Source organism: Eleutherodactylus coqui, chromosome 2, assembly GCF_035609145.1.
Source record: "Eleutherodactylus coqui strain aEleCoq1 chromosome 2, aEleCoq1.hap1, whole genome shotgun sequence".
Lineage (NCBI taxonomy): Eukaryota > Metazoa > Chordata > Amphibia > Anura > Eleutherodactylidae > Eleutherodactylus > Eleutherodactylus coqui.
In genome coordinates this window covers 330335969-330480147 of record NC_089838.1, presented here as the reverse complement: position 1 = coordinate 330480147, position 144179 = coordinate 330335969, and the positions used below count along the sequence as shown (strand labels likewise).

Genomic DNA, 144179 nt, shown 5'->3' with positions numbered 1-144179 from the left:
TTTTTTGGGATGTTAGATGATGCATTTTTCTCCTGTTGCAGGAAAAAGATTCTTTAGGAGCCGCTGCTTTCCACCGGTGAAGAGAAGTCTGGGGAAATCCAGCCTTTGTTCATCTTTATGAGTGTAAGCCTGTGTAAGCCTGTCGGCGCTGTCAGCTGACAAGTGGGTACACTTATCCATGATGATTCCCCCAGCTGCACTAAATACCCTCTCTGACAAGATGCTAGCGGCAGGGCAGGCCAGCACCTCCAGGGCGTACAGCGCAAGTTCGTGCCACATGTCCAGCTTTGACACCCAACATTTGTTTGGAGCAGAGGTATCATGAAGGGCGGTGGTACGATTGGCTACGTACTCCATCACCATCTTTTTACAGTGCTCCCTCCGGCATAGCCTTGACTGGGGAGTGGTGACACAGTCTTGCTGGGGAGCCATAAAGCTGGCGAAGGCCTTGAAGAGTGTTTCCCTGCCTGCGCTGGACATGCTGCCTGATCCCCACGCCTCCCCTGCTACTTGGCCCTCGAAACTGCTTCTTCTGCCACTGTCAGATGGGAACTTTAGCATCCCTTTTTCCACCGGGCCCCTGTGGTATTGCATCACTCCCATACCTCTTTCCTCTTTGGAAATTAGAGTGGAAAGTTTCTCCTTATACCGTGGGTTGAGAAGAGAGTACACCCAGTAATCCGTGTTGGCCAGAATGCGTCTAACGCGAGGGTCACGAGAAAGGCAGCCTAACATGAAGTCAGCCATGTGTGCCAGGTTACCAGTACGCAACATATCGCTGTCCTCACTAGGAAGATGACTTTCAGTACCCTCCTCCTCCTCTACAGCCCATACACTCTGAACAGCTGACAGGAAAGAAGCATGGGTACCCTCTGCAGTGTGCCCAGCTGTCTCTTCCCCCTTCTCCTCCTGCTCCGCCCCCTCCTCCGCCAAAACGCGCTGGGATATAGACATGAGGGTGGTCTGACTATCAAGCAACATACTGTCATCCCCCGTACCTGTTCTAACCGCAAAGCGTCGGCCTTTATGTTTTGCAGCGAACTTCTCAGCAGGCAAAGCAGCGGGATGGTAACGCTAATGATTGCCGCATCGCCGCTCACCATCTGGGTAGACTTCTCAAAGTTTCCGAGGACCTGGCAGATATCTGCCATCCATGCCCACTCCTCAATAAAGAATTGCGGAGGCTGACTACCACTCCGCCGCCCATGTTGCAGCTGGTATTCCGAGTACAGTTCCTGGGAGTCTGCCTGCTCAGAATATGTCATTTTCATGGAGTGAGGAGGCTGGGAGGAAGGAGGAGCAGCAGCCAGAGGATTCAGAGTTGCAGTCCCTAGGCCGGGAGTAGTGGACTGCATAGAAGACTGGGTGGTCGATACATTGCTGGACGCATTTTCTGCCATCCATGACAGGATCTGCTCACACTGCTCTGTTTGTAATAAAGGTCTACCACGCGGACCCGTAAATTGTGATATGAAGCTGGGGAGCCCAGAAACTTGTCTCTCTCCCAATCCCGCAGCAGCTGGCTGTAATTCAGCACGCCCAGGAACTCGGTCTATGCCCACACTCTCACTTGGACATCCGCGTCCACGTCCTCGACCCTTACCCCTACCCCTACTACATCATGGTGGATTAAGAATAGAGCAGGGGCCAAATAAATTACCCAACTGTACAGCACTGACAACTGTGGCTAATTCACAGCACACAGAGACTTCTAGATAGCGCAGGCTCTATGCTGTGACTTGAAAAAGTCTTGCGCTGATACCTAGGGGTAATTTACCGCTCGCAGAGACTTGTAGATAATAGAGGCTGTGTGGAGTGGGAGAAGACTCTAAAGCCAGTGGATAGTGCTGGTAACTGCGGCTATCTCAACCCCACCAAGGAAAGGGTATTGTGAGACGCTCTGCACAGCAGCAGAGCTGAAATACTTTGCAGTGACCCAGGAAATATTACAGTACTGTTTAGCGGTGAGACCTCTGTCTAATGCACTGCAGACACAGAACGGTATAAATGAAGTAGTTTGCAGTAGGCTAGGAAATATTACAGAGCAATTTTACGGTAAGAGCTGGTTGTATGGCACTTCAGGCTGAGAACGCTATTACTTAAAAAAGGCTGGGAAGTGGCCTAGGCCCTAGATGCGTAATACAAAAATTGATGCCCTACAACTCCCAGCAGGCCACAACTATAATGAACACGGTCAGAGGTAGCCCTAAGAAAGAGCGTTGGGGTTCTTGCACAAAGGATCAGGAGGACTGTATAGTGTATATAACTTTCCCTATAGAAGTGGCTGTGCCCCAACACTCTGTGTCTAATGCACTGCAGACACAGAACGGTATAACTGAAGTCATTTGCAGTAGGCTAGGAAATGTTAGAGTGCAGTTTCACGGTGAGAGCTGGTTGTACGGCACTGCAGCCTGAGAACGCTATTACTGAAAGGCTGGGAACAGAGCTTGATGCGTAATACAAAAATTGATGCACTACTACTCCCAGCAAGCCACAACTATAATGCACACGGTCAGATGTAGCCCTAAGAAGGATCGTTGAGGTTCTTGAAGACAGGATCCTACTCTAACACTTTCCCTATATAAGCAGCTCTTTCCCTAAACTCTGCGTAGTACACTGCAGACTGAGAATGCTATAGTTGAAATGGCCAGCACAGCCCGAGATGCTTAAAAAAAATTGGTGCACTGTTGCTCCCAGCCAGCCACAACAGTAATGCACACTATGAAGAGTGAGTAGCCCTAAGAAGGACCGTTGGGGTTCTTGAAGACTGGATCCTACTCTAACACTATCATTGTATAAGCAGCAGCACTTTCCCTAACCTCTGCCAGCATGCGTCTGAGGCGAGCTGCGGGCTGGACCAGTTTAAGTACTCGGTGGTCACCTGATCAGCCCAGCCACTCACTACTGTGGGGTGGGATACGGCTGGCACATCACAGCAGGAAGTGGTAATGCTTTCCTTGCATGTCTATTGGCTAGAAAATGGCGCTAAACATACGGGGATGTAAATGCAATTGACTCGAGTACCGCGTGGTGTTCGTCTTGAATAACGAGCATCTCGAGTACCCTCAAGCATCAAGCAACAAGCATCAAGCTCGGACGAGTGTGCTCGCTCAACTCTAATTCTTGTACATATGGGGGCAGTATTATACTAGTTATATTCTTGTACAGAGGAGGCACTATTATAGTAGTTATATTCTTGTACATAGGGGGCAGTATTATAGTAGTTATATTCCTGTACATAGGGTGCAATATTATAGTAGTTATATTCTTGTATATAGGGGGCAGTATTATAGTAGTTATATTCTTGTACATAGCGGGCAGTATTATAGTAGTTATATTCTTGTATATAGGAGCAGTATTATAGTAGTTATATTCTTGTACATAGGGGCAGTATTATAGTAGTTATATTCTTGTACATAGGGGCAGTATTATAGTAGTTATATTCTTGTACATAGGGGGCACTATTATAGTAGTTATATTCTTGCACATAGGGGGCAGTATTATAGTAGTTATATTCTTGTATATAGGGGGCAGTATTATAGTAGTTATATTCTTGTACATAGCGGGCAGTATTATAGTAGTTATATTCTTGTATATAGGAGCAGTATTATAGTAGTTATATTCTTGTACATAGGGGCAGTATTATAGTAGTTATATTCTTGTACATAGGGGCAGTATTATAGTAGTTATATTCTTGTACATAGGGGGCACTATTATAGTAGTTATATTCTTGCACATAGGGGGCAGTATTATAGTAGTTATATTCTTGTACATAGGGGCAGTATTATAGTAGTTATATTCTTGTACATAGGAGGCAGTATTATATTAGTTATATTCTTGTACATAGGGGGCAGTATTATAGTAGTTATATTCTTGTACATAGGGGGCAGTATTATAGTAGTTATATTCTTGTATATAGGAGCAGTATTATTCTAGTTATATTCTTGTACATAGGGGACAGTATTATAGTGGTTATATTCTTGTACATAGGGGGCAGTATTATCGTAGTTATATTCTTGTACATAGGGGGGCAGTATTATAGTAGTTATATTCTTGTACATAGGGGGCATTATTATAGTAGTTATATCCTTGTACATAGGGGCAGTATTATAGTAGTTATATTCTTGTACATAGGGGGCATTATTATTGTAGTTATATTCTTGTACATAGGAGCAGTATTATAGTAGTTATATTCTTGTACATAGGGGGCAGTATTATAGTAGCTATATTCTTGTACTAAGGAGGCAGTATTCTAGTAGTTACATCTTTGTACATCGGGGCAGTATTATAGTAGTTATATTCTTGTACATAGGAGCAGTATTTAGGTAGTTATTTTCTTGTGTATATAGGAGGCAGTATTATAGTAGTTATATTCTTGTACATAGGAGGCAGTATTATAGGAGTTATATTCTTGTACACAGGAGGCAGTATTATAGTAGTTATATACTTGTACATAGGAGGCAGTATTATAGTAGTTACATTCTTTTACATAGAGGGCAGTAATATAGGAGTTATATTCTTGTACATAGGGGCAGTATTATAGTAGTTATATACTTGTACATAGGGGGCAGTATTATAGTACTTATATTCTTGTACACAGGAGCAGTATTATAGTAGTTATATTTTTGTACAAAGGGGAGCAATATTATAGTACTTATATTCTGTAACATCTGGGGCAGTATTACAGTAGTTATATTCTTGTACATAGGAGGCAGTATTATAGTGGTTACATTCTTATTCATAAGGGGCGGTATTATAGTAGTTATATTCTTGTACATGGGGGCAGTATTATAGTAGTAATATTCTTGTACATATGTGGCAGTATTATAGTAGTAATATTCTTGTACATAGGAGGCAGTATTATAGTAGTTATATTCTGGTACTAAGTGGCAGTATTATAGTAGTTATATTCTGTTACATAGGGGGCAGTATTATAGTAGTTATATTCTTGTACATAGGAGCAGTATTATATTAGTTATTGTTTTGTACATAGGGGAGCAGTATCATAGTAGTTATATTCTGGTACATAGGGGGCAGTATTATAGTAGTAATATTCTTGTACACAAGGGCAGTATTATAGTAGGTGTATTCTTGTACATAGGGGCAGTATTATAGTAGTAATATTCTTGTACATAGGGGACAGTATTATAGTAGTTATATTCTTGTACATAGGGAGCAGTATTATAGTAGTCATATTCTTGTACACAGGAGTAGTATTATAGTAGTTATATTCTGTTACATAGGGGGCAGTAGTATAGTAGTTATATGCTTGTATAAAGGAGGCTGTATTATAGTAGTTATATTCTTGTACATAGGGGGCAGTATTATAGTACTTATTTTGTTGTACACAAGGGCAGTATTATAGTTGTTACTTTTTTGTACATAGGGGACAGTATCATAGTGCTTATATTCTTGTACATAGGGAGCAGTATTATAGTAGTTACATTCTTGCATATAGGAGGCAGTATTATAGTAGTTATATTCTGGTCCATAGGAGCAGTATTATAGTAGTTATATTCTTGTACATAGGGAGCAGTATTATAGTAGTTATATTCTTGTACATAGCGGGCAGTATTATAGTAGTTATATTCTTGTAGATAGCAGGCAGTATTATAGTAGTTATATTCTTGGACATAGGAGGCAGTATTATAGTAGTAATATTCTGGTACATAGGGGGCAGTATTATAGTAGTTATATTCTTGTGCATAGGAGGAGTATTCTAGTAGTTATATTCTTGTACATAGGGGGTAGTATTATAGTAGTTATATTCTTGTACATAGAGGGGCAGTATTATATTAGTTATATTCTTGTACATAGGGGGCAGTATCATAGTAGTTATATGCTAGTACATAGTGGGCAGTATTATAGTAGTTAGATTTTTGTACATAGGGGACATTTTTATAGTAGGATGTAGTAATAGTCAAGAAATAGAACTAGGACTCTTGATGGCATTTTGCCAATTTTTGTACACTTGGGCATCCTTTGTATCATGTGAAGAATTGCATTATGGGTGAACTTAATCACCCTTCTTTGGGGCCCATAAGAGCTAAATAGGCTGCAAACATGTCTGAGTTTTGCTTAGATTACATGCATGGAGAAATGTACTCTTTTTTTTTACTGGAAACTGCGGCTATTTAATAGAGCGCGGGAAGCATTGCCAGAAGCTGGACCACCAGTCGGGCTAATTCTCGTCTCAATAGCACTTTTAGTCCAGTAATCGGCACCCCTCTATCATTCCCATGAGTTATAGCTGCTGCTTTAATTCAGAATTACAATAATTCGTGTTCATATACACACACACACACACACACACACACACACACATACGTACAGGATGTATATATAAAATGTGTTACCCAATATATTGACCATCATATCACTGACAGATCTTCAGGTTATTGTGACCCGGAGCCGGAGTGACCCAATGATAATAATGTTTAATATACTAAATCACACGGCACAGTCCGGGCTAATTATTACCCATCACCACGGAGATTACCTTCCACTAACTACAATTCTTCACTCTCCCAGCTCTATATATATGGGGGTGTACACATTGAACAGTCTTTGTCCTTCCATCTTCTAGAAGACAAGATGCTGTCGAAGGTTCTGGCCCTGTTGCTCATCGTGCAGACGGCACAAGTCTACTCTGAAGTCATTTCAGTCAGTAATGGGGCACAGTGGGGACAATGGGGTCCATGGGAGAAATGTCCCGAAGGTTCGGTGGCCACAGGCTTCAGTTTGAAGGTGAGGTGATTGTATAAATAATAGAGATGAGAGAATCCATTTTATATTGTTTCGGGACTTAAAAGAAAGTTGAAAGGTCTTAGAATTAATAAAATTGAATACTCACCACCACATGGAACCCAGAAAGGGCATTTGTTGTGTAACTGACCTATTGGGCACTCACAGACTTCCGCGGTGCACAATGTACAGCATGTGACTACCCACCGCTTCATCCAGGTTCCATGCGGCAGAAACTGGAGCTACAGCGCCAGACAGGGAGCTGCTGGGATATGCGAGGATTAAACTTTTATTAATTTTAAGCCCCTGTAACTTTCTTTTCAAGTCCCATAAAACCGCTTCTGCTAATTTTTTGCCAAATTGCTGATAATATAAAATATCTGAGTAAAGAAATCCTATATGGGAAAGGGATCTGTGATGAGAGGGGAGAGGACAGTATATGGGGGGGCTGTGCTGATGGTGAAGACTACAGTACATCGGGGGCTGTGATGAGGGGAAGAGAAAAGTACATGGAGGGAGAAGATAGTACATGGGGGGCTGTGATGAGAGGGAGAGGACAGATCATGGGGGGCTGTGATGATAGGGAAGAGGACAGCACTAAGGGGGTTGTGATGAGGATGAAGAGGGCAGTGCATGAAGGGTTCTGGTGAGAGGGGAAAGGACAGTAAGTGAAGGTTTGTGATGAGAGAGGAGAACACAGAACATGGGGGCTGGGATTAGGGGGAAGAGGACAGTACATGGGGCACTGTGATAAGGGGAAGAGGACAGTTAATGGGGGGCTGTGATGGGAGGGAGTGGACAGTACATGGAGGGTTGTGATGAGGGTAGAGAGGACAGTACATGGGGGGCTGTGATAGTGGAGAGGACAGTCCATGGAGGGCTGTGATGAGGGGTAGAGGGCAGTATATGGGGGGCTGTGATGACGGGGAGGACAGTACATGGGGGCTATCATGAAGGAGAAGAGTACAGTACATGTCGGGCTGTGAAGAGGGGAGAGAGGACAGTACATAGGGGGGCTGTAAAGAGGGGGGAGAGGATAGTGCCTGGGGGGCTGTAAAGAGGGGGGAGAGGATAGTGCCTGGGGGGCTGTGATGGGGGAGAGGACAGTACATGGGGGGGGGCTGTGATGAGGGGGGAGAGGACAGTACATGGGGGGGCTATGATGAGGGGGAAGACTACAGTACATCGGGGGCTGTGATGAGGGGAAGAGAAAAGTACATGGAGGGAGAAGATAGTACATGGGGGGCTGTGATGAGAGGGAGAGGACAGATCATGGGGGGCTGTGATGATAGGGAAGAGGACAGCACTAAGGGGGTTGTGATGAGGATGAAGAGGGCAGTGCATGAAGGGTTCTGATGAGGGGAAAGGACAGTAAATGAATGTTTGTGATGAGAGAGGAGAACACAGAACATGGGGGCTGGGATTAGGGGGAAGAGGACAGTACATGGGGCACTGTGATAAGGGGAAGAGGACAGTTAATGGGGGGCTGTGATGGGAGGGAGTGGACAGTACATGGAGGGCTGTGATGAGGGTAGAGAGGACAGTACATGGGGGGGCTGTGATAGTGGAGAGGACAGTCCATGGAGGGCTGTGATGAGGGGTAGAGGGCAGTATATGGGGGGCTGTGATGACGGGGAGGACAGTACATGGGGGCTATCATGAAGGAGAAGAGTACAGTACATGTGGGGCTGTGAAGAGGGGAGAGAGGACAGTACATAGGGGGGCTGTAAAGAGGGGGGAGAGGATAGTGCCAGGGGGGTTGTAAAGAGGGGGGAGAGGATAGTGTCTGGGGGGCTGTAAAGAGGGGGGAGAGGATAGTGCCTGGGGGGCTGTGATGGGGGAGAGGACAGTACATGGGGTGGGGCTGTGATGAGGGGGGAGAGGACAGTACATGGGGGGGGGGGCTATGATGAGGGGGAAGAGGACAGTATATGGGGGGGCTGTGATGAGGGGGAGAGGACAGTACATGGAGGATGTGAAGGAGGAAGGGACTGTACAGGGGAACTGTGAAGAGGGGGAGGAGGACAGTACTTGGGGGCTGTAATGAGGGGGGAGAAGACAGTACATGGTGGGTTGTGATGAGGGACAGAGGACAGTACATGGGGGGGCTGTGAAGTAGGGGGAGAGGACAGTACATGGGGGGGTTGTGATGAAGGAGGAAAGGACAGCACATAGGGGGCTCTGAAGAGGGGGGGGAGGACAGTACATGGGGGACTGTGATGGTGGAGAGGACAGTACATGGGGGGGCTGTGATGAGGGTGGAGAGGACAGTACATGGGGGGGGGGCTGTTATGGTGGAGAGGACAGTACATGGGGTGCTCCAATGAGGGTGGGGAGGACAGTACATAAGGGCTGTGATGAGGGGGGGGGGGGGGGGGAGGACAGTTCATGGGGGGCTGTGATAGTGGAAAGGACAGTCCATGGGGGCTGTGATGAGGAGCTCAGCACAGTACAAGGGAGGCTGTTATGGTGGAGAGGGCAGTGCAAGGGAGGATATGATGGTGGAGAGGACAGTACATGAGTGGCTGTAATGAGGGAGGGGGGGGGCAGTACATGGGGCCTGTGATGGTGAAGAGGACAGTACATGTGAGGCTGTGATGCAGGTGGAGAGGACAGTACATGGGGGGGGGGGCTGTGATGAAGGGAAGAGATTGGTACATGGCAGCTTTGATTAGATGGGACAGGACAATACATGGAGGGCTTGATGAGAGTGTAGTGGACAGTACTTTGGGGGCTATGAGGAGGGGAAAGAGAACAGTATATGGGGGGGCTGTGATGAGGCGGAAGAGGACAGCACATGGGGGGCTGTGATGGTGGAGAGGACAGTACAAGGGGGGGCTGTGATTAGAGGGAGAGGACAGTACATGGGGGCTGTGATGAGGGGGAAGAGGATGTTTCCATTTCCTATAAGCAAATCCCAGCTAAGAATTATCTAGAAGAAGAATATCAACAGTATGTATAGGGAAATGCAAGGAAGGCACAGATTGTATCCCCTGTATGAACATCCCTGCTGTTTATTACATTTGGAGATCACTCAATGCCATGAAGACTTCAGGACAGTATACTGAATCCACAGGGGTTACTAGATGAGATTACTACTACAGGAATACCAAGTGTTCAGGTGCCAACTTTCCATGGCTGCTCAGGAAAATCATAGATAAAATAACTTAACGGCAAAATTCTCAAATTCTTTTCAATGATTTTTTTTTAGGTAATGGACTACAAGTACCTACACACGATCAAAGATGACACAGCTGTGAATGGAATCCGACTACACTGTGTTTCATGTAAACCTCCACACAATGAGACGACAATCACCTCTGCAGTTGCACCGTGAGTCTAAATAGCTCTATTACCCCATATTTCATATTGATCTACTGTATGTATTCATGCTGTTCTGGATGATCAGGAAGTATTGGTAGTAGAGGCTGGACCTTATAAACCAGCTTCAAGATTCACTCCTGCTGTAAATGGATCAGCCCCTACTGAACAATAGGATCTACACCTGCTGAAAAAAGGGAGATCCACCTCTACTAAAAATTGATCACTTATGTTTGCAGTGCATTGATTGTATCTAGCCATCTTGTTCTTTGTTGTCCTGCTCTTCTCTTTCCACTGACCTTGCCCAGCATCAGTACTGTTTCTAGTGATTTAGCGCAAATCAAAAAGAGAGCCGCTGTTGGATGATTTTGCCTTCTAGTGATATTTTCTGTTTGACGTGATCTAACACTACCTTGTTCGCTGCCATGAAGGTCCAAGGTATCTGCAGCGTTCTCCTCCAGTTCAAATGCATCAATTCTCCTTCTGTCTCTCTTCCTGAGCGTCCAGCTTTCACAACCATACGTCATTATGGGACGATTGCATTGACCAGTCTGGTTTTTGTGGCAATGCTAATATCCTTGCTTTTCCAGATCTCTTCCATTCCTTGCACTGCATTCCTACCAAGTGTAATCCGCCTCTTGATCTCGGGTCTAGGTTGCCCATTGCAATCTATTTTGGAACCAAGGAAGATGAAATCTTGGACCGTCTCGACTTCTTCATTGTTAATCTTTATGTTCACTGTACCATTGCCTACCGCGGTCATGACTTTCGTTTTCTTGCTGTTGAGGTCCAGTCCCAGGCGTTCGCTTTCTTTTGCACTCATTGAATAAGGTATTCCAGGTCACTTTTTACTTTCTGCAAGCAGAGTGATGTAATCTACATATCGGAGGTTGTTGACATTTCTGATACAGATTGTGACTCTGATTTCTGATTGGTCCAGTTTGCATCGCCTCATGATGGTTTCTGCATACAGATTGAAGAGGACTGGTGATAGAATGCAGACTTGCTGTACGCCTTTCTCGATTCTGAACCAATCCGTGTTTCCATAAATCCTGACTGTTGCTTCTCTGTGGTTGTGAAGCGACCTTATAAGCTGTTCAGTATGTTCTGGGACACTTCCAAAGCTTGTCATGTTCGACACAATCGCATGCCTTGCTGTAGTGGATGAAACACATGTAAACGTCATTTAGATACTCCCGGGTCTTCTCCACGTCTTTTGCAGAAGCCAGCCTGAACGTCCGGCAGTTACTGTTCAACAATTGTCACAATTCTGACTCAATAACATGGCTGTGAGCATATAGTCTGAGGAAACTGCTCTTGTAGTTATGAACCAGTACTCACAGCAGGTGTATGTTGTCAGACAGCATCCAACTAGACCGCAGAGGATGGGAGAAGATTCCAGGGTTTATTCAGGAAGAAATCTTGTAGATTGCACATTCAGCAGTAGGTAAAAAGAATGATGATGAGCCAAGGCACAGAGTAGAGACCTAACACGTGGCTATAGACCGGAAACTCCCAAGCAGGAGGAAGGGGAGGAGTTATACAACACAGGATACAGAGAACCAGAAGGGACAAACTAAAAAGGCAAACACTTGCAGGTAGAGTACAGTTTATACATGTCAATGAATAGTCAGGTAGTGAGACGTGTTGTTGTATGATCTTTAAAAGAATTTTGCTCGTGTAAGGTATGAGGCCGATGGAGCAGAATTAAACGTATTAAACGATACATTAAATAGTATCATTGAAAAAAATAGAATTTGTCCCACAAAAAAACAACCCTTAGACACCTATGACGATGGATAAATAAAAAACATGATTTTTTTAAAAAGGGGGTAGAGAAAAATCGAAAATGGAAAAAAGGGCAGTGTCCTTAAAGGTTTAAAATATTTCTTATTGATTTATAACCAGAATTATAAGTGGTGATAAAATTACTGAGGCACAGGAAAATGTTTTTATTAGATGATCCAGACATAGAGGAAGAAAAGAACATGTGCTGTCTTACATGTTTCAGGCAAGCATATAATTAAGGCCAACATGCTTGCCTGAAACATGTAAGATGGTACATGCTTTTTTTTCCCTCCATGTCCATCTGGATTCTTTAATAAAGTTTTTTTACCCAACCCTGGACTTACTCTGTTTTCCTGTGCATGGGTTGTGTTTTCCAGCCAGTCCTTGCATGGGGGCGACTGCAGAGGAGCAGGTTTCTGGCTTGCATTTCTGGTGATAAAATTAGGTGTATAATTGTGGTTGTTTTCTGGAATATTTTTTGAAGTCATTTTCTGTGGGTCATTGAACTGGCCTTAGGGTGCGTTCAGACGAGCGTGTTTTGGTGTGTACTTAGGTGCGGACGTATGTACGAACCTAGGTACGAGCAAAAGCACGCGTGAACACAGCTGCGTGCTTGTTGTCAATGGAGCCGCGGCTGCTGCCGGCGGCTCCATTGAAAACAATGCTCTGCCGGTCCTCTGCATTCTTTTCCAGGGAAGGGCTTTACATATAAGCCCTTCCCTGAAAAAGAAACATTTTAGTGCAAAACAAAAAAAGAATAAAAAAAAACTTACCTCTCCGCCGCTGCTGTGACCCCCCCCCCGCGGGCATGAAGAACACATCTGCCGCATGCGGCAGATGTCTCCTTCACCCCCACTAGTTAAAAGAATTCCCTGCTGCTACATCTGCCATATCTGTGGCAGATGCAGCAAAAGGAATTCTTCAATTCTCACACATGACAGCTGCGGTAGAGAATCCTGCTGCCGGCATCCTGTCAATGGCTTTTCAGGGAAGGGCTTTATAAGCCCTTCCCTGAAAAGCCATTTAAAATAGTGCAAAAAAATAAAAAAAAACAATTCTCACCTCCCTTCAGCTGCCGGGGCTCGGCTGCGACTTCTAGCGCTGTCCCAGGCTCTGTAGTTCTGAGCTATCAGCAGCCGGGGATTTAAAATCCCCGCCTGCTGGTAGCTCTGACTGTGGTTGGCTGAATTGCTTCAGCCAATCACAATCAGAGCTACCAGCAGGAGGGGATTTTAAATCCCCAGCTGCTGATAGCTCAGCAGCACTACAGAGCCGGGGACAGCGGCAGAAGTCCCCGCTGAGCCCCGGCAGCTGTTAGTGGCTTTGCAGGGAAGGGCTTCATTTTAAATCCCCGGCTGCTGATAGATTAGCAGTTCAGCACCACAGTGCAGGGGACAGCAGGAGAAGACGCAGCTGTGCCCCGGCAGCTGAAGGGAGGTGAGTATCTATTTTTTTTGTTTTTTAAATCCCTTTTAATTGATTTCCAGGGAAGGGCTTATATGTAAAGCCCTTCCCTGAAAAACAATTCAGGTGTGCCACAGACCATTGTCTTCAATAGAGCTGCCGCCAGCAGAAGCGGCTCCATTGAAGTGAATGGCTGCATTTTTTTTTTTTCACCAAAATTTTTCCTTTTCAGTTAAGAGCCTATATGTAAAGCTCTTCCCTGGAAAAACAATTTGGTGGTGCCAGCAGACTGTTGTCTTCAATGGAGCCACCGGCAGCAGAAGCGGCTCCATTGAAGAGACTGCCTGCATTTTTATTTTTTTTTTACACTAAAATATTTGTTTTTCAGGGAAGGGCTTATATGTAAAGTCCTTCCCTGAAAAGGAATGCAGGGGGCCAGCAGGTCATTGTTTTCAATGGAGCCGCCGGCAGCAGCCGCGGCTCCATTGAAAACAAGGCATGCATTCCCTATGGTGCACGCATGTCCTATCTTTGCAGGCACGCACCTGCAAAGTACGGACATGTGCACACACCATAGGGAATGCAGTGTTGTAATCACAAGCGTGTTTTAGTGCGTGCGTATGCACGCACCAAAACACACTCGTCTGAACGCACCCTTAGGCCTAGTGCACATGGCCGTAACCGGCTCCGCAAGCAGAATTCCACAGCGGAGCCCATCACGGCGCCCCCAGAGAGACCCCATACTTACCTCCGGATCCGCCGCCCCGCATGATGCTCTGGCGCGCATGCGCAGTAGAGCGCATGATGCGCCGGTCGCGTTATATGACACGCCCAAAGCATCACATGGCACGCCGGCTGCGTTACATGACATGGTGGGCGGGGAAGCGGTTTCACGCTATCTTCCGCTGTGCTACAGCGGAAGATAGCATGACTGAAGGCTTCCATTGACTGCAATGGAAGCCGTCCGTGCGTACGCCCGCGGCAAAATAGAACATGCCGCAGGTGATTGCGGGCGTTTTCATGGGGCGGAATTTTGTGGTGGAATTCCGCACCGTGAGCATTGCGCTATTAGGTTCAATAGAACCTAAAAGCTGCAGGCCAACGCCGCAAAATCTGCCCATGGCAATTAGGCCTTAGAGAGCGCATACTTTACTAGGCTCTTAGGACAATTCTTTTGTTTGAAGCATTTCTGAATGATAGTAGATCGTTCCCTAAGTGATGCACTAGTTGGGCAGTTTCTGTGAATATGTCTGAAAGGGGCTATTCTTCAGCCAGAAGATAATGTGCAGTAGTATAGTCAGGAGAACTATTGACATCTACCTCCTTGAAGTTCGTCTTCATGCAAAGTTGTTTTTTTGTCATCAAAATAAATACAAAGATTGAAAAATATAATTGGTTGGTCAGAGTGGTGATGAGTGAAGGAGAGGCAAAAGGGGTTTAGGTTCAACCACTCCGTAAGGCAATCTATTTCATAAAAAGAAGAGATCATCAATGAAGCGGATACTAAAATTCTATATTTTCCAAAAATTGGTGTGAGGGATGTAGAATATTTTGCTCGAAAAGGTTAACATGTGAAGGTGTAAACCGCATTCCCATAGCACACCCCTTTGTGGGTTTGAATAAAGTTCCCTTAAACTCGAACACGTTGCTGTTCAGAATAAGCATTATACACTTAAGTAAGAATTCCTTCTGAGGTATTGGCATCTCTGTGCCAAAAAAGAGAAAGTGGTCTACCGTTAACAACCCTTGGTCATAGGGAATATTTGAATAAAGGGCCATCACATTGGCAAAGACGAAAGTAACATTAGAAACATCCAGATCTAGATTATTAGGTTCACAAATCAGTTGTGTTGAATCTCATAAATATGAGGGTAATTGGACCACCCACTTACCGAAATGTAAATCAATATTGTGTGACAAGTTGCTAGTGAGGGAATTAATTCCCAAGATAATGGGTTGACCTGGTGGTTTTGTTAGGCTCTTTATTGGGAGATGATAAAAAAAAAGGAAGTGAAGGTCGGTCCATCATCAGATATTGTCTCTTCTCTTTATTTAGGAGGCCTTGTTTACATGCCATGTCTATGAGCTCATCCTAGTTAACTTTGAGTTGAGAACATGGGTTTAACAAGAGAAAAGAATAGAAGTTAGGTTCCGAAAGGATCATAACTAGAGATGAGTGAACCTAGTCGGCCACGCCCCTTTTTCACCCGAGCGCCGCGATTTTAGAGTACGTCCGTACTCGGGCGAAAAGATTTGGGGGGCGCCGTGAGTGGGGGGTTGCAGCAGGGAGTAGGAGGGAGAGAGAAGGCGCCCCCCGGCGCCCCCCGAATCTTTTCACCTGAGTACGGAAGTACTCGAAAATCGTGGTGCTCGATCGAGTAATTACTCGAAACTAGTGTATTCGCTCATCTCTAATCATAACCCTTTGCAATCCAATTTCGGATTCAGGGTTTTCCTAGGGGGCTTTCTCTTTCTGCCATTATACAATGGCACCATCTGCTGGCTAGAGCCAGTAATGAGGTGTGGGACATGCTTCAGAGGCCCCCAACAACAGAGTGGCCAGTAATATACAGTAAGAATACCCTGCCGGATGTCTTCCAACATCGGAGCTGTACAGCCTTCAGTCAGAATGTCTTCAGACGTCAGACAGTGGATTGGAAAGGGTTAAAAGCTGCTTCAAGATAATTGCATTTGTCCTACATGACAACCCCCCCTCTGTTTTTGCTGCCCATATGACAATCCTACAATTGTGACTTAATGTATTAATGGCATGTCTTTTCTCAGTTCTTAGATTTTTCTTGATAGTGGTTACAGTTTTCAAGTTATGAAAAGTAGAGTCAAAATAGCAACTTTTCGAGTCCTGAATTTTAGCGTATGAGGATTAATAACTTCAATTATTGTTCCTTTTTTGTTTACAGATGGGGAATCTGGACAGATACTCAGTGGTGTGACTATGGAAGACTAGCAAGATTCTCAGAGCGGGTGGAGGAAGATCAAGGCATAAAAGATGACACGGCTGTCAACAACTTCAAGTTCGAGTGTACTGACGGTGGAAAACTGGAAGGCCAAGGGCTTTACTGGGGAACATATGGAGAATATAGTGAAACCTGCAAAAATGGCATTTGTGGTCTCCAAACTAAAGTTCAAGGGAACGAAAAACAAGAGAGTGCAATACAAATCTCCTTCGATAATACAGGTCTCAATGATGTCCGCTTCATTTGCTGTCGCTAAGTAGCGAAACCTACTGAGATCTCTGCAAACACTCAATAAAAATTGCTTGCAACTCTGAAGTAGAGAGTGGCTACCTTTCTGACATAAAAATACTGGCCAGGGTAAAAGGGGGCATAGCTTAGTGTGTAGATAGGGATGTGACTTATCATGACATATGTTTTTAATTCAGTTATTCTAGAGGCCTCAACTAGTAATTGTGTCCCCCTTAATGATCCCAATAGTAATAGTTCCCCCAGTAGTTTCCCAATAGTAAGTGTCCTCCTTAACAGCCCCAGTGTTAATAGTGTCTCCCTTAATGGCCCCATTATTACAAGTGGCCACAGTAAGAATAGCATGCCATTGTTAGTGGCCCCAGTATTAATAGGATCTCCCTTAATGCTCCCAGTAGTAATAGCGCCCCCAGTAGTTCCCCACTAGTAAGTGTCCTCCTTAACAGCCCCAGTGTTAATAGTGTCTTTCTTAATGGCCCCATTAGTACAAGTGGCCACAGTAAGAATAGCATGCCATTGTTAGTGGCCCCAGTATTAATAGGATCTCCCTTAATGCTCCCAGTAGTAATAGTATTAATGGTTTCCTCCTTAATTGCCCCAGTAATAATAATGCTCCGCTTAATGACCCCAGTAGTAATAGTGTATCCTGTTAGTGGCTCCAATAGTAAGAGGGACTCAGTTAATGGCCCTAGTGTTCATAATGTCACCCTTAATGGCCCCAGTTGTATTAGTGGCCCCAGAAGTAATAGTGTCCCCTGTTAGTGGCGCCAGTATTAAGTATTCCTTTTAATGGCCTCAGTAGTAATAGTGTCCCGCTTAATGGTCCCAGTTGTTATAGGACCCCGCTTTGTGCACCCTAAACCTCTGGCCAGGCAGCAACTCCACACCATCATGTATTTAACTCACTCCGTAGCTTTAGTCCTGCCGTCGCTACTGTAATCAGAGTCTCTAAACAAGTCTCTAAACTGGGAATGTTTAGCTTGCAGAAGAGAAGGCTGAGAGGAGACTTGATAGCTGTCTACAAATATCTGAAGGGCTGTCACAGTGCAGAGGGATCAGCCCTATTCTCATCTGCACAAGGAAAGATCAGAAGCAATGGGATGAAACTGAAAGGGTGGAGACACAGATTAGATATTAGACAGTGAGGGGGATCAATGAGTGGAACATGTTACCACAGGAGGTTGTGAGTTCTAGGTGAATATAGTCAGTTTTTTTTACTTTTACTGCATAAAAGGAGCCATTGATACTGATGGAGCTCATGCAGGGCCATTACTGTGAACAGAACACTAGAGATTTGTGCGCCCATTCGCCTGATGTTCGGTTGCACTGTGGCCGTGACACGGCCGACCAAAAATCGCCTACGCTCATGTGAAAGAGCCCTGATGGACATTGGGTGTAGGAGCCGCCATTGCTGAACAAATAACGCTTTATTAATTGTAAAACAGGAAAATGGGGACTTGTGACCTGGTGGTGCGAAGTATTAGTCTGAAAAGAGGGCAAGACTCCATATAGCAGTTACTAATCAGAGTCCTCGCCCAGATGACCGGGACCAACAATAATATCCCACGCCAGGGGCAGCATATAGGGTGCAGTAAAATCCAAACGTTGTATTCTTCCATAACAAAGATTAAATGCAACGTTCCAACAAATACAACTTAAATAGTAAAAGGTATATAACACCCCCCCATCCCTTTCTGGAGCCCCCCCTACAGGTGTGACAGGTAAACTATTAGTAGATCAGGTGTATACTACCTCAATAACATATGAGAATGTCCAGGGGTATCTGGGAAGCTGCTGTCAACCACATATTTAGCTAAAACCATCCATGCTCTCCTATACATAGCGGCATCTTCCTGGTTCAATAGTGTATGCTCCGTGTGTGACTGGAGTAGAAGACACGATGTGACCGCAGCTCTGGTTGCAACTGGAGCAAAAGACATGATGTGACTGCAGCTCTGGATGTAACTGGAAGAGAAGACGCAATGCAACTGCAGCTCTGGATGTGACTGCAGCAGACGTCATGCGACTGGAGTAGAAGACACAATGCGGACGCAGCTCTAGATGTAACTGGAGCAAGAGGCGTGATTTGACTGCAGCTCCCCATGTGACCAGAGTAGAAGACGTAATCCTTCTGATCAGAATCTTCTTACTTTGCAAAGAGTAGCTAAATGGGGCTATAGTCCATATCCCATATAGGATGTTGATCAGTCCCCGAAGCGCATCACCCAGCAGGGAAGGAGGGGAACTTGACCCTTAACTCATTCAACCACAAATATACCTCACTCCCCTAGGGTATTATATATGTCAAACCTTAGGGTATATTCCATCTATGGCTCTAGGTAAAAATCATAATTGGCGAGAACAATTAGATATATCCAGCCAATGTCCACTAGGTTGCTGGATCAAAATCAAATGTATTAAATAGATTTTAGATATTTATGTCACTATGAAGAGAACAGGATGTATAGCAAATATATGTACTAGAACACCACCAGGGGGCCAAGTGAGACACCTATAGATCCCAGATTCCCCATGGACCTGCCTATAAAACACATTACAGTTAAATTCATAAGAATGAGTCAAATGGCACAAAATCTCATGAAATATTAAAAACAACGCATGTAATTCAGCAAGATAGAGATGAGGATATACCATTAGATGCGCGAAATGATAGTCGAGATTCAGTCCCTTTGGGGTTAAGGGGTCCAATGTGTAAATCCATTTAAGTTCTTTTATTTTGAGTAACTGTGCCCGATCGCCTCCCCTCGGTAATACAGGGGCGGGATCAATAACTCTGAATCTAAGCTGATTGATGGAGTGTCTTTTTTCTAGAAAGTGTGTTGACATCAGTAAGTCTCTGTTGTTGGTGCGGATAGGACTTTTGTGTTTGACTATCCTGGACCTGATCTCCATAGTGGTTTCACCCACATACCCTAAGTCACAAGGGCAGGGTATTAGGTATGCCACATATGATGAAGAACTTATACATCTATCCCTAAGGGCTCCCACACACTTGTGTATTTGGTGCATTGCGTTGCGTTTTTAACATTAGAAAGTCCCATTGACAATCGTGTTAACAAAAAACGCAAATGTGTGGGAGCCCTAAGGGTGACTACTCACTAGCGGTTTTTTTCCCGCTGCTAATTTGCTGCGTTTTTTTTTTTTCTAATTGTCAATGGGTAGTCACCATTATGGTATAACTCTTGCCTGTCATAGTGTGTCTAAATTTGTCTAACCTTGTAGGTTTCGACAGCAGGAGCAATTTAGACAAGGGAAGTTCCCGATCTTCACCGGAACCAACAATAAAGGATAATTTTCTCACTAAAACGTCTTTAAGCCCATCAGAACAGGAAACCAGCAGTAGCCCTGTCCCCAGTTGACCGGTGATCAATTTCTCGCCAGCCAGTACAGTTTCAACATCATTGGAGAAAAAGGGAATGGAGAAGCCACTTGGCACTGACTTCACTATTTAGCAGTGGATGTGTGAAAACTGCGTTAGCAACCCTCTCCCCTCACACCACCTCCGGTCCCTCTTCCCAGCTGTCATTACCCACCTTCCCACCATCTTCAACCTCTCCATAACATCAGGCATCTTCCCCTCCTCATTCAAAAACTCCATCATATCCCCTCTGCTAAAGAAATTGACCCTTGACCCGAATTACGCTGCCAACTACCGAACCATCTCTAAACTCCCCTTCATCTCCAAATTACTAGAACGCCTGGTCAACTCCCACCTCACATGCTTTTCAGTATCTGAAGAGCGACGCCACAGCCAAGAAGACAGTGGGACAGAGAAAGGCCTTGTCACGGGACTATACCATCTCCTCCCCTGGGGGTAGCTCTGCAACCGACCCAGTTACAGCTGGGGGAGATCAACTGAGGGTTACCTTAAGTCCAGTTGTCACTTGTGAGGCCACCGTTCCCTCTTCTGCGGTGGATCTTTCAGACGAAATAAAGTAGTCCACACACAGAGTAACTTTCTGAAAAAGAACGGGGAACGGTCGGTTTTGGTCGTTTACTGGAAACTCTTGAACTTCAATCCAACAAACAGTCTTGATACAGATATAGCAAGCCAAAGTGGTGTAACAGGGAGGGTGTTCGTGGGGCATCAGGATATTCCCAAGTCCAAGTTATCTGTGAAGTTCCTCTCCTGGCAAACTCTCTCTCTCTACCGGTCAACACTCACTCTTACTTTCTCCTCTTCGCGCTAGGCAGTGGGTTGTTTCACTCTCAGCGCTCACCCGAATCTCCAAGGATTCCTGGGTTGGTTAGGCCCAGGTTGAGCATCAGACCATCGCTCAGCCTCCTCCATGCTCTACGCGTACAGACCAACTCGCCCGATGTTTGGGTGTCAGACTCTCCAAGCTTCCAACTCTTTCTCCTTCTAACCACATTGCGTCCTTGCAAACACATATATCTGGTACAATAACATGACTACAGACGATACACACAAAAAAGTTACATTTTCCAGACAAGACAGAACATACCAGACATTAACCCATTCAGTCCCGTAACCGTGCAATACACATAAACCTAATGCATTCCACAAACAAGATACTGACAAAACAATGGCATGAGACAGAAAGAGAGCACTATGGAGGGGCCCCATTAACTCTGGGCCACTACGTTTTCTCTCTGAAAACTCTCTCCTTGAACCCCTACAGTACGGCTTCTGCCCCCTACATTCAACCAAAACTGCCTTCACAAAAGTATCCAATGACCTCATGATGGTCAACTCGAGGGGTGACTACTCCTTACTAATCTTCCTTGACCTTTCCACTGCGTTTAACACTGTTGACCATGACCTCCTCCTTGCTATGCTTCACTCTATTGGCTTAAAGGACACTGCTCTCTCCTGGTTCTCCTCCTACCTCTCTGACCGCTCATTCAGCATCTCCTTCACTGGCTCTATTTCCTCTCCACTCCCCCTCACTGTTGGGGTCCCCCAGGGCTCGGTCCTTGACCGCCTCCTCTTCTCTAGCTACACAGCCCCTATTAGACTAACCATCCACAGATTCAGTCTCCATTATCATCTCTACGCTGATGACATCCAGTTATTCACCTCTTCTATGACATCTCTGTACCTTTCCTCCAAAATATCACTGGCTGTCTGTCCGCTGTCTCTAATACTATGTCCTCCCTTTTCTCAGACATTACCTCTCAAAAACTGACTTTCTCTTCTTTCCGTCCTCAACCAGCTGACCTCCCCCCAATGACTTCATATCAGTATCTGGCACCACCATAACCCCCAGAGAGCATGCTTGCTGTCTTTGGGACACACTGGACTCTGACCTCTCCTTTACCACCCACATCCAATCTCTGGCCCAAACATGCCACTACAGTTCAGGAACATTGCAAAAATCCATCCGTTTCTCACCACAGACACGCTAAAGACACTCGTTGTCACCCTCATTTATTTCCGGCTTGACTACGGCAACTCGCTCATCAGCCTTCCCCGCACCAGACTCTCCCCTCTCCATTCAATATTAAATGTGGCAGCCAGACTCCTCTTCCTATCCAATCACTTCTTGGACGCCTCTGCGCTATGCCAATTGCTGCACTATCCACTACAGAACTCAATTCAAACTCATGACCCTCACCCACAAAGCTCTCCGTGGCGCTGCTCCACCATACATTGCCTCCCTACGGTCCATACATCTCCCAGCCCGCACACTCCGATTTGCTAACACATTCAGACTTAACACCCTTTTAATACGAGCCTCAAATTCTCACCTCTGGGACTTCTCTAGAGCAGCACCGATCCTTTGGAATGCTCTACCCCAAACCATCCAGACAATCCCCAACGCACAGCACTCCAGATGCAACTTAAAAGCATACCTCTTCAGAGAAGCATACCAAATATCCTAAACTAATCCCCCACCCCACAACAGGCCTCTTGCCCTTCCCTATAACTTTTCACATTTTCCATTCTGCCTACTGTGTACATCTCCTGCCCCTGTACCCTCTTACCATCCCTTCCCTATTTGTTTAAAAAAAGATTAATACCACATGTAATTGTCGTATCGTTCGTGTTCTCCATGTGCTTTGAAAGCACTGCAAAATAAGTTGGCGCTATACAAATAAAGATTATTATTAATTTTATGCACTGGCTGGAATACAAATGTAAGTAGCAGTAGCACAAACCGGATGCGAGGAACTGAGCTAAGCAGTATCACATATGAAAAAGACTTGACTATGCTAATAGATCACAGATTGCCTTTTTTGCTGTTGCATCACACTGTTGAATCATGTTCAAACACAATTCTGGGATGTATTAAGAGAAGCATAGAGTCTAGATCACATGAGGTCATTATCCCCCTCTACTCTTCCTTAGTCAGATCTCATCTGGAATACTGTGTCCAGTTCTGGACACCCCACTTTAAAAAAAGACATCAACAAACTGGAGCAAGTTCAGAGAAGAGTTACCAAGATGGTGAGCGGTCTGCAAATCATGTTCTATGAGGAACGGTTAAAGGATCTGGGAATGTTTAGCTTGCAGAAGAGAAGGCTGAGAGGAGACTTAATAGCTGTCTACAAATATCTGAAGGGCTGTCACAGTGCAGAGGGATCAGCCCTATTCTCATCTGTACAAGGAAAGACTAGAAGCAATGGGATGAAACTGAAAGGGAGGAGGAAGGGTTCAGTAATGTAATCTGCTGTCACCTTCCTATTTTGGCAGTTCTTCCTTGCCTCCTCTCTGATTAACCCCTATAGCATCAGTCTTTTTTCGATTTTTTTTTTCTTTTTTCTTTTTCTTTTTTTCTTCCAGTTTCGGAGAGGGGATGAGATGAAAACTGATTGTCTGATGATGATCTGTCTGAAAGTAACTTTCCAGTACACTTGTCTTCTGAGTGACAGGCCCAGAAACTAGAGGGGATCTGTCTACCGTTTCCATGCCAGTTCAGTTTTATCTCTGGTTGCAATATGGTTATCAAGAGCACATTGACAGTCCGTGAAGTTTCCTCCTGCTCCTGAATTTAACATGACAGTGCCTTAAATTTTGCCACTCCCCATAATTATCTTGATAAGGATAACAAAAGGGAGGGATGGGTGATGCCTCTCCTTGTCTTCTTGGGGGATGGATGAAATAGCTTGCAGATCAGTATCCAGTTCTTTCGGGATGGCAGAGTTATTTATAGTCCTAGCTAGAGATGAGCGAGCACCAAAATGCTCGGGTACTTGGTACTCGAATCGAACTATTCGTAATGCTCGAGAGCTCATTTTGAGTAACAAAACCCATTGAAGTCAATGGACAACTCGAGCATTTTTGTATGGGACCGATGCTCTGCATAGGGGGTGATTTGTGAAACACTTGAAAACATCAAAAAGTCATGGAAACACCACAGAAACGGATAGGGAATGGCACGGGCAGCATGCATGGCTGCATCTGAGGCTCCCAGGTCCCACTATTAAGCCAAAATGGGGGCAAGAGCCTAGCGGTCACCTCCCTAACTATTTACTTGGGACAGACCCTCATTAGCAAAGCACACACGCTGGCACGTCTTAACTAAGCACCAAACTACCTGCAACCAAGGACAATCACTGCATGCGGGTGACACCGCTGTCTCTTCTCCTGGATTACATGCTGGCATTGCTGTCCAACCCCCCGCACGACTATATGTCCACAGCGCACACAAAATTTTCCCTGCGCAGCGTTCAGCTGCCCTCATGCCACACGGTCACTTCCTAGCCACATCACCCTCATGTCTATTTATAGGTGCATAATGGATGAGGAGGAACAGAAGGGACACACTGCAGAGGGTTGGCAGGGCCATGCGGCGATCCTCTTTGAAAGTGGGGGCGATAGCCCACAATGCTGTTGTGCTGTTGAGAATTGATGATAGATTGACGTACGATCATCATTCCAATCCTGTGCCACCTCCGTCACAAAATTGTCAGGAGCCTCAAACGTGGGCATAAAGGGGAATCAGGTGCCAGCACTTCTACGCATCTCCACAATGCAGCAGCGCATACTAACACCAAAGATTGGTTTGAAGCAGGAGGTGTCGCAAAAGTAACCACCACAGGTATACAGTGACCCTGTGAAAGTCTCATGAAATCACTAACGCTTCCTGAGAATGCTCCAATCCAGTATCTCGGATAACTGTGGTTATGCTGATCCCCAGACCCTAAGCAGGAGGAGAAGGTGGCATAATAAGCCCGAGTAATATGAGAGCAAATACATGTTGACCAACGCTGATCCCCAGACCCCAAGCAGAAGGAAGACGTGGCACTCTGCACTCTACCCAAGTCATTCAGTATATTTGTGCCATATAGCTAAAACACCGCAATGGAAAGACTTTGAGCGCCCACAGCATAGGCGAGCTCATGAAACTCAAAGACGGTATTACACATAAGGAAATCACAGTGCCTAAACATGGCAGATTTTCACCCCGCCAATGACCTTCACCTCGGCCCACATTTTTGCCCAATTCATTCTTTGTATGTGTCAGATAGCTGAACAACACAATGGGGAAGCCTTTGTGCACCCACAGTATAGGCGGGCCCCTGGTTCCCAGGGACAGTATTAAACAGGAAGAAAAAAGAGTGCCCAAACATGGCAGAGTCCCTCCCAGGACCTCGGCACACACTTTTGCCCGAGTCATTCAGTGTATTTGTGCCAGATAGGTAAAATACCACAATGGGAAAGCCATCTGCACTCTAGCCAAGTCAGTCAGTGTATTTGTGCCAGACAGGTAAAACAACGCAATGGCAAGTCTTTGTGCACCCACAGCATAGGCGAGCCCATGAAACTCAAAGACGGTATTACACATAAAGAAACCAGAGCACATAAACATGGCAGTTTCACCCCTCCTAGGACCTCGGCCCACACTCCTGCCCTAGTCAGTCAGTGTATTTGTGCCAGAAAGGTAAAATCCTGCAACGGGAAGTCTTTGTGCATCCACAGCATAGGCAAGCCCATGAAACTCAAAGACAGTATTACACATAAAGAAATCAGAGTGCCAAAACATGGCAGAGTTTCACTCCGACAAGGACCTCGGCCTCGGCTCACACCGCCACACCAATCATGGGCATAAAGCAGACTCGGATGCTAGTACAGCTGTGAACGTCTCATTAAATCAGTTACGATTCTTTTCATCGCTCCAAAGACTGGATGAACAACCAAGAAGTTCCACAGGCCAAACCTGGCACAGTTGATTCTTTCCCCCCAGGACCTCGGCCTCTGCCCACACCCTCAGTAATCGTGGGCCTAAAGTGGACTCGGATGCTAGTACAGCTGTGAACGTCTCATTAATTTAGTAATGCTCCTTTTGTTTGGCCCACACCACTGTCTCAGATAACTGTGGTAACACGAGAGCAAATACATGTTGCCCAGCGCTGATCCCCTGACCCCAAGCAGGAGGAGGAGGTGGCATAATAAGCCCGAGAAACCATGACCGAGGTAGGATCCGCAATACTCTGTGTGGGAAGTACGTGAGCGTGCCCTGGGTCAGGCTCGGTCCCAGCCTCCACCTTGTGCATGTATCCTGACACACTTCATTCTGTGTATGTGTCAGGTAGCTGAACACCGCTATGGGAAACCTTTGAGCACCCACAGTATAGGCGGACCACTGAAACTTTTCTGTTGCAAGAGTACAGGCGAACCCCTCAAACCTTTCAATAGCAAGTGTATAGGCAGACCCCTGATACTTTTCTGTTGCAAGAGTATAGGCTAACTCCTCAAACCTTTTAGTAGCAAGTGCATAGGTGGACCCCAGTAACATTTCTGTAGCAAAGGTATAGGCAAACCCCTCAAACCTTTCAGTAGCAAGTGTATAGGTGGACCCCAGTAACATTTCTGTAGCAAGAGTATAGGAGAACCCCTGTAACATTTCTGTAGCAAGTGTATAGGCAGACCCTTGTAACATTTCTGTAGCAAGAGTATAGGTGGACCCCTCAAACCTTACAGTAGCAAGTGTATAGGCGGACCCCAGTAACACTTATGTAGCAAGAGTATAGGCGGACCCCTGTAACATTTCTGTAGCAAAAGTATGGGCGGACCCCAATAACATTTATGTAGCAAGAGTATAGGCGGACCCCTGTGACATTTCTGTAGCAAGAGTATAGGCAGACCCCTGTAACATTTCTGTAGCAAAAGTATAGGCGGACCCCAGTAACATTTCTGTAGCGAGAGTATAGGAGGACCCCTCAAACCTTTCAGTAGCAAGTGTATATGCGGACCACAGTACCACTTATGTAGCAAGAGTATAGGCGGACCCCTGTAACATTTCTGTAGCAAGAGTATAAGCGGACCCCAATAACATTTATGTAGCAAGAGTATAGGCGGCCCCTAGTAACATTTCTGTAGCAAGAGTATAGGCGGGCCCCTGTAACATTTCTGTAGCAAGAGTATAGGTGAACCCCTGTAACATTTCTGTTGCAATAGTGTATTCGACCTCCTGAAAAAATTTGGTTACCAAGAGTATAGGCGAAGGCCTAAAAAATAGTTAGATAACAGTATAGGCAAGGGCCTGAAAAATTGGTGTACCAAGAGTACAAGTGTACCCCTGAAAAAGTGCTCAACCGCGAGGGCAGGTGAAACCCATAAACATTTCTTAAGATACATTATAACAGATATAATTTGTAACAGAGCCTGGAGGCAGAACTCCGAAAAAATCAGTTGCAGTTATAGTATAAAAACATATGAAACTTTTAAAAATTGTAAAAAACTTTTAAACAGAGCCTTTTGGGACGCAGAAAAATTGGCAGTTCAGCGTAATGACATGCTGTTTTAGGAGGAGGAGAAGGAGTAATATTCGAGAGGGATTGACAAAGCTAATTCCCCTTTTTTCCTCCACAGGTGGAGAAGAGAAGTCTGGGAAAATCCAGCCTTTGTTCATCTTTATGAGTGTAAGCATGTCGGCGCTGGCAGTTGACAGGCGAGTACGTTTATCTGTGATGATTCCCCCAGCTGCACTAAACACCCTCTCTGACAAGACACTAGCGGTAGGGCAGGCCAGGACCTCCAGCCCATACAGCGCAAGTTCCTCCCACGTGTCCAGCTTTGACACCCAATAGTTTTATGGAGCAGAGGGATCATGGAGGACGGTGGTGCGATCAGCTATGTACTCCCTCACCATCTTTTTACATTGCTCCCTCCAACACAGTCTTTCTGGGGAGCCATAAACCTGGCAAAGGCCTTGGAGAGTGTTCCCCTGCCTGCGCTGGACATGCAGCCTGCTCCCAGCACCTGACCTGCTAGTTGGCCCTCGGAACTGCGTCTTCTGCTGCTAGTGCTGTCAGATGGGAACTTTAGCATCACTTTTTCCACCTGGGCCCTGTGGTATTGCATCACTCTCGTACCCCTTTCCTCTTCGGGAATGAGAGTGGAAAGGTTCTCCTTATACCGTGAGTCTAGCAGGGTGCATACCCAGTAATCCGTGTTGGCCAGAGTGCGTCTAACGCGAGGGTCAAGGAAAGGCAGCCTAACATGAAGTCAGCCATGTGTGCCAGGGTCCCAGTATCCAACACATCGCTGTCCTCAATAGGAGGATGACTTTCAGGATCCTCCTACTCCTCCTCTTCAGCCCATACACGCGGAACAGATGAGAGGCAAGCAGCATGGGTACCCTCTGCAGTGTGGCCAGCAGTCTCTTCCCCCTCCTCCTCCTCCTCCTCCTCCTCCAAAAAGCGCTGAGATATAGACATGAGGGTGGTCTGGCTATCAAGCAACATACTGTCATCCCCCATCTTCTGTTCCAACCACAAAGCATTGGCCTTTATGCTTAGCAGCAAACTTCTCAGCAGGCATAGCAGCAGGATGGTAATGCTAATGATGGCCACATCGCTGCTCAGTAGACTCCTGAAAGTTTCCAAGGACCTGGCAGATGTCTGCCATCCATGCCCACTCCTCAGTAAAGAATTGCGGAAGCTGACTACCACTCCGCCGTGAATGTTGCAGCTGATATACCATAATTGCTCTATGCTGCTCGTACAGCCTGGCTAACATGTGCAGTGTAGAATTCCAGTGTGTGGGCACGTCGCACAGCAGTCGGTGCTCTGGCATTTGAAACCGACGTTGCAGGGTCCTCAGGGTGGCAGCATCCGTGGTGGACTTGCGGAAATGTGCGCAGATGCAGCGCACCTTGCCGAGCAGGTCAGACAAGTGGGCGTAGTTTTTCAGAAACCGCTGAACCACTAGATTGAAGACGTGGGCCAGGCATGGCACATGTGTGAGGCTGCCAAGCTGCAGAGCCACCACCAGGTTACAGCCGTTGTCACACACAACCATGCCTGGTTGGAGGCTCAGTGGCGAACGCCAGAGGTCGGTCTGCTCTGTCAGACCCTGCAACAGCTCGGGGGCTGTGTGCCTCTTCTCACCTAAGCTGATTAGTTTCAGCACGGCTTGCTGACACTTGCCCACAGCTGTGCTGCCGTGCCGCGCACTACTGACTGCTGGCGATGTGCTCACACTTCTTAATTGAGAGGTGGAGGTGGCGGAGGAGGAGGGGGGGTTGGAGGAGGTGGCATAAAACGCCACAGTTACCAGCACCAAGGTAGGACCCACTATTCTGGGTGTGGGTAGGACGTGAGCGGTCCCAGGCTCTGACTCGGTCCCAGCCTCCACCAAGTTCACCCAATGTGCCATCAGGGAGATATAGTGTCCCTGCTACCAGTACTTGTCCAGTTGTCCGTGGTTAAGAAGACCTTCCCAGTAACCACGTTGGTGAGGGCACGATTTATGTTGTGGGAGACGTGCTGGCGTAGGGCAGGGATGGCACGCTGGGAAAAATAGTGGCGACTGGGGTCCGAGTAGCGCGGGACCGCTGTCGCCATCATGTTTTTGAAAGCCTCTGTTTCCACAAGCCTGTACGGCAGCATCTCCAGGCTGATTAATTTGGCAATGTGCACGTTTAAAGCTTGTGCATGCGGGTGGGTGGCGGCGTATTTCCGCTTTTGCTCCAACGCTTCTGTTAGAAAACGGCTGAATGCTGCGCTGATAGACATTGCTGGATGGAGTGGAGGACTGTGGAGGTGAGGGTGTGGGTGCAGGACGGGAGGCACTCGTGCCTGCATCCTGGGAGGGGGATTGGATCTGTGTGCCAGGTTGTGGCACAGGAGAAGAGGCAGTGTTGTGACCCCGAGTTGGTGAATCTCTTTCGTCCCACCTTGTGGGGTGCTTGTCCATCATATGCCTGCGCATGCAGGTGGTGTTCAGGCTGGTAGTGGTAGCTGCCCGGCTGACCTTGGTGCGACACAGGTTACACACTACTGTTCGTTGGTCGTCCACGCTCCCACTAAAAAACATCCACACCTTTTAACACCTAACCCTCTGCATGGAGGCTTTCCGCGCGAGGTTGCTTTGGGATACAGTTGTGGGATTCTTCGCTCTGGCCCTCCCTCTACCCCTGGCCACTCCACTGCCTCTTCCAACCTGTCCTGCTGCTGCGCTTGCCTCCCCCTCTAAAGCCCTGTCCTTAGTAGGCTTAGCAAACCAGGTTGGGTCAGTCACCTCATCGTCCAGCTGCTCTTCCTCGAATCCTCTGTGTGCTCCTCCCTCGGATTTACTGCCCTTACTACTACCTCACTGACAGACAACTGTGTCTCATCATCCTCATTCACAAAAATCTCTTGAGACAGTTGCCGGAAGTCCCCAGCCTCATCACCCGGACTCCGGGAACATTCCAAAGGTTGGGCATCGGTCACGACAAACTCCTCCAGTGGGAGAGAAACCGTTTTATTCCCACTCAGGGCAGGGACCAGAGAACAGTTCCTAGGAGTCTCTCAAAGATAGTACATTTTGTGGCGTTAAAGAAGCTACCTTCTGCGATAGATTTTTGTAAAAGAAATCATTCGTCTACATGGGGTTCCCGAGAACATTGTATCTGATCGCGGGGTTCAGTTTGTTGCGCAATTCTGGCGAGCCTTCTGTAGAAACCTGGGAACATCACTTTCCTTCTCGTCAGCATTCCACCCGCAAACTAATGGTCAGACTGATCGGAAGAACCAGGATTTAGTGCAATATTTACGGTTGTTTGCTAGCGAAAAGGCTCATCAGTGGGCGGAGTTCCTGCCGTTGGCAGAGTTTGCGCTAAACAACCGTACTTGTTCTTCCACTGGGGTGTCTTCATTCCATTGTATATATGGTCATCATCCTTGCTTCCTTACAGCTATTTCTGTGCCGTCTGCCTGTCCTGCAGCTGATGTCACTACAGATGCTCTGCAGGGGTATGGAATGAAGTACAGAAGAACCTGGAAGCAACGGGAGCTCGTATACAGTTGCGTAGTGGGAGGAGTCTGTCAGTATCTGAACCTTACAGGATGGGACAGAAAGTATATTTGTCTTCTAGAAATCTCAAATTGAAGTTCCCATCTTTGAAACTGGCGCCGTGTTACGTGGGTCCCTTTGTCATCTCGCGTGTAGTAAACCCGCTTGCTTATGAACTTGATCTGCCAGCTACAAGGAGGGTTCATAGGGTCTTTTATAAGTCTTTATTGAAACCTTTTCTCCCTTCGGTGAGGATGAATATGTAGTCTCTGGAGTTGGTTTGAGCTCATGTATTTTAATTGGTAGTCTAAGTTTATTTATTACCTGTGTGCATACATTTCTTATCCTGAGGGCCCACCTCACTTACATATCTCCAGCTTGTTGATACCGTAGCATAGAAGAGGCAACTTTGGATGTCTGCTGGGGGTTACCAGATGTACAGAGCTGCAGGACAATATGGACTTTCTGTAGCAGTCTGTTTGGCTGTTATCCCTGCAGTTGTTTCTTTCACCGATGTCGGTTCTGGCGTGTTAAGAGGCCGCACCTCTCAGTTATAGGCTTTCTCCTTTCCCGTGACCCTCCCTAGCAGGCACAAAATCTACAGAACTCATCTTGCTCAGCTTCCTTAGCCACCTCCTCACTGCTTTTGCAGATTTCTCTCCCTGCAATGCAGTTTCTTAAGGCTAAGCACCACTTAGATTGCTCTACAACTTGCCACTCTCTCACCCAGTCTCCACTTCCTACAATTCCCCCCCTGAACACACCAAGCCCATACAGCTCTCTATCATCCCCAGTCCTCCCACCTTATCTTTGCAACCAGTACTCCATAGAGAAATATACAAAATGCAGTCATAAATAACAGCCAGCAGAGGTCGCCCTTATACCATCCAAGGAAAACATCATCTGCGCCCCTTACAATATCATGATATTAGCCCTAGTGTATATGATTATGTATAAATCATTGTAAAATTGCTATATGACCGACATGTGAGTATATATTATATTTGGTGGGTTCCTTATTATCCTTCTTCTCATTGTTTGCACACATTTGTCTGAATTTAATTTAAGACGTAATGGGGCTTTTTCTGCATATCATATACGGTTTTGCCTAAATTTTTGCTAATCCCTGGTAAACTTTATGTGGATACGGCCGGACTCTTACTTACAAGTGTATGCTGTATTCACATATTAGGTAATTACGAAATGACTGTCACCGACTGTCACCTGAGATGACCGCTGACATCTTGCATAATCCAGTAGAACTTTTCTGTACATAGCCCTGTGTGAGGGTCATGACTGTCCTTTTTTGCAGAGTTGGCTGAAGATTTATGTTTTAATGTTAACCCATTAATGACAAAGGACATACAGTTACTTTCTGTACATTCAGGGTTTGTATGGACGGGATTGGGAGCCGATCCCGCTCCATACAATATGGGTTGAGCTGCGTCTTACAGCTGACGACATTCACATGGACAACAGCCACCGTCAGTGTTCATGCTGATCGCAGCAGTTAACCCTATGTGTTCTGACAGCGGCATTTAAATTCCCAAAGTGACGAATGGCCCCTCCATGATGCGATCGCGAGGTATCGTTCAGTTGCCACAGCAGCCTGGGGCCTTTCTGAAGGCCTTCAACACGGACATGGCTGATTGCCACAAGCGTGTCTATCAGATCATAGTATAATGTATTATACTGTGGTATTGCATTATCACGTCCCCTTTGGAGACTAAAAAATGTAAAAATGAGATAAAAAAAAACTTTTTAATTTTAGAAAAATAAAAGGAAGTAAAAAGATTAACCTCCCCTTTTTCTATAATTATAAAAAAATACTGTAAAAAACAAAAACATATCGGGTATCGCTGTGTCTGCAAAAGTCCGATCTATCAAACTAATGCATTTTTAATGACTTTTTTGGTCCCTTCATCAAGCATAAAATATAATAAAAAGGAGTCCAAAATGGTGCCAATGGGTACGGAAAAATAAAAAAGTTATGGCAGTCAGAAGATATATATTTTTTTTCTAAATATGTTTTATCTTTTAGGCCTCGTTCAGACAAGCGCTTAAATTGTGCTTTTATAGGAACCAATAGGTTCCTATAGAAGGGTTCACAGGGGCGATTTTTAGATGCGCTAAATCAGTGTGTCTAACAAAGATAGGACATGCAAGTGCAAACTCGCACCTCGGCTCCGAGAGCGGACATGTCCTATCTTTGCTGCATGTTTTCCATAGGCTCCTATGGGAGCCTTGACAGCTCGCAGCACGCCCCTCGTATAGTGTAAACGGACGATTTCACTGAGTTTAAATCCTCCCGATGATATTCTCACGGCTATAACAGCGCTGTTGTCTCGCTGCTTAGCAGAACAAAAAAAGCGCTCGTCTGAACGAGGCCTTAAAAGTAGTCCACCAAAAAACCCCAAAATTCATTAGGTTTCATCGTAACCGTAACGACCCATAGAATATAGTTATGTCCTTTTTGCCACAGTGCGTATGTTGTAAAAACAAAACCCTCCAAAAATGGTGGAATTGCATTTTTTTTAAAATTCATACCACTTTTTAAAACTTTTTCAGTACATTATATGGTGTGTTAAGTAGCAACACTGAAAAATGACACTGGTGCCACAAAAAAAAAAACAACTGGCAGTCATCGACACAGATGGAGAAATACAATAGTTCAGATTTTTTGAAAGTGGGGAGGGAAAAATTTTAAATGAAAAAAAGGGTCTGCGTCTTTAAGAGGTTAAAAAGAGTTTCTACATCGTGGAGGAACCTTTTACCCACTGCTCCAGCCCTGGACTCTGGTGCTTTGGCTTAACTAGAGCTGTGTTGGAAGCCAGAGCCAGAAATCCTCTCCTCTGCTGTAGGACAATGTCCCCTGTCCTCTGGCCGTTGCTGCTGCTCTCTATCATCTCACCATCATCTGGGGAACATGCTGTTATAGCCATACCCAACGGAGGACCCTGGGGTGAATGGGGGGCGGTGGAGTGGTGCCCCTGTGGTTATCATGCAAAGGGATTCTCTCTGAAGGTAAGAGCACAAGGTCTATTAACCCCTTACGGACATGGCCTATTTCTGGCTTAACTACTACCCAACGATTTTTGGAGAATTTTCATCTCCACTTTTCAAAAACCTTGAAAACTTTTTTATGAAGGCTTGTTTAGCAGTAGTTTTTATTGGTACCAGTTTTGGGGTAAGTATAATGCATTGTATTACCTTAAGGCCGCTTTCACGCGGGCGACAAAGTTGTGTGATTTTACCGTGATGCGATAACACAAGAAAATGCATGTCTGTGAAGCCTAGGCTTTCCAATGGGTTCCTTCACATTAGCGTGGCGCATGGGCGTGTTGGACCTCTCTCAGCATTGATCATACAGTATATGTTAGGGCATGCCAAGTGCAGTTCAGTCATTTTTTTAAGGTTATTTTTCTTACTGCACTGTGAAAAACCGATTCCTGCCATTAACTCTTTATATGCCATGATCCATGTTGATCACAGTATTTAAAGGTTTCATATAGGGAGGGCGCTCTGTAATCATGGGGGGCAGGTATCAAACGATAGCATGAGGGTCTAACCATGGCCTATGATCACTATTATTAGCAATAATGCATTGCAGTACAGATGCATTGTAGTGTATTATCATAGCAATCAGAGGTTCACAGGTTCAAGCCCCCTACAGGGACCTAAAAAGTGTATGAATAATAAAAATTGTATAAAAAAATAGGAATAAAAAAACCTTTTGGGGCACTTTCCACTCTGTTTAAAAAATAAGTTAAAAAACTCACATGTTTGGTATTGTTGCATCCATAACGAACTGTACAATAAATTGAACACCCTTTTTTACCTGAATGGCAAACGGTGTAGAATTGCTTTTTTGTTCATTTCACCTCTCAAAAAATGCAATAAAAATAATCAAAAAAGCCAAATGCATCTAAAAATTGTACTAATAAAAACTACAGCTTGTCACGCAAAACAGAAGTCCTCACAAAGCTCCATTCATGGAAAAGTAAAAAATTAGAGGACTTTAAATGTAGTTATGCAAGAAATATATATGTTTCCAAAAGTGGAAAAAAACTAAAAATAATATATAATTTTGGTATTCTCCAACTTGCAGAAAACATGTATCATGTCATTTATGCTGCATGATTAACGCTGTAAAAGTAAACAATGGCAGAACTGAGGTGTCTTCTCTTCCTGTTCTTCAAAAACTAAAGTGATAAAAGTTCTACAATACATTATATCTACCCAAAAATGGTACCAATAAAAACTAGAGCTCACCACACAAAAAACAAACCTTCAAGTTCATGTCCTTGGGACAAAAGAAGGCTGCTTTGTTTTCAGTGGGGCTGAAAAAAACATCACACAACATAAGAGGTGCGCGCCATGCGAGGTGTCCCATTGAAAACAATGCGGAACTCTCAGTCATGCCGGAGCATCGCAACTTCACTGAAGAGATGGGAGACGTCTTTGACGCAAAAACACCTCGCATCCACGGGAAAATCGCATGCTCCCGAACGCGATATCTGGCTGAGTTTAACGTCCCAATATCACATGCGCCCGAGTGAAATGAGCCTTAGGAAGGAGCAAAGTGGCTGATACAACATTCTAAGAGTCTTCCCAGGGCCTCAGTAAAAGGCCTGGATGAGCAGTACGAGAATTAAGTTAGAAACAACGGTACCTCCAGTCGTCATCTGCTGGGCTGGGTATATGGAAATGAACTTGTAATAAATGTAAGTTTTGCTGTTTTTCCCCTCCTGACCCCTGGAGATCCCTTCCACTGGGGTACCTGCATCACCTACACCACCACCCAGGAGCAGAGACCAGTACATTACATCAGGTCCTCCATCTGTCACGGCAGATGAAGTCTGTATATAATCCTCTAGTGTTTGAAGCAGGGTGTAACTATAAGGGACACAGGGGATGCCGTTGCTCCCGGGCTCAGGGCACTCAGGGGCCCATAAGGCATCTCTCCTCCATATAATAGGCCTAGTTCTATGAATAAAGCATTAGGCCTGTTTCACACGAGCTCCAAAATCATCGCTACAAACGCATGTATGTGAGGCTCATGGTTTCCAGTTGGTTCTTTCAGTCTACAAAACATCTCATGTGAAAGAACCCATTGGAAACCATGAGCTTCACATACATGCGTCTGTAGCAATGATTTTGTAGTCCGTGTGAAATACACCTTGTAGTTGGGGGCCTTGTTACAGGTTTTACATTGGGGCTCAGGAGCTTCAAGCTACTCCTCAGGTTGGAAGGGTTTGAGCAGCGGTGGGACAAGAGGCAGCAGTAGATGTCTGGCTTCCACACAGTATTTGCCGCAACGTCACAGGGGTTCCCCGGTAGACAGATACACCCGCACTGGAGTTCACAGAACAGATGTTGGTTTGAGCAGATGGGGTTCTCCCAGAGGGCATGATTCAGAACCCAGCGGGCAGCCGATGCTTCTTCTCTTCACAACCACGAGCAACCATTATGCCCTGATGCTGCGTGCGCATGCTTTTATATGGCACACGCAGTCCCAGAGTCCGCACGCCCACTCATCACCCCTATCACAAAATGACAGACCTTTACATTATAAAAGGTACCCACGGTAATAATAATAATACATGACCATTAGGGGGCAGCATTTATCCATATATTTCAGCACAGTACCCTCCAGCCAATGATTAACCATTCTTTCTCTATGCAAAGTAGTAGGCAGAAAGTAGTCCATAAGCGGGTGGAGAGTAGGGTGGGTGCAAATAGGCTGCAGCTCATGAATCTCCAGGACTATTTTCTGTAACCCTGTATGTGTGTACTGCTACTGATAAAACTACTGCATAGATACAAACAGCAGACACATCACCTAAATCAGTGTGACTGTTACTACCGTATACTGTCCTCAGAGATGAGCGCAAAAAGATGGTCTCTTTAATGCCTCAGAAGCTCCACCTATTAGAAGCTAGCTTTCCTACAAGTCAACGTTGGACCTTTTAATAGGATTTATAACAAGACTGGGAATATCTCGATTTGCATACCAAACTTCCCAGAGGAGCATGCATGACTTTTTAAGTCTACTCACACCTGCTAGGTTGTCTCCTTGAGAAGAAACGGTACCAGTCCCAATCAACATCATAGGCCTCTCTCCCCAGCCAGTCAGAAGGCTACTGCACACTGATGAGGGACACATACCCCAAAGCAGCACTATCTCTCCATACACATCCTGCAATGGTAGGACTTAAAATCACTATAGGGCGGTTACTAAGGGTTTAAGAGGTCTGGACTGAGAGAAGTCTCTGGTCTTGGTTTAGCAAGGCCTGTTACAAGGTTGGACATTGACTTGTAGAAACGCTACCTTCTAATAGCTGGTGCTGCTGAGGCATTGTACCATCTCCTATTTGCACACTAGGGGCGAAAACACACGGCTCTATGCACTCGCCGCTCAGAGCGCAGTTGCGCATGATCAAGGAAGATTTCTTCCCCTTCTCTGGCCATTCAAACTCTGTGCCATAGCGCAGGAGTTTGAAAACAAATGCGGGAAGTTGGGTGCGGCCCTATCTTTTCTCGCCCGTAGTATTAACAATTGAAATGAATGGCTTCGTTTTGTCCCAAATCAGTTTTTGCAATCCATGTGCCAATCTGCTCTTGAAATTTTCCCACGCTGTATTAAAATGAGTTGAAGGATGTCAGAGTTTTCTCTTAGCGCCGCGCCGGCACGCCATGTTCTTATGCATGACAGACAGGAACAGCAGCGGCCTGACGCAGCCCTCAGGAAAAAATGGGACTCTCTTCAACTCATTTTAATACAGCGCAGGGAAACTTCAAAAGCAGATTATAAAAGTACTGGGGCACAGAGTGCAGAAGCAAATAGTGATAGGATAGCACTGTTAAAGGTTTATGGTGGATTGCATTGTAACAACTTGATGAAGGGTTCCCTTTAATTTCTCGACACTTTGTAAATTATATCCATTTGATTCAATTTGGGTAATTTTCAGTTGTGTAAACACTACATCTAACAATTATATGATGGGCAGTAGAAGGCTTTGTATAGTGGATGGCTTAGCAGCAGGGGTCAAACCCATCTTACACACATGGATTCTTCCAGATATCCTTCCATTTACGTTTTTCCTAGAAAAATGTACAATTTGCATGGATTGGGTGGGAGTCTCACTCAGGAAAGAATGAAAAAAAAGGTTTGGTCCGGTGTTAGCCAGTAGAGCAAAAAGAGAAAGCAAGTAATCTTGTAGATATGATACCCTTTAATGGCTAACAGATCTGAAGAGGCGTGCATATTTACATACATACTTATGACAAGCCACAGATATGGATGGGATTGCAAATTAATCACATCTATGTCTGTGCCTTTTCATAAGTATGTTTGCATAATTATGCATGCCGCTTTGGATCTATATAGTTTAACCTGAAGAAGAGCCCTGCGTTGGTTCGGAAGCTCACATTACATCACGTATTTTTGTTAGCCATTAAAAGGTCTCATATCTACAAGATTACTTGGTTTCTCTTACTGAGAACAATCACGTTTTACTCAAGAAACAGTCACTAGTACAAACAGTTTTTTGAAAGTTAGGAAAGTTCTATTACTATATTTCCCCGACGTATGAAATAATTTATTTAAGAATGTTTACAAAAAACAGCATGGTTCCAGGAACGTCTTCTGCTGGAAGATCCGCCAATAACTATTGAATAACGCGGTTTTGGTGTGCGCAGTGGTCTAGTGAGTGCCACAACGATCCAAAGACTCAGGCTTCGTAGGCCCTTAACCGGCTGCAAGTCCTGTCAACAGGCGTTTGCTGCAGTGACTACAAATAAGGCAGAGACCCCCACAACCTTTATGGGACTCTTCTAACACAAATCATGAATGTCCTTTCCCAGGAGCATGCGCATAGACACAAGTAGGTGCTGAAGGGAGATCTCAGGGGCCGTAAACCAGCCATTCAGGAGAGGGAACTGAGACTAGCTGAAAAGGGGCCACTCCAGACCACTTTATGTTCGTCCATAGGGTAGATGGCTCTAGTGCAAGGAAAGATCTGGGTTAGCGTCCTTGCATGCTCTTTTACCAACTGGGTTCTAGTTGAGTGCCAACCAGAGCTCAGCAAGCAGTGGGCAGAGCGCACCTCCACAAAGCAGTCCCAACTACCCCTTCAGTCCTCCTCACTCACTGGCTATATTTAAGACACAACATTCTCAGAGTCCCACGTGTTCTCCCTCTACATTAGAAACCCAACAAAATCTCCAAGAGATGATGCAGCGCTCTGGATTGGATTACTCAAGTGATTCCTTGATATATGGTACACGTCTTGCTTACATATCAGTTAGTCACAGTTACTTTCTGTAATCTACATGTACTTTTGATCTGGTTTCTTCTGCTTCCTTCATTTGTAAAATGTAAAAAAAATATTTGCATAAAAAACAATATGGCTGTTGCTTTAAAGCCTGAAGTAGCCGCGGCACCAAGGGAGTAGCCCATATTTTTATTGATCTTACTCGCTTTCTTTGTATTTCTTTATAATCTTCCAACCCAGGTGGAAGCAAAACAGAGGGCAGAGGATGATACGGCGCTGAACGGGTTACGACTGCACTGCTTGAACAAAACGGAGACAAAACGAAGCAAACAAACAGAATATCTAATCAAGTCTGCCGAAGGACCGTAAGTAGAGGACGTCAAGTTGTGCAATGGACCTCTCTATCAATGTGTCATTCCATGCAGCATAAATAGAGATAGTGGGTGTTCAGCGAGGCCGGGACCCAGGGGAGGTCCTGTGGGGGAGGCGAAAATGGCATAATTTCAATGATATGAAGAGAATCAATTTTATAGCAATAACATGCAGACATGGGACATGTTAACCCAACAGCACTCACTTAAGGGGATTCTCCAGGATGAGAGGAGCCTGCTGCTCACGAGGAAATACACAACCCTCCATAGGGGGAGCAGTATTATAGTAGTTATGTACTTGTACATAGGGGGCAGTATTATAGCAGTTATATTATTGTACATAGAGGGCAGTATTATAGTAGTTATATTCTTGTACATAGGGGGCAGTATTATAGTAGTTATATTCTTGTACGTAGGAGGCAGTATTATAGTAGTTATATTCTTGTACATAGGAGGCAGTATTATAGTAGTTATATTCTTGTACATAGGGGGCAGTATTATAACAGTTATATTCTTGTACATAGGAGCAGTATTATAGTAGTTATATTCTTGTACATAGCAGGCAGTATTATAGTAGTTATATTCTTGTACGTAGGAGGCAGTATTATAGTAGTTATATTCTTGTACATAGGGGGCAGTATTATAGTAGTTATATTCTTGTATATAGGGGGCAGTATTATAGTAGTTGTATTCTTTTATATAGGGGGCAGTATTATAGTAGTTATATTCTTGTACATAGGGTGCAGTATTATAGTAGTTATATTCTTGTATATAGGGGGCAGTATTATAGTAGTTGTATTCTTGTATATAGGGGGCAGTATTATAGTAGTTATATTCTTGTACATAGGGGGCAGTATTATAGTAGTTATATTCTTGTACATAGGAGGCAGTATTATAGTAGTTATATTCTTGTACATAGGGGCAGTATTATAGTAGTTATATTCTTGTACATAGGAGCAGTATTATAGTAGTTATATTCTTGTATATAGGGGGCAGTATTATAGTAGTTGTATTCTTGTATATAGGGGGCAGTATTATAGTAGTTATATTCTTGTACATAGGGAGCAGTATTATAGTAGTTATATTCTTGTACATAGGGAGCAGTATTATAGTAGTTATATTCTTGTACATAGGGGGCAGTATTATAGTAGTTATATTCTTGTACATAGGGGGCAGTATTATAGTAGTTATATTCTTGTACATAGTAGGCGGTATAATAGTAGTTATATTCTTGCACATAGGAGCAGTATTATAGTAGTTATATTCTTGTACATAGGGGGGCAGTATTATAGTAGTTATATTCTTGTACATAGGGGCAGTAATATAGTAGTTATATTCTTGTACATAGGAGCAGTATTAGAGTAGTTATATTCTTGTACATAGGGGGCAGTATTATAGTAGTTATATTCTTGTACATAGAGGGCAGTATTATAGTAGTTATATTCTTGTACGTAGGAGGCAGTATTATAGTAGTTATATTCTTGTACATAGGGTGCAGTATTATAGTAGTTATATTCTTGGATATAGGGGGCAGTATTATAGTAGTTGTATTCTTGTATATAGGGGGCAGTATTATAGTAGTTATATTCTTGTACATAGGGGGCAGTATTATAGTAGTTATATTCTTGTACATATGAGGCAGTATTATAGTAGTTATATTCTTGTACATAGGGGCAGTATTATAGTAGTTATATTCTTGTACATAGGAGCAGTATTATAGTAGTTATATTCTTGTATATAGGGGGCAGTATTATAGTAGTTGTATTCTTGTATATAGGGGGCAGTATTATAGTAGTTATATTCTTGTACATAGGGAGCAGTATTATAGTAGTTATATTCTTGTACATAGGAGACAGTATTATAGTAGTTATATTCTTGTACATAGGAGGCAGTATTACAGTAGTTATATTATTGTACATAGGAGGCAGTATTATAGTAGTTATATTCTTGTATATAGGAGGCAGTATTATAGTAGTTATATTATTGTACATAGAGGGCAGTATTATAGTAGTTATATTCTTGTACATAGGGGGCAGTATTATAGGAGTTATATTATTGTACATAGCGGACAGTATTATAGCAGTTATATTCTTGTACATAGGGGGCAGTATTATAGTAGTTATATTCTTGTACATAGGGGGCAGTATTATAGTAGTTATATTCTTGTACATAGTAGGCGGTATAATAGTAGTTATATTCTTGCACATAGGAGCAGTATTATAGTAGTTATATTCTTGTACATAGGGGGGCAGTATTATAGTAGTTATATTCTTGTACATAGGGGGGTCGTATTATAGTAGTTATATTCTTGTACATAGGGGGCAGTATTATAGTAGTTATATTCTTGTACATAGGGGGCAGTATTATAGTAGTTATATTCTTGTACATAGGGGACAGTATTATAGTAGTTATATTCTTGTACATAGGGGACAGTATTATAGCAGTTATATTCTTGTACATAGGGGGCAGTATTATAGTAGTTATATTATTGTACATAGAGGGCAGTATTATAGTAGTTATATTCTTGTACATAGGGGGCAGTATTATAGTAGTTATATTATTGTACATAGCGGACAGTATTATAGCAGTTATATTCTTGTACATAGGGGGCAGTATTATAGTAGTTATATTCTTGTACATAGGGGGCAGTATTATAGTAGTTATATTCTTGTACATAGTAGGCGGTATAATAGTAGTTATATTCTTGCACATAGGAGCAGTATTATAGTAGTTATATTCTTGTACATAGGGGGGCAGTATTATAGTAGTTATATTCTTGTACATAGGGGCAGTAATATAGTAGTTATATTCTTGTACATAGGAGCAGTATTAGAGTAGTTATATTCTTGTACATAGGGGGCAGTATTATAGTAGTTATATTCTTGTACATAGGGGAGCAGTATTATAGTAGTTATATTCTTGTACATAGGGGGCAGTATTAGAGTAGTTATATTCTTGTACATACGGGGCAGTATTATAGTAGTTATATTTTTGTACATAAGGGGCAGTATTATAGTAGTTATATTCTTGTACATAGGGGCAGTATTATAGCAGTTATATTCTTGTACATAGGGGCAGTATTATAGTAGTTATATTCTTGTACATAGGGGGCAGTATTATAGTAGTTATATTCTTGTACATAGGAGCAGTATTATAGTAGTTATATTCTTGTATATAGCAGAGAGTATTATAGTAGTTATATTCTTGTACATAGGGGCAGTATTATAGTAGTTATAATCTTGTACATAGGGGGCAGTATTATAGTAGTTATATTCTTGTACATAGGGGCAGTATTATAGTAGTTATATTCTTGTACATAGGGGGCAGTATTATAGTAGTTATATTCTTGTACATAGGTCGCAGTATTAGAGTAGTTATATTCTTGTACATAGGGGGCAGTATTATAGTAGTTATATTCTTGTACATAAGGGGCAGTATTATAGTAGTTACATTCTTGTACATGGGGGCAGTATTATAGTAGTTATATTTTTGTACATGGGGGCAGTATTATAGTAGTTATATTCTTGTACATAGGAGGCAGTATTATATCAGTTATATTCTTGTACATAGGGGCAGTATTATAGTAGTTATATTCTTGTACATAGGGGCAGTATCATAGTAGTTATATTCTTGTACATAGGAGCAGTATTATAGTAGTTATATTATTGTATATAGGAGAGAGTATTATAGTAGTTATATTCTTGTACATAGGGGGCAGTATTATAGTAGTTATATTCTTGTACATAGGGGGCAGTATTATAGTAGTTATATTCTTGTACATAGTGGGCAGTATTATAGTAGTTATATTCTTGTACATAGGGGGCAGTATTATAGTAGTTATATTCTTGTACATAGGTCGCAGTATTAGAGTAGTTATATTCTTGTACATAGGGGGCAGTATTATAGTAGTTATATTCTTGTACATAAGGGGCAGTATTATAGTAGTTACATTCTTGTACATGGGGGCAGTATTATAGTAGTTATATTTTTGTACATGGGGGCAGTATTATAGTAGTTATATTCTTGTACATATGAGGCAGTATTATATCAGTTATATTCTTGTACATAGGGGCAGTATTATAGTAGTTATATTCTTGTACATAGGGGCAGTATCATAGTAGTTATATTCTTGTACATAGGGGGCAGTATTATAGTAGTTATATTCTTGTACATAGGAGGCAGTATTATATCAGTTATATTCTTGTACATAGGGGCAGTATTATAGTAGTTATATTCTTGTACATAGGAGCAGTATTATAGTAGTTATATTCTTGTATATAGGAGAGAGTATTATAGTAGTTACATTCTTGTACATAGGGGGGTCGTATTATAGTAGTTATATTCTTGTACATAGGGGGCAGTATTATAGTAGTTATATTCTTGTACATAGGGGGCAGTATTATAGTAGTTATATTCTTGTACATAGGGGACAGTATTATAGTAGTTATATTCTTGTACATAGGGGACAGTATTATAGCAGTTATATTCTTGTACATAGGGGGCAGTATTATAGTAGTTATATTATTGTACATAGAGGGCAGTATTATAGTAGTTATATTCTTGTACATAGGGGGCAGTATTATAGTAGTTATATTATTGTACATAGCGGACAGTATTATAGCAGTTATATTCTTGTACATAGGGGGCAGTATTATAGTAGTTATATTCTTGTACATAGGGGGCAGTATTATAGTAGTTATATTCTTGCACATAGGAGCAGTATTATAGTAGTTATATTCTTGTACATAGTGGGGCAGTATTATAGTAGTTATATTCTTGTACATAGGGGCAGTAATATAGTAGTTATATTCTTGTACATAGGAGCAGTATTAGAGTAGTTATATTCTTGTACTTAGGGGGCAGTATTATAGTAGTTATATTCTTGTACATAGGGGAGCAGTATTATAGTAGTTATATTCTTGTACATAGGGGGCAGTATTAGAGTAGTTATATTCTTGTACATACGGGGCAGTATTATAGTAGTTATATTTTTGTACATAAGGGGCAGTATTATAGTAGTTATATTCTTGTACATAGGGGCAGTATTATAGCAGTTATATTCTTGTACATAGGGGCAGTATTATAGTAGTTATATTCTTGTACATAGGGGGCAGTATTATAGTAGTTATATTCTTGTACATAGGAGCAGTATTATAGTAGTTATATTCTTGTATATAGCAGAGAGTATTATAGTAGTTATATTCTTGTACATAGGGGCAGTATTATAGTAGTTATATTCTTGTACATAGGGGGCAGTATTATAGTAGTTATATTCTTGTACATAGGGGCAGTATTATAGTAGTTATATTCTTGTACATAGGGGGCAGTATTATAGTAGTTATATTCTTGTACATAGGTCGCAGTATTAGAGTAGTTATATTCTTGTACATAGGGGGCAGTATTATAGTAGTTATATTCTTGTACATAAGGGGCAGTATTATAGTAGTTACATTCTTGTACATGGGGGCAGTATTATAGTAGTTATATTTTTGTACATGGGGGCAGTATTATAGTAGTTATATTCTTGTACATATGAGGCAGTATTATATCAGTTATATTCTTGTACATAGGGGCAGTATTATAGTAGTTATATTCTTGTACATAGGGGCAGTATCATAGTAGTTATATTCTTGTACATAGGAGCAGTATTATAGTAGTTATATTATTGTATATAGGAGAGAGTATTATACTAGTTATATTCTTGTACATAGGGGGCAGTATTATAGTAGTTATATTCTTGTACATAGGGGGCAGTATTATAGTAGTTATATTCTTGTACATAGTGGGCAGTATTATAGTAGTTATATACTTGTACATAGGGAGCAGTATTATAGTTGTTATATTCTTGTACATAGGGGGCAGTATTATAGTAGTTATATTCTTGTACATAGGGGGCAGTATTATAGTAGTTATATTCTTGTACATAGGGAGCAGTATTATAGCAGTTATATTCTTGTACATAGGGGGCAGTATTATAGTAGTTATATTCTTGTATATAGGAGGCAGTATTATGGTAGTTATATTCCTTTACATAGGAGCAGTATTATAGTAGTTATATTCTTGTATATAGGGGGTCAGCATTATAGTAGTTATCTTCTTGTACATAGAAGCAGTATTATAGTAGTTATATTCTTGTACATAGGAGCAGTATTATAGTAGTTGTATTCTTGTATATAGAAGGCAGTATTATAGTAGTTATATTCTTGTACATAGGAGGCAGTATTATAGTAGTTATCTTCTTGTATATAGGGGCAGTATTATAGTAGTTATATTCCTGTACATAGGAGCAGTATCATAGTAGTTATATTCTTGTATATAGGAGGCAGTATTATAGTAGTTCTATTCTTGTACATAGGAGCAGTATTATAGTAGTTGTATTCTTGTATATAGGAGGCAGTATTATAGTAGTTATATTCTTGTACATAGGAGCAGTATTATAGTAGTTATATTCTTGTACATAGGGGTCAGTATTATAGTAGTTATATTCTTGTACATAGGGGGCAGTATTATAGTAGTTATAGTCTCGTACATAGGGGACAGTATTATAGTAGTTATATTCTTGTTCATAGGGGGCAGTATTAAAGTAGTTATATTCTTGTATACAGGAGCAGTATTATAGTAGTTATATTCTTGTGCATAGGGGGCAGTATTATACTAGTTATATTCTTGTACATAGGGGCAGTAGTATAGTAGTTATATTCTTGTACATAGAGGCCATATTATAGTAGTTATATTCTTGCACATAGAGGGCAGAATTATAGTAGTTATATTCTTGTACATAGGAGGCAGTATTATAGTAGTTATATTCTTGTACATAGGGGGCAGTATTATAGTAGTTATATTCTTGTACATAGGGGACAGTATTATAGTAGTTATATTATTGTACATAGGGGAGAGTATTATAGTAGTTATATTCTTGTACATAGGGGGCAGTATTATAGTAGTTATATTATTGTACATAGGGGAGAGTATTATAGTAGTTATATTCTTGTACATAAGGGGCAGTATTATAGTAGTTATATTTTTGTACATGGGGCAGTATTATAGTAGTTATATTTTTGTACATGGGGCAGTATTATAGTAATTATATTCTTGTACATAGGGGGCAGTATTATAGTAGTTATATTCTTGTACATAGGAGCAGTATTATAGTAGTTATATTCTTGTATATAGGAGAGAGTATTATAGTAGTTATATTCTTGTACATAGGGGGCAGTATTATAGTAGTTATATTCTTGTACATAGGGTGCAGCATTATAGTAGTTATATTCTTGTACATAGGGGGCAGTATGATAGTAGTAATATTCTTGTACATAGGGAGCAGTATTATAGTTGTTATATTCTTGTACATAGGGGGCAGTATTATAGTAGTTATATTCTTGTACATAGGGGGCAGTATTATAGTAGTTATATTCTTGTACATAGGAGCAGTATTATAGTAGTTATATTCTTGTATATAGGGGGCAGTATTATAGTAGTTGTATTCTTGTATATAGGGGGCAGTATTATAGTAGTTATATTCTTGTACATAGGGAGCAGTATTATAGTAGTTATATTCTTGTACATAGGGAGCAGTATTATAGTAGTTGTATTCTTGTATATAGGGGGCAGTATTATAGTAGTTATATTCTTGTACATAGGGGGCAGTATTATAGTAGTTATATTCTTGTACATAGGAGGCAGTATTATAGTAGTTATATTCTTGTACATAGGGGCAGTATTATAGTAGTTATATTCTTGTACATAGGAGCAGTATTATAGTAGTTATATTCTTGTATATAGGGGGCAGTATTATAGTAGTTGTATTCTTGTATATAGGGGGCAGTATTATAGTAGTTATATTCTTGTACATAGGGAGCAGTATTATAGTAGTTATATTCTTGTACATAGGGAGCAGTATTATAGTAGTTATATTCTTGTACATAGGGGGCAGTATTATAGTAGTTATATTCTTGTACATAGGGGGCAGTATTATAGTAGTTATATTCTTGTACATAGTAGGCGGTATAATAGTAGTTATATTCTTGCACATAGGAGCAGTATTATAGTAGTTATATTCTTGTACATAGGGGGGCAGTATTATAGTAGTTATATTCTTGTACATAGGGGCAGTAATATAGTAGTTATATTCTTGTACATAGGAGCAGTATTAGAGTAGTTATATTCTTGTACATAGGGGGCAGTATTATAGTAGTTATATTCTTGTACATAGAGGGCAGTATTATAGTAGTTATATTCTTGTACGTAGGAGGCAGTATTATAGTAGTTATATTCTTGTACATAGGGTGCAGTATTATAGTAGTTATATTCTTGGATATAGGGGGCAGTATTATAGTAGTTGTATTCTTGTATATAGGGGGCAGTATTATAGTAGTTATATTCTTGTACATAGGGGGCAGTATTATAGTAGTTATATTCTTGTACATATGAGGCAGTATTATAGTAGTTATATTCTTGTACATAGGGGCAGTATTATAGTAGTTATATTCTTGTACATAGGAGCAGTATTATAGTAGTTATATTCTTGTATATAGGGGGCAGTATTATAGTAGTTGTATTCTTGTATATAGGGGGCAGTATTATAGTAGTTATATTCTTGTACATAGGGAGCAGTATTATAGTAGTTATATTCTTGTACATAGGAGACAGTATTATAGTAGTTATATTCTTGTACATAGGAGGCAGTATTACAGTAGTTATATTATTGTACATAGGAGGCAGTATTATAGTAGTTATATTCTTGTATATAGGAGGCAGTATTATAGTAGTTATATTATTGTACATAGAGGGCAGTATTATAGTAGTTATATTCTTGTACATAGGGGGCAGTATTATAGGAGTTATATTATTGTACATAGCGGACAGTATTATAGCAGTTATATTCTTGTACATAGGGGGCAGTATTATAGTAGTTATATTCTTGTACATAGGGGGCAGTATTATAGTAGTTATATTCTTGTACATAGTAGGCGGTATAATAGTAGTTATATTCTTGCACATAGGAGCAGTATTATAGTAGTTATATTCTTGTACATAGGGGGGCAGTATTATAGTAGTTATATTCTTGTACATAGGGGGGTCGTATTATAGTAGTTATATTCTTGTACATAGGGGGCAGTATTATAGTAGTTATATTCTTGTACATAGGTCGCAGTATTAGAGTAGTTATATTCTTGTACATAGGGGGCAGTATTATAGTAGTTATATTCTTGTACATAAGGGGCAGTATTATAGTAGTTACATTCTTGTACATGGGGGCAGTATTATAGTAGTTATATTTTTGTACATGGGGGCAGTATTATAGTAGTTATATTCTTGTACATAGGAGGCAGTATTATATCAGTTATATTCTTGTACATAGGGGCAGAATTATAGTAGTTATATTCTTGTACATAGGGGCAGTATCATAGTAGTTATATTCTTGTACATAGGAGCAGTATTATAGTAGTTATATTATTGTATATAGGAGAGAGTATTATAGTAGTTATATTCTTGTACATAGGGGGCAGTATTATAGTAGTTATATTCTTGTACATAGGGGGCAGTATTATAGTAGTTATATTCTTGTACATAGTGGGCAGTATTATAGTAGTTATATTCTTGTACATAGGGAGCAGTATTATAGTTGTTATATTCTTGTACATAGGGGGCAGTATTATAGTAGTTATATTCTTGTACATAGGGGGCAGTATTATAGTAGTTATATTCTTGTACATAGGGAGCAGTATTATAGTAGTTATATTCTTGTACATAGGGGGCAGTATTATAGTAGTTATATTCTTGTATATAGGAGGCAGTATTATGGTAGTTATATTCCTTTACATAGGAGCAGTATTATAGTAGTTATATTCTTGTATATAGGGGGTCAGCATTATAGTAGTTATCTTCTTGTACATAGAAGCAGTATTATAGTAGTTATATTCTTGTACATAGGAGCAGTATTATAGTAGTTGTATTCTTGTATATAGAAGGCAGTATTATAGTAGTTATATTCTTGTACATAGGAGGCAGTATTATAGTAGTTATCTTCTTGTATATAGGGGCAGTATTATAGTAGTTATATTCCTGTACATAGGAGCAGTATCATAGTAGTTATATTCTTGTATATAGGGGGTCAGCATTATAGTAGTTATCTTCTTGTACATAGAAGCAGTATTATAGTAGTTATATTCTTGTATATAGGAGGCAGTATTATAGTAGTTCTATTCTTGTACATAGGAGCAGTATTATAGTAGTTGTATTCTTGTATATAGGAGGCAGTATTATAGTAGTTATATTCTTGTACATAGGAGCAGTATTATAGTAGTTATATTCTTGTACATAGGGGTCAGTATTATAGTAGTTATATTCTTGTACATAGGGGGCAGTATTATAGTAGTTATAGTCTCGTACATAGGGGACAGTATTATAGTAGTTATATTCTTGTTCATAGGGGGCAGTATTAAAGTAGTTATATTCTTGTATACAGGAGCAGTATTATAGTAGTTATATTCTTGTGCATAGGGGGCAGTATTATACTAGTTATATTCTTGTACATAGGGGCAGTAGTATAGTAGTTATATTCTTGTACATAGAGGCCATATTATAGTAGTTATATTCTTGCACATAGAGGGCAGAATTATAGTAGTTATATTCTTGTACATAGGAGGCAGTATTATAGTAGTTATATTCTTGTACATAGGGGGCAGTATTATAGTAGTTATATTCTTGTACATAGGGGACAGTATTATAGTAGTTATATTATTGTACATAGGGGAGAGTATTATAGTAGTTATATTCTTGTACATAGGGGGCAGTATTATAGTAGTTATATTATTGTACATAGGGGAGAGTATTATAGTAGTTATATTCTTGTACATAAGGGGCAGTATTATAGTAGTTATATTCTTGTACATGGGGCAGTATTATAGTAGTTATATTTTTGTACATGGGGCAGTATTATAGTAATTATATTCTTGTACATAGGGGGCAGTATTATAGTAGTTATATTCTTGTACATAGGAGCAGTATTATAGTAGTTATATTCTTGTATATAGGAGAGAGTATTATAGTAGTTATATTCTTGTACATAGGGGGCAGTATTATAGTAGTTTTATTCTTGTACATAGGGGGCAGTATTATAGTAGTTATATTCTTGTACATAGGGGGCAGTATTATAGTAGTTATATTCTTGTACATAGGGGACAGTATTATAGTAGTTATATTCTTGTACATAGGGGAAAGTATTATAGTAGTTATATTCTTGTACATAGGGGGCAGTATTATAGTAGTTATATTCTTGTACATAGGAGGCAGTATTATATCAGTTATATTCTTGTACATAGGGGCAGTATTATAGTAGTTATATTCTTGTACATAGGAGCAGTATTATAGTAGTTATATTCTTGTATATAGGAGAGAGTATTATAGTAGTTATATTCTTGTACATAGGGGGGTCGTATTATAGTAGATATATTTTTGTACATAGGAGCAGTATTATAGTAGTTGTATTCTTGTATATAGGAGGTAGTATTATAGTAGTTATATTCTTGTACATAGGAGCAGTATTATAGTAGTTATATTCTTGTACATAGGGGTCAGTATTATAGTAGTTATATTCTTGTACATAGGGGGCAGTATTATAGTAGTTATAGTCTCGTACATAGGGGGCAGTATTATAGTAGTGATATTCTTGTTCATAGGGGGCAGTATTAAAGTAGTTATATTCTTGTATACAGGAGCAGTATTATAGTAGTTATATTCTCGTGCATAGGGGGCAGTATTATAGTAGTTATATTCTTGTACATAGGGGCAGTAGTATAGCAGTTATATTCTTGTACATAGAGGCCGTATTATAGTAGTTATATTCTTGTACATAGAGGGCAGAATTATAGTAGTTATATTCTTGTATATAGGAGAGAGTATTATAGTAGTTATATTCTTGTACATAGGAGCAGTATTATAGTAGATATATTTTTGTACATAGGAGCAGTATTATAGTAGTTGTATTCTTGTATATAGGAGGTAGTATTATAGTAGTTATATTCTTGTACATAGGAGCAGTATTATAGTAGTTATATTCTTGTACATAGGGGTCAGTATTATAGTAGTTATATTCTTGTACATAGGGGGCAGTATTATAGTAGTTATAGTCTCGTACATAGGGGGCAGTATTATAGTAGTGATATTCTTGTTCATAGGGGGCAGTATTAAAGTAGTTATATTCTTGTATACAGGAGCAGTATTATAGTAGTTATATTCTCGTGCATAGGGGGCAGTATTATAGTAGTTATATTCTTGTACATAGGGGCAGTAGTATAGCAGTTATATTCTTGTACATAGAGGCCGTATTATAGTAGTTATATTCTTGTACATAGAGGGCAGAATTATAGTAGTTATATTCTTGTACATAGGAGGCAGTATTATAGTAGTTATATTCTTGTACATAGGGGGCAGTATTATAGTAGTTATATTCTTGTACATAGGGGACAGTATTATAGTAGTTATATTCTTGTACATAGGGGAAAGTATTATAGTAGTTATATTCTTGTACATAGGGGGCAGTATTATAGTAGTTATATTCTTGTACATAAGAGGCAGTATTATATCAGTTATATTCTTGTACATAGGGGCAGTATTATAGTAGTTATATTCTTGTACATAGGAGCAGTATTATAGTAGTTATATTCTTGTATATAGGAGAGAGTATTATAGTAGTTATATTCTTGTACATAGGGGGCAGTATTATAGTAGTTTTATTCTTGTACATAGGGGGCAGTATTATAGTAGTTATATTCTTGTACATAGGGGGCAGTATTATAGTAGTTATATTCTTGTACATAGGGGACAGTATTATAGTAGTTATATTCTTGTACATAGGGGAAAGTATTATAGTAGTTATATTCTTGTACATAGGGGGCAGTATTATAGTAGTTATATTCTTGTACATAGGAGGCAGTATTATATCAGTTATATTCTTGTACATAGGGGCAGTATTATAGTAGTTATATTCTTGTACATAGGAGCAGTATTATAGTAGTTATATTCTTGTATATAGGAGAGAGTATTATAGTAGTTATATTCTTGTACATAGGGGGGTCGTATTATAGTAGTTATATTCTTGTACATAGGGGGCAGTATTATAGTAGTTATATTCTTGTACATAGGGGGCAGTATTATAGTAGTTATATTCTTGTACATAGGGGACAGTATTATAGTAGTTATATTCTTGTACATAGGGGACAGTATTATAGCAGTTATATTCTTGTACATAGGGGGCAGTATTATAGTAGTTATATTATTGTACATAGAGGGCAGTATTATAGTAGTTATATTCTTGTACATAGGGGGCAGTATTATAGTAGTTATATTATTGTACATAGCGGACAGTATTATAGCAGTTATATTCTTGTACATAGGGGGCAGTATTATAGTAGTTATATTCTTGTACATAGGGGGCAGTATCATAGTAGTTATATTCTTGCACATAGGAGCAGTATTATAGTAGTTATATTCTTGTACATAGTGGGGCAGTATTATAGTAGTTATATTCTTGTACATAGGGGCAGTAATATAGTAGTTATATTCTTGTACATAGGAGCAGTATTAGAGTAGTTATATTCTTGTACATAGGGGGCAGTATTATAGTAGTTATATTCTTGTACATAGGGGAGCAGTATTATAGTAGTTATATTCTTGTACATAGGGGGCAGTATTAGAGTAGTTATATTCTTGTACATACGGGGCAGTATTATAGTAGTTATATTTTTGTACATAAGGGGCAGTATTATAGTAGTTATATTCTTGTACATAGGGGCAGTATTATAGCAGTTATATTCTTGTACATAGGGGCAGTATTATAGTAGTTATATTCTTGTACATAGGGGGCAGTATTATAGTAGTTATATTCTTGTACATAGGAGCAGTATTATAGTAGTTATATTCTTGTATATAGCAGAGAGTATTATAGTAGTTATATTCTTGTACATAGGTGCAGTATTATAGTAGTTATATTCTTGTACATAGGGGGCAGTATTATAGTAGTTATATTCTTGTACATAGGGGCAGTATTATAGTAGTTATATTCTTGTACATAGGGGGCAGTATTATAGTAGTTATATTCTTGTACATAGGTCGCAGTATTAGAGTAGTTATATTCTTGTACATAGGGGGCAGTATTATAGTAGTTATATTCTTGTACATAAGGGGCAGTATTATAGTAGTTACATTCTTGTACATGGGGGCAGTATTATAGTAGTTATATTTTTGTACATGGGGGCAGTATTATAGTAGTTATATTCTTGTACATATGAGGCAGTATTATATCAGTTATATTCTTGTACATAGGGGCAGTATTATAGTAGTTATATTCTTGTACATAGGGGCAGTATCATAGTAGTTATATTCTTGTACATAGGAGCAGTATTATAGTAGTTATATTATTGTATATAGGAGAGAGTATTATAGTAGTTATATTCTTGTACATAGGGGGCAGTATTATAGTAGTTATATTCTTGTACATAGGGGGCAGTATTATAGTAGTTATATTCTTGTACATAGTGGGCAGTATTATAGTAGTTATATACTTGTACATAGGGAGCAGTATTATAGTTGTTATATTCTTGTACATAGGGGGCAGTATTATAGTAGTTATATTCTTGTACATAGGGGGCAGTATTATAGTAGTTATATTCTTGTACATAGGGAGCAGTATTATAGCAGTTATATTCTTGTACATAGGGGGCAGTATTATAGTAGTTATATTCTTGTATATAGGAGGCAGTATTATGGTAGTTATATTCCTTTACATAGGAGCAGTATTATAGTAGTTATATTCTTGTATATAGGGGGTCAGCATTATAGTAGTTATCTTCTTGTACATAGAAGCAGTATTATAGTAGTTATATTCTTGTACATAGGAGCAGTATTATAGTAGTTGTATTCTTGTATATAGAAGGCAGTATTATAGTAGTTATATTCTTGTACATAGGAGGCAGTATTATAGTAGTTATCTTCTTGTATATAGGGGCAGTATTATAGTAGTTATATTCCTGTACATAGGAGCAGTATCATAGTAGTTATATTCATGTATATAGGGGGTCAGCATTATAGTAGTTATCTTCTTGTACATAGAAGCAGTATTATAGTAGTTATATTCTTGTATATAGGAGGCAGTATTATAGTTGTTCTATTCTTGTACATAGGAGCAGTATTATAGTAGTTGTATTCTTGTATATAGGAGGCAGTATTATAGTAGTTATATTCTTGTACATAGGAGCAGTATTATAGTAGTTATATTCTTGTACATAGGGGTCAGTATTATAGTAGTTATATTCTTGTACATAGGGGGCAGTATTATAGTAGTTATAGTCTCGTACATAGGGGACAGTATTATAGTAGTTATATTCTTGTTCATAGGGGGCAGTATTAAAGTAGTTATATTCTTGTATACAGGAGCAGTATTATAGTAGTTATATTCTTGTGCATAGGGGGCAGTATTATACTAGTTATATTCTTGTACATAGGGGCAGTAGTATAGTAGTTATATTCTTGTACATAGAGGCCATATTATAGTAGTTATATTCTTGCACATAGAGGGCAGAATTATAGTAGTTATATTCTTGTACATAGGAGGCAGTATTATAGTAGTTATATTCTTGTACATAGGGGGCAGTATTATAGTAGTTATATTCTTGTACATAGGGGGCAGTATTATAGTAGTTATATTCTTGTACATAGGGGCCAGTATTATAGGAGTTATATTATTGTACATAGCGGACAGTATTATAGCAGTTATATTCTTGTACATAGGGGGCAGTATTATAGTAGTTATATTCTTGTACATAGGGGGCAGTATTATAGTAGTTATATTCTTGTACATAGTAGGCGGTATAATAGTAGTTATATTCTTGCACATAGGAGCAGTATTATAGTAGTTATATTCTTGTACATAGGGGGGCAGTATTATAGTAGTTATATTCTTGTACATAGGGGGGTCGTATTATAGTAGTTATATTCTTGTACATAGGGGGCAGTATTATAGTAGTTATATTCTTGTACATAGGGGGCAGTATTATAGTAGTTATATTCTTGTACATAGGGGACAGTATTATAGTAGTTATATTCTTGTACATAGGGGACAGTATTATAGCAGTTATATTCTTGTACATAGGGGGCAGTATTATAGTAGTTATATTATTGTACATAGAGGGCAGTATTATAGTAGTTATATTCTTGTACATAGGGGGCAGTATTATAGTAGTTATATTATTGTACATAGCGGACAGTATTATAGCAGTTATATTCTTGTACATAGGGGGCAGTATTATAGTAGTTATATTCTTGTACATAGGGGGCAGTATTATAGTAGTTATATTCTTGTACATAGTAGGCGGTATAATAGTAGTTATATTCTTGCACATAGGAGCAGTATTATAGTAGTTATATTCTTGTACATAGGGGGGCAGTATTATAGTAGTTATATTCTTGTACATAGGGGCAGTAATATAGTAGTTATATTCTTGTACATAGGAGCAGTATTAGAGTAGTTATATTCTTGTACATAGGGGGCAGTATTATAGTAGTTATATTCTTGTACATAGGGGAGCAGTATTATAGTAGTTATATTCTTGTACATAGGGGGCAGTATTAGAGTAGTTATATTCTTGTACATACGGGGCAGTATTATAGTAGTTATATTTTTGTACATAAGGGGCAGTATTATAGTAGTTATATTCTTGTACATAGGGGCAGTATTATAGCAGTTATATTCTTGTACATAGGGGCAGTATTATAGTAGTTATATTCTTGTACATAGGGGGCAGTATTATAGTAGTTATATTCTTGTACATAGGAGCAGTATTATAGTAGTTATATTCTTGTATATAGCAGAGAGTATTATAGTAGTTATATTCTTGTACATAGGGGCAGTATTATAGTAGTTATATTCTTGTACATAGGGGGCAGTATTATAGTAGTTATATTCTTGTACATAGGGGCAGTATTATAGTAGTTATATTCTTGTACATAGGGGGCAGTATTATAGTAGTTATATTCTTGTACATAGGTCGCAGTATTAGAGTAGTTATATTCTTGTACATAGGGGGCAGTATTATAGTAGTTATATTCTTGTACATAAGGGGCAGTATTATAGTAGTTACATTCTTGTACATGGGGGCAGTATTATAGTAGTTATATTTTTGTACATGGGGGCAGTATTATAGTAGTTATATTCTTGTACATAGGAGGCAGTATTATATCAGTTATATTCTTGTACATAGGGGCAGTATTATAGTAGTTATATTCTTGTACATAGGGGCAGTATCATAGTAGTTATATTCTTGTACATAGGAGCAGTATTATAGTAGTTATATTATTGTATATAGGAGAGAGTATTATAGTAGTTATATTCTTGTACATAGGGGGCAGTATTATAGTAGTTATATTCTTGTACATAGGGGGCAGTATTATAGTAGTTATATTCTTGTACATAGTGGGCAGTATTATAGTAGTTATATTCTTGTACATAGGGAGCAGTATTATAGTTGTTATATTCTTGTACATAGGGGGCAGTATTATAGTAGTTATATTCTTGTACATAGGGGGCAGTATTATAGTAGTTATATTCTTGTACATAGGGAGCAGTATTATAGTAGTTATATTCTTGTACATAGGGGGCAGTATTATAGTAGTTATATTCTTGTATATAGGAGGCAGTATTATGGTAGTTATATTCCTTTACATAGGAGCAGTATTATAGTAGTTATATTCTTGTATATAGGGGGTCAGCATTATAGTAGTTATCTTCTTGTACATAGAAGCAGTATTATAGTAGTTATATTCTTGTACATAGGAGCAGTATTATAGTAGTTGTATTTTTGTATATAGAAGGCAGTATTATAGTAGTTATATTCTTGTACATAGGAGGCAGTATTATAGTAGTTATCTTCTTGTATATAGGGGCAGTATTATAGTAGTTATATTCCTGTACATAGGAGCAGTATCATAGTAGTTATATTCTTGTATATAGGGGGTCAGCATTATAGTAGTTATCTTCTTGTACATAGAAGCAGTATTATAGTAGTTATATTCTTGTATATAGGAGGCAGTATTATAGTAGTTCTATTCTTGTACATAGGAGCAGTATTATAGTAGTTGTATTCTTGTATATAGGAGGCAGTATTATAGTAGTTATATTCTTGTACATAGGAGCAGTATTATAGTAGTTATATTCTTGTACATAGGGGTCAGTATTATAGTAGTTATATTATTGTACATAGGGGGCAGTATTATAGTAGTTATAGTGTCGTACATAGGGGACAGTATTATAGTAGTTATATTCTTGTTCATAGGGGGCAGTATTAAAGTAGTTATATTCTTGTATACAGGAGCAGTATTATAGTAGTTATATTCTTGTGCATAGGGGGCAGTATTATACTAGTTATATTCTTGTACATAGGGGCAGTAGTATAGTAGTTATATTCTTGTACATAGAGGCCATATTATAGTAGTTATATTCTTGCACATAGAGGGCAGAATTATAGTAGTTATATTCTTGTACATAGGAGGCAGTATTATAGTAGTTATATTCTTGTACATAGGGGGCAGTATTATAGTAGTTATATTCTTGTACATAGGGGACAGTATTATAGTAGTTATATTATTGTACATAGGGGAGAGTATTATAGTAGTTATATTCTTGTACATAGGGGGCAGTATTATAGTAGTTATATTATTGTACATAGGGGAGAGTATTATAGTAGTTATATTCTTGTACATAAGGGGCAGTATTATAGTAGTTATATTCTTGTACATAGGGGGCAGTATTATAGTAGTTATATTCTTGTACATAGGAGGCAGTATTATATCAGTTATATTCTTGTACATAGGGGCAGTATTATAGTAGTTATATTCTTGTACATAGGAGCAGTATTATAGTAGTTATATTCTTGTATATAGGAGAGAGTATTATAGTAGTTATATTCTTGTACATAGGGGGGTCGTATTATAGTAGTTATATTCTTGTACATAGGGGGCAGTATTATAGTAGTTATATTCTTGTACATAGGGGGCAGTATTATAGTAGTTATATTCTTGTACATAGGGGACAGTATTATAGTAGTTATATTCTTGTACATAGGGGACAGTATTATAGCAGTTATATTCTTGTACATAGGGGGCAGTATTATAGTAGTTATATTATTGTACATAGAGGGCAGTATTATAGTAGTTATATTCTTGTACATAGGGGGCAGTATTATAGTAGTTATATTATTGTACATAGCGGACAGTATTATAGCAGTTATATTCTTGTACATAGGGGGCAGTATTATAGTAGTTATATTCTTGTACATAGGGGGCAGTATCATAGTAGTTATATTCTTGCACATAGGAGCAGTATTATAGTAGTTATATTCTTGTACATAGTGGGGCAGTATTATAGTAGTTATATTCTTGTACATAGGGGCAGTAATATAGTAGTTATATTCTTGTACATAGGAGCAGTATTAGAGTAGTTATATTCTTGTACATAGGGGGCAGTATTATAGTAGTTATATTCTTGTACATAGGGGAGCAGTATTATAGTAGTTATATTCTTGTACATAGGGGGCAGTATTAGAGTAGTTATATTCTTGTACATACGGGGCAGTATTATAGTAGTTATATTTTTGTACATAAGGGGCAGTATTATAGTAGTTATATTCTTGTACATAGGGGCAGTATTATAGCAGTTATATTCTTGTACATAGGGGCAGTATTATAGTAGTTATATTCTTGTACATAGGGGGCAGTATTATAGTAGTTATATTCTTGTACATAGGAGCAGTATTATAGTAGTTATATTCTTGTATATAGCAGAGAGTATTATAGTAGTTATATTCTTGTACATAGGTGCAGTATTATAGTAGTTATATTCTTGTACATAGGGGGCAGTATTATAGTAGTTATATTCTTGTACATAGGGGCAGTATTATAGTAGTTATATTCTTGTACATAGGGGGCAGTATTATAGTAGTTATATTCTTGTACATAGGTCGCAGTATTAGAGTAGTTATATTCTTGTACATAGGGGGCAGTATTATAGTAGTTATATTCTTGTACATAAGGGGCAGTATTATAGTAGTTACATTCTTGTACATGGGGGCAGTATTATAGTAGTTATATTTTTGTACATGGGGGCAGTATTATAGTAGTTATATTCTTGTACATATGAGGCAGTATTATATCAGTTATATTCTTGTACATAGGGGCAGTATTATAGTAGTTATATTCTTGTACATAGGGGCAGTATCATAGTAGTTATATTCTTGTACATAGGAGCAGTATTATAGTAGTTATATTATTGTATATAGGAGAGAGTATTATAGTAGTTATATTCTTGTACATAGGGGGCAGTATTATAGTAGTTATATTCTTGTACATAGGGGGCAGTATTATAGTAGTTATATTCTTGTACATAGTGGGCAGTATTATAGTAGTTATATACTTGTACATAGGGAGCAGTATTATAGTTGTTATATTCTTGTACATAGGGGGCAGTATTATAGTAGTTATATTCTTGTACATAGGGGGCAGTATTATAGTAGTTATATTCTTGTACATAGGGAGCAGTATTATAGCAGTTATATTCTTGTACATAGGGGGCAGTATTATAGTAGTTATATTCTTGTATATAGGAGGCAGTATTATGGTAGTTATATTCCTTTACATAGGAGCAGTATTATAGTAGTTATATTCTTGTATATAGGGGGTCAGCATTATAGTAGTTATCTTCTTGTACATAGAAGCAGTATTATAGTAGTTATATTCTTGTACATAGGAGCAGTATTATAGTAGTTGTATTCTTGTATATAGAAGGCAGTATTATAGTAGTTATATTCTTGTACATAGGAGGCAGTATTATAGTAGTTATCTTCTTGTATATAGGGGCAGTATTATAGTAGTTATATTCCTGTACATAGGAGCAGTATCATAGTAGTTATATTCTTGTATATAGGGGGTCAGCATTATAGTAGTTATCTTCTTGTACATAGAAGCAGTATTATAGTAGTTATATTCTTGTATATAGGAGGCAGTATTATAGTTGTTCTATTCTTGTACATAGGAGCAGTATTATAGTAGTTGTATTCTTGTATATAGGAGGCAGTATTATAGTAGTTATATTCTTGTACATAGGAGCAGTATTATAGTAGTTATATTCTTGTACATAGGGGTCAGTATTATAGTAGTTATATTCTTGTACATAGGGGGCAGTATTATAGTAGTTATAGTCTCGTACATAGGGGACAGTATTATAGTAGTTATATTCTTGTTCATAGGGGGCAGTATTAAAGTAGTTATATTCTTGTATACAGGAGCAGTATTATAGTAGTTATATTCTTGTGCATAGGGGGCAGTATTATACTAGTTATATTCTTGTACATAGGGGCAGTAGTATAGTAGTTATATTCTTGTACATAGAGGCCATATTATAGTAGTTATATTCTTGCACATAGAGGGCAGAATTATAGTAGTTATATTCTTGTACATAGGAGGCAGTATTATAGTAGTTATATTCTTGTACATAGGGGGCAGTATTATAGTAGTTATATTCTTGTACATAGGGGGCAGTATTATAGTAGTTATATTCTTGTACATAGGGGCCAGTATTATAGGAGTTATATTATTGTACATAGCGGACAGTATTATAGCAGTTATATTCTTGTACATAGGGGGCAGTATTATAGTAGTTATATTCTTGTACATAGGGGGCAGTATTATAGTAGTTATATTCTTGTACATAGTAGGCGGTATAATAGTAGTTATATTCTTGCACATAGGAGCAGTATTATAGTAGTTATATTCTTGTACATAGGGGGGCAGTATTATAGTAGTTATATTCTTGTACATAGGGGGGTCGTATTATAGTAGTTATATTCTTGTACATAGGGGGCAGTATTATAGTAGTTATATTCTTGTACATAGGGGGCAGTATTATAGTAGTTATATTCTTGTACATAGGGGACAGTATTATAGTAGTTATATTCTTGTACATAGGGGACAGTATTATAGCAGTTATATTCTTGTACATAGGGGGCAGTATTATAGTAGTTATATTCTTGTACATAGAGGGCAGTATTATAGTAGTTATATTCTTGTACATAGGGGGCAGTATTATAGTAGTTATATTATTGTACATAGCGGACAGTATTATAGCAGTTATATTCTTGTACATAGGGGGCAGTATTATAGTAGTTATATTCTTGTACATAGGGGGCAGTATTATAGTAGTTATATTCTTGTACATAGTAGGCGGTATAATAGTAGTTATATTCTTGCACATAGGAGCAGTATTATAGTAGTTATATTCTTGTACATAGGGGGGCAGTATTATAGTAGTTATATTCTTGTACATAGGGGCAGTAATATAGTAGTTATATTCTTGTACATAGGAGCAGTATTAGAGTAGTTATATTCTTGTACATAGGGGGCAGTATTATAGTAGTTATATTCTTGTACATAGGGGAGCAGTATTATAGTAGTTATATTCTTGTACATAGGGGGCAGTATTAGAGTAGTTATATTCTTGTACATACGGGGCAGTATTATAGTAGTTATATTTTTGTACATAAGGGGCAGTATTATAGTAGTTATATTCTTGTACATAGGGGCAGTATTATAGCAGTTATATTCTTGTACATAGGGGCAGTATTATAGTAGTTATATTCTTGTACATAGGGGGCAGTATTATAGTAGTTATATTCTTGTACATAGGAGCAGTATTATAGTAGTTATATTCTTGTATATAGCAGAGAGTATTATAGTAGTTATATTCTTGTACATAGGGGCAGTATTATAGTAGTTATATTCTTGTACATAGGGGGCAGTATTATAGTAGTTATATTCTTGTACATAGGGGCAGTATTATAGTAGTTATATTCTTGTACATAGGGGGCAGTATTATAGTAGTTATATTCTTGTACATAGGTCGCAGTATTAGAGTAGTTATATTCTTGTACATAGGGGGCAGTATTATAGTAGTTATATTCTTGTACATAAGGGGCAGTATTATAGTAGTTACATTCTTGTACATGGGGGCAGTATTATAGTAGTTATATTTTTGTACATGGGGGCAGTATTATAGTAGTTATATTCTTGTACATAGGAGGCAGTATTATATCAGTTATATTCTTGTACATAGGGGCAGTATTATAGTAGTTATATTCTTGTACATAGGGGCAGTATCATAGTAGTTATATTCTTGTACATAGGAGCAGTATTATAGTAGTTATATTATTGTATATAGGAGAGAGTATTATAGTAGTTATATTCTTGTACATAGGGGGCAGTATTATAGTAGTTATATTCTTGTACATAGGGGGCAGTATTATAGTAGTTATATTCTTGTACATAGTGGGCAGTATTATAGTAGTTATATTCTTGTACATAGGGAGCAGTATTATAGTTGTTATATTCTTGTACATAGGGGGCAGTATTATAGTAGTTATATTCTTGTACATAGGGGGCAGTATTATAGTAGTTATATTCTTGTACATAGGGAGCAGTATTATAGTAGTTATATTCTTGTACATAGGGGGCAGTATTATAGTAGTTATATTCTTGTATATAGGAGGCAGTATTATGGTAGTTATATTCCTTTACATAGGAGCAGTATTATAGTAGTTATATTCTTGTATATAGGGGGTCAGCATTATAGTAGTTATCTTCTTGTACATAGAAGCAGTATTATAGTAGTTATATTCTTGTACATAGGAGCAGTATTATAGTAGTTGTATTTTTGTATATAGAAGGCAGTATTATAGTAGTTATATTCTTGTACATAGGAGGCAGTATTATAGTAGTTATCTTCTTGTATATAGGGGCAGTATTATAGTAGTTATATTCCTGTACATAGGAGCAGTATCATAGTAGTTATATTCTTGTATATAGGGGGTCAGCATTATAGTAGTTATCTTCTTGTACATAGAAGCAGTATTATAGTAGTTATATTCTTGTATATAGGAGGCAGTATTATAGTAGTTCTATTCTTGTACATAGGAGCAGTATTATAGTAGTTGTATTCTTGTATATAGGAGGCAGTATTATAGTAGTTATATTCTTGTACATAGGAGCAGTATTATAGTAGGTTTATTCTTGTACATAGGGGTCAGTATTATAGTAGTTATATTATTGTACATAGGGGGCAGTATTATAGTAGTTATAGTGTCGTACATAGGGGACAGTATTATAGTAGTTATATTCTTGTTCATAGGGGGCAGTATTAAAGTAGTTATATTCTTGTATACAGGAGCAGTATTATAGTAGTTATATTCTTGTGCATAGGGGGCAGTATTATACTAGTTATATTCTTGTACATAGGGGCAGTAGTATAGTAGTTATATTCTTGTACATAGAGGCCATATTATAGTAGTTATATTCTTGCACATAGAGGGCAGAATTATAGTAGTTATATTCTTGTACATAGGAGGCAGTATTATAGTAGTTATATTCTTGTACATAGGGGGCAGTATTATAGTAGTTATATTCTTGTACATAGGGGACAGTATTATAGTAGTTATATTATTGTACATAGGGGAGAGTATTATAGTAGTTATATTCTTGTACATAGGGGGCAGTATTATAGTAGTTATATTATTGTACATAGGGGAGAGTATTATAGTAGTTATATTCTTGTACATAAGGGGCAGTATTATAGTAGTTATATTCTTGTACATGGGGCAGTATTATAGTAGTTATATTTTTGTACATGGGGCAGTATTATAGTAATTATATTCTTGTACATAGGGGGCAGTATTATAGTAGTTATATTCTTGTACATAGGAGCAGTATTATAGTAGTTATATTCTTGTATATAGGAGAGAGTATTATAGTAGTTATATTCTTGTACATAGGGGGCAGTATTATAGTAGTTATATTCTTGTACATAGGGGGCAGCATTATAGTAGTTATATTCTTGTACATAGGGGGCAGTATGATAGTAGTAATATTCTTGTACATAGGGAGCAGTATTATAGTTGTTATATTCTTGTACATAGGGGGCAGTATTATAGTAGTTATATTCTTGTACATAGGGGGCAGTATTATAGTAGTTATATTCTTGTACATAGGGAGCAATATTATAGTAGTTATATACTTGTACATAGGGGGCAGTATTATAGTACTTATATTCTTGTATATAGGAGGCAGTATTATAGTAGTTATATTCTTGTACATAGGAGCAGTATTATAGTAGTTATATTCTTGTATATAGTGGGCAGTATTATAGTAGTTATATTCCTGTACATAGGAGCAGTATTATAGTAGTTATATTTTTGTATATAGGGGGTCAGCATTATAGTAGTTATCTTCTTGTACATAGAAGCAGTATTATAGTAGTTATATTCTTGTACATAGGAGCAGTATTATAGTAGTTGTATTCTTGTGTATAGGAGGCAGTATTATAGTAGTTATATTCTTGTACATAGGAGGCAGTATTATAGTAGTTATATTATTGTATATAGGGGGCAGTATTATAGTAGTTATATTCCTGTACATAGGAGCAGTATTATAGTAGTTATATTCTTGTATATAGGGGGTCAGCATTATAGTAGTTATATTCTTGTACATAGGAGCAGTATTATAGTAGATATATTTTTGTACATAGGAGCAGTATTATAGTAGTTGTATTCTTGTATATAGGAGGTAGTATTATAGTAGTTATATTCTTGTACATAGGGGTCAGTATTATAGTAGTTATATTCTTGTACATAGGGGGCAGTATTATAGTAGTTATAGTCTCGTACATAGGGGGCAGTATTATATTAGTTATATTCTTGTTCATAGGGGGCAGTATTAAAGTAGTTATATTCTTGTATACAGGAGCAGTATTATAGTAGTTATATTCTCGTGCATAGGGGGCAGTATTATAGTAGTTATATTCTTGTACATAGGGGCAGTAGTATAGCAGTTATATTCTTGTACATAGAGGCCGTATTATAGTAGTTATATTCTTGTACATAGAGGGCAGAATTATAGTAGTTCTATTCTTGTACATAGGAGGCAGTATTATAGTAGTTATATTCTTGTACATAGGGGGCAGTATTATAGTAGTTATATTCTTGTACATAGGGGACAGTATTATAGTAGTTATATTCTTGTACATAGGGGACAGTATTATAGCAGTTATATTCTTGTACATAGGGGGCAGTATTATAGTAGTTATATTATTGTACATAGAGGGCAGTATTATAGTAGTTATATTCTTGTACATAGGGGGCAGTATTATAGTAGTTATATTATTGTACATAGCGGACAGTATTATAGCAGTTATATTCTTGTACATAGGGGGCAGTATTATAGTAGTTATATTCTTGTACATAGGGGGCAGTATCATAGTAGTTATATTCTTGCACATAGGAGCAGTATTATAGTAGTTATATTCTTGTACATAGTGGGGCAGTATTATAGTAGTTATATTCTTGTACATAGGGGCAGTAATATAGTAGTTATATTCTTGTACATAGGAGCAGTATTAGAGTAGTTATATTCTTGTACATAGGGGGCAGTATTATAGTAGTTATATTCTTGTACATAGGGGAGCAGTATTATAGTAGTTATATTCTTGTACATAGGGGGCAGTATTAGAGTAGTTATATTCTTGTACATACGGGGCAGTATTATAGTAGTTATATTTTTGTACATAAGGGGCAGTATTATAGTAGTTATATTCTTGTACATAGGGGCAGTATTATAGCAGTTATATTCTTGTACATAGGGGCAGTATTATAGTAGTTATATTCTTGTACATAGGGGGCAGTATTATAGTAGTTATATTCTTGTACATAGGAGCAGTATTATAGTAGTTATATTCTTGTATATAGCAGAGAGTATTATAGTAGTTATATTCTTGTACATAGGTGCAGTATTATAGTAGTTATATTCTTGTACATAGGGGGCAGTATTATAGTAGTTATATTCTTGTACATAGGGGCAGTATTATAGTAGTTATATTCTTGTACATAGGGGGCAGTATTATAGTAGTTATATTCTTGTACATAGGTCGCAGTATTAGAGTAGTTATATTCTTGTACATAGGGGGCAGTATTATAGTAGTTATATTCTTGTACATAAGGGGCAGTATTATAGTAGTTACATTCTTGTACATGGGGGCAGTATTATAGTAGTTATATTTTTGTACATGGGGGCAGTATTATAGTAGTTATATTCTTGTACATATGAGGCAGTATTATATCAGTTATATTCTTGTACATAGGGGCAGTATTATAGTAGTTATATTCTTGTACATAGGGGCAGTATCATAGTAGTTATATTCTTGTACATAGGAGCAGTATTATAGTAGTTATATTATTGTATATAGGAGAGAGTATTATAGTAGTTATATTCTTGTACATAGGGGGCAGTATTATAGTAGTTATATTCTTGTACATAGGGGGCAGTATTATAGTAGTTATATTCTTGTACATAGTGGGCAGTATTATAGTAGTTATATACTTGTACATAGGGAGCAGTATTATAGTTGTTATATTCTTGTACATAGGGGGCAGTATTATAGTAGTTATATTCTTGTACATAGGGGGCAGTATTATAGTAGTTATATTCTTGTACATAGGGAGCAGTATTATAGCAGTTATATTCTTGTACATAGGGGGCAGTATTATAGTAGTTATATTCTTGTATATAGGAGGCAGTATTATGGTAGTTATATTCCTTTACATAGGAGCAGTATTATAGTAGTTATATTCTTGTATATAGGGGGTCAGCATTATAGTAGTTATCTTCTTGTACATAGAAGCAGTATTATAGTAGTTATATTCTTGTACATAGGAGCAGTATTATAGTAGTTGTATTCTTGTATATAGAAGGCAGTATTATAGTAGTTATATTCTTGTACATAGGAGGCAGTATTATAGTAGTTATCTTCTTGTATATAGGGGCAGTATTATAGTAGTTATATTCCTGTACATAGGAGCAGTATCATAGTAGTTATATTCTTGTATATAGGGGGTCAGCATTATAGTAGTTATCTTCTTGTACATAGAAGCAGTATTATAGTAGTTATATTCTTGTATATAGGAGGCAGTATTATAGTTGTTCTATTCTTGTACATAGGAGCAGTATTATAGTAGTTGTATTCTTGTATATAGGAGGCAGTATTATAGTAGTTATATTCTTGTACATAGGAGCAGTATTATAGTAGTTATATTCTTGTACATAGGGGTCAGTATTATAGTAGTTATATTCTTGTACATAGGGGGCAGTATTATAGTAGTTATAGTCTCGTACATAGGGGACAGTATTATAGTAGTTATATTCTTGTTCATAGGGGGCAGTATTAAAGTAGTTATATTCTTGTATACAGGAGCAGTATTATAGTAGTTATATTCTTGTGCATAGGGGGCAGTATTATACTAGTTATATTCTTGTACATAGGGGCAGTAGTATAGTAGTTATATTCTTGTACATAGAGGCCATATTATAGTAGTTATATTCTTGCACATAGAGGGCAGAATTATAGTAGTTATATTCTTGTACATAGGAGGCAGTATTATAGTAGTTATATTCTTGTACATAGGGGGCAGTATTATAGTAGTTATATTCTTGTACATAGGGGGCAGTATTATAGTAGTTATATTCTTGTACATAGGGGCCAGTATTATAGGAGTTATATTATTGTACATAGCGGACAGTATTATAGCAGTTATATTCTTGTACATAGGGGGCAGTATTATAGTAGTTATATTCTTGTACATAGGGGGCAGTATTATAGTAGTTATATTCTTGTACATAGTAGGCGGTATAATAGTAGTTATATTCTTGCACATAGGAGCAGTATTATAGTAGTTATATTCTTGTACATAGGGGGGCAGTATTATAGTAGTTATATTCTTGTACATAGGGGGGTCGTATTATAGTAGTTATATTCTTGTACATAGGGGGCAGTATTATAGTAGTTATATTCTTGTACATAGGGGGCAGTATTATAGTAGTTATATTCTTGTACATAGGGGACAGTATTATAGTAGTTATATTCTTGTACATAGGGGACAGTATTATAGCAGTTATATTCTTGTACATAGGGGGCAGTATTATAGTAGTTATATTATTGTACATAGAGGGCAGTATTATAGTAGTTATATTCTTGTACATAGGGGGCAGTATTATAGTAGTTATATTATTGTACATAGCGGACAGTATTATAGCAGTTATATTCTTGTACATAGGGGGCAGTATTATAGTAGTTATATTCTTGTACATAGGGGGCAGTATTATAGTAGTTATATTCTTGTACATAGTAGGCGGTATAATAGTAGTTATATTCTTGCACATAGGAGCAGTATTATAGTAGTTATATTCTTGTACATAGGGGGGCAGTATTATAGTAGTTATATTCTTGTACATAGGGGCAGTAATATAGTAGTTATATTCTTGTACATAGGAGCAGTATTAGAGTAGTTATATTCTTGTACATAGGGGGCAGTATTATAGTAGTTATATTCTTGTACATAGGGGAGCAGTATTATAGTAGTTATATTCTTGTACATAGGGGGCAGTATTAGAGTAGTTATATTCTTGTACATACGGGGCAGTATTATAGTAGTTATATTTTTGTACATAAGGGGCAGTATTATAGTAGTTATATTCTTGTACATAGGGGCAGTATTATAGCAGTTATATTCTTGTACATAGGGGCAGTATTATAGTAGTTATATTCTTGTACATAGGGGGCAGTATTATAGTAGTTATATTCTTGTACATAGGAGCAGTATTATAGTAGTTATATTCTTGTATATAGCAGAGAGTATTATAGTAGTTATATTCTTGTACATAGGGGCAGTATTATAGTAGTTATATTCTTGTACATAGGGGGCAGTATTATAGTAGTTATATTCTTGTACATAGGGGCAGTATTATAGTAGTTATATTCTTGTACATAGGGGGCAGTATTATAGTAGTTATATTCTTGTACATAGGTCGCAGTATTAGAGTAGTTATATTCTTGTACATAGGGGGCAGTATTATAGTAGTTATATTCTTGTACATAAGGGGCAGTATTATAGTAGTTACATTCTTGTACATGGGGGCAGTATTATAGTAGTTATATTTTTGTACATGGGGGCAGTATTATAGTAGTTATATTCTTGTACATAGGAGGCAGTATTATATCAGTTATATTCTTGTACATAGGGGCAGTATTATAGTAGTTATATTCTTGTACATAGGGGCAGTATCATAGTAGTTATATTCTTGTACATAGGAGCAGTATTATAGTAGTTATATTATTGTATATAGGAGAGAGTATTATAGTAGTTATATTCTTGTACATAGGGGGCAGTATTATAGTAGTTATATTCTTGTACATAGGGGGCAGTATTATAGTAGTTATATTCTTGTACATAGTGGGCAGTATTATAGTAGTTATATTCTTGTACATAGGGAGCAGTATTATAGTTGTTATATTCTTGTACATAGGGGGCAGTATTATAGTAGTTATATTCTTGTACATAGGGGGCAGTATTATAGTAGTTATATTCTTGTACATAGGGAGCAGTATTATAGTAGTTATATTCTTGTACATAGGGGGCAGTATTATAGTAGTTATATTCTTGTATATAGGAGGCAGTATTATGGTAGTTATATTCCTTTACATAGGAGCAGTATTATAGTAGTTATATTCTTGTATATAGGGGGTCAGCATTATAGTAGTTATCTTCTTGTACATAGAAGCAGTATTATAGTAGTTATATTCTTGTACATAGGAGCAGTATTATAGTAGTTGTATTTTTGTATATAGAAGGCAGTATTATAGTAGTTATATTCTTGTACATAGGAGGCAGTATTATAGTAGTTATCTTCTTGTATATAGGGGCAGTATTATAGTAGTTATATTCCTGTACATAGGAGCAGTATCATAGTAGTTATATTCTTGTATATAGGGGGTCAGCATTATAGTAGTTATCTTCTTGTACATAGAAGCAGTATTATAGTAGTTATATTCTTGTATATAGGAGGCAGTATTATAGTAGTTCTATTCTTGTACATAGGAGCAGTATTATAGTAGTTGTATTCTTGTATATAGGAGGCAGTATTATAGTAGTTATATTCTTGTACATAGGAGCAGTATTATAGTAGTTATATTCTTGTACATAGGGGTCAGTATTATAGTAGTTATATTATTGTACATAGGGGGCAGTATTATAGTAGTTATAGTGTCGTACATAGGGGACAGTATTATAGTAGTTATATTCTTGTTCATAGGGGGCAGTATTAAAGTAGTTATATTCTTGTATACAGGAGCAGTATTATAGTAGTTATATTCTTGTGCATAGGGGGCAGTATTATACTAGTTATATTCTTGTACATAGGGGCAGTAGTATAGTAGTTATATTCTTGTACATAGAGGCCATATTATAGTAGTTATATTCTTGCACATAGAGGGCAGAATTATAGTAGTTATATTCTTGTACATAGGAGGCAGTATTATAGTAGTTATATTCTTGTACATAGGGGGCAGTATTATAGTAGTTATATTCTTGTACATAGGGGACAGTATTATAGTAGTTATATTATTGTACATAGGGGAGAGTATTATAGTAGTTATATTCTTGTACATAGGGGGCAGTATTATAGTAGTTATATTATTGTACATAGGGGAGAGTATTATAGTAGTTATATTCTTGTACATAAGGGGCAGTATTATAGTAGTTATATTCTTGTACATGGGGCAGTATTATAGTAGTTATATTTTTGTACATGGGGCAGTATTATAGTAATTATATTCTTGTACATAGGGGGCAGTATTATAGTAGTTATATTCTTGTACATAGGAGCAGTATTATAGTAGTTATATTCTTGTATATAGGAGAGAGTATTATAGTAGTTATATTCTTGTACATAGGGGGCAGTATTATAGTAGTTATATTCTTGTACATAGGGGGCAGCATTATAGTAGTTATATTCTTGTACATAGGGGGCAGTATGATAGTAGTAATATTCTTGTACATAGGGAGCAGTATTATAGTTGTTATATTCTTGTACATAGGGGGCAGTATTATAGTAGTTATATTCTTGTACATAGGGGGCAGTATTATAGTAGTTATATTCTTGTACATAGGGAGCAATATTATAGTAGTTATATACTTGTACATAGGGGGCAGTATTATAGTACTTATATTCTTGTATATAGGAGGCAGTATTATAGTAGTTATATTCTTGTACATAGGAGCAGTATTATAGTAGTTATATTCTTGTATATAGTGGGCAGTATTATAGTAGTTATATTCCTGTACATAGGAGCAGTATTATAGTAGTTATATTTTTGTATATAGGGGGTCAGCATTATAGTAGTTATCTTCTTGTACATAGAAGCAGTATTATAGTAGTTATATTCTTGTACATAGGAGCAGTATTATAGTAGTTGTATTCTTGTGTATAGGAGGCAGTATTATAGTAGTTATATTCTTGTACATAGGAGGCAGTATTATAGTAGTTATATTATTGTATATAGGGGGCAGTATTATAGTAGTTATATTCCTGTACATAGGAGCAGTATTATAGTAGTTATATTCTTGTATATAGGGGGTCAGCATTATAGTAGTTATATTCTTGTACATAGGAGCAGTATTATAGTAGATATATTTTTGTACATAGGAGCAGTATTATAGTAGTTGTATTCTTGTATATAGGAGGTAGTATTATAGTAGTTATATTCTTGTACATAGGGGTCAGTATTATAGTAGTTATATTCTTGTACATAGGGGGCAGTATTATAGTAGTTATAGTCTCGTACATAGGGGGCAGTATTATATTAGTTATATTCTTGTTCATAGGGGGCAGTATTAAAGTAGTTATATTCTTGTATACAGGAGCAGTATTATAGTAGTTATATTCTCGTGCATAGGGGGCAGTATTATAGTAGTTATATTCTTGTACATAGGGGCAGTAGTATAGCAGTTATATTCTTGTACATAGAGGCCGTATTATAGTAGTTATATTCTTGTACATAGAGGGCAGAATTATAGTAGTTCTATTCTTGTACATAGGAGGCAGTATTATAGTAGTTATATTCTTGTACATAGGGGGCAGTATTATAGTAGTTATATTCTTGTACATAGGGGACAGTATTATAGTAGTTATATTCTTGTACATAGGGGAAAGTATTATAGTAGTTATATTCTTGTACATAGGGGGCAGTATTATAGTAGTTATATTCTTGTACATAGGAGGCAGTATTATATCAGTTATATTCTTGTACATAGGGGGCAGTATTATAGTAGTTCTATTCTTGTCCATAGGAGAGGATAGACGTGTGCTTGTGAGCTCCCAGTAGGGAGGAGGCATGGCCTCTGACCCAGGAGGAAGTGAGTGCAGCTGGGCTGACGATCCTGGGAGAGCCCAGAGCCTGGAGTGTGGCTTGCAGCATGGAGATCAAGAAAGTGGTAACCAGGAAATGGTGGCTGGTGAGATTACTGAATCATGTAAAGCATTTGGATTGAGTATGAAAGTGACTAAGAAAAGTTTATTTAAACTGGAAAGACAAATTTTGAAGTTAAGAGAAGAGATTAAGATAGAGATGGATGCAAAGACAAAGCTGATGAAGTGTGAGTGCCTGGATAATTGCACACGTGAGCTCGCTATATTAAAGGAGCGACTAGACAAGGAAGCAAATGCAATACCTAAAGTAGAAAACTGGGCAATGGAGAAAAAGAGGGAAGCCAGAGTGCAAAACATGAAGAGGGAGGCCAGAGTGCAAAACATGAAGATTAAAAAAGTCATTGAGGAAAAAGGTACTGACTATAATGTTGTGTATAGTATGGTGGAGCAGGGAACCCCTCTGAGATGTGCGGGTGCAGCGCCTGGAGGGTCACTGAGTATGGGAGCTGAGCTATCAGACTCTGAAAATGCTGCTAATACTGAGGAGCAAAATGTGACAGCCAATAAGGGGTTAATTGCAAAGGACTCTGTTTGCAGTGCTGATGAAATGAATGCAAGTAGTAATCTGGTGTATGCTTCAGGGACTGACATTGTAAATGAAACACTGTGCAGTGTAATGAGTGAAGAGACAACTACATTGTCCGGAGCAGATATGGTGGAGATTAGTGAAGGTTCTCAGCCATCTGCAGAGGAGTGTATACAGCAATCTGCAGGACAGTCTCATACCACCGCAGGTGTGTCTGCAGGACAGTGTGATGCCAGTGCAGGTGTGTCTGCAGGACAGTCTCATACCACCGCAGGTGTGTCTGCAGGACAGTGTGAAACCACCGCAGGTGTGTCTGCAGATCAATCAGGAGTCAGTAAGCCTGCTGATGAGGAAAGGTCAGGCACTCATCCCTCTGCTGACCGTCCACAATTCAACAGACTATACTCCAATGTCACAAATTCAGCTCCCCCTCCACCACAGAGGAGAAACGCTGTCAGGATTAAGTACACAGGGCCAGAGGAGAACATTCCCTCCAGACTGTACATTGGGAAGAGTCTCCTAAAAGACTTTATGAAGTTTAAAGCCTCTGAGGTGTACGCTCTGATCCATATCCCCTCCAGCAGGATCTACGACATCAGCTTTAAGCTGCAATATGACTTGGATGCATTCTGGAGTATATATAATGACACAAGGGGACAGTCAATCTGGGAGTATCTCCAGGTGATCCAGCTGTCCAAGCCTCAGGTGGTGAGGGCCACCATATTGTTCCAGTCTGAGGTGGTGGCGCTGGCAGATCTGGAGCACTGGCTGAGTAGGCAATGTATGATCATGAACTATCCAGAAAAAATCTATGATGAGGAGGGAATCTGGAATGGTGGATATACTGTAAAGATCCAATTAGAGCGAGCCAATGGTGTGACCAGACATCTACCGCACTCCTTCTATCTAGGCTCAGAGAGAGGAATATGCTATTACCCTGGTCAGCCTCGTCTATGTCATAGGTGTGGGGGCAGACACCTCGCTTTCAACTGCTCTCGAGTCAAGTGTTCATTATGTGGAGAGTTTGGACATTCAAAAAGTGATTGTAGAGGTCCCGTCATCTGTAACCTGTGCTTAGGAGCAGGTCATACATTCCGGGAGTGTCCACACGCAGAGCATAATAAAGGAGGTGATGATATCGGCATAGAGCCCATGGAGGAAGGTAAAGAGGACGTCGCCGCAAGAGCAGATACAGCCCCAGAATCCAACAGTCCTAATACTAATGTAGTGCCAAGTACCAGTGACCCTGCTTTAGAGACTGATAACTCACCTGCTGCACTACAAGTACCAGCAGAGGGAGAGATGGATGGTCCTCCCACTACAGTACAAGTACCAGCCACCGAGAATGCATCTGATGGAAAAAGAAAAATCCTTGCTGTAAGAAGTGAAATATCCCCTGTTGTACTACAAGCACCAGCTATTAAAGATAAACCTCATGAAAGGAAGAAAATATCCAGTAAACCTGTTGCTAAATCACCTGAACAGCAGCCATGTATGGCTACAGAACCCTCCGACCGAGCCGCAAGGCCCAGGCGCCCCTCTGTGGATGAAGAGGGGTTCCAGGCGGTTAAAAGAAAGAACAAAACTGCAGATCCTGCTAGAAAAGTCACCGCAGCAAAGAAAACCCTGGATCAGCCGGTGCTGGCCATAACCTCCGGACAGTATGGAGTGCTGGGAGAAGAATCAGAGAAGTCGGAAAAAGAATGTGTCTCTTTACATAACTCTGATGACGACCTTCAGGAAGAGGAACCTCAACCATCAGTGTCCACCAAAAGATGGGGCTCTGCAGGTGACAGCAGCGGACAGAGGAGGAAAAGCAAGAAAGACCAGTGACTTAAATGAGTTTTGAGAGTCTGCTCTATAAATGGGAACAGTGTAAAGACTAAGAACAGAAACAATGTACATAGTATAAACTGGAGGAGAATCCGGGTACCAACTTCTGTGCGGTTGGTCTGAAGTTTAGTTTGTTCTGTCTTTCTGTTTTGTTGTTCTGTTTTCGTTGTTGACTCTTATGTGTTTATAGTTAGTATATTGTAATAATTTTGTTGCAAGTTTTAAATAAAAAGATCATTATAGTAGTTATATTCTTGTACATAGGGGACAGTATTATAGTAGTTATATTCTTGTACATAGGGGAAAGTATTATAGTAGTTATATTCTTGTACATAGGGGGCAGTATTATAGTAGTTATATTCTTGTACATAGGAGGCAGTATTATATCAGTTATATTCTTGTACATAGGGGCAGTATTATAGTAGTTATATTCTTGTACATAGGAGCAGTATTATAGTAGTTATATTCTTGTATATAGGAGAGGATAGACGTGTGCTTGTGAGCTCCCAGTAGGGAGGAGGCATGGCCTCTGACCCAGGAGGAAGTGAGTGCAGCTGGGCTGACGATCCTGGGAGAGCCCAGAGCCTGGAGTGTGGCTTGCAGCATGGAGATCAAGAAAGTGGTAACCAGGAAATGGTGGCTGGTGAGATTACTGAATCATGTAAAGCATTTGGATTGAGTATGAAAGTGACTAAGAAAAGTTTATTTAAACTGGAAAGACAAATTTTGAAGTTAAGAGAAGAGATTAAGATAGAGACGGATGCAAAGACAAAGCTGATGAAGTGTGAGTGCCTGGATAATTGTACACGTGAGCTCGCCATACTAAAGGAGCGACTAGACAAAGAAGCAAATGCAATACCTAAAGCAGAAAACTGGGCAATGGAGAAAAAGAGGGAGGCCAGAGTGCAAAACATGAAGAGGGAGGCCAGAGTGCAAAACATGAAGAGGGAGGCCAGAGTGCAAAACATGAAGATTAAAGAAGTCATTGAGAAAAAAGGTACTGATTATAATGTTGTGTATAGTATGGTGGAGCAGGGAACCCCTCTGAGATGTGCGGGTGCAGCGCCTGGAGGGTCACTGAGTATGGGAGCTGAGCTATCAGACTCTGAAAATGCTGCTAATACTGAGGAGCAAAATGTGACAGCCAATAAGGGGTTAATTGCAAAGGACTCTGTTTGCAGTGCTGATGAAATGAATGCAAGTAGTAAACTGGTGTATGCTTCAGGGACTGACATTGTAAATGAAACACCATGCAGTATAATGAGTGAAGAGACAACTGCATTGTCCGGAGTAGATATGGTGGAGATTTGTGAAGGTTCTCAGCCATCCGCAGAGGAGCGTATACAGCAATCTGCAGGACAGTCTCATACCACCGCAGGTGTGTCTGCAGGACAGTCTCCTACCACCGCAGGTGTGTCTGCAGATCAATCAGGAGTCAGTAAGCCTGCTGATGAGGAAAGGTCAGGCACTCATCCCTCTGCAGACCGTCCACAATTCAACAGACTATTCTCCAATGTCACAAAGCCAGCTCCCCCTCCACCACAGAGGAGAAACGCTGTCAGGATTAAGTACACAGGGCCAGAAGAGAACATTCCCTCCAGACTGTACATTGGGAAGAGTCTCCTAAAGGACTTTATGAAGTTTAAAGCCTCTGAGGTGTACGCTCTGATCCATATCCCCTCCAGCAGGATCTACGACATCAGCTTTAAACTGCAATATGACTTGGATGCATTCTGGAGTATATATAATGACACAAGGGGACAGTCAATCTGGGAGTATCTCCAGGTGATCCAGCTGTCCAAGCCTCAGGTGGTGAGGGCCACCATATTGTTCCAGTCTGAGGTGGTGGCGCTGGCAGATCTGGAGCACTGGCTGAGTAGGCAATGTATGATCATGAACTATCCAGAAAAAATCTATGATGAGGAGGGAATCTGGAATGGTGGATACACTGTAAAGATCCAATTAGAGCGAGCCAATGGTGTGACCAGACATCTACCGCACTCCTTCTATCTAGGCTCAGAGAGAGGAATATGCTATTACCCTGGTCAGCCTCGTCTATGTCATAGGTGTGGGGGCAGACACCTCGCTTTCAACTGCTCTCGAGTCAAGTGTTCATTATGTGGAGAGTTTGGACATTCAAAAAGCGATTGTAGAGGACCCGTCATCTGTAACCTGTGTTTAGGAGCAGGTCATACATTCCGGGAGTGTCCACATGCAGAGCATAATAAAGGAGCTGATGATATCGGCATAGAGCCCATGGAGGAAGGTAAAGAGGACGTCGCCGCAAGAGCAGATACAGCCCCAGAATCCAACACTCCTAATACTAATGTAGTGCAAAGTACCACTGACCCTGCTTTAGAGGCTGATAACTCACCTGCTGCACTACAAGTACCAGCAGAGGGAGAGATGGATTGTCCTCCCACTACAGTACAAGTACCAGCCACCGAGAATGCACCTGATGGAAAAAGAAAAATCCTTGCTGTAAGAAGTGAAAAATCCCCTGTTGTACTACAAGCACCAGCTATTGAAGAGAAACCTCATGAAAATAAGAAAGTATGCAATAAATCAGTTGCTAAATCACCTGAACAGAAGTCATGTAAGGCTACAGAACCCTCTGACCGAGCCGCAAGGCCCAGACGCCCCTCTGTGGATGAAGAGGGGTTCCAGGCGGTTAAAAGAAAGAATAAAACTGCAGATCCTGCTAGAAAAGTCACCGCAGCAAAGAAAACCCCGGATCAGCCGATGCTGGCCATAACCTCCGGACAGTATGGAGTGCTGGGAGAAGAATCAGAGGAGAAGTCAGAGAAAGAATGTGTCTCTTTACATAACTCGGATGATGACCTTCAGGAAGAGGAACCTCAACCATCAGTGTCCACCAAAAGATGGGGCTCTGCAGGTGACAGCAGCGGACGGAGGAGGAAAAGCAAGAAAGACCAATGACTTAAATGAGTTTTGAGAGTCTGCTCTATAAATGTGAACAGTGTAAAGACTAAGAACAGAAACAATGTACATAGTATAAACTGGAGGAGAATCCGGGTACCAACTTCTGTGCGGTTGGTCTGAAGTTTATTTTGTTCTGTTTTTCTGTTCTGTTGTTCTGTTTTCGTTGTTGACTCTTATGTGTTTATAGTTAGTATATTGTAATAATTTTGTTGCAAGTTTTAAATAAAAAGATCATTATAGTAGTTATATTCTTGTACATAGGAGGCAGTATTATATCAGTTATATTCTTGTACATAGGGGCAGTATTATAGTAGTTATATTCTTGTACATAGGAGCAGTATTATAGTAGTTATATTCTTGTATATAGGAGAGAGTATTATAGTAGTTATATTCTTGTACATAGGGGGCAGTATTATAGTAGTTTTATTCTTGTACATAGGGGGCAGTATTATAGTAGTTATATTCTTGTACATAGGGGGCAGTATTATAGTAGTTATATTCTTGTACATAGGGGACAGTATTATAGTAGTTATATTCTTGTACATAGGGGAAAGTATTATAGTAGTTATATTCTTGTACATAGGGGGCAGTATTATAGTAGTTATATTCTTGTACATAGGGGAAAGTATTATAGTAGTTATATTCTTGTACATAGGGGGCAGTATTATAGTAGTTATATTCTTGTACATAGGAGGCAGTATTATATCAGTTATATTCTTGTACATAGGGGCAGTATTATAGTAGTTATATTCTTGTACATAGGAGCAGTATTATAGTAGTTATATTCTTGTATATAGGAGAGAGTATTATAGTAGTTATATTCTTGTACATAGGGGGGTCGTATTATAGTAGTTATATTCTTGTACATAGGGGGCAGTATTATAGTAGTTATATTCTTGTACATAGGGGGCAGTATTATAGTAGTTATATTCTTGTACATAGGGGACAGTATTATAGTAGTTATATTCTTGTACATAGGGGACAGTATTATAGCAGTTATATTCTTGTACATAGGGGGCAGTATTATAGTAGTTATATTATTGTACATAGAGGGCAGTATTATAGTAGTTATATTCTTGTACATAGGGGGCAGTATTATAGTAGTTATATTATTGTACATAGCGGACAGTATTATAGCAGTTATATTCTTGTACATAGGGGGCAGTATTATAGTAGTTATATTCTTGTACATAGGGGGCAGTATTATAGTAGTTATATTCTTGTACATAGTAGGCGGTATAATAGTAGTTATATTCTTGCACATAGGAGCAGTATTATAGTAGTTATATTCTTGTACATAGGGGGGCAGTATTATAGTAGTTATATTCTTGTACATAGGGGCAGTAATATAGTAGTTATATTCTTGTACATAGGAGCAGTATTAGAGTAGTTATATTCTTGTACATAGGGGGCAGTATTATAGTAGTTATATTCTTGTACATAGGGGAGCAGTATTATAGTAGTTATATTCTTGTACATAGGGGGCAGTATTAGAGTAGTTATATTCTTGTACATACGGGGCAGTATTATAGTAGTTATATTTTTGTACATAAGGGGCAGTATTATAGTAGTTATATTCTTGTACATAGGGGCAGTATTATAGCAGTTATATTCTTGTACATAGGGGCAGTATTATAGTAGTTATATTCTTGTACATAGGGGGCAGTATTATAGTAGTTATATTCTTGTACATAGGAGCAGTATTATAGTAGTTATATTCTTGTATATAGCAGAGAGTATTATAGTAGTTATATTCTTGTACATAGGGGCAGTATTATAGTAGTTATATTCTTGTACATAGGGGGCAGTATTATAGTAGTTATATTCTTGTACATAGGGGCAGTATTATAGTAGTTATATTCTTGTACATAGGGGGCAGTATTATAGTAGTTATATTCTTGTACATAGGTCGCAGTATTAGAGTAGTTATATTCTTGTACATAGGGGGCAGTATTATAGTAGTTATATTCTTGTACATAAGGGGCAGTATTATAGTAGTTACATTCTTGTACATGGGGGCAGTATTATAGTAGTTATATTTTTGTACATGGGGGCAGTATTATAGTAGTTATATTCTTGTACATAGGAGGCAGTATTATATAAGTTATATTCTTGTACATAGGGGCAGTATTATAGTAGTTATATTCTTGTACATAGGGGCAGTATCATAGTAGTTATATTCTTGTACATAGGAGCAGTATTATAGTAGTTATATTATTGTATATAGGAGAGAGTATTATAGTAGTTATATTCTTGTACATAGGGGGCAGTATTATAGTAGTTATATTCTTGTACATAGGGGGCAGTATTATAGTAGTTATATTCTTGTACATAGTGGGCAGTATTATAGTAGTTATATTCTTGTACATAGGGGGCAGTATTATAGTTGTTATATTCTTGTACATAGGGGGCAGTATTATAGTAGTTATATTCTTGTACATAGGGGGCAGTATTATAGTAGTTATATTCTTGTACATAGGGAGCAGTATTATAGTAGTTATATTCTTGTACATAGGGGGCAGTATTATAGTAGTTATATTCTTGTATATAGGAGGCAGTATTATGGTAGTTATATTCCTTTACATAGGAGCAGTATTATAGTAGTTATATTCTTGTATATAGGGGGTCAGCATTATAGTAGTTATCTTCTTGTACATAGAAGCAGTATTATAGTAGTTATATTCTTGTACATAGGAGCAGTATTATAGTAGTTGTATTCTTGTATATAGAAGGCAGTATTATAGTAGTTATATTCTTGTACATAGGAGGCAGTATTATAGTAGTTATCTTCTTGTATATAGGGGCAGTATTATAGTAGTTATATTCCTGTACATAGGAGCAGTATCATAGTAGTTATATTCTTGTATATAGGGGGTCAGCATTATAGTAGTTATCTTCTTGTACATAGGGGTCAGTATTATAGTAGTTATATTCTTGTATATAGGAGGCAGTATTATAGTAGTTCTATTCTTGTACATAGGAGCAGTATTATAGTAGTTGTATTCTTGTATATAGGAGGCAGTATTATAGTAGTTATATTCTTGTACATAGGAGCAGTATTATAGTAGTTATATTCTTGTACATAGGGGTCAGTATTATAGTAGTTATATTCTTGTACATAGGGGGCAGTATTATAGTAGTTATAGTCTCGTACATAGGGGACAGTATTATAGTAGTTATATTCTTGTTCATAGGGGGCAGTATTAAAGTAGTTATATTCTTGTATACAGGAGCAGTATTATAGTAGTTATATTCTTGTGCATAGGGGGCAGTATTATACTAGTTATATTCTTGTACATAGGGGCAGTAGTATAGTAGTTATATTCTTGTACATAGAGGCCATATTATAGTAGTTATATTCTTGCACATAGAGGGCAGAATTATAGTAGTTATATTCTTGTACATAGGAGGCAGTGTTATAGTAGTTATATTCTTGTACATAGGGGGCAGTATTATAGTAGTTATATTCTTGTACATAGGGGACAGTATTATAGTAGTTATATTATTGTACATAGGGGAGAGTATTATAGTAGTTATATTCTTGTACATAGGGGGCAGCATTATAGTAGTTATATTATTGTACATAGGGGAGAGTATTATAGTAGTTATATTCTTGTACATAAGGGGCAGTATTATAGTAGTTATATTCTTGTACATGGGGCAGTATTATAGTAGTTATATTTTTGTACATGGGGCAGTATTATAGTAATTATATTCTTGTACATAGGGGGCAGTATTATAGTAGTTATATTCTTGTACATAGGAGCAGTATTATAGTAGTTATATTCTTGTATATAGGAGAGAGTATTATAGTAGTTATATTCTTGTACATAGGGGGCAGTATTATAGTAGTTATATTCTTGTACATAGGGGGCAGCATTATAGTAGTTATATTCTTGTACATAGGGGGCAGTATGATAGTAGTAATATTCTTGTACATAGGGAGCAGTATTATAGTTGTTATATTCTTGTACATAGGGGGCAGTATTATAGTAGTTATATTCTTGTACATAGGGGGCAGTATTATAGTAGTTATATTCTTGTACATAGGGAGCAGTATTATAGTAGTTATATACTTGTACATAGGGGGCAGTATTATAGTACTTATATTCTTGTATATAGGAGGCAGTATTATAGTAGTTCTATTCTTGTACATAGGAGCAGTATTATAGTAGTTATATTCTTGTATATAGTGGGCAGTATTATAGTAGTTATATTCCTGTACATAGGAGCAGTATTATAGTAGTTATATTTTTGTATATAGGGGGTCAGCATTATAGTAGTTATCTTCTTGTACATAGAAGCAGTATTATAGTAGTTACATTCTTGTACATAGGGGCAGTATTATAGTAGTTGTATTCTTGTGTATAGGAGGCAGTATTATAGTAGTTATATTCTTGTACATAGGAGGCAGTATTATAGTAGTTATATTCTTGTATATAGGGGGCAGTATTATAGTAGTTATATTCCTGTACATAGGAGCAGTATTATAGTAGTTATATTCTTGTATATAGGGGGTCAGCATTATAGTAGTTATATTCTTGTACATAGGAGCAGTATTATAGTAGTTATATTCTTGTACATAGGAGCAGTATTATAGTAGTTGTATTCTTGTATATAGGAGGTAGTATTATAGTAGTTATATTCTTGTACATAGGAGCAGTATTATAGTAGTTATATTCTTGTACATAGGGGTCAGTATTATAGTAGTTATATTCTTGTACATAGGGGGCAGTATTATAGTAGTTATAGTCTCGTACATAGGGGGCAGTATTATAGTAGTTATATTCTTGTTCATAGGGGGCAGTATTAAAGTAGTTATATTCTTGTATACAGGAGCAGTATTATAGTAGTTATATTCTCGTGCATAGGGGGCAGTATTATAGTAGTTATATTCTTGTACATAGGGGCAGTAGTATAGCAGTTATATTCTTGTACATAGAGGCCGTATTATAGTAGTTATATTCTTGTACATAGAGGGCAGAATTATAGTAGTTATATTCTTGTACATAGGAGGCAGTATTATAGTAGTTATATTCTTGTACATAGGGGGCAGTATTATAGTAGTTATATTCTTGTACATAGGGGACAGTATTATAGTAGTTATATTCTTGTACATAGGGGAAAGTATTATAGTAGTTATATTCTTGTACATAGGGGGCAGTATTATAGTAGTTATATTCTTGTACATAGGAGGCAGTATTATATCAGTTATATTCTTGTACATAGGGGCAGTATTATAGTAGTTATATTCTTGTACATAGGAGCAGTATTATAGTAGTTATATTCTTGTATATAGGAGAGAGTATTATAGTAGTTATATTCTTGTACATAGGGGGCAGTATTATAGTAGTTTTATTCTTGTACATAGGGGGCAGTATTATAGTAGTTATATTATTGTACATAGGGGGCAGTATGATTGTAGTTATATTCTTGTACATAGGGAGCAGTATTATAGTTGTTATATTCTTGTACATAGGGGGCAGTATTATAGTAGTTATATTCTTGTACATAGGGGGCAGTATTATAGTAGTTATATTCTTGTACATGGGGAGCAGTATTATAGTAGTTATATTCTTGTACATAGGGGGCAGTATTATAGTAGTTATATTCTTGTACATAGGGGGCAGTATTATAGTTGTTATATTCTTGTATATAGGAGGCAGTATTATAGTAGTTATATTCTTGTACATAGGAGGCAGTGTTATAGTAGTTATATTCTTGTATATAGGGGGCAGTATTATAGTAGTTATATTCCTGTACATAGGAGCAGTATTATAGTAGTTATATTCTTGTATATAGTGGGTCAGCATTATAGTAGTAATTTTCTTATACATAGAAGCAGTATTATAGTAGTTATATTCTTGTACATAGGAGCAGTATTATAGTAGTTGTATTCTTGTATATAGGAGGCAGTATTATAGTAGTTATATTCTTGTACATAGGAGCAGTATTATAGTAGTTATATTCTTGTACATAGGGGTCAGTATTATAGTAGTTATATTCTTGTACATAGGGGGCAGTATTATAGTAGTTATATTCTCGTACATAGGGGCAGTATTATAGTAGTTATATTCTTGTTCATAGGGGGCAGTATTAAAGTAGTTATATTCTTGTACATAGGGGCAGTAGTATAGCAGTTATATTCTTGTACATAGAGGCCGTATTATAGTAGTTATATTCTTGTACATAGAGGGCAGAATTATAGTAGTTATATTCTTGTACATAGGGGGCAGTATTATAGTAGTTATATTCTTGTTCATAGGGGGCAGTATTAAAGTAGTTATATTCTTGTATACAGGAGCAGTATTATAGTAGTTATATTCTTGTGCATAGGGGGCAGTATTATAGTAGTTATATTCTTGTACATAGGGGCAGTAGTATAGCAGTTATATTCTTGTACATAGAGGCCGTATTATAGTAGTTATATTCTTGTACATAGGAGGCAGTATTATATCAGTTATATTCTTGTACATAGGGGCAGTATTATAGTAGTTATATTCTTGTACATAGGAGCAGTATTATAGTAGTTATATTCTTGTATATAGGAGAGAGTATTATAGTAGTTATATTCTTGTACATAGGGGGCAGTATTATAGTAGTTTTATTCTTGTACATAGGGGGCAGTATTATAGTAGTTATATTCTTGTACATAGGGGGCAGTATGATTGTAGTTATATTCTTGTACATAGGGAGCAGTATTATAGTTGTTATATTCTTGTACATAGGGGGCAGTATTATAGTAGTTATATTCTTGTACATTGGGGGCAGTATTATAGTAGTTATATTCTTGTACATAGGGAGCAGTATTATAGTAGTTATATTCTTGTACATAGGGGGCAGTATTATAGTAGTTATATTCTTGTACATAGGGGGCAGTATTATAGTTGTTATATTCTTGTATATAGGAGGCAGTATTATAGTAGTTATATTCTTGTACATAGGAGGCAGTGTTATAGTAGTTATATTCTTGTATATAGGGGGCAGTATTATAGTAGTTATATTCCTGTACATAGGAGCAGTATTATAGTAGTTATATTCTTGTATATAGGGGGTCAGCATTATAGTAGTAATTTTCTTATACATAGAAGCAGTATTATAGTAGTTATATTCTTGTACATAGGAGCAGTATTATAGTAGTTGTATTCTTGTATATAGGAGACAGTATTATAGTAGTTATATTCTTGTACATAGGAGCAGTATTATAGTAGTTATATTCTTGTACATAGGGGTCAGTATTATAGTAGTTATATTCTTGTGCATAGGGGCAGTATTATAGTAGTTATAGTCTCGTACATAGGGGGCAGTATTATATAAGTTATATTCTTGTTCATAGGGGGCAGTATTAAAGTAGTTATATTCTTGTACATAGGGGCAGTAGTATAGCAGTTATATTCTTGTACATAGAGGCCGTATTATAGTAGTTATATTCTTGTACATAGAGGGCAGAATTATAGTAGTTATATTCTTGTACATAGGGGGCAGTATTATAGTAGTTATATTCTTGTACATAGGGGACAGTATTATAGTAGTTATATTCTTGTACATAGGGGGCAGTATTATAGTAGGTTTTTTTTGTATATAGGAGCAGTATTATAGTAGTTATATTCTTGTACATAGGGGGCAGTATTATAGTAGTTATATTCTTATACACAGGGAGCAGTATTAGAGTAGTTATATTATCGTACATAGGGAGCAGTATTATAGTAGTTATATTCTTGTACCTAAGGGGCAGTATTATAGTAGTTATATTTTGTACATATCAGGAGTATTATACTAGTTATATTCTTGTACATAATAAGCAGTATTATAGTAGTTATATTTTTGTACATGGGGGCAGTATTATAGTAGTTATATTCTTGTACATAGGAGGCAGTATTATATCAGTTATATTCTTGTACATAGGGGCAGTATTATAGTAGTTATATTCTTGTACATAGGGGCAGTATCATAGTAGTTATATTCTTGTACATAGGAGCAGTATTATAGTAGTTATATTATTGTATATAGGAGAGAGTATTATAGTAGTTATATTCTTGTACATAGGGGGCAGTATTATAGTAGTTATATTCTTGTACATAGGGGGCAGTATTATAGTAGTTATATTCTTGTACATAGTGGGCAGTATTATAGTAGTTATATTCTTGTACATAGGGAGCAGTATTATAGTTGTTATATTCTTGTACATAGGGGGCAGTATTATAGTAGTTATATTCTTGTACATAGGGGGCAGTATTATAGTAGTTATATTCTTGTACATAGGGAGCAGTATTATAGTAGTTATATTCTTGTACATAGGGGGCAGTATTATAGTAGTTATATTCTTGTATATAGGAGGCAGTATTATGGTAGTTATATTCCTTTACATAGGAGCAGTATTATAGTAGTTATCTTCTTGTATATAGGGGCAGTATTATAGTAGTTATATTCCTGTACATAGGAGCAGTATCATAGTAGTTATATTCTTGTATATAGGGGGTCAGCATTATAGTAGTTATCTTCTTGTACATAGAAGCAGTATTATAGTAGTTATATTCTTGTATATAGGAGGCAGTATTATAGTAGTTCTATTCTTGTACATAGGAGCAGTATTATAGTAGTTGTATTCTTGTATATAGGAGGCAGTATTATAGTAGTTATATTCTTGTACATAGGAGCAGTATTATAGTAGTTATATTCTTGTACATAGGGGTCAGTATTATAGTAGTTATATTCTTGTACATAGGGGGCAGTATTATAGTAGTTATAGTCTCGTACATAGGGGACAGTATTATAGTAGTTATATTCTTGTTCATAGGGGGCAGTATTAAAGTAGTTATATTCTTGTATACAGGAGCAGTATTATAGTAGTTATATTCTTGTGCATAGGGGGCAGTATTATACTAGTTATATTCTTGTACATAGGGGCAGTAGTATAGTAGTTATATTCTTGTACATAGAGGCCATATTATAGTAGTTATATTCTTGCACATAGAGGGCAGAATTATAGTAGTTATATTCTTGTACATAGGAGGCAGTATTATAGTAGTTATATTCTTGTACATAGGGGGCAGTATTATAGTAGTTATATTCTTGTACATAGGGGGCAGTATTATAGTAGTTATATTCTTGTACATAGGGGCCAGTATTATAGGAGTTATATTATTGTACATAGCGGACAGTATTATAGCAGTTATATTCTTGTACATAGGGGGCAGTATTATAGTAGTTATATTCTTGTACATAGGGGGCAGTATTATAGTAGTTATATTCTTGTACATAGTAGGCGGTATAATAGTAGTTATATTCTTGCACATAGGAGCAGTATTATAGTAGTTATATTCTTGTACATAGGGGGGCAGTATTATAGTAGTTATATTCTTGTACATAGGGGGGTCGTATTATAGTAGTTATATTCTTGTACATAGGGGGCAGTATTATAGTAGTTATATTCTTGTACATAGGGGGCAGTATTATAGTAGTTATATTCTTGTACATAGGGGACAGTATTATAGTAGTTATATTCTTGTACATAGGGGACAGTATTATAGCAGTTATATTCTTGTACATAGGGGGCAGTATTATAGTAGTTATATTATTGTACATAGAGGGCAGTATTATAGTAGTTATATTCTTGTACATAGGGGGCAGTATTATAGTAGTTATATTATTGTACATAGCGGACAGTATTATAGCAGTTATATTCTTGTACATAGGGGGCAGTATTATAGTAGTTATATTCTTGTACATAGGGGGCAGTATTATAGTAGTTATATTCTTGTACATAGTAGGCGGTATAATAGTAGTTATATTCTTGCACATAGGAGCAGTATTATAGTAGTTATATTCTTGTACATAGGGGGGCAGTATTATAGTAGTTATATTCTTGTACATAGGGGCAGTAATATAGTAGTTATATTCTTGTACATAGGAGCAGTATTAGAGTAGTTATATTCTTGTACATAGGGGGCAGTATTATAGTAGTTATATTCTTGTACATAGGGGAGCAGTATTATAGTAGTTATATTCTTGTACATAGGGGGCAGTATTAGAGTAGTTATATTCTTGTACATACGGGGCAGTATTATAGTAGTTATATTTTTGTACATAAGGGGCAGTATTATAGTAGTTATATTCTTGTACATAGGGGCAGTATTATAGCAGTTATATTCTTGTACATAGGGGCAGTATTATAGTAGTTATATTCTTGTACATAGGGGGCAGTATTATAGTAGTTATATTCTTGTACATAGGAGCAGTATTATAGTAGTTATATTCTTGTATATAGCAGAGAGTATTATAGTAGTTATATTCTTGTACATAGGGGCAGTATTATAGTAGTTATATTCTTGTACATAGGGGGCAGTATTATAGTAGTTATATTCTTGTACATAGGGGCAGTATTATAGTAGTTATATTCTTGTACATAGGGGGCAGTATTATAGTAGTTATATTCTTGTACATAGGTCGCAGTATTAGAGTAGTTATATTCTTGTACATAGGGGGCAGTATTATAGTAGTTATATTCTTGTACATAAGGGGCAGTATTATAGTAGTTACATTCTTGTACATGGGGGCAGTATTATAGTAGTTATATTTTTGTACATGGGGGCAGTATTATAGTAGTTATATTCTTGTACATAGGAGGCAGTATTATATCAGTTATATTCTTGTACATAGGGGCAGTATTATAGTAGTTATATTCTTGTACATAGGGGCAGTATCATAGTAGTTATATTCTTGTACATAGGAGCAGTATTATAGTAGTTATATTATTGTATATAGGAGAGAGTATTATAGTAGTTATATTCTTGTACATAGGGGGCAGTATTATAGTAGTTATATTCTTGTACATAGGGGGCAGTATTATAGTAGTTATATTCTTGTACATAGTGGGCAGTATTATAGTAGTTATATTCTTGTACATAGGGAGCAGTATTATAGTTGTTATATTCTTGTACATAGGGGGCAGTATTATAGTAGTTATATTCTTGTACATAGGGGGCAGTATTATAGTAGTTATATTCTTGTACATAGGGAGCAGTATTATAGTAGTTATATTCTTGTACATAGGGGGCAGTATTATAGTAGTTATATTCTTGTATATAGGAGGCAGTATTATGGTAGTTATATTCCTTTACATAGGAGCAGTATTATAGTAGTTATATTCTTGTATATAGGGGGGCAGCATTATAGTAGTTATCTTCTTGTACATAGAAGCAGTATTATAGTAGTTATATTCTTGTACATAGGAGCAGTATTATAGTAGTTGTATTCTTGTATATAGAAGGCAGTATTATAGTAGTTATATTCTTGTACATAGGAGGCAGTATTATAGTAGTTATCTTCTTGTATATAGGGGCAGTATTATAGTAGTTATATTCCTGTACATAGGAGCAGTATCATAGTAGTTATATTCTTGTATATAGAAGCAGTATTATAGTAGTTATATTCTTGTATATAGGAGGCAGTATTATAGTAGTTCTATTCTTGTACATAGGAGCAGTATTATAGTAGTTGTATTCTTGTATATAGGAGGCAGTATTATAGTAGTTATATTCTTGTACATAGGAGCAGTATTATAGTAGTTATATTCTTGTACATAGGGGTCAGTATTATAGTAGTTATATTCTTGTACATAGGGGGCAGTATTATAGTAGTTATAGTCTCGTACATAGGGGACAGTATTATAGTAGTTATATTCTTGTTCATAGGGGGCAGTATTAAAGTAGTTATATTCTTGTATACAGGAGCAGTATTATAGTAGTTATATTCTTGTGCATAGGGGGCAGTATTATACTAGTTATATTCTTGTACATAGGGGCAGTAGTATAGTAGTTATATTCTTGTACATAGAGGCCATATTATAGTAGTTATATTCTTGCACATAGAGGGCAGAATTATAGTAGTTATATTCTTGTACATAGGAGGCAGTATTATAGTAGTTATATTCTTGTACATAGGGGGCAGTATTATAGTAGTTATATTCTTGTACATAGGGGACAGTATTATAGTAGTTATATTATTGTACATAGGGGAGAGTATTATAGTAGTTATATTCTTGTACATAGGGGGCAGTATTATAGTAGTTATATTATTGTACATAGGGGAGAGTATTATAGTAGTTATATTCTTGTACATAAGGGGCAGTATTATAGTAGTTATATTCTTGTACATGGGGCAGTATTATAGTAGTTATATTTTTGTACATGGGGCAGTATTATAGTAATTATATTCTTGTACATAGGGGGCAGTATTATAGTAGTTATATTCTTGTACATAGGAGCAGTATTATAGTAGTTATATTCTTGTATATAGGAGAGAGTATTATAGTAGTTATATTCTTGTACATAGGGGGCAGTATTATAGTAGTTATATTCTTGTACATAGGGGGCAGCATTATAGTAGTTATATTCTTGTACATAGGGGGCAGTATGATAGTAGTAATATTCTTGTACATAGGGAGCAGTATTATAGTTGTTATATTCTTGTACATAGGGGGCAGTATTATAGTAGTTATATTCTTGTACATAGGGGGCAGTATTATAGTAGTTATATTCTTGTACATAGGGAGCAGTATTATAGTAGTTATATACTTGTACATAGGGGGCAGTATTATAGTACTTATATTCTTGTATATAGGAGGCAGTATTATAGTAGTTATATTCTTGTACATAGGAGCAGTATTATAGTAGTTATATTCTTGTATATAGTGGGCAGTATTATAGTAGTTATATTCCTGTACATAGGAGCAGTATTATAGTAGTTATATTTTTGTATATAGGGGGTCAGCATTATAGTAGTTATCTTCTTGTACATAGAAGCAGTATTATAGTAGTTATATTCTTGTACATAGGAGCAGTATTATAGTAGTTGTATTCTTGTGTATAGGAGGCAGTATTATAGTAGTTATATTCTTGTACATAGGAGGCAGTATTATAGTAGTTATATTATTGTATATAGGGGGCAGTATTATAGTAGTTATATTCCTGTACATAGGAGCAGTATTATAGTAGTTATATTCTTGTATATAGGGGGTCAGCATTATAGTAGTTATATTCTTGTACATAGGAGCAGTATTATAGTAGATATATTTTTGTACATAGGAGCAGTATTATAGTAGTTGTATTCTTGTATATAGGAGGTAGTATTATAGTAGTTATATTCTTGTACATAGGAGCAGTATTATAGTAGTTATATTCTTGTACATAGGGGTCAGTATTATAGTAGTTATATTCTTGTACATAGGGGGCAGTATTATAGTAGTTATAGTCTCGTACATAGGGGGCAGTATTATAGTAGTTATATTCTTGTTCATAGGGGGCAGTATTAAAGTAGTTATATTCTTGTATACAGGAGCAGTATTATAGTAGTTATATTCTCGTGCATAGGGGGCAGTATTATAGTAGTTATATTCTTGTACATAGGGGCAGTAGTATAGCAGTTATATTCTTGTACATAGAGACCGTATTATAGTAGTTATATTCTTGTACATAGAGGGCAGAATTATAGTAGTTATATTCTTGTACATAGGAGGCAGTATTATAGTAGTTATATTCTTGTACATAGGGGGCAGTATAATAGTAGTTATATTCTTGTACATAGGGGACAGTATTATAGTAGTTATATTCTTGTACATAGGGGAAAGTATTATAGTAGTTATATTCTTGTACATAGGGGGCAGTATTATATCAGTTATATTCTTGTACATAGGGGCAGTATTATAGTAGTTATATTCTTGTACATAGGAGCAGTATTATAGTAGTTATATTCTTGTATATAGGAGAGAGTATTATAGTAGTTATATTCTTGTACATAGGGGGGTCGTATTATAGTAGTTATATTCTTGTACATAGGGGGCAGTATTATAGTAGTTATATTCTTGTACATAGGGGGCAGTATTATAGTAGTTATATTCTTGTACATAGGGGACAGTATTATAGTAGTTATATTCTTGTACATAGGGGACAGTATTATAGCAGTTATATTCTTGTACATAGGGGGCAGTATTATAGTAGTTATATTATTGTACATAGAGGGCAGTATTATAGTAGTTATATTCTTGTACATAGGGGGCAGTATTATAGTAGTTATATTATTGTACATAGCGGACAGTATTATAGCAGTTATATTCTTGTACATAGGGGGCAGTATTATAGTAGTTATATTCTTGTACATAGGGGGCAGTATTATAGTAGTTATATTCTTGTACATAGTAGGCGGTATAATAGTAGTTATATTCTTGCACATAGGAGCAGTATTATAGTAGTTATATTCTTGTACATAGGGGGGCAGTATTATAGTAGTTATATTCTTGTACATAGGGGCAGTAATATAGTAGTTATATTCTTGTACATAGGAGCAGTATTAGAGTAGTTATATTCTTGTACATAGGGGGCAGTATTATAGTAGTTATATTCTTGTACATAGGGGAGCAGTATTATAGTAGTTATATTCTTGTACATAGGGGGCAGTATTAGAGTAGTTATATTCTTGTACATACGGGGCAGTATTATAGTAGTTATATTTTTGTACATAAGGGGCAGTATTATAGTAGTTATATTCTTGTACATAGGGGCAGTATTATAGCAGTTATATTCTTGTACATAGGGGCAGTATTATAGTAGTTATATTCTTGTACATAGGGGGCAGTATTATAGTAGTTATATTCTTGTACATAGGAGCAGTATTATAGTAGTTATATTCTTGTATATAGCAGAGAGTATTATAGTAGTTATATTCTTGTACATAGGGGCAGTATTATAGTAGTTATATTCTTGTACATAGGGGGCAGTATTATAGTAGTTATATTCTTGTACATAGGGGCAGTATTATAGTAGTTATATTCTTGTACATAGGTCGCAGTATTAGAGTAGTTATATTCTTGTACATAGGGGGCAGTATTATAGTAGTTATATTCTTGTACATAAGGGGCAGTATTATAGTAGTTACATTCTTGTACATGGGGGCAGTATTATAGTAGTTATATTTTTGTACATGGGGGCAGTATTATAGTAGTTATATTCTTGTACATAGGAGGCAGTATTATATCAGTTATATTCTTGTACATAGGGGCAGTATTATAGTAGTTATATTCTTGTACATAGGGGCAGTATCATAGTAGTTATATTCTTGTACATAGGAGCAGTATTATAGTAGTTATATTATTGTATATAGGAGAGAGTATTATAGTAGTTATATTCTTGTACATAGGGGGCAGTATTATAGTAGTTATATTCTTGTACATAGGGGGCAGTATTATAGTAGTTATATTCTTGTACATAGTGGGCAGTATTATAGTAGTTATATTCTTGTACATAGGGAGCAGTATTATAGTTGTTATATTCTTGTACATAGGGGGCAGTATTATAGTAGTTATATTCTTGTACATAGGGGGCAGTATTATAGTAGTTATATTCTTGTACATAGGGAGCAGTATTATAGTAGTTATATTCTTGTACATAGGGGGCAGTATTATAGTAGTTATATTCTTGTATATAGGAGGCAGTATTATGGTAGTTATATTCCTTTACATAGGAGCAGTATTATAGTAGTTATATTCTTGTATATAGGGGGGCAGCATTATAGTAGTTATCTTCTTGTACATAGAAGCAGTATTATAGTAGTTATATTCTTGTACATAGGAGCAGTATTATAGTAGTTGTATTCTTGTATATAGAAGGCAGTATTATAGTAGTTATATTCTTGTACATAGGAGGCAGTATTATAGTAGTTATCTTCTTGTATATAGGGGCAGTATTATAGTAGTTATATTCCTGTACATAGGAGCAGTATCATAGTAGTTATATTCTTGTATATAGAAGCAGTATTATAGTAGTTATATTCTTGTATATAGGAGGCAGTATTATAGTAGTTCTATTCTTGTACATAGGAGCAGTATTATAGTAGTTGTATTCTTGTATATAGGAGGCAGTATTATAGTAGTTATATTCTTGTACATAGGAGCAGTATTATAGTAGTTATATTCTTGTACATAGGGGTCAGTATTATAGTAGTTATATTCTTGTACATAGGGGGCAGTATTATAGTAGTTATAGTCTCGTACATAGGGGACAGTATTATAGTAGTTATATTCTTGTTCATAGGGGGCAGTATTAAAGTAGTTATATTCTTGTATACAGGAGCAGTATTATAGTAGTTATATTCTTGTGCATAGGGGGCAGTATTATACTAGTTATATTCTTGTACATAGGGGCAGTAGTATAGTAGTTATATTCTTGTACATAGAGGCCATATTATAGTAGTTATATTCTTGCACATAGAGGGCAGAATTATAGTAGTTATATTCTTGTACATAGGAGGCAGTATTATAGTAGTTATATTCTTGTACATAGGGGGCAGTATTATAGTAGTTATATTCTTGTACATAGGGGACAGTATTATAGTAGTTATATTATTGTACATAGGGGAGAGTATTATAGTAGTTATATTCTTGTACATAGGGGGCAGTATTATAGTAGTTATATTATTGTACATAGGGGAGAGTATTATAGTAGTTATATTCTTGTACATAAGGGGCAGTATTATAGTAGTTATATTCTTGTACATGGGGCAGTATTATAGTAGTTATATTTTTGTACATGGGGCAGTATTATAGTAATTATATTCTTGTACATAGGGGGCAGTATTATAGTAGTTATATTCTTGTACATAGGAGCAGTATTATAGTAGTTATATTCTTGTATATAGGAGAGAGTATTATAGTAGTTATATTCTTGTACATAGGGGGCAGTATTATAGTAGTTATATTCTTGTACATAGGGGGCAGCATTATAGTAGTTATATTCTTGTACATAGGGGGCAGTATGATAGTAGTAATATTCTTGTACATAGGGAGCAGTATTATAGTTGTTATATTCTTGTACATAGGGGGCAGTATTATAGTAGTTATATTCTTGTACATAGGGGGCAGTATTATAGTAGTTATATTCTTGTACATAGGGAGCAGTATTATAGTAGTTATATACTTGTACATAGGGGGCAGTATTATAGTACTTATATTCTTGTATATAGGAGGCAGTATTATAGTAGTTATATTCTTGTACATAGGAGCAGTATTATAGTAGTTATATTCTTGTATATAGTGGGCAGTATTATAGTAGTTATATTCCTGTACATAGGAGCAGTATTATAGTAGTTATATTTTTGTATATAGGGGGTCAGCATTATAGTAGTTATCTTCTTGTACATAGAAGCAGTATTATAGTAGTTATATTCTTGTACATAGGAGCAGTATTATAGTAGTTGTATTCTTGTGTATAGGAGGCAGTATTATAGTAGTTATATTCTTGTACATAGGAGGCAGTATTATAGTAGTTATATTATTGTATATAGGGGGCAGTATTATAGTAGTTATATTCCTGTACATAGGAGCAGTATTATAGTAGTTATATTCTTGTATATAGGGGGTCAGCATTATAGTAGTTATATTCTTGTACATAGGAGCAGTATTATAGTAGATATATTTTTGTACATAGGAGCAGTATTATAGTAGTTGTATTCTTGTATATAGGAGGTAGTATTATAGTAGTTATATTCTTGTACATAGGAGCAGTATTATAGTAGTTATATTCTTGTACATAGGGGTCAGTATTATAGTAGTTATATTCTTGTACATAGGGGGCAGTATTATAGTAGTTATAGTCTCGTACATAGGGGGCAGTATTATAGTAGTTATATTCTTGTTCATAGGGGGCAGTATTAAAGTAGTTATATTCTTGTATACAGGAGCAGTATTATAGTAGTTATATTCTCGTGCATAGGGGGCAGTATTATAGTAGTTATATTCTTGTACATAGGGGCAGTAGTATAGCAGTTATATTCTTGTACATAGAGACCGTATTATAGTAGTTATATTCTTGTACATAGAGGGCAGAATTATAGTAGTTATATTCTTGTACATAGGAGGCAGTATTATAGTAGTTATATTCTTGTACATAGGGGGCAGTATAATAGTAGTTATATTCTTGTACATAGGGGACAGTATTATAGTAGTTATATTCTTGTACATAGGGGAAAGTATTATAGTAGTTATATTCTTGTACATAGGGGGCAGTATTATAGTAGTTATATTCTTGTACATAGGAGGCAGTATTATATCAGTTATATTCTTGTACATAGGGGCAGTATTATAGTAGTTATATTCTTGTACATAGGAGCAGTATTAGAGTAGTTATATTCTTGTACATAGGGGGCAGTATTATAGTAGTTATATTCTTGTACATAAGGGGCAGTATTATAGTAGTTACATTCTTGTACATGGGGGCAGTATTATAGTAGTTATATTTTTGTACATGGGGGCAGTATTATAGTAGTTATATTCTTGTACATAGGAGGCAGTATTATATCAGTTATATTCTTGTACATAGGGGCAGTATTATAGTAGTTATATTCTTGTACATAGGGGCAGTATCATAGTAGTTATATTCTTGTACATAGGAGCAGTATTATAGTAGTTATATTATTGTATATAGGAGAGAGTATTATAGTAGTTATATTCTTGTACATAGGGGGCAGTATTATAGTAGTTATATTCTTGTACATAGGGGGCAGTATTATAGTAGTTATATTCTTGTACATAGTGGGCAGTATTATAGTAGTTATATTCTTGTACATAGGGAGCAGTATTATAGTTGTTATATTCTTGTACATAGGGGGCAGTATTATAGTAGTTATATTCTTGTACATAGGGGGCAGTATTATAGTAGTTATATTCTTGTACATAGGGAGCAGTATTATAGTAGTTATATTCTTGTACATAGGGGGCAGTATTATAGTAGTTATATTCTTGTATATAGGAGGCAGTATTATGGTAGTTATATTCCTTTACATAGGAGCAGTATTATAGTAGTTATATTCTTGTATATAGGGGGGCAGCATTATAGTAGTTATCTTCTTGTACATAGAAGCAGTATTATAGTAGTTATATTCTTGTACATAGGAGCAGTATTATAGTAGTTGTATTCTTGTATATAGAAGGCAGTATTATAGTAGTTATATTCTTGTACATAGGAGGCAGTATTATAGTAGTTATCTTCTTGTATATAGGGGCAGTATTATAGTAGTTATATTCCTGTACATAGGAGCAGTATCATAGTAGTTATATTCTTGTATATAGGGGGTCAGCATTATAGTAGTTATCTTCTTGTACATAGGGGTCAGTATTATAGTAGTTATATTCTTGTATATAGGAGGCAGTATTATAGTAGTTCTATTCTTGTACATAGGAGCAGTATTATAGTAGTTGTATTCTTGTATATAGGAGGCAGTATTATAGTAGTTATATTCTTGTACATAGGAGCAGTATTATAGTAGTTATATTCTTGTACATAGGGGTCAGTATTATAGTAGTTATATTCTTGTACATAGGGGGCAGTATTATAGTAGTTATAGTCTCGTACATAGGGGACAGTATTATAGTAGTTATATTCTTGTTCATAGGGGGCAGTATTAAAGTAGTTATATTCTTGTATACAGGAGCAGTATTATAGTAGTTATATTCTTGTGCATAGGGGGCAGTATTATACTAGTTATATTCTTGTACATAGGGGCAGTAGTATAGTAGTTATATTCTTGTACATAGAGGCCATATTATAGTAGTTATATTCTTGCACATAGAGGGCAGAATTATAGTAGTTATATTCTTGTACATAGGAGGCAGTATTATAGTAGTTATATTCTTGTACATAGGGGGCAGTATTATAGTAGTTATATTCTTGTACATAGGGGACAGTATTATAGTAGTTATATTATTGTACATAGGGGAGAGTATTATAGTAGTTATATTCTTGTACATAGGGGGCAGCATTATAGTAGTTATATTATTGTACATAGGGGAGAGTATTATAGTAGTTATATTCTTGTACATAAGGGGCAGTATTATAGTAGTTATATTCTTGTACATGGGGCAGTATTATAGTAGTTATATTTTTGTACATGGGGCAGTATTATAGTAATTATATTCTTGTACATAGGGGGCAGTATTATAGTAGTTATATTCTTGTACATAGGGGGCAGTATTATAGTAGTTATATTCTTGTACATAGGGGGCAGCATTATAGTAGTTATATTCTTGTACATAGGGGGCAGTATGATAGTAGTAATATTCTTGTACATAGGGAGCAGTATTATAGTTGTTATATTCTTGTACATAGGGGGCAGTATTATAGTAGTTATATTCTTGTACATAGGGGGCAGTATTATAGTAGTTATATTCTTGTACATAGGGAGCAGTATTATAGTAGTTATATACTTGTACATAGGGGGCAGTATTATAGTACTTATATTCTTGTATATAGGAGGCAGTATTATAGTAGTTATATTCTTGTACATAGGAGCAGTATTATAGTAGTTATATTCTTGTATATAGTGGGCAGTATTATAGTAGTTATATTCCTGTACATAGGAGCAGTATTATAGTAGTTATATTTTTGTATATAGGGGGTCAGCATTATAGTAGTTATCTTCTTGTACATAGAAGCAGTATTATAGTAGTTATATTCTTGTACATAGGAGCAGTATTATAGTAGTTGTATTCTTGTGTATAGGAGGCAGTATTATAGTAGTTATATTCTTGTACATAGGAGGCAGTATTATAGTAGTTATATTCTTGTATATAGGGGGCAGTATTATAGTAGTTATATTCCTGTACATAGGAGCAGTATTATAGTAGTTATATTCTTGTATATAGGGGGTCAGCATTATAGTAGTTATATTCTTGTACATAGGAGCAGTATTATAGTAGTTATATTCTTGTACATAGGAGCAGTATTATAGTAGTTGTATTCTTGTATATAGGAGGTAGTATTATAGTAGTTATATTCTTGTACATAGGAGCAGTATTATAGTAGTTATATTCTTGTACATAGGGGTCAGTATTATAGTAGTTATATTCTTGTACATAGGGGGCAGTATTATAGTAGTTATAGTCTCGTACATAGGGGGCAGTATTATAGTAGTTATATTCTTGTTCATAGGGGGCAGTATTAAAGTAGTTATATTCTTGTATACAGGAGCAGTATTATAGTAGTTATATTCTCGTGCATAGGGGGCAGTATTATAGTAGTTATATTCTTGTACATAGGGGCAGTAGTATAGCAGTTATATTCTTGTACATAGAGGCCGTATTATAGTAGTTATATTCTTGTACATAGAGGGCAGAATTATAGTAGTTATATTCTTGTACATAGGAGGCAGTATTATAGTAGTTATATTCTTGTACATAGGGGGCAGTATTATAGTAGTTATATTCTTGTACATAGGGGACAGTATTATAGTAGTTATATTCTTGTACATAGGGGGCAGTATTATAGTAGTTATATTCTTGTACATAGGAGGCAGTATTATATCAGTTATATTCTTGTACATAGGGGGCAGTATTATAGTAGTTATATTCTTGTACATAGGGGACAGTATTATAGTAGTTATATTCTTGTACATAGGGGGCAGTATTATAGTAGTTATATTCTTGTACATAGGAGGCAGTATTATATCAGTTATATTCTTGTACATAGGGGCAGTATTATAGTAGTTATATTCTTGTACATAGGAGCAGTATTATAGTAGTTATATTCTTGTATATAGGAGAGAGTATTATAGTAGTTATATTCTTGTACATAGGGGGCAGTATTATAGTAGTTTTATTCTTGTACATAGGGGGCAGTATTATAGTAGTTATATTCTTGTACATAGGGGGCAGTATGATTGTAGTTATATTCTTGTACATAGGGAGCAGTATTATAGTTGTTATATTCTTGTACATAGGGGGCAGTATTAGAGTAGTTATATTCTTGTACATACGGGGCAGTATTATAGTAGTTATATTTTTGTACATAAGGGGCAGTATTATAGTAGTTATATTCTTGTACATAGGGGCAGTATTATAGCAGTTATATTCTTGTACATAGGGGCAGTATTATAGTAGTTATATTCTTGTACATAGGGGGCAGTATTATAGTAGTTTTATTCTTGTACATAGGGGGCAGTATTATAGTAGTTATATTATTGTACATAGGGGGCAGTATGATTGTAGTTATATTCTTGTACATAGGGAGCAGTATTATAGTTGTTATATTCTTGTACATAGGGGGCAGTATTATAGTAGTTATATTCTTGTACATAGGGGGCAGTATTATAGTAGTTATATTCTTGTACATGGGGAGCAGTATTATAGTAGTTATATTCTTGTACATAGGGGGCAGTATTATAGTAGTTATATTCTTGTACATAGGGGGCAGTATTATAGTTGTTATATTCTTGTATATAGGAGGCAGTATTATAGTAGTTATATTCTTGTACATAGGAGGCAGTGTTATAGTAGTTATATTCTTGTATATAGGGGGCAGTATTATAGTAGTTATATTCCTGTACATAGGAGCAGTATTATAGTAGTTATATTCTTGTATATAGGGGGTCAGCATTATAGTAGTAATTTTCTTATACATAGAAGCAGTATTATAGTAGTTATATTCTTGTACATAGGAGCAGTATTATAGTAGTTGTATTCTTGTATATAGGAGGCAGTATTATAGTAGTTATATTCTTGTACATAGGAGCAGTATTATAGTAGTTATATTCTTGTACATAGGGGTCAGTATTATAGTAGTTATATTCTTGTACATAGGGGGCAGTATTATAGTAGTTATAGTCTCGTACATAGGGGGCAGTATTATAGTAGTTATATTCTTGTTCATAGGGGGCAGTATTAAAGTAGTTATATTCTTGTACATAGGGGCAGTAGTATAGCAGTTATATTCTTGTACATAGAGGCCGTATTATAGTAGTTATATTCTTGTACATAGAGGGCAGAATTATAGTAGTTATATTCTTGTACATAGGGGGCAGTATTATAGTAGTTATATTCTTGTTCATAGGGGGCAGTATTAAAGTAGTTATATTCTTGTATACAGGAGCAGTATTATAGTAGTTATATTCTTGTGCATAGGGGGCAGTATTATAGTAGTTATATTCTTGTACATAGGGGCAGTAGTATAGCAGTTATATTCTTGTACATAGAGGCCGTATTATAGTAGTTATATTCTTGTACATAGGAGGCAGTATTATATCAGTTATATTCTTGTACATAGGGGCAGTATTATAGTAGTTATATTCTTGTACATAGGAGCAGTATTATAGTAGTTATATTCTTGTATATAGGAGAGAGTATTATAGTAGTTATATTCTTGTACATAGGGGGCAGTATTATAGTAGTTTTATTCTTGTACATAGGGGGCAGTATTATAGTAGTTATATTCTTGTACATAGGGGGCAGTATGATTGTAGTTATATTCTTGTACATAGGGAGCAGTATTATAGTTGTTATATTCTTGTACATAGGGGGCAGTATTATAGTAGTTATATTCTTGTACATTGGGGGCAGTATTATAGTAGTTATATTCTTGTACATAGGGAGCAGTATTATAGTAGTTATATTCTTGTACATAGGGGGCAGTATTATAGTAGTTATATTCTTGTACATAGGGGGCAGTATTATAGTTGTTATATTCTTGTATATAGGAGGCAGTATTATAGTAGTTATATTCTTGTACATAGGAGGCAGTGTTATAGTAGTTATATTCTTGTATATAGGGGGCAGTATTATAGTAGTTATATTCCTGTACATAGGAGCAGTATTATAGTAGTTATATTCTTGTATATAGGGGGTCAGCATTATAGTAGTAATTTTCTTATACATAGAAGCAGTATTATAGTAGTTATATTCTTGTACATAGGAGCAGTATTATAGTAGTTGTATTCTTGTATATAGGAGGCAGTATTATAGTAGTTATATTCTTGTACATAGGAGCAGTATTATAGTAGTTATATTCTTGTACATAGGGGTCAGTATTATAGTAGTTATATTCTTGTACATAGGGGGCAGTATTATAGTAGTTATAGTCTCGTACATAGGGGGCAGTATTATAGTAGTTATATTCTTGTTCATAGGGGGCAGTATTAAAGTAGTTATATTCTTGTACATAGGGGCAGTAGTATAGCAGTTATATTCTTGTACATAGAGGCCGTATTATAGTAGTTATATTCTTGTACATAGAGGGCAGAATTATAGTAGTTATATTCTTGTACATAGGGGGCAGTATTATAGTAGTTATATTCTTGTACATAGGGGGCAGTATTATAGTAGGTTTTTTTTGTATATAGGAGCAGTATTATAGTAGTTATATTCTTGTACATAGGGGGCAGTATTATAGTAGTTATATTCTTATACACAGGGAGCAGTATTAGAGTAGTTATATTATCGTACATAGGGAGCAGTATTATAGTAGTTATATTCTTGTACCTAAGGGGCAATATTATAGTAGTTATATTTTGTACATATCAGGAGTATTATACTAGTTATATTCTTGTACATAATAAGCAGTATTATAGTTGTTATATTCTTGTACATAGGAGGCAGTATTATAGTAGTTATATTCTTGTACAGAGGGGGCAGCATTATAGTAGTTAAATACTTGTACATAGAGGGCAGTGTTACAGTAGTTATATTCTTGTATATAGGAGCAGTATTATAGTAGTTATATTCTTGTACATAGGAGGCAGTATTATAGTACTTATATTCTTGTACATACGGGGCAGTATTATAGTAGTTATATTCTTGTACATAGGAGGCAGTATTATAGTAGTTATATTCTTGTACATAGGAGGCAGTATTATTTCAGTTATATTCTTGTACATAGGGGCAGTATTATAGTAGTTATATTCTTGTACATAGGAGCAGTATTATAGTAGTTATATTCTTGTATATAGGAGAGAGTATTATAGTAGTTATATTCTTGTACATAGGGGGCAGTATTATAGTAGTTTTATTCTTGTACATAGGGGGCAGTATTATAGTAGTTATATTCTTGTACATAGGGGGCAGTATGATTGTAGGTATATTCTTGTACATAGGGAGCAGTATTATAGTTGTTATATTCTTGTACATAGGGGGCAGTATTATAGTAGTTATATTCTTGTACATAGGGGGCAGTATTATAGTAGTTATATTCTTGTACATGGGGAGCAGTATTATAGTAGTTATATTCTTGTACATAGGGGGCAGTATTATAGTAGTTATATTCTTGTACATAGGGGGCAGTATTATAGTTGTTATATTCTTGTATATAGGAGGCAGTATTATAGTAGTTATATTCTTGTACATAGGAGGCAGTGTTATAGTAGTTATATTCTTGTATATAGGGGGCAGTATTATAGTAGTTATATTCCTGTACATAGGAGCAGTATTATAGTAGTTATATTCTTGTATATAGGGGGTCAGCATTATAGTAGTAATTTTCTTATACATAGAAGCAGTATTATAGTAGTTATATTCTTGTACATAGGAGCAGTATTATAGTAGTTGTATTCTTGTATATAGGAGGCAGTATTATAGTAGTTATATTCTTGTACATAGGAGCAGTATTATAGTAGTTATATTCTTGTACATAGGGGTCAGTATTATAGTAGTTATATTCTTGTACATAGGGGGCAGTATTATAGTAGTTATAGTCTCGTACATAGGGGGCAGTATTATAGTAGTTATATTCTTGTTCATAGGGGGCAGTATTAAAGTAGTTATATTCTTGTACATAGGGGCAGTAGTATAGCAGTTATATTCTTGTACATAGAGGCCGTATTATAGTAGTTATATTCTTGTACATAGAGGGCAGAATTATAGTAGTTATATTCTTGTACATAGGGGGCAGTATTATAGTAGTTATATTCTTGTACATAGGGGGCAGTATTATAGTAGGTTTTTTTTGTATATAGGAGCAGTATTATAGTAGTTATATTCTTGTACATAGGGGGCAGTATTATAGTAGTTATATTCTTATACACAGGGAGCAGTATTAGAGTAGTTATATTATCGTACATAGGGAGCAGTATTATAGTAGTTATATTCTTGTACCTAAGGGGCAGTATTATAGTAGTTATATTTTGTACATATCAGGAGTATTATACTAGTTATATTCTTGTACATAATAAGCAGTATTATAGTTGTTATATTCTTGTACATAGGAGGCAGTATTATAGTAGTTATATTCTTGTACAGAGGGGGCAGCATTATAGTAGTTAAATACTTGTACATAGAGGGCAGTGTTACAGTAGTTATATTCTTGTATATAGGAGCAGTATTATAGTAGTTATATTCTTGTACATAGGAGGCAGTATTATAGTACTTATATTCTTGTACATACGGGGCAGTATTATAGTAGTTATATTCTTGTACATAGGAGGCAGTATTATAGTAGTTATATTCTTGTACATAGGGGCAGTATTATAGTAGTTATATTCTTGTACATAGGAGACAGTATTATAGTAGTTATATTCTTGTACATAGGGGGCAGTATTATAGTTGCTATATTCTTGTATATAGGAGGCAGTATTATAGTAGTTATATTCTTGTACATAGGAGGCAGTGTTATAGTAGTTATATTCTTGTATATAGGGGGCAGTATTATAGTAGTTATATTCCTGTACATAGGAGCAGTATTATAGTAGTTATATTCTTGTATATAGGGGGTCAGCATTATAGTAGTAATTTTCTTATACATAGAAGCAGTATTATAGTAGTTATATTCTTGTACATAGGAGCAGTATTATAGTAGTTGTATTCTTGTATATAGGAGGCAGTATTATAGTAGTTATATTCTTGTACATAGGAGCAGTATTATAGTAGTTATATTCTTGTACATAGGGGTCAGTATTATAGTAGTTATATTCTTGTACATAGAGGGCAGTATTATAGTAGTTATAGTCTCGTACATAGGGGGCAGTATTATAGTAGTTATATTCTTGTTCATAGGGGGCAGTATTAAAGTAGTTATATTCTTGTACATAGGGGCAGTAGTATAGCAGTTATATTCTTGTACATAGAGGCCGTATTATAGTAGTTATATTCTTGTACATAGAGGGCAGAATTATAGTAGTTATATTCTTGTACAAAGGGGGCAGTATTATAGTAGTTATATTCTTGTACATAGGGGGCAGTATTATAGTAGTTATATTCTTATACACAGGGAGCAGTATTAGAGTAGTTATATTATCGTACATAGGGAGCAGTATTATAGTAGTTATATTCTTGTACCTAAGGGGCAGTATTATAGTAGTTATATTTTGTACATATCAGGAGTATTATACTAGTTATATTCTTGTACATAATAAGCAGTATTATAGTTGTTATATTCTTGTACATAGGAGGCAGTATTATAGTAGTTATATTCTTGTACAGAGGGGGCAGCATTATAGTAGTTAAATACTTGTACATAGAGGGCAGTGTTACAGTAGTTATATTCTTGTATATAGGAGCAGTATTATAGTAGTTATATTCTTGTACATAGGAGGCAGTATTATAGTACTTATATTCTTGTACATACGGGGCAGTATTATAGTAGTTATATTCTTGTACATAGGAGGCAGTATTATAGTAGTTATATTCTTGTACATAGGGGCAGTATTATAGTAGTTATATTCTTGTACATAGGAGACAGTATTATAGTAGTTATATTCTTGTACATAGGAGGCAGTATTATAGTAGTTATATTCTTGTACATAGGAGGCAGTATTATAGTAGTTATATTCTTGTACATAGGAGCAGTATTATAGTAGCTATATTCTTGTACATAGGAGCAGTATTATAGTAGCTATACTCTTGTACATAAGGGGCAGTATTATAGTACTTATATTCTTGTATATAGGAGCAGTATTATAGTAGTTATATTATTGTACATTGGGAGCAGTATTATAGTAGTCATATTCTTGTATATAGGAGCAGTATTATAGTAGTTATATTCTTGTACATAGGGGGCAGTATTATAGTAGTTATATTCTTGTACAGAGGGGGCAGTATTATAGTAGTTATATTCTTGTACATAGGGGGCAGTATTATAGTAGTTATATTCTTGTATATAGGAGCAGTATTATAGTAGTTATATTCTTGTACATAGGGGGCAGTATTATAGTTGTTATATTCTTGTACATAGGGGGCAGTATTATAGTAGTTATATTCTTGTACATAGGGGCAGTATTATAGTAGTTATATTCTTGTACATAGTAATAATAATAATAATCTTTATTTGTTTAGCGCCAACTTATTCTGCAGCGCTTTCAGGCATGGATAAATGCAAAACAATACAACAATTACAACAATTAGAATGTGAGAACACATTGGGTTAGATACAAATGGGTTGAGGGTTGTACAGGAGGTGCAGGGGTTGGGGAACACAGGCAATAGGAAATTTCATGTACAGATCATTTATTAGAAGGCAAACAGGGTGGGGTACCATAGGGAGGGGCGAGGGGCTAGCTCAGGAGATTTGGTATGCTTCCCTGAAGAGGTGCGTTTTTAAGGCACATCTGAAATTTCGTGCATCGGGAATTGTCCGGATGCCTTGGGGTAGAGCATTCCAGAGCATGGGTGCTGCTCTGGTGAAGTTCTGTATGCGAGCATGTGAGGTTCGTATTACAGGGGTGTTTAGTCTGAGGGTGTTAGCCGATCGGAGTCAGCGGGCTGGGTGGTGTACTGACAGTAGGGAGGCGATGTATGATGGCGCAGCGCCATGCAGAGCTTTGTAAGTGAGGTAGAGGAGTTTAAATTTAGTTCTGCAGTGGATGGGCAGCCAATGGCAGCGACTGAAATAATGCAGAGGCGTCTGAATAACGACTGGATAGAAAAATGAGTCTAGCTGCTGCATTTAGTATGGATTGGAGTGGAGCGAGTCTAGTGCGGGGGAGGCCAATGAGTAGTGAGTTGCAGTAGTCAAGCCGGGAATGGATGAGGGCAACCACGAGCGTTTTTAGCATGTCCGTGGTGAGGAACGGACGTATTTTTGCAAAATTTCTGAGGTGCATGTGGCATGTTTGGGCCAGAGATTGGATATGGGGGGCAAAGGAGAGGTCAGAGTCCAGTGTGACCCCAAGGCATCGGGCATGCCGTCTGGGAGTTATGATGGTGCCAGACACTGGAATGGAGATGTTGAGGGGAGGTTGGTTAGAAGGTGGAAAGACAAGGAGGTCAGTTTTAGAGAGGTTTAGTTTGAGAAAAAGGGAGGACATAGTGTTAGAGACAGCGGACAGACAGTCGGTGATATTTTGGAAGAATGGTCCAGAGATCTCACGAGAGGAAGTGTATAGTTGGGTGTCATCAGCGTAGAGATGGTATTGGAGACCAAATTTGTGGATGGTTTGTCCAATTGGGGCAGTATAGATAGAGAAGAGAAGGGGACCAAGGACCGAGCCCTGGGGTACCGCAACAGCGAGAGGAAGTGGAGCAGAAATAGAACCAGCAAAGGAAACACTGAAAGAGCGGTCAGAGAGGTACGAGGAGAACCAGGACAGATCAGTATCCTTTAGACCAATAGAGGGGAGCATAGTGAGAAGGAGACTGTGGTCAACAGTGTCAAATGCATCAGACAGGTCAAGGAGGATTAGTAAGGAGTAATCACCTCTCGACTTTGCAGTCATCAGGTCATTTGTTACTTTTGTAAGGGCAGTTTCGGTCGAGTGTAGAGAGCGGAAACCAAACTGGAAGGGGTCGAGGAGCGAGTTGTCAGAGAGAAAACGAGTAAGGCGGGAGTAGACCAGGCGTTCCAGTAATTTGGAGATGAAGGGGAGGTTTGAGACGGGTCGGTAGTTGGCAGCATCAGTTGGGTCCAGGGTTGTTTTTTTAAGCAGAGGGGATATAATGGAGTGTTTGAATGAGGATGGAAAAGTGCCAGAGGTTAGGGAGAGGGTGCAGATTGTAGTGAGGTGAGTAATGAGAGCTGGGGAAAGGGACCGGAGGAGGTGAGAGGGGAGAGGGTCGCTAGCGCAGGTGGTGGGGCGGGCAGTGGAAAGGAGCCTGGAGACTTCTTCCTCTGTCGTTGGTTCTAGCGTAGTGAGTAGGTGCTGGGTGCAGTGCTGATGAAACTGGGATCGGGGCTAACCATGCAGCTTTCAGAGATTTCTTTTCGAATGTTGTTGATTTTTTCTTTGAAATAGGCAGCTAGTTCTCCAGCAGTCAGGTCTGTCGCAGGGGCCTGTTCTTTGGGGCTGAGGAAGGAGTGAAAGGTCTCAAAGAGTTGTTTGGGGTTGTGGGATAGTGAGGAGACAAGGGAGGTGAAATAAACTTGTTTGGCATGGTGAAGGGCTAGGTTATAAGTTTTAAGCATGAATTTGAAGTGGAGGAAGTCTGCCGGCAGCCTTGACTTTCTCCACAGCCGCTCGGCGCACCTAGAGCACCGCCGGATGAAGCGCGTTTGGGACGTGAGCCAGGGTTGCCGTGGTCTGCGTTTGATGGCTCGCGTCACGGGCAGTGCCGCTTCATCCAGGGCACGGCTGAGGGTGGTGTGGTAGTATTTGGCTGCCAGGTTAGGGCAGGGGAGGCGAGAGATAGGCGATAGGGAGGACTGAATAGTTTTGGCAAACTGTTTAGTGCAGACAGACTGGAGGTTCCTAGAGGTGCGATAAATAGGAGGGTCAGGAGAGATGCTAGGGTGCCTGATAGAGAAAGAGAGAAGGTTATGATCTGAGAGTGGGAGTGGGGAGTTAATAAAGTGAGAAGCAGAGCAGAGACGGAAGAAAACTAAATCGAGAGTGTTACCATCTCTATGAGTGGGGGAGTCAGAGATTAGCGATAAGCCAAGGGAGGAGGTAAGTGTTAAAAGCCGGGAGGCAGATGAGGAGCTAGAGTCGTTAGTAGGGATGTTGAAATCACCAAGTATGAGGGTTGGGATTTCACACGATAGGAAGTGGGGGAGCCAGGCAGCAAAGTGGTCTAGGAACAGGCAGGTGGGACCTGGGGGGCGGTAAATAACTGTGACAAGCAGAGGCAGTGGGCGGAAGAGTCGCAGGGTGTGGACTTCGAAGGAGTGGAAGATAAGCGAGGGAGCTGAGGGAATGACCTGGAAGGTACAGTTTGGGGAGAGGATGATACCTACTCCTCCGCCACGTCTGTCATCCGATCTGGGTGTGTGGGAGAACTGCAGGCCATCATAGGACAATGCAGCGGGGGAGGTAGAATCGGACTGCTGTATCCAGGTTTCCGTGAGGGCGAGCAAGTTCAAGTGTTTACTGGTGAAAAGGTCATAGATAGTTGGGAGTTTGTTAAACGCAGATTGGGAGTTCCATAGGGCGCATTTGAATGGGGCAGGGGGGGCATATTGGTAGAGAACAGTACGTGGTGGGCCTGGGTTGGGGGATATGTCCCCTGCAGCTAGGAGTAGCAGGGTAGCAAGGGTGAGTGCATGGCTAGGGGATTTGTTTGGGTGGCTGAGGTGTTTCTTTGCAGTATTGGGGGGTTGAAGGCGTCTTAGGAAGTTGAAAAGTGCATGGGAGCCATACATAGGTGAAGAGAGGAGGCTGTATTATAGCAGTTACATTCTTGTACATAGGAGGCAGTATTATAGTAGTTATATTCTTGTACATAGCGGGCAGTATTATAGTAGTTATATTCTTGTACACAGGGGACAGTATTATATATAGGGGCAGTATTATAGTAGTTTTACTCTTGTACATAGGAGGGAGTATTATAGTAGTTATATTCTTGTACATAGGGAGTAGTATTATAGTAGTTTTTTTCTTGTACATAGCAGCAGTATTACAGTAGTTATATTCTTGTACATAGGAGGCAGTATTATAGTAGTTATATTCTTGTACAAAGGGGGAGCAGTATTATAGTAGTTACATTCTTGTACATAGGGGGCAGTATTATAGTAGTTATTTTCTTGTACATAGGAGCAGTATTATAGTAGTTATATTCTTGTACATAGGGGGCTGTATTATAGTACTTATTTTCTTGTACATAGGGCAGCAGTATTATAGTAGTTATATTCTTGTACAGAGTAGATGGTATATAGTAGTTTTATATTTGTACATAGGAGGCGGTATTATCGCAGTTATATTCTTGTACATAGGGGGCTGTATTATGGTACTTATATTCTTGTACATAGGGGGCAGTATTATAGTAGTTTTAATCTTGTACATAGGAGCAGTATTATACTAGTTATATTCTTGCACATAGGGGGCGGTATTATAGTAGTTTTAATCTTGTACATAGGAGCAGTATTATACTAATTATATTATTGTACATAGGGAGCAGTATTATAGTAGTTATATTCTTGTACATAGGGGGCAGTATTATAGTAGTTATATTCTTGTACATAGGAGCAGTATTATACTAGTTATATTCTTGTAGATAGTGGGCAGTATTATAATAGTTATATTCTTGTACATTGGAGGTACTATTGTAGTAGTTATATTCTTGTACATAGGGACAGTATTCTAGTAGTTATATTCTTGTACATAGGGGCACTATTAAAGTAGTTATATTCCTGTACATAGGGAGCACTATTATAGTAGTTATATTCTTGTACATAGGGGGCAGTATTATAGTAGTTTTAATCTTGTACATAGGAGCAGTATTATACTAGTTATATTCTTGTACATAGGAGGCAGTATTATATAGTTATATTCTTGTACATAGGGAGCAGTATTAAAGTAGTTATATTCTTGTACATAGGGGCAGTATTATACTAGTTATATTCTTGCACATAGGGGGCAGTTTTATAGTAGTTTTAATCTTGTACATAGGAGCAGTATTATAGTAGTTATATTCTTGTACATAGGAGACAGTATTATAGTAGTTATATTCTTGTACATAGGAGGCAGTATTATAGTAGTTATATTCTTGTACATAGGAGGCAGTATTATAGTAGTTATATTCTTGTACATAGGAGCAGTATTATAGTAGCTATATTCTTGTACATAGGAGCAGTATTATAGTAGCTATACTCTTGTACATAGGAGCAGTATTATAGTAGTTATATTCTTGTATATAGGAGAGAGTATTATAGTAGTTATATTCTTGTACATAGGGGGCAGTATTATAGTAGTTTTATTCTTGTACATAGGGGGCAGTATTATAGTAGTTATATTCTTGTACATAGGGGGCAGTATGATTGTAGGTATATTCTTGTACATAGGGAGCAGTATTATAGTTGTTATATTCTTGTACATAGGGGGCAGTATTATAGTAGTTATATTCTTGTACATAGGGGGCAGTATTATAGTAGTTATATTCTTGTACATGGGGAGCAGTATTATAGTAGTTATATTCTTGTACATAGGGGGCAGTATTATAGTAGTTATATTCTTGTACATAGGGGGCAGTATTATAGTTGTTATATTCTTGTATATAGGAGGCAGTATTATAGTAGTTATATTCTTGTACATAGGAGGCAGTGTTATAGTAGTTATATTCTTGTATATAGGGGGCAGTATTATAGTAGTTATATTCCTGTACATAGGAGCAGTATTATAGTAGTTATATTCTTGTATATAGGGGGTCAGCATTATAGTAGTAATTTTCTTATACATAGAAGCAGTATTATAGTAGTTATATTCTTGTACATAGGAGCAGTATTATAGTAGTTGTATTCTTGTATATAGGAGGCAGTATTATAGTAGTTATATTCTTGTACATAGGAGCAGTATTATAGTAGTTATATTCTTGTACATAGGGGTCAGTATTATAGTAGTTATATTCTTGTACATAGAGGGCAGTATTATAGTAGTTATAGTCTCGTACATAGGGGGCAGTATTATAGTAGTTATATTCTTGTTCATAGGGGGCAGTATTAAAGTAGTTATATTCTTGTACATAGGGGCAGTAGTATAGCAGTTATATTCTTGTACATAGAGGCCGTATTATAGTAGTTATATTCTTGTACATAGAGGGCAGAATTATAGTAGTTATATTCTTGTACATAGGGGGCAGTATTATAGTAGTTATATTCTTGTACATAGGGGGCAGTATTATAGTAGTTATATTCTTATACACAGGGAGCAGTATTAGAGTAGTTATATTATCGTACATAGGGAGCAGTATTATAGTAGTTATATTCTTGTACCTAAGGGGCAGTATTATAGTAGTTATATTTTGTACATATCAGGAGTATTATACTAGTTATATTCTTGTACATAATAAGCAGTATTATAGTTGTTATATTCTTGTACATAGGAGGCAGTATTATAGTAGTTATATTCTTGTACAGAGGGGACAGCATTATAGTAGTTAAATACTTGTACATAGAGGGCAGTGTTACAGTAGTTATATTCTTGTATATAGGAGCAGTATTATAGTAGTTATATTCTTGTACATAGGAGGCAGTATTATAGTACTTATATTCTTGTACATACGGGGCAGTATTATAGTAGTTATATTCTTGTACATAGGAGGCAGTATTATAGTAGTTATATTCTTGTACATAGGGGCAGTATTATAGTAGTTATATTCTTGTACATAGGAGACAGTATTATAGTAGTTATATTCTTGTACATAGGAGGCAGTATTATAGTAGTTATATTCTTGTACATAGGAGGCAGTATTATAGTAGTTATATTCTTGTACATAGGAGCAGTATTATAGTAGCTATATTCTTGTACATAGGAGCAGTATTATAGTAGCTATACTCTTGTACATAAGGGGCAGTATTATAGTACTTATATTCTTGTATATAGGAGCAGTATTATAGTAGTTATATTATTGTACATTGGGGGCAGTATTATAGTAGTCATATTCTTGTATATAGGAGCAGTATTATAGTAGTTATATTCTTGTACATAGGGGGCAGTATTATAGTAGTTATATTCTTGTACAGAGGGGGCAGTATTATAGTAGTTATATTCTTGTACATAGGGGGCAGTATTATAGTAGTTATATTCTTGTATATAGGAGCAGTATTATAGTAGTTATATTCTTGTACATAGGGGGCAGTATTATAGTTGTTATATTCTTGTACATAGGGGGCAGTATTATAGTAGTTATATTCTTGTACATAGGGGCAGTATTATAGTAGTTATATTCTTGTACATAGTAATAATAATAATAATAATCTTTATTTGTTTAGCGCCAACTTATTCTGCAGCGCTTTCAGGCATGGATAAATGCAAAACAATACAACAATTACAACAATTAGAATGTGAGAACACATTGGGTTAGATACAAATGGGTTGAGGGTTGTACAGGAGGTGCAGGGGTTGGGGAACACAGGCAATAGGAAATTTCATGTACAGATCATTTATTAGAAGGCAAACAGGGTGGGGTACCATAGGGAGGGGCGAGGGGCTAGCTCAGGAGATTTGGTATGCTTCCCTGAAGAGGTGCGTTTTTAAGGCACATCTGAAATTTCGTGCATCGGGAATTGTCCGGATGCCTTGGGGTAGAGCATTCCAGAGCATGGGTGCTGCTCTGGTGAAGTTCTGTATGCGAGCATGTGAGGTTCGTATTACAGGGGTGTTTAGTCTGAGGGTGTTAGCCGATCGGAGTCAGCGGGCTGGGTGGTGTACTGACAGTAGGGAGGCGATGTATGATGGCGCAGCGCCATGCAGAGCTTTGTAAGTGAGGTAGAGGAGTTTAAATTTAGTTCTGCAGTGGATGGGCAGCCAATGGCAGCGACTGAAATAATGCAGAGGCGTCTGAATAACGACTGGATAGAAAAATGAGTCTAGCTGCTGCATTTAGTATGGATTGGAGTGGAGCGAGTCTAGTGCGGGGGAGGCCAATGAGTAGTGAGTTGCAGTAGTCAAGCCGGGAATGGATGAGGGCAACCACGAGCGTTTTTAGCATGTCCGTGGTGAGGAACGGACGTATTTTTGCAAAATTTCTGAGGTGCATGTGGCATGTTTGGGCCAGAGATTGGATATGGGGGGCAAAGGAGAGGTCAGAGTCCAGTGTGACCCCAAGGCATCGGGCATGCCGTCTGGGAGTTATGATGGTGCCAGACACTGGAATGGAGATGTTGAGGGGAGGTTGGTTAGAAGGTGGAAAGACAAGGAGGTCAGTTTTAGAGAGGTTTAGTTTGAGAAAAAGGGAGGACATAGTGTTAGAGACAGCGGACAGACAGTCGGTGATATTTTGGAAGAATGGTCCAGAGATCTCACGAGAGGAAGTGTATAGTTGGGTGTCATCAGCGTAGAGATGGTATTGGAGACCAAATTTGTGGATGGTTTGTCCAATTGGGGCAGTATAGATAGAGAAGAGAAGGGGACCAAGGACCGAGCCCTGGGGTACCGCAACAGCGAGAGGAAGTGGAGCAGAAATAGAACCAGCAAAGGAAACACTGAAAGAGCGGTCAGAGAGGTACGAGGAGAACCAGGACAGATCAGTATCCTTTAGACCAATAGAGGGGAGCATAGTGAGAAGGAGACTGTGGTCAACAGTGTCAAATGCATCAGACAGGTCAAGGAGGATTAGTAAGGAGTAATCACCTCTCGACTTTGCAGTCATCAGGTCATTTGTTACTTTTGTAAGGGCAGTTTCGGTCGAGTGTAGAGAGCGGAAACCAAACTGGAAGGGGTCGAGGAGCGAGTTGTCAGAGAGAAAACGAGTAAGGCGGGAGTAGACCAGGCGTTCCAGTAATTTGGAGATGAAGGGGAGGTTTGAGACGGGTCGGTAGTTGGCAGCATCAGTTGGGTCCAGGGTTGTTTTTTTAAGCAGAGGGGATATAATGGAGTGTTTGAATGAGGATGGAAAAGTGCCAGAGGTTAGGGAGAGGGTGCAGATTGTAGTGAGGTGAGTAATGAGAGCTGGGGAAAGGGACCGGAGGAGGTGAGAGGGGAGAGGGTCGCTAGCGCAGGTGGTGGGGCGGGCAGTGGAAAGGAGCCTGGAGACTTCTTCCTCTGTCGTTGGTTCTAGCGTAGTGAGTAGGTGCTGGGTGCAGTGCTGATGAAACTGGGATCGGGGCTAACCATGCAGCTTTCAGAGATTTCTTTTCGAATGTTGTTGATTTTTTCTTTGAAATAGGCAGCTAGTTCTCCAGCAGTCAGGTCTGTCGCAGGGGCCTGTTCTTTGGGGCTGAGGAAGGAGTGAAAGGTCTCAAAGAGTTGTTTGGGGTTGTGGGATAGTGAGGAGACAAGGGAGGTGAAATAAACTTGTTTGGCATGGTGAAGGGCTAGGTTATAAGTTTTAAGCATGAATTTGAAGTGGAGGAAGTCTGCCGGCAGCCTTGACTTTCTCCACAGCCGCTCGGCGCACCTAGAGCACCGCCGGATGAAGCGCGTTTGGGACGTGAGCCAGGGTTGCCGTGGTCTGCGTTTGATGGCTCGCGTCACGGGCAGTGCCGCTTCATCCAGGGCACGGCTGAGGGTGGTGTGGTAGTATTTGGCTGCCAGGTTAGGGCAGGGGAGGCGAGAGATAGGCGATAGGGAGGACTGAATAGTTTTGGCAAACTGTTTAGTGCAGACAGACTGGAGGTTCCTAGAGGTGCGATAAATAGGAGGGTCAGGAGAGATGCTAGGGTGCCTGATAGAGAAAGAGAGAAGGTTATGATCTGAGAGTGGGAGTGGGGAGTTAATAAAGTGAGAAGCAGAGCAGAGACGGAAGAAAACTAAATCGAGAGTGTTACCATCTCTATGAGTGGGGGAGTCAGAGATTAGCGATAAGCCAAGGGAGGAGGTAAGTGTTAAAAGCCGGGAGGCAGATGAGGAGCTAGAGTCGTTAGTAGGGATGTTGAAATCACCAAGTATGAGGGTTGGGATTTCACACGATAGGAAGTGGGGGAGCCAGGCAGCAAAGTGGTCTAGGAACAGGCAGGTGGGACCTGGGGGGCGGTAAATAACTGTGACAAGCAGAGGCAGTGGGCGGAAGAGTCGCAGGGTGTGGACTTCGAAGGAGTGGAAGATAAGCGAGGGAGCTGAGGGAATGACCTGGAAGGTACAGTTTGGGGAGAGGATGATACCTACTCCTCCGCCACGTCTGTCATCCGATCTGGGTGTGTGGGAGAACTGCAGGCCATCATAGGACAATGCAGCGGGGGAGGTAGAATCGGACTGCTGTATCCAGGTTTCCGTGAGGGCGAGCAAGTTCAAGTGTTTACTGGTGAAAAGGTCATAGATAGTTGGGAGTTTGTTAAACGCAGATTGGGAGTTCCATAGGGCGCATTTGAATGGGGCAGGGGGGGCATATTGGTAGAGAACAGTACGTGGTGGGCCTGGGTTGGGGGATATGTCCCCTGCAGCTAGGAGTAGCAGGGTAGCAAGGGTGAGTGCATGGCTAGGGGATTTGTTTGGGTGGCTGAGGTGTTTCTTTGCAGTATTGGGGGGTTGAAGGCGTCTTAGGAAGTTGAAAAGTGCATGGGAGCCATACATAGGTGAGGAGAGGAGGCTGTATTATAGCAGTTACATTCTTGTACATAGGAGGCAGTATTATAGTAGTTATATTCTTGTACATAGCGGGCAGTATTATAGTAGTTATATTCTTGTACACAGGGGACAGTATTATATATAGGGGCAGTATTATAGTAGTTTTACTCTTGTACATAGGAGGGAGTATTATAGTAGTTATATTCTTGTACATAGGGAGTAGTATTATAGTAGTTTTTTTCTTGTACATAGCAGCAGTATTACAGTAGTTATATTCTTGTACATAGGAAGCAGTATTATAGTAGTTATATTCTTGTACAAAGGGGGAGCAGTATTATAGTAGTTACATTCTTGTACATAGGGGGCAGTATTATAGTAGTTATTTTCTTGTACATAGGAGCAGTATTATAGTAGTTATATTCTTGTACATAGGGGGCTGTATTATAGTACTTATTTTCTTGTACATAGGGCAGCAGTATTATAGTAGTTATATTCTTGTACATACGGGGCAGTATTATAGTACTTATATTCTTGTACAGAGTAGACGGTATATAGTAGTTTTATATTTGTACATAGGAGGCGGTATTATCGCAGTTATATTCTTGTACATAGGGGGCTGTATTATGGTACTTATATTCTTGTACATAGGGGGCAGTATTATAGTAGTTTTAATCTTGTACATAGGAGCAGTATTATACTAGTTATATTCTTGCACATAGGGGGCGGTATTATAGTAGTTTTAATCTTGTACATAGGAGCAGTATTATACTAATTATATTATTGTACATAGGGAGCAGTATTATAGTAGTTATATTCTTGTACATAGGGGGCAGTATTATAGTAGTTATATTCTTGTACATAGGAGCAGTATTATACTAGTTATATTCTTGTAGATAGTGGGCAGTATTATAATAGTTATATTCTTGTACATTGGAGGTCCTATTGTAGTAGTTATATTCTTGTACATAGGGACAGTATTCTAGTAGTTATATTCTTGTACATAGGGGCACTATTAAAGTAGTTATATTCCTGTACATAGGGAGCACTATTATAGTAGTTATATTCTTGTACATAGGGGGCAGTATTATAGTAGTTTTAATCTTGTACATAGGAGCAGTATTATACTAGTTATATTCTTGTACATAGGAGGCAGTATTATATAGTTATATTCTTGTACATAGGGAGCAGTATTAAAGTAGTTATATTCTTGTACATAGGGGCAGTATTATACTAGTTATATTCTTGCACATAGGGGGCAGTTTTATAGTAGTTTTAATCTTGTACATAGGAGCAGTATTATACTAATTATATTATTGTACATAGGGAGCAGTATTATAGTAGTTATATTCTTGTACATAGGAGGCAGTATTATAGTAGTTATATTCTTGTACATAGGAGCAGTATTATACTAGTTATATTCTTGTAGATAGTGGGCAGTATTATAATAGTTATATTCTTGTACGTAGGGAGCAGCATTACAGTAGTTATATTCTTGTACATAGGAGCAGTATTATAGTAGTTATATTCTTGTACATAATGGGCAGTATTATAGTAGTTATATTCTTGTACATAGGAGGCAGTATTATAGTAGTTATATTCTTGTACATAGGGGCAGTATTATAGTAGTTATATTCTTGTACATAGGGGGCAGTATTATAGTAGTTATATTCTTGTACATAGGAGCAGTATTATACTAGTTATATTCTTGTACATAATGGGCAGTATTATAGTTGTTATATTCTTGTACATAGGAGGCAGTATTATAGTAGTTATATTCTTGTACATAGGGGGCAGTATTATAGTATTTATATTCTTGTACATAGGGGTAGTAGTATAGTAGTTATATTCTTCTACATACGGGGTAGTAGTATAGTAGTTAGATTCTTGTACATAGGGGGCAGTATTATAGTAGTTATATTCTTGTACATAGGGGGCAGTATTATAGTAGTTATATTCTTGTACATAATGGGCAGTATTATAGTAGTTATATTCTTGTACATAGGGGGCAGTATTATAGTAGTTATATTCTTGTTCATAGGGGGCAGTATTATAGTATTTATATTATTGTACATAGGGGTAGTAGTATAGTAGTTATTTTCTTGTACATACGGGGTAGTAGTATAGTAGTTATATTCTTGTACATAGGGGGCAGTATTATAGTAGTTATATTTATGTGCATAGGGGGCAGTATTATAGTAGTTATATTCTTGTACATAGGAGGCAGTATTATAGTAGTTATATTTATGTGCATAGAGGCCGTATTATAACAGTTATATTCTTGTATATAGGGGACAGTATTATAGTAGTTATATTCTTGTACATAGGGCGAAGTATTATATTAGTTATATATTTTTGTACATGGGGGCAGTATTATAGTAGTTATATTCATGTACACAGGGGGCAGTATTATAGTAGTTATATCCTTGTATATAGGAGGCAGTATTATAGTAGTTATATTCTTGTACATAGGGGACAGTATTATAGTGGTTATATTCTTGTACATAGGGGGCAGTATTATAGTGGTTATATTCTTGTACATAGGGGGCAGTATTATAGTGGTTATATTCTTGTACATAGGGGGCAGTATTATAGTAGTTATATTCTTGTACATAGGAGGCAGTATTATAGTAGTTATATTTATGTGCATAGAGGCCGTATTATAACAGTTATATTCTTGTATATAGGGGACAGTATTATAGTAGTTATATTCTTGTACATAGGGGGCAGTATTATAGTAGCAATTTTCTTGTACATAGGAGGCAGTATTATAGTAGTTATATTCTTGTACATAGGAGGCACTATTTTTCTGTGTATTTATGCAGGTGCAAAACACTTATTGAAGTCATTACACTAATTTCCACACTACAGTGGATGGTAGAATGAACCTTGCTGTACCTGCTGTTACTATTCTATATAAAAATAAAAAGTATTAAAAATGTTTAGAAACCATACCAGGACCACTGACAGATTCCTTGGGCCACGTGGAGGGGATTCTTTCTCACTTTTCATTTTGATGAGATCCCCTGCCCCTTTCTAAGCAAGTGGCACTACACTTTCTTGCATTTTCACCACATGAGCGCATAAGGATTTCAACAATTTCAATGGATGGGAGAATGCTTGTGAAGTTTTTTGAGTGTGCAAAAAACACATGCATGTGCGTGCAAATACAGAACGCCCATTTCTCCAATGCACGTGTAAGTATCCTTCTGCCCATGTGAATCCAGGCTTAGAAGCAGAATTACTTCAGATAAGATCCAAGATGTCAAGTGTAAATGTGCGCTATTGTCTCTGTTTGCAGCTGGGGGGAGTGGAGTGCCACCCAATGGTGTCCAGAAGGGCATCTCATCAGCTTCAGCCTGCAGGTGGAGCCACCAAGGAGAGGCATGGATGATACAGCTGCTAACAATATAATGTTTCAGTGCTCTGACTATGAGATCCTGTTAGGAGATGGACGTCATTGGGGAGTTTATGGCCGGTGGAGTGGAAAATGCATGAAAGGAATTTGTGGCATTAAGACGAAGATGGAGTACCCACAGGGCACTGGAGACGACACCGCTCTGAACGACGTCCAGTTAACCTGCTGTAAGTGATAGAAGTCACTGGAGAACGCAGAAACAGGATGAGCAATGGAGTAAAATGTTATACTACAATTATTGAATAATTCAGCTGCTATCCAGGCAAATTGGGTTTCCATGTGATTGTTTGCTGCCAATGTCTGTATTTTAGAACTGATCTGGGTCTGACAATTACGGCGTGGGGTTACTTCTAGTAAAATGTCTTTAATTACCAGATAGGATTGGAGTGTGGATTCTTGGTCGCTTACTGAAAAATTAACAAAAAAAAAAAAAAAATCCACCGATCTAGGAGAATAAAATCCTCACTTATTACTAGCAAAAGTCTTGTGTTTGGTCTTTTCAATTTGCTTTTTAGTCTGGTAATGTTTTTCTTACTGCCCTCTGCCAGATACAACTGCAGAACTACCGACCTCTGAATTTCAGACGTCGTTTTAATGTAAATTGCGAAATTATTAATCCCTTAAAGGGGTTCTGTCATTAATAAAAATCAATACTTACCCATTCCTTCCTCAGCTCCTACAGTTTCCTGGGTCACATCACTTCCAACCAGTCAATTTGTCTTCTTCCGGTGACTAAGCGAAAATTGGAGACATTCTCCTTCTTGCAGGTCAGTGTACCCGGTCACGAGTGACGTAGCATTCACTGCCAGACTATTGCTGAGACTGCAGATGCGCATTGTCACTCGACAATAGTGTATGAACACTCGCGGCAAGACTGCATGCATACCCAGTCTCGGCAACGGCCTGGCATTCCCAGCTAGGCAGTGACCGCTACGTCACTAGTGAGAGGGTACACTGACCTACAGGAAGTGAACTGCAGCTAATGGATGCTCTAAAACAGGAAGAAGAAGATCCGGCTAGAGGTGAGGTGACCCGGGTGCAGGAACTATAAGAAGATCGGTGAAGAGAAAATGCAGTAAGAAGACTCCCAAGGGAGGAATAGTTAAGTATTGATTTTTTTTTTCTAGTGACAAAACCCCTTTAAGGATGTGGTCCTTTTTTTCAGCTTTGTTTTTCCTCCACACTTTCAAAAAATCATAATGCAGTGACCAAGGACCTGGGCCTACAGCTGAGGAGATAGTTAGGGATGTCACGGTGGCACTACCATCCCCTCCCCAGAGGGACGTGTGTAACCCTTTGCCAAGGCCCTGGCAGGCTTCTCCAGGCAATGCTATCGATACAGTTACCTGCATAAAACTCTGTGTGGAAACTTCAGTATATGTCACGGGTGATGCCAGCGTTCCATCCTTCCATCGGTGAAGTCTTTCTTTACTAGAACGTCCAGCAGGTACAATACACAACAGTTATTGCAATGGAGGATTGGGATTAAGACTTCTATTTGTGAGCAGGCAGGGAGGCAACTTGGGGCATATTGAAACATACAATCCACGTTATCTGTAGGATCACTCTCCTGGATGACCTATCTCACTCTCTCTACCTGCCAATACTTACTGTTTAGTTGTCTGTTAAGGTACTTTCTCAATCATTCCATTGGTTGCTTCTAAACTCCATACCAACTGGGGATAAGATGGGGTATGCTCCAAAGTAGATGGACATATTGTTTCGCTTTTTCCATGTTGGATAGGCCTAGGTGGGAACATCTTCTGCCCACAGGTAATATAGTAGTTATATTCTTGTACATAGGAGCAGTATTATAGTAGTTATATTCTTGTACATAGAGGTAGTATTATAGTAGTTATATTCTTGTACATAGGGGGCAGTATTATAGTAGTTATATTTTTGTACATAGGGGGCAGTATTATAGTAGTTATATTCTTGTACATAGGAGGCAGTATTATAGTAGTTATATTCTTGTACATAGGAGCAGTATTATAGTAGTTATATTCTTGTACATAGGGGGCAGTATTATAGTAGCTATACTCTTGTACATAGGGCAAAGTATTATATTAGTTATATATTTTTGTACATGGGGGCAGTATTATAGTAGTTATATCCTTGTATATAGGAGGCAGTATTATAGTAGTTATATTCTTGTACATAGGGGACAGTATTATAGTGGTTATATTCTTGTACTTAGGGGGCAGTATTATAGTGGTTATATTCTTGTACATAGGGGGCAGTATTATAGTGGTTATATTCTTGTACATAGGGGGCAGTATTATAGTAGTTATATTCTTGTACATAGGGGGCAGTATTATAGTAGTTATATTCTTGTACATAGGGGGCAGTATTATAGTAGCTATACTCTTGTACATAGGGCAAAGTATTATATTAGTTATATATTTTTGTACATGGGGGCAGTATTATAGTAGTTATATCCTTGTATATAGGAGGCAGTATTATAGTAGTTATATTCTTGTACATAGGGGACAGTATTATAGTGGTTATATTCTTGTACTTAGGGGGCAGTATTATAGTGGTTATATTCTTGTACATAGGGGGCAGTATTATAGTGGTTATATTCTTGTACATAGGGGGCAGTATTATAGTAGTTATATTCTTGTACATAGGGGGCAGTATTATAGTAGTTATATTCTTGTACATAGGAGCAGTATTATTCTAATTATATTCTTGTAGATAGTGGGCAGTATTATAGTAGCTATATGCTTGTACATAGGGAGCAGCATTGTAGTAGTTATATTCTTGTACATAGGAGCAGTATTATACGAGTTATATTCTTGTACATAATGGGCAGTATTATAGTAGTTATATTCTTGTACATAATGGGCAGTATTATAGTTGTTATATTCTTGTACATCGGAGGCAGTATTATAGTAGTTATATTCTTGTTCATAGGGGACTGTATTATAGTAGTTATATTCCTGTACACAGGGGTAGTATTATAGTAGTTATATTCTTGTACATACGGGGGAGTATTATAGTAGTTATATTCTTGTACATAGGAGCAGTATTATTCTAGTTACAGTATATTCTTGCACATAGGGGGCAGTATTATGGTAGTTATATTCTTGTACATAGGAGCAGTATTATTGTAGTTATATTCTTGTACATAGGAGCAGTATTATACTAGTTATATTCTTGTACATAGGGAGCAGAATTATAGTAGTTATATTCTTGTACATAGGGGGCATTATTATAGTAGTTATATTCTTGTACATAGGAGACAATATTACAGTAGTTATATTCTTGTATATAGGAGGCAGTATTCTAGTAGTTATATTCTTGTACATTGGAGGTAGTATTATAGTAGTTATATTCCTGTACATAGAGAGCAGTATTATTGTAGTTATATTCTTGTACATAGGAGCAGTATTATACTAGTTATATTCTTGTACATAGGGAGCAGAATTATAGTAGTTATATTCTTGTACATAGGGGGCATTATTATAGTAGTTATATTCTTGTACATAGGAGCAGTATTATTCTAATTATATTCTTGCGCATAGGGGGCAGTATTATAGTAGTTATATTCTTGTACATAGGAGCAGTATTATACTAATTATATTCTTGTACATAGTGGGCTGTATTATAGTTGTTATATTCTTTTACAGAGAAGCAGTATTTTAGTAGTTATATTCTTGTACATAGGAGGCAGTATCATAGTATTTATATCCTTTTACATAGGGGGGCAGTATTATAGTAGTTATACTCTTCTCCATAGGGAGCAGTATTATAGTAGTTATATTCTTGTACATAGGAGGCAGTATTATATAGTTATATTCTTGTGCATAGGGAGCAGCATTACATAGTTATATTCTTGTACATAGGGAGCAGTATTATAGTAGTTATATTCTTGTTCATAGGGGACAGTATTATAGTAGTTATATTCTTGTACATAGGAGGCAGTATTATATAGTTATATTCTTGTGCATAGGGAGCAGCATTACATAGTTATATTCTTGTACATAGGGAGCAGTATTATAGTAGTTATATTCTTGTTCATAGGGTGACGGTAATATAGTAGTTATATTCTTGTACATAGGAGCAGTATTATAGTAGCTATACTCTTGTACATAGGGCGAAGTATTATATTAGTTATATATTTTTGTACATGGGGGCAGTATTATAGTAGTTATATTCATGTACACAGGGGGCAGTATTATAGTAGTTATATCCTTGTATATAGGAGGCAGTGTTATAGTAGTTATATTCTTGTACATAGGGGACAGTATTATAGTGGTTATATTCTTGTACTTAGGGGGCAGTATTATAGTGGTTATATTCTTGTACATAGGGGGCAGTATTATAGTAGTTATATTCTTGTACATAGGGGGCAGTATTATAGTAGTTATATTCTTGTACATAGGAGGCAGTATTATAGTAGTTATATTTATGCACATAGAGGCCATATTATAACAGTTGTATTTTTGTATATAGGGGACAGTATTATAGTAGTTATATTCTTGTACATAGGGGGCAGTATTATAGTAGCAATTTTCTTGTACATAGGAGGCAGTATTATAGTAGTTATATTCTTGTACATAGGTGACACTATTTTTCTGTGTATTTATGCAGGTGCAAAACACTTATTGAACTCATTACACTAGTTTCCACACTACAGTGGATGGTAGAATGAACCTTGCTGTACCTGCTGTTACTATTCTATATAAAAATAAAAAGTATAAAAAATGTTTAGAAACCATACCAGGACCACTGACAGATTCCTTGGGCCACGTGGAGGGGATTCTTTCTCACTTTTCATTTTGATGAGATCCCCTGCCCCTTTCTAAGCAAGTGGCGCTACACTTTCTTGCATTTTCACCACATGAGCGCATAAGGATTTCCACAATTTCAATGGATGGGAGAATGCTTGTGAAGTTTTTTGAGTGTGCAAAAAACACATGCATGTGCGTGCAAATACAGAACGCCCATTTCTCCAATGCACGTGTAAGTATCCTTCTGCCCATGTGAATCCAGGCTTAGAAACAGTATTACTTCAGATAAGATCCAAGATGTCAAGTGTAAATGTGCGCTATTGTCTCTGTTTACAGCTGGGGGGAGTGGAGTGCCACCCAATGGTGTCCGGAAGGGCATCTCATCAGCTTCAGCCTGCAGGTGGAGCCACCAAGGAGAGGCATGGATGATACAGCTGCTAACAATATAATGTTTCAGTGCTCTGACTATGAGATCCTGTTAGGAGATGGACGTCATTGGGGAGTTTATGGCCGGTGGAGCGGAAAATGCATGAAAGGAATTTGTGGCATTAAGACGAAGATGGAGTACCCACAAGGCAGTGGAGATGACACCGCTCTGAACGACGTCCAGTTAACCTGCTGTAAGTGATAGAAGTCACTGGAGAACGCGGAAACAGGATGAGCAATGGAGTAAAATGTTATACTACAATTATTGAATAATTCAGCTGCTATCCAGGCAAATTGGGTTTCCATGTGATTGTTTGCTATCAATGTCTGTACTTTAGAATTAATCTGGGTCTGACAATTACGGCGTGGGGTTACTTCTAGTAAAATGTCTTTAATCCAGCATTAACCAGATAGGATTGGAGTGTGCATTCTTGGTCGCTTACTGAAAAATTAAAAAAAAAAAAAATCCACCGATCCAGGAGAATAAAATCCTGACTTATTACTAGCAAAAGTCTCGTGTTTGGTCTTTTCAATTTGCTTTTTAGTCTGGTAACGTTTTTCTTACTGTCCTCTGCCAGATACAACTGCAGAACTACCAACTTCTGAATTTCAGACGTCGTTTTAATGTAAATTGCGAAATTATTAATCCCTTAAAGGGGTTCTGTCATTAATAAAAATCAATACTTACCCATTCCTTCCTCAGCTCCTACAGTTTCCTGGGTCACATCACTTCCAACCAGTCAATTTGTCTTCTTCCGGTGACTAAGCGAAAATTGGAGACATTCTCCTTCTTGCAGGTCAGTGTACCCGGTCACGAGTAACGTAGCATTCACTGCCAGACTATTGCTGAGACTGCAGATGCGCATTGTCACTCGACAATAGTGTATGAACACTCGCGGCAAGACTGCATGCATACCCAGTCTCGGCAACGGCCTGGCATTCCCAGCTAGGCAGTGACCGCTACGTCACTAGTGAGAGGGTTCACTGACCTACAGGAAGTGAACTGCAGCTAATGGATGCTCTAAAACAGGAAGAAGAAGATCCGGCTAGAGGTGAGGTGACCCGGGTGCAGGAACTATAAGAAGATCGGTGAAGAGAAAATGCAGTAAGAAGACTCCCAAGGGAGGAATAGTTAAGTATTGATTTTTTTTTTCTAGTGACAAAACCCCTTTAAGGATGTGGTCCTTTTTTTCAGCTTTGTTTTTCCTCCACACTTTCAAAAAATCATAATGCAGTGACCAAGGACCTGGGCCTACAGCTGAGGAGATAGTTAGGGATGTCACGGTGGCACTACCATCCCCTCCTCAGAGGGATGTGTGTAACCCTTTGCCAAGGCCCTGGCAGGCTTCTCCAGGCAATGCTATCGATACAGTTACCTGCATAAAACTCTGTGTGGAAACTTCAGTATATGTCACGGGTGATGCCAGCGTTCCATCCTTCCATCGGTGAAGTCTTTCTTTACTAGAACGTCCAGCAGGTACAATACACAACAGTTATTGCAATGGAGGATTGGGATTAAGACCTCTATTTGTGAGCAGGCAGGGAGGCAACTTGGGGCATATTGAAACATACAATCCACGTTATCTGTAGGATCACTCTCCTGGATGACCTCTCTCACTCTCTCTACCAGCCAACACTTACTATTTAGTTGTCTGTTAAGGTACTTTCTCAATCCTTCCATGGTAGCTTCTAAACTCCATACCAACTGGGGATAAGATGGGGTATGCTCCAAAGTAGATGGACATATTGTTTCGCTTTTTCCATGTTGGATAGGCCTAGGTGGGAACGTCTTCTGCCCACAGGTAGACGTGCAGACTCACTCACTGTCTGATGGGCTGGCTAGACTGATTAACTGTTTGGCAATGACTCCAAGTAAAACACATAAAGTGAGAATAAGAAAGACAAAAACCAAGGACTTTAGTTGCAGTAGTATTAAAACTTTTAAAGTGAATTTTCTGGACAAGGATTTTTCCTTTTGGCTGAAAGACACCACTTGGGAGGTCTTCAGGAGAGAGACCTCCTGCAATAGTAAGTGTTTTTATTCCTGTACCCTTTACACCCTACCCTGTGAGCACTTGATCACCTTTTTTACATTTGTGTGTTATTTCCTGAATTGCTACTTATTTGCCATCTGGTGTGAATTGATCTGTTTTGTGCTCTCAGCTTTTGGTGGATTTCGGTAGTGTTATCGGCCACACCAGTACCGATCTGATGACCTCGTTGCCAGGTGCCAAATTGGTAGATATGGAAGCCCGTGATGAGAAGATTTGCTAGCAATTATCTATCAATAGCATGAAATCACTCCATGTTATGTCAAGACACTTCTCCAGTGAGAATCAATGAATTCTACTTTATTATGAACATTGCCAACTCTTATACAGAAATAAGAAGGCATATTTAAGAGTTACTTGGTACAAAGATTAGTGTTACATAGGTGACAAAGCTGATTGATCATAAGTAGAGATGAGCGAGTATACTCGCTAAAGACAATTGCTCGAGCGAGCATTGCCTTTAGCGAGTACCTGCCCGCTCGAGACAGAAGGTTCGGGTGCCGGCGCGGGGGAGCGGTGAGTAGCAGCAGTCAGCAGGAGGAAGCAGGGGGGAGAGAGGGAGAGAGAGATCTCCCCTCCGTTCCTCCCCGCTCTCCCCCCGCAGCTCCCTGCCCGCCGCCGGCACCCAAACCTTCGGTCTCGAGCGGGCAGGTACTCGCTAAAGGCAATGCTCGCTCCAGCAATTGCCTTTAGCGAGTATACTCGCTCATCTCTAATCATAAGGCTTATTGACATCTACCAAATAGTCTCAAAGCTCTTAAGGCCCATCTCAGACATAGAAATTACTTCAGTCAGGATATTGTTGTTGCATTAGACACTATTTCTGCTATAGTTGTGTGCCTTCTCTGTTAACACAGCTTAGCCTTATTTAATTTGTCTGACTTTTTATCTTAAAATCCCAGTTACCGGCACTACAAAGCGTAGGTTTTAGTCTTCCATTTAAGGGCCAATAGTCCAATACAAGGTAAGAAACATACACTTATTTCATTCTGAAACTTAACACTTTATATTCCATAACATTTCCCCCTTTTGTTTCTTATCTTGTCCCAGAACAACAGTAAACATTTGAAGTACTTCAGTCCATCCTAGCGATGTCTGCCAGCCTTTATATTACATTTCACTATTGTTCTGACCAATACAAGAATGATCATAGCCGGGTCAACATGAGACCTGGGCTTTCATACCATTTTGTGCTATCATAGTGGGTATCACCTTTTTAACAGATTTTACTAATATGCGGCGTATACAAGATATTACACAACAGCCTACTACTACAAAAGCAATTACTATAATAGTAAAAGTAGTAAGAAGAGATGTTATCCAAGCACTCCATTGTCCAAAAATATCCTCCAACCATGATGTAAATGGATCAGAAACACCAGAATTTTCTGCAAGTTGAATAGATAGACTTAGTAGTCCGTGCAAAGCTTTAGTTACTGATCCGTCCAGAGCCGTGTTGTTGGGGATGTGGGTGCAGCATGAATCCCCATTCATCTTGCAGACTCCTCCTTTTTCTGCTATTAGCATGACCAAAGTAAGACGGTTCTGGAACGCCATAGAGGATGTTGGTCCTAGTTGTTCCACTAATCCTTGTATGGCCTCTCTGGTGTAGTTTACAAATCTCTGTTGATTATAATTTATATAATTAATCCAATCAATATTTTTATTAATTGTGCACCAAGGACAAAAGACAGATTAGATTCCTCCTGCAATCTGGTTTCTGGCTGTAAACTCATTTGGCCCTCCCCTGGGTACCCCTATTTCATCAGTATAAATACCTGCATCACAAGATCCACCAGGGAGATTACATAGCAGTCCATGCAGAGATTCTTTATGCCCTGATGGGAGTGCCTTTGTGTGTCCTGTCCACCCAGCTGCGAGCAGCTGAAAGGGGAGGAGTACCTTTGTAGGTGCGCACTTACCTTTTCAAAATTTGGGCAGGGTTGCACGCATCCTACCATCACCACAAATCCACCAGACATCCTGCAATGGAGGTAATATATGTTCAAATTAAACCTGTAATTGCTGAGGAAAGTGTAGGCCTAGACGAGGGGCCGAACCAAACAGAATCTCATAAGGACTGAGACCTGTCTGTTTGGTGGGCGTGTGTCTTGTTGACAGGAGAGACAAGGAAAGACACTCAGGCCAAGGTTTATTCAATTTGGTCATTGCTTTTTAAATTTTATTATTTTTTTTTATAGTCCCATTTAGCCTCTCTACTCTCCCACTGCTTTGAGGATGATACGGGGTGTGGAATGCTTGTTCTTTGCCTAACATCCCTGTCATCTCAGTAATGTGAGTACAACGGTCACTCTCAATGATTCCTGGGACACCAAACATACAGACCACTTCAGAAAGAAGCTTTTTGGCTGTATTTTTGGCATTAGACGCAGAAACGGGGTAAGTCTCCAGCCAGACAAGAGAGCAATACATACAAGGACGTATTGAAACGGTCCAGATTTGAGGAAGTTGTATGTAGTAAATCTGCAACCTCTAGAAGGGGTACTAGGGCCTAGGAGTGTGTTTAGAAGGGGTTTTCACAATTTTACCTGGGTTGGACAATGCACAAGTCAAACATCCCAGAGTATAAGAGACAGCAACTACCGAAAAACCGGGCGCATACCAATACCTGGAAACAAGATCACACATTGCAGTTTTAGAGGCATGCATGAGGTCATGTGTTATGGAGGCTAGTACCGGAAACAAGGCTCTTAGAAGACAAGGCGTTCCCTGAAGTGTCCACATGCCACTGGAATCTGAAGTGGCTCCTTTTGCTTACCAACCTGACACTTCATGGGAAGATGCTTGTTTCTGAAAAGACAAAAGAAGATGTTGGGAGACATTTAGCAACAGTAACATGTTGTCTTCTTGGCAGGTGGCCAGAACTGCTGGTGTGAAGGGCAGCAGGGCTGCTTCTTTGGTTGCTTGGTCTGCCAAGACATATCTAGAGTCTATGTAAATGTTAGCTGTCTTGTGCCAGCATACAGGTGTGTGTAAGGGCCTGCAGTTCAGCATGTTGGGTTGAGACGTGTGCAAGTAATGACTATTGATGAAGGGCAGCTGCCTTTGTGGTGATCGAAAATCCAGTGTGAAATTGTCCATCTACAGCATACCTGGAGCCATCAACGAACAAGGTTAATTCGGGACTAAGTAGTGGAGTGTCCTTGATGGAATCAAACCCAGAAGTTTCCATCTGCATGAGCTGGGTGCAGTCATAAAGGTTAGGTTATTCTTGAGTCACTTGGACAGTGTCATCCCATTCTGGTAAAAGAGTAGCAGTGGGTGATGGTAACGTTGGCAGGCATCAGGAGAGCACATTGGAGTCTCAGACAATGGGCTGCAGACAAGTACTTGGGCTGAACCTGTGTTAGAATGGCAGAGATGTCATGTGGTGCTAACACTTGTACCTCATGATCCAGAACTAGGTCCGCCGACTTGTCCAACATCCTGGAGACTGCCGCTACTGCTCGTAGACAGAAAGGTGATCGTCGGACAATGGGGGTCTAACCTGCTGGAGTAGAAGGCTATGGGTCGCTGGTGCCCTCTGTGCTGCTGTGTAAGGACTACTGCTGCGTGTCCATTGTTCTCATTGCAGTAGAGCCTGAAGGGTTTGTCGTAGTTGGGCAGGCCCAGGGCTGGGGCTACCAAGATGACTGCATCTGTAAGTTGGAAGGGTTCTTTCTTGAGACAATCCTACAGCGGCTACATCAGCTGCGATGCATTCACAGTCCATGGTCTACAATCTGAAACAAGTCCTAGAAAGGTACGTAGTTTAGAGACAGAAGTGGGTACCTTAATGTTCATAACGGCAGATTTACGATGCTGGGTGAGATGACGAGCTCCTCATGTAAGACAATGTCCAAGAAAAGTCACAGATGAACAACAAAACTGAAGCTTCTTCCTTGACGCCTTACATCTGTTCTTTACCAGGAATTGGAGAGAAATTAAAGCTTCTACGCATGTAGCTTTGTCTGGAGCACAGAGCAAAAGGTCATCAACGTATCGTAACAAAACAACAGCCTATGATTCAGGTTGCCAGCCTTCCAACACTTGACCCATGAGCTGTGAGAACATGGAGGGTGATATCTGAGCTCCCTGCAGCATCACAACCCAGGTATATTGCTTGCCTATGTGTGAAAGCAAACAAATACCTACTGTCTTTTATACAGAGGGATGGAGAAATACATGGCAATGGGACTTCTGGTTTCAACCTAATCTGAACTGGTGGTACTGCTAGTCTGCCTATATCCGCTGTTCCCTCACTCCATGTGCCTCCGGTTTAAAACTACTTCTTTGACTGTGGTCTCTGTTATTTGTTCTGGGTGTTTGATCACTTGGAAGTGGCACAGGTTTCACGTGAACAAGTAAGTAATGAATTCATTCAGCACGGTTGCTATACGGCTGGGCCGGCAGTGTCTTGGATTCACGGGGAGTAGATGGTAGAGCCACCTTTGAAGGTTATTAGAAAAAAAATAAACACCACCAGAATTTTTTGGTCAACCTCCAAGAAAAATTATAATAACAAGCGATCAAAAAATCGTATTCACTCCAAAGTGGTGCCAATTAAAACTACAGGATGTCTCACGAAAAAATGTGCTGTAACACATCTATGTCGACGGAAAAATAACAAAGTTATGGCTGTCAGAAGATGGCGGCAAAAATGTTTCCATTTTTTCGAAGCTATATCATATTTTAAAAGTATTACAAAAAACCCCCCAAATATATAGATTTGGTGTCCTAGTAATCGTACCGACCCATAAAATGAAGATATCATGTCATTTTTGCTGCAGTGGGCATGCCGTAGAAGAAAGACGCACCCAAAGATGATGGAATTTCATTTTTTTCCCATTTCGCTCTACTTAGAATTTTTTTTTACATTTTTCAGAACATTATATGGTACATTGAAAAATACAACTCATTCAGCAAAAACAACAATATGCCATCAGACTTGTATGATAAATTAAGAGTTAGGATTTTTTTTTAAACTTAGGAAGGAAAAACTGAAAATTAAAAAAAAGGGTCCTCAGCGGTTGAAATGTCAATAAATCCCTTTAATGTTACCATAACACTGAGCCACCAGCGCCGTCCTTCTACCTGAAGCGAGGCAGAGATTCATTTTTGGGTGCGTTCACATGTCACCGATTTGCTGCAGATCTGCAGCAGATTTCAGCCTTTCAATTTGAGTTTAGTTGAAAGGTTAAAATCTGCTGCAGATTTGTACCAAATCGGTGACACCTCTTGGGTGACTACCCATTAGCGTTTTTTTTCCGCTGCGAATTCGCTGTGTTTTTTTCCCCAATTGTTAATGGGACTTTCTAATGTTAAAAACGCAATGCGACGCAACTTGTGTTTTTGATGCGTTGCGTTTTTAACATTAGAAAGTCCCATTGACAATTGGAAAAAAAAGTAGCGAATTCGCAGCGGAAAAAAACGCTAGTGGATAGTCACCCTAAAAGTGTTTTTGTAGTGTAGTGTACCTTTGCACTGCATACATATTAGATCTACATACATTGCACATATTAGGACTCGTTCTCATTAGTGCTATAGGATTCTGTTTTCCTGCTTTGTTCAGGAAGCAGCATCTCCCGGCCAAATGGATCAACCAAACGGACCCTGTTTGGTTTCAGTCTTGGATTTTATATGATGACGTCACACGAACACATTAAAAGTCATCATATTGAAAGGCAATTTCAAATCACAAAGCCACAGAAGAATTTGGGAGTACAAATTTATAAAACCTTTGACACTTTCAACAGAGGGTTAAATTCTTCAGGAGATTTCATGTGAGACTGGGAAGTATGAGACATGTATAGCACAGATAACACTCTGGCCTGGTGACCCCCTAACACTAATTGAGAGACCATAAAACCTCCACATCTTTATCAGTGGACTATTTATTTTATTTTATTTATTTATTTTGTTTTCTGATTCTTTTTTTAACTTCAGTAATGGAGGCTGACGAACTGAACCTCCAATGCTAATGTGAAGTGACTAGAGATGGGCGAGCCTACTCGACCACGCCCCTTTTTCGCCCGAGTACCGCGATTTTCGAGTACTTCCGTACTCGGGCGAAAAGATTCGGGGGGCGCCGTGGCTGAGTGGGGGGTTGCAGCAGGGAGTGGGGGGAGAGGGAGAGAGAGTGGACTCCCCCCTGTTCCCCGCTGCTACCCCTCCCCCGTGCCGCCACTCCTCCCCCCCCCCCCCGGCGCCCCCTGAATCTTTTCACCCGAGTACTGAAGTACTCGAAAATCACGGTGCTCGATCGAGTAATTACTCGAAACGAGTAGGTTCGCTCATCTCTAGAAGTGACCCTCGTTCACACGAGTCTCCCGTAGTGTTGTACACATAGCCCATATGGTTTGCCGGCAAGGACGCGTACAGAATGAGCATTCACTGTGCATGCCTGCAAATGATGTGTCATGGACATGCACAGTGTTTTTTTTTTTTTTTTAAATCCCTGCTCTGTTGAGAGCAAGGACACTTATGGACAATGTGTTACATGCAGCCCACTCAAGGGCTGCGTATGATACCCGGAGAAATAGAGCATGCTGCAATTTATTTCTCTTGCGTATCATACACAGTGTTCACACGCCGTTGTGCATGGAAGAATGAAAGTCCATTGGCTGTAATTGCCTCCATTGACCACGTTACACACAGGATATACGCACATGTAATACTCGGTGACAGTACGCCCGTGTGATTGAGCCATTCTGCACACACAGTATACATACACAAACATTACATACTTACCATCCTCTGTGTCTTCTAGGCAGGACAGCAGCAGCGGAGCCATGTGTTCTCCAGGCATCTGGAGGCGTGAGCGCAGGAGAGGATGGGGCATCCTGCAGCCCCGCTGTGTTACGGTATACTACCCTTGATACGCCAGCCCGGGTGCCCTATAACCCCTGTCCCTGCCTACTTGCCTCCACTCCTGGCTAACGCCAGACGGGCAACTGGGTGGTGGCCCCTACTCTCACTAGGGACCGAAAAAGGGACAATGGCCTACCTGAATGGAAAGGGTAGAATACCAATAGAAAGGCAGATGTAAATAACCAACACAAACAATACTAAGCAGAACTGAGGCACATGAAAAAATCTGGCGGATAATAGCAAAGTATAGCAGGCAAGATGACAGAAGCAGGGGACCAACAGAGGCAGACTAGCTAGCACACTGAGGGAAACCAATAACTGGCAGTGATTGCAAGTCTATGCCTGACCTATAAACAAAAGCCTCTGCCCAGGGGCGGAGAGAGGGAGACACCAACTCCCAACAGAAAGCAACAAAAGGGAGCTCGTGCACGGCAGCTGCACTCACAGGTGCGCGCACGCACAGTGCCGCGCGCCACCAGCAACATGCCGCCCATGCCGGCCAGGCACCCATGCCCCCGGCAGCTGGACAACAAACCGGGGGACGTACCCTGACCGCAAGACCCCGCACACCGCCGCCACAGGAGGACCAGCAACTGCCGCATGGTAACACGCTGTCTGTGTCTTCAGCCTCCTCCTCTCCCTGCATCAGTGCAGGAGGAGACGAGGCTGTGGAGAGCGCCGATGGCCGGGACTTTCAGCTGTAACTGCAGCCTCTCAGCCAGGAGTCAGCAACCAATCAGTGATAGAAGCTCTGATTGATCAGTGAAACAACCATTAAGCGTTTGCTTCAGTCTGATAAAGGAATCAGTCATTAATTAGTAAGGTCTTCCTGCTCCCTGCCTGCACTGTGTGCTGCAATCCCCGAGTCTGCAAGTCTTGGGTGGTCTGTGGTGAGGGCTTCCCCCAGCTAAGGGGCCGGGTCGCAAGTGCAACCCCTAACAGTACGCCTATGTGTAACATCCAGGGATGTGTTATACTTACCTCCCCTGCCGTTCCCTCACTGCGAGCGCTGTTGCAGTGTATCGAGTGGCACGCTAAGTAGTCCACACGTTTCAATTTTATAATGGATGGACTTCTTTGCAGCGCCGCTCAGTGTACTGCAACAACAGCTTCCAGCGCTCGCAGTGGAAGAATGATGGGGAGGTAAATATAACACATTACCAGACTCAGCGGGTCACCTACTTTCAGTCCATAAGCTCATAGGACTAGAAGTAGGCGAGAGAGTCTCTTTAAGACTAGGCCATTAGATGTCATTGGCATTCTTCTCACATAAGTAGATGTTATCATCTACTAGCAGTACATCAAATAGGCCACTAGATGTCATAACAGCCCCAAGGCAAGGACTTATTTTTTAAATTAATAGAATTTAAAAAAAACACATAATTTTTGGTCTCGTATTCGTACTGACCCACAGAATAAAGTTGTTATGCCATTCCTCCTGCATTGAGTACCCTGTAAAAACAAGTACCCCCCCCCCCCCAATATGGCAAAATTTGTTTATTTTTGCATCTCACTCCAAAGTTTTTCAGTGCCTTATTTGGAACATTAAATAGTACCATTGAAAATTACAACTTGTCCCACAAAAAAACAACCCCCAGAGAGCGATGTGGATGGAAAAATGAAAAAGCTATGATTTTTTATGTGGAGAAAAAAACTGAAAATTAGAAAAAAAAATGGCCACGTCTTCAAAGGAGATCTTTTTTCAGTTTTTGCCCATCCACTAAGTGAGTGAAAATTGATAGATTTGTGGGGGCTGACTGCTGGTATCCCCCCAGCAATCCTGAGAATGTAGGACCTTTTTCCTCTCTGAAGCAATTTTTACCTGTTGCCGACTCCCTGATAAAGGCTTTATGCGCAGCAAAGTGTCAGCGGAGGGTGGAACTGTGCGCCGAGAACAATCCCGAAATAGTGCATGGCACCATATTGATGGTGGAGGGTGGAACTGTGCGCTGGGAACAATACCAAGGGAGTACATGGCACCATATGTTAGGTGCACTGTTTAGACACAGCCTTTTGCTTCTGTGTCTGGCAAACATGGACATTGTCCCATTCTCTCTGCTCCCTAAGCTTATATTCACTCTCTTCCAGCACTCCTATGGTTAAAAGCTTCTGGCCTCCTGTTCAGCTGATGCTTATTTTCCAATCACCACCCTATATAGCTGCCCTGGGCCTTTCAGACCTTGCTGCAGTGTTGTTGAGAGTTTGTTCCCTTCACTTCATGTCCAGCCTCTGCTTTGGCAGTTACCGTGCGTTCTACTTGTGCTCTGTGTTCTTCATTCATGTACTCTGTGGTCTGTTGTTCCCGTGGTCCGCTTCTCTGTTTATCCTTGTCCGCTGCTTCTTCCTTTGTTTCTTTACTCCCCGGTGTTGTTCTATCTTTGTCCTATAGGTGTTCTTACCCGCCAGGGTAAGTCAGCACCTAGAGGAAGACCGTGGGGTCGTCCTTATCGGGATGAGAGCTCCGCTTGTAGGCATGGGTCTCCCTCTCCTGGTTATCAGCTCAGGGCAAGATACCATCTCTAGTTTCCATCTATAGACGGGGTTGTTCATCTAGTATCATACCTCACATGCTGGGGTTGGCTGTCAGCCATGCTGGATTGGATCTACACCTATCTGGCAGGTTGACACAGGGGTTCCACATCCACAGTGCTTACACCATATTAATGGTGGAGGGTGGAACTGTGTGATGAGAACAATACTAAGGAAGTGCATGGCACCCCATTGATGGCAGAGGGTGGAATTGCATGCCGAGTGCAATACTAAGGGAGTGTATGGCACCATAGGATGGTGGAGGTTGGAACTGTGCGCTGAGAACAATACCAGGGGAGTACATGGAATTATATTGATGGTGGAGGGTGGAACTGTGCACTGAGAACAATAGCAAGGGAGTGCATGGTACCATATTGATGGTGGAGGGTGGAATTGTCAGGGAATTCTGCGTACAGCACCAATCGGGCCCACCCCAATGCCCCGCTGCCGGCGATAAAGAAGAGACACCACACACGGAGGTCTGGTATAGTTCCTCACACGGGGACATAACTGCACACTTTATTACAGATTACATAGAGTCTTATACCCTTTGGTCACGTCACTAGGAATGAGTAATGGTCTCAATGGCTCAAATCCACCACATAAGTATATATGTGAAGTCCACATTTACGCCTGAGGCAGTGATAGTCATATTCGTAGTTAAACAGTCATTATCTTGATACGGAGCTTCTGGGAAAACAGCCAAGCACGCGGCCTTCGTATCCGGTTGTGCATCATCTCTGAATTTCTAGACACATCTCTCTCAGCCTTGCAAAACCTTGACATATCTTATATGATTTTAGAGGCTACTTATTAAGTTTTTCTAATTTTTGCATTGAATAGAACTTGCATACAGGTATAAAAGCATAAAAAAACATATGGCAATATATACATATACCCTCACAAACCCCCCTAAAAAACTTAATATGGGGATCAAGCACCAGGCCTCGCACTCTCCCTTGGTCGCCTCTCCCTTGCGTCAGAGTTTCCCCACTGCCCGTAAGGCCCTACTTCTAGGAGGGGGGATCCCTACCTTACCTCAGAAGGAGGCCATGGATTCCCTGGGCTCATTTTCCGGGCATCCATACCCTCTATCTGTACAAGTTAACACCTCGCGGAGTGCGCCCTCGCTAGAACCTATGATCTTCTGCACTATCCCTGGGCAAATGGGAATTCCCCTGACAGTCCATCTTAGGAGACCGGGGCAGGCGCAGTACCAGTACATCTCTTCATTCTTTGGTAACATACGGTGGTTGGAATTATCGGGACTGGCTCTTCATCTTTTCAAACAAAGGGAATGTCGGTGCCACATTGTCCAGTCGCTTACTCATACTCTTTTTGATCAAGGGGATAATACGTGTACAGGAAATCAGCAGAACTAATAAAACAATGCCCAGGATTATACCAACTTGAACCAGGACTTTCTGCCATCCCTTCAACCATGAAAAGTATTGGTCCCAGGGATCGATAACCCCTGAATTCCTTTTAAGTTCTTCTGACAGACTAGCTAATTTTTAAGCCGGTCACCTGGTTTTAGATTGTGACACTCGTCTGTAGGACCTGGGAGAGAAGCAGAGACTGCAGAATGCGTTACTGACAATTCCTTGGAGAGACCTATGACAAAATTAACTAGTAAATCATTCCCCAAGCTCAGCTACTGTGGCATGTACCCTCCTGAGAAAAAAGCTAATGAAAGGCACTGAATCCAAGATTTGCCCGTTTCCTCCATTGCCTTTTGTATCTTAAATTTCAGGGTACTGTTCATGCTTTCTACTTTCCCCCTACTTCGTGGATGGTAGGGTGTGTGAAAGGCCTGGGATATACCCAAAGCAGACATGATGTGTTGCAATATTTCACCTGTGAAGTGTGTACCTTTGTTTGACTCAATCACTTTTGGTACCCCGTATCTGCAGATTACCTTGTTTATAAGCTTCTGTGCTGTTACCTGCTTATTTACCTTTGTAGCAGGGTAGGTCTCCAACCTGAAAAGACACCAACAACAACAAGCACATATTCATACTTCCCAACAAGTGGGACCTGAATGTAGTCAATTTGCAATCCCTGAAATGGGTAGAGTGGCCGTAGCAAGTGTTATGTGGCAAATTTTACTTCTGCCCTGTTGCTTACGGCATAGCTCATGCAAGATTGGACAAATGATGCAGCAGCTACAGAGAACCCAGGAGCCACCCGTCCTCGTTCAAGCGCCGACATCATTGCTGCTTTGATAGGTGCATCTTTCCGTGCATCAGCTGGGCCATCATGGGGCACAGGGACCGTGGTAGACAAGTTCTGTTGACTGTTCGCCATACTCCGTCTTGTTCTGTTGCTCCCTTTTTAGTCCATTTTTCCTTTTCTTCTTTGCTGGCTTGTAACTGTAAAGTCCTTAGCATATCAAAGTCCAAAGTTTTTATCAATGTCCAAAGTTTTAGTCAATGTCCAATATTTAGTCAATGTCCAAAGTTTTTCAATGTCTTCTTTTCTTCCACGGCTTGAAGGCTGCTGCCTTTGCTGTGTGGTCTGCGAGGGCGTTGCCTCTTGCTTCTCCGGTGTAGGAATTGGTGTGAGCTATCCATTTTGTCAGGTAGTAGTAGGTCCTCCATGAGACTCTGCACTGCTGCATCACTCTTAATTGGCTGTCCTGCTGAGATAAGAAACTGTCTGGCTTTCCATATTGGGCCGTAATCATGAGCTATGCCAAATGCATACCGGGAATCAGTGTAAATGGTTGCCGTCTTACCTTCTGCCACTCTACACGCCTCAGTGAGGGCCTTCAGTACCGCTTCTTGTCCTGAAACATGCGGAGGCAGAGCTTCTGCTTTTAGGATATCTTGTGTGACCACTGCATATCTGGTATGGAGTCGTCGATTTTCACCCTGGGACCATCTACAAAAAGCTCTAAATATGCATTGTCAACAGGGGGTTTCAGTAACTGTTTTTAAAACTTACATTTTCTTGTTGCATCAATGCTAGACAATCATGCTGATATTCTATTTCAAATAGATCAGAATCTTGTTGCAAAAAATTTAAAAATAGCTGATCTGCAATACCTATATCACCTATGCCTTCTCCTCCCCCCTTTGAACCAGGATACTCAATTGGAAGAAGAGTAGCCGGGTTCAAAGTAGTAGCAACATCTGGTAAGAATTTGATAGATGCAGATAAGGTCTGTAAGATGTTAGCGCCAATAACAGAGACATGAGTTACATCGGGGCAAAATAATCACCTATCCATATTTGAAATGTGATATCCTGTAAGCAAATTCATTATTAATCTGATCCTGCCTGCAATGTCTCATCAAATTTGAGAAAAAAAAAACTTTTACTGGCTGCTCAAGATTCTCACACCCTCCTTGTGAACAAGAGAGGGATGACCCATTACATACTTTTACATCATCTAGCTCCACCCCATTGATACTGGTCGCTTGCGTCTTTCTTCATACCTTCATTTAAACTTTACAGTCTCCCCATCCACATCACAACCAAGCAAAGTCTTATGCAGAGGGGGAAGGAAAACTTTTATCCCCAGTCAATACCTGCATCACACATTTTACATTCATCACAGTTTGAACACTGGGCATTAACTCTCATCCATGCATGCGGTCGAGTCTGCCCTGTCACACCCCCTCATTTGAAGGTGTACCAGTACATATAGACACACAGAAAAAGTGTGACAAACAAATGTAAGCCGCCGACCGGGGTGGGCTTTCCAGAATACAGCGAAGTCCTGAACAAAAGACGCGACTCAAAACCAATCCGTAGCAAGGAGATTTTACTTAATTTAGCAGAACCCTTAACCAACCCGAACTCCCCCAGAAAGTTACATACACTCAGCGGGGAAGCTGAGACTCTTGTGCCATGCAGCGCTGTGCTCTATAATGTGCGCCTTCAGTATCCTCCAAGCTTTTGCCTAGCCGCAGGCCGTCTCTAACCAGCCGCTATTACCTTCTATCACCCTGGAAGTAGGAACAATCAGTGAGGATGCTAGGGAAGCACCGGCGGCACAGCACAAGAGTTTACAATCTTATCAACACACCTGTATTCCCCCTTACACAACACCACTCAACAGATATAACAATATATAGCTCACAAGTCAAGGCAAAGTACAGTTGCGTAACGTGTGACTTGTAGATATCCTTAGACAGCTCTACGAGTATAGAGTTCTCTGTGTGTTAGGACTATGTCGGACAGCTCAGTCCCCAGCAGTGCGGCCGGCGGCCATCAGTATGCCTAACTAAACTAGCTAACTGCCGGCCTTGTTATTAGTCTCAGTCAGATTGGCGGTGCGTGCACGGTTACACCAGAGGCCTTAGTTCTCTGGCTGACCCGGGTCTGGTGGGTACCTTTAGACTTTGTCCGGAACGCGGGAATAGGATTTCATCCAAGAACCATATGAACTCACTGACGCCGCTACTTCTGAGCCCGGTCTGTAATGACCATCTTCTCCGTTAAGATGGTAGTCTGACAAACTCTGGAACAGTCTCTAATGCAGCTCCCCTCACGGTAGCTCCGGTCCTCGTTGGGGTCCTTTTTCCGGTGGATCGCAGTGTCTGTCTCGCTAGCTGCAGTCCTCACCAGCTCATCTCATCTCGCTCACACGCATCTAACCGCTTTCCTCTGCTCCTCTCTATGGTCATGATGCACTTCTTTTTTCTCTGTCTCAGTCCAGAGCACAGTGACCTCTTGTGGTCAAAAAACAAAATGACAGTTACAACAGAAACAGGGACATTCACAGCAGGAGGACTGTTTCACTATCTTACACAAACATGCATCAGTAGAAAAACATTGAGGTGAGTGCTATAATAGTATAAAGTACATGATTCTATTGAGATGAGATTGTGAATGAGTGCTATTTTGGACAATTTGTGTGAAAAAGTTTGCTGAGTGACTGAGACAATCTATCTTTCTTATTTACTGAAGCTATTATATGCTATACTAAATGCTGATATTTTTTACAATGTGTGGGTATCTTTCAACCCCCCCCCCCTGTCTTTCCTTCTCTGTCTGTGACCCTGAGCAAAGAGTGAAGTCCAAAACCGACAGCCCCCACCTTTGCAAAATAACTGTCTGTTATCTCTCTGTGAATATGAAACAGACTGAACAAAGTTGTTTTAGTTTAACTATTCCCTGCATTTAAACTTAGAAATAATACATATGCTGGGACCTTCTGACAGCGCGACATGTTCTGCATTTTCAACCCCAGTATTCTTAAAAGCCCCCACAGGATGTGAGTGGGGTATAACTTTCTTACATCTGTATGAAAGAGACCAAGATGTGTCCATTTGTGACCTCAGAACTGAGAAAGAATGTACCTTAAAATTGCTATTTTTCCTGCCTTCTAAGACAGTATAATTCATTAGATTCATTACAAGCCTCTATTCTATTAAAGCAAACAAAGCTACTTTTCAAGGTTGGTATCGCATTCTGCTCCGCTCTTATCTCTTGGCCTTGAAAAGTTAGACATACACTGCAGCTTCAACTAAACAATCCTTCTCCCACTAAAAGCGAGCTCAGTTAACCATTTGTATATATATATATATATATATATATATATATATATATATATATATATATATATACACACACATACATCTATATCTATCCACGTAGTATTATACACCTTTTCCTCTCACTCTGCCACCAAATCACATGCCAGTAACCTTTCTTTCGACTTTGCTTGTTCCCCATATTTCTCTCCCCACCTAACTGCCAATGTAACCTTCCTGATCACTTACTGTACTTTCCAACATTTCACTTACAGATACTTTTTTAATACGTATACATACTTAACTTTCTTTGACTGTCACTCTGCTCCTCATTTCATCACTTTCTAGTAAACCTTTGTCTTTCAAGGCACCCTTCTTAGTCCTAAGAACCTCCTCCCAGTCACCATACAGTAATCTACCATGCGGGTCCATGTCACACATTTTCATAAGGGTTTTCTTACATTTTACAAACTGGGACCCTTGTCTCTCCGCCACCAATTGATCCACACGGCGGTGGCCCTTAAGGGGCTGCACCTTCTTTAATATGGTCTTACGCATATTAAAACAACAACAACAATAATAACACGCTCCACAGAATGTATCCTTCTAATCCAAATTGTCAGCCCCTTATGTATGGCAAAACAACTGAAGGTTTCTTCTTCTATGGAACCAGCCACACAGAATGCATAACTCTAATCCGAATTGTCAGCCCCTTATGTATGGCAAAACAACCGAGGGTACCTCCATCTATGAAACCTGTCACACAAAATGCATCCCTCTAATCCAAATTGTCAGCTCCTTATGTATGGCAAAACAACTGAAGGTTTCTTCTTCTATGGAACCAGCCTCACAGAATGCATCCCTCTAATCTAAATTGTCAGCCCCTTATGTATGGCAAAACAACCGAGGGTACCTTCTTCTGTGAGACTAAAAAAAAAGAAAAGAGAAAAAACAGAGAAAAAAAAAACTTCTGCAGATACAACAAACAATCCCCACTACTGCTAAAACGCTACTGACTTCGGAGTACAAATAGACTATAGACTAGTTCCTGGGTGGGCGATTGGTGCGCTTATCATGGTCAGTGGTCCATAACGACAAACTAGAAGCCAACGAGTTACCGTGTAGAACTTTTAACCCAACCTGTCCGGTCACAAAACACAGATCGTCCTTCCTGCTGCAAGTCTCCAAGCGTAAAACGCAACATAGATATATATGCTGGTCTTAACTTGAGTTCTGTGAGTTGATCAGGCTCAGTTTGCAGCAGGACGGCTTCCCTGTGGCGTGGATCCGGGTGGTCTGGGCTGTACGGCTCCAATTTTGTCGCCCCACGTTGGGCGCCAACTGTCAGGGAAATTCTGCGTACAGCACCAATCGGGCCCACCCCAATGCCCCGCTGCCGGCGGTAAAGAAGGGACAACACACACACAGAGGTCTGGCATAGTTCCTCACACCGGGACATAACTGCCCACTTTATTACAGATTACATAGGGTCTTATACCCTTTGGCCACGTCACTAGGAATGAGTAATGGTCTCATTGGCTCAAATCCACCGCATAACCATATATGTGAAGTCCGCATTTCCGCCTTAGGCAGTGATAGTTATATACGTAGCTAAACAGTAATTATCTTGATATGGCGCTTCTGGGAAAACAGCTAAGCACATGGCCTTCGTATCCGGTTGTGTATCAACTCTAAATTTCTGGACACATCTCTCTCAGCCTTGCAAAACCTTGACATATCTTATATGATTTTTAAGGCTACATGTTAGGTTTTTCTCTGATATCTCTTAGCATTGAATAGAACTTGCAAACAGTTATTAAAGCATAAAAACATATGGCAATATATACATATACCCTCACAGAATTGTGCACTGAGAACAATACCAAGGGAGTGCATGGCACCATATTGATGGTGGAGGGTGGAATTGTGCAATGAGAACAACAACAAGGGAGTACATGGCACCATATTGATGACGGAGGGTGGAACTGTGTGCCAATGTAGTGGTCCAGAAGTGGGGTACCTCTAGGTGGTCCTTGTCTACCCCAGTTGGATTGTCTTTGTGTCTATGTAAATATGGTGGTTTATGTACTTTGTTCATGTTAGTGTTACCATTCTTGATTGTGTTGGTGTGTCTGTCTCCCTACCCTGCTCTGATTGGTGTGTATGGCCATTAGAGAGGCTGGGGTGATGGTGAAGGGAGGGCATGTGAGCAGGTGGCTCTGCTGCTGCTGCCTGAAACGAGTCTTGGGCCTTTTCCCAATTGCCATGGGAAATATGCCCTTAGAGAAATGAAGCTCAGAGACTGTATCCCGTGCTGAGGTGTTGGCGGATAGTATCACTCTCTCCCCTGCTTAAGTACATATTGGAGAGAAGGGACAAGTTTCTCGTAAGCAATTGGACTATAAGAATACAGCTAGAGAAGCAAGTTCAGGGACATAATGAGTGGTGAATGAGGAATAAGTGTTTCACCTCTGTATCCAGAGTATTATATCAATAGATCTACCATCAGATAAC

General features: G+C 38.8%; 2 protein-coding genes across 2 annotated transcripts in view; both read left to right on the top strand.

The window, feature by feature from the left end:
- LOC136610907 (vitelline membrane outer layer protein 1 homolog) overlaps positions 1-16547 on the top strand; it is a 17035-nt gene extending 488 nt beyond the window's left edge. Inside the window, exons 2-4 of the mRNA XM_066590103.1 lie at positions 6587-6747; positions 9956-10077; positions 16176-16547. Of these exons, the coding sequence (XP_066446200.1) occupies positions 6595-6747; positions 9956-10077; positions 16176-16488 (588 nt within the window). The 5' untranslated portion in view covers positions 6587-6594 and the 3' untranslated portion in view covers positions 16489-16547. The remainder of the gene's footprint in view (positions 1-6586; positions 6748-9955; positions 10078-16175) is intronic.
- A 16983-nt stretch (positions 16548-33530) lies between these two features.
- Positions 33531-119997, top strand: LOC136613045 (vitelline membrane outer layer protein 1-like). Its single transcript, XM_066593853.1, has 3 exons — positions 33531-33711; positions 39204-39328; positions 119455-119997. The coding sequence occupies exons 1-3, from the start codon at positions 33553-33555 to the stop codon at positions 119744-119746; spliced, it is 576 nt and encodes a 191-aa protein (XP_066449950.1). The 5' UTR covers positions 33531-33552; the 3' UTR covers positions 119747-119997.
- Positions 119998-144179: the final 24182 nt, after the last annotated feature.

Bases quoted from the DNA above. Each gene is read 5' to 3' on its own strand.
- LOC136613045 (XM_066593853.1), top strand. From the start codon at position 33,553: ATGTCCCCTGTCCTCTGGCCGTTGCTGCTGCTCTCTATCATCTCACCA. The intron at 33,712-39,203 runs GTAAGAGCACAA...CTTCCAACCCAG, and splicing joins CAAAGGGATTCTCTCTGAAG to GTGGAAGCAAAACAGAGGGC. The intron at 39,329-119,454 runs GTAAGTAGAGGA...CTCTGTTTGCAG, and splicing joins ATCAAGTCTGCCGAAGGACC to CTGGGGGGAGTGGAGTGCCA.